The following is a 144,179-nucleotide window of genomic DNA, read 5'->3' as shown; positions in this document are numbered from 1 at the left end:
GTTGACGAGAGTGTTATGATCACCCTAAGCTTCAAGCCCAAATGAATCTCCTCCTCCTAAAAGACCCCTGTCCGTGGGACGGGAAAGAAAAGACTTGCTTACCTGTTAAGGTTTGCTGTTGCTCTAGCAGGGCCCTTGCTGGCAGAGCTCTGTGAATGCGTCTGGATTAGATTTGGCTCCCTATAGTTGAAGACGTGAATTAAACAATGTTATCTTTGGCCCGATGGACCAGGAGCACGACTGGGTGTCTTCGCCATACTCCTGGGTATGTTTCAAACTGGTAAATGAGAAGTAATGGTGAACACAGAGAGTAAAGGTGAAGGGGAAACGTCTCTCTATAAGCAGGAGCGGTCTTCCTCCCAGTCCCTCCCCAGAGGGTCACTTTAAGCCCATTTCTGCTCCAACAAATGGAGTGGAGGGCTTTTCAAACTTGTTAAAACAAAGGATTTTTATTTTTATTTATTTATTTATTTGTTTGCTTTCTTCTTTTCCTTTCTTATAGTTTTTGCTCAGCTTGGTATTATTACTTACTCGGTTTCCATAAATCGGAAGCATGCTTGCAGACTAATCTTTCTTAGTGCAATTTTTGCAGTGTAGAAAAACTCTCAGAATAGGAAAAATTTCTGTTGACGAAATTCTAAGTAGTGAACTAGGAACAACAGCCGGTACTTACATTGAATTTCTGGAAATGTGACCACATGCGGAAGTCAATTTAGAATCTATAGGGATACAGTCTTCAATTCTTTGACTTTAATGACCACGTTGTATTGCCCAAGGATCACATACCTTGTGGCAGAGACTTTTAGCTTCCAATATCCACTTTCCCCTTTGCCCTTAGTAATTTCACACTCTGATGTTCGCTAGTCTCCTGGCTCCCCATCACAAATACTACATTTCCCAGCACACGGTCACAAATAGATGTGGCCATGTGACTAAATTCTGGCCAATGGACTATTCAGAAGTTATGATGCATCTTCTGTTCGTGTCTTGAAGAAGAGCATGTCCTATTCCCCTCCTTCCCCTACTCTCCGTCCACTCTGCTCTTCCTACTGGATGCAAAGGGGATGTAATGGCTGGAATTCAGCAGCCATCTTGAACCCTGAGACGTGTTCATAATGAAGCCATGGAGGACTCAGCAGCCTTAAACTAATGACCTATAACATTCTCAAATACGAAGGAGAACACCCTACTTTCTTTTAGCTACTTTATGTTTTTTTCTTTTTTTTTTCTATTACTTACACTTAAGCTTATCCTAACATGTACAGTGACCAGAGACTAATAACATCATCACTTACCCATCAATCTATTCAGAAAACTTAATGAGAGAAAAAAAAAATGAAAATCTTTAGCAAAATGCCTGGCACAGACTAGGTTCTCCAGACATAGCAGTGAAATAGTTTATTGAAACTTCCAAAAACATGTTAATTCAGTAAAAACAGAATCAAAATCACTATTTAAATAAAAAGAGAATCAGCCTGAAAGACCTTGTCGGGCACAATCTAAATAAGTACCCATTAGTGTTAGTTTGGAATTCCAAAATATGCTGAGTTCATAGGGGTTAGGGTGATTTAGGAAAAGAGAAAAAAAAGAATCAACTGGTCTGTGTGATAGTCTTCCATAGTCACCTAACAGCTCCATTGGACTTTCTTGTCCCTGGCCAAGTTCATGTCTTCTTGGTGTTGTAGGTGCAGATCTTCCCCCCGGAGTAAGCATGGAAGGTTGCAACACTCTGGGGCCCAAGATTCTCAACAGCTCATCGTTGTTCCAGAGAAGTCCCTAATTCCAGGTGAGTCAAGGGGGGAAACAAACAAACAAACAAACAAACTTCTGGAAGCAGTCCAGGTATACTAAAAATATTTTAGGCCAAAGGAATATATCTGTAAGTGGAAGCAAACAAGCTCTGTCTTAATCACGGTTGTGACATAGGCATCTTTCGCTGATGACATAACAATTGGGGATATTCCGCTCAGCAAGGAAAAGCAGCCTGCCATGGGGGTTCATCATTCCTTTCACTCGGGAGGCATCAGTTGAGTAGGTACTGTGTGTCTGGACTGTGAGGTGGACTGACGTAGTCAGAAGGAAGCGAGACAGAGAATGCCGTTCCCCCTACGGAGTAAACATTCTATGGGGAGAAAGACAGTAAGAGCAAAACAAAACAAGAAAATACGCCCCAAACACCAATACCATTGTTGGGAAGGAATAGAGATATGTTTTGTGTATTGGCTATCGATAGTTCTAGTTGTCATTACTTTTTATGTATCTGGGAATTCGTTACCAGAAGTGGTGGAAGCCTGGCTGTGCTTCCTTTGTGGTCAGTATCTTGAATCCACGAAATTCAAAGCTCAGCTGTGGACCTATGTGTCCACGTCCCTGAATTCCGATGCACGAAGAGGCAGATGGCTTGTTGAAGTTACGGAAACAGGAAGGCATGGGTGCTCCTACCATATCATCCTCGATGCTTCCACACCATTCTCTTCTCTCCAGACACAACAAGCATGAAATGCTTTTGTTTTCCGAGAATTTGGTTTTCATAATGCTTGTGAGTTCTGGAGTCTGCTTCCCGCCATGCTGTTCTCATCACTGGGGAAGGAGCATTTTTACAACTTGGTCCCTGCTTGCGCCCAGTTAGGGCTTCCTAAGAACAATCATATTCTCAAATCTTAAGATTGCTGAAGGTTCTCCCAGGGCTACCCAAATGAAGAGTTTCCAGAGGTCTTTGTCTCTCCTATAGCAAGAGGACTAGAGCTGAGCAGAACACCAGTGAATTACCTAGAAACTGAGCTGCCATGGCTAGTGGGGTCCTGGTCTGTGGGGTAGATGGAATCACTTCAGGATCCCCAGTGTGTTCTGTGCCAGTTAGGTGTGTTTTTACCAAGGTCACACCTTCATGTGACTGGCGTGCAGCTGAAGATTCAGAAAGCCAAGTCTTCATCCCTACTCCCCCCGGCCCCGGTTCCATAGCACAGCCCCACCCTCGGCCGTGCTTCTGACTTCTGATCCCATGGATTAGTTGTCTGAGTCGGAATGAGTAGACGCCGTCCGTTTCCAAATGGCCGCCAATCACACCTCTGAAGGCAGTGTCTGAGGTTCCGGACACTCCCCGTGCTCACAGACCCGTGTGGATTTGTAGTCTGTGATAAACATGGTGCTGCTTAGGTAGTGCTATGTCCTTATAATTCTGATCTGTCCTTCCTCTATGACTAACCAGATTGGACCTTTTCCTATATTTCAGAGCCCTTCCATGATTATTTAAGCTCCTTATCCTTCTGGAGTGAGGGTCTCTGTCTTGGTCCTAGTGAAGTGAAGACGTTGTATGTGAGACCTCAACAAATATGTGTATCTCAGATGTGTTCTCCCGCTCGGTGGCTGCCTTCCCCTCCTCTTCACAACATCCTTTGAGGAACAGAAGTGTGTTTCATTTGCATCAGGGTTCCCAGCTGCAAAATGAAGAGATCAATATGTTCTTGTTTCGAATGCTCTAAATATGACAGCAGTTTATCTTAGAATCCTTATAACATACTTTGGGATATTTTTTAAGAAAAATCCACAAAATAAATGAAGATTTTTCTTAACCAGAATCACACATTTTTTAACTGGGTCCTGCTTTTTTGTTTGTTTGTTTGTTTTTTCTTTTTTTGCCATTGGGTCTCCAAGATCTCTCTCGTCATACCTCTCCTGACGCCTTACTCAGATGCCCTCTTTCTGTTGTTGGTGCTGAAGTAAGGAGGGTCATGTGGGCTGTTTTCTATCCTAAAATAATGCAGAACATGTCTAATGTGTGAAGTACAGCAAGGCTATTTTATGCGGTAAGTACAGGACTCAGAACTACCCCAGTCCTCCGTACGATACATCTCATTGTTGTTGTTTAAGTTATTTAGTTACCTACATAAATCATAGCATAGACATTATTTGTCTCGAGTAAGTTTTATCATAAACTCTTAAGAGCAGATGCATGGCAAAGGGCGATTTAACATTTGTTTTGACTCTTGCAGACTCTCAGCAGGTTCAAGAATCTGAAAATATTTTTTAGAACTTTTCTGAAGGTAAAAAAAGAAAGCAACTTTTATAGCTCTGCAAAACAGGATTCCTTGCCTACTAGGAAACCTTCTTAAAACCCTCCCGCAGTTTCCATAAAACACTTTATTTAGCTGCTCTTTGCATTTTCAATACAGTTGATCTTCAGGGACATAATTTATTTGCATAAAATACATTTTTCTCTTAAATTGTGTTTTATATATTGTGTTTTATACAATTTTACAAGATGTTCTTGTGTAGATCTTTAACTTCATATATTCTTGTACAAATTTATCATCGCTTTGAGTGTGAATAATTTCTAGTTTTTCCATGTCGAGAAAAATCTGGGGGGGGCGAACCAGGCACGGACGAACCATGTAAGAGATTTGTGTGTGATCCAGTGGGATATGGGCAACATACTTCTATTTCTTCCTAATCGCGGGTCTGAAAGATAGGTGCCTTGTGGTGGCGTTGTGTCCGGCGCTAGAGGAACACCATGCAAGGAAAGTGTCCTTCTGTTTTCCTTGAGGCTTTTTGCAGCTCAGAGAGAGAACCTTCCTCTGAGTGCCTGCATTGTTCCAAGCGGAGCTTCAGTGGGGCTTCGGGAATCTCTGCCAGCAGTTCCGACTCGGATCATAGAAACAAGACATTATTGTCGGTGTTCTCTGAGCAACACGATGGGAAGGTTCAAAGGACAAGGCTGATCTTTTGCTTCATAGACTTCTCTAGGTGTGCTTTCTCTGACAAGGCTGCACTATTTCCATTATTTTAAATGCTTTATTAAAGATCAGAGTAACTCCTTATAGTCATTATATAAGAACATTTGTTGCTCAGGGCCCTTAGAAGAACTGCAAGTATGTAACATTCCAGAGATGCAAGAGTTATGCTGGGGAGCTCTTTATTCGAATTGCATGCTTGAGATGCAGGCAGACGCAGCCATGATTGAAGCCACTCAGTGAAACTCCAGTAAATACTTCTTTCAACAGGTTGAAAGTTGCTAGAAGGAGACCTAAGGGTGTATTAGGGAGTTAGGGGGCTGTCCTCCAGCAGAGCGAGGTGACCGTGGGGCTCCAGGCCCATCCGGGTCCCTCCAGCTGGAATCCGAAGTCACGCTCTCCTTCTATATTTCCGCCATCCCTGGAAGGGGAGCCCCTAGCTATACACACACAAGCGTAAATACTATCCAAAGTGCAGGGGAGCCTGGCTGAGGGCCATGACCCTCTTGGAAAAGCATCTGGTAGGAAGACACAACGCCCCCTCCGTGGTCAAGGAAGACCCGCCCGGCAGTGTCGGGGTAACAGGCAGCAAATGTCCTGCCCGTGTGCTGTGATGGGAGCCTGTGCCTTCCCCGCGCCTGGCAGCCGGTCCCGGAGTAAGGACGGCCCCCCAGGCTAGTCCATTCTGAAGGGTCAGGGTGGAGAGGAGGTCAATGCATGTGGCAACTTTTTCCGTCGGAAGGAGACAGAACAAAAGTGTCTGCGACAAGTCAGAATTTTTTTCACATTTCCACAGGACATGCCTGTGTATCCCTGCGTTGTGCCTTGACTTGAAAAAGCTCTTCTCTGAAGGGAAGCCCACGAACACAAAAGGAGCCTCCTCGTGTTCCTGCACAGCCACCTACACTGCTCCGTACTGACACTTGGGCTCCTAGACACCAGCTTTGGACTGGGGCTCAGGGGCTGGGATGGAGAGAATGGACAGAGAGGCCGTTTTATTTATACATTTCATGTGACATATAAATATAAAATATCATGGAGATATATATATATATATATATATATATATATATTTATAACGTTGAGTGCAATAAGTCCATCAGAGAAAGAAAAATACTGTAGGATTTCACTCTTATGTGGAATTAAAAAAAAAATGAACAAAATAAAAAAGAGACAAACACAAACAAAACCAGACTCTTAAATACAGAGAAAAAACTGGTAGTTGCCAGGTTGGGGGCGGGGGGGACAGGGAAGGAGCGCACTTACCCTGATGCGCGCAGAGAAGCATGGAGGGGTCCAACCACCGCATTGTCCACCCGCAGCTAAGATCGTGCTCTATGTTAGTCACACCGGAATAAGCGCAGGTAGGCCTCAACTGCAGGCGGATTGATACGGAATACAGATCATGTTTCAGCATCCTTCCCCGGGCTGCCTCCCCTCCTCGTCCGCACCCGCAGGTTCTGAGCCGGCCAGCCACTCGGCAAAGGTCAGCTCTCGGCCGCAGCAGCGGGAAGCCCGGCTCTCCCGCCGAGGCCTCCTCCACTCGTGCCTCCCCTCTGCTGAGGGACCACCGCAGCCAGCGCCCACAGCAGGCCCTGTCCTGCAGGGTCACTGGGAGCTGGCGCCTCCTTGGTCCGCTCGGCTCACAGCCCCCCGCCAGCCCCCGGCGGGCCGGGTTCACCGCGCACAAGCACGGAGACCCAGCAGCGCTTCTGTGGGTATCCCCGGAGGAAGGCTCTGGAGAGCTGCGTCCTGGCTGGGGAGCGGCCGTGCCGCGGAGGCTGCGAGCCGGGAATGCGGGCGCCGGCCTGGAGGGGGCGCGCGCGCTCCACGGCCCCCGGCCCCGCTCCGGTCCCCGCTCCGGTCCCCGCTCCGGCCCCCCGCTCCGGTCCCGCTCCCGCCCCGCGCAGGGCTCCCGCTGCCAGGTGTCTGCAGCCCTGGAGAAGGAGCATCTCCGCGGTGCGCGCTGTGGCAGCGCGAGCCTAGGCCTTCGCGGGGAGAGAGCGCGTCCGGGAGGAGGGGGCGCGCCTCGGGCCGCGTCGGAGCATCCCCGCGGGGCAGAGGGTGAGGGGGTGTCCTCCCCCGGGACCCCCGTGCTGGCAGCAGATGCAGCCCGGACTCACCGCCTGGCCTCTTGCGCCACGGAGGAGGAGGGTGCCCGGTTCCTGGAATGCACTAGTGGTTGAACGGACAGACGGACAAGGGCCCGGCCTCCATGACGTCTGACGGCCAAGAGGGGGTTTGCTGGGCCCCCGTGCAAAACGGCGAAGCCGGGTTCCGGGGCAGGCGGCGGGTGCCACGGGACAGAGAGCACCGTGTGCCCAGGATGGGAGGTGGATGTAAGCGCTCACTAGGAGGCTGGAAGTCTACAGGCCCATAAATAATTCACCGTTGGAACCTGCATTCCGCACAGAGCCGCATGTGGTTCCAGGATCTGCCTCGCATCAGGCCCTGATGGCCCAGAGGGGTGCCGGGCTGACACGCAGGGCACTCCTTCCTTCTGGTGCTTCCAGACCAGCAGGGCATGTTTGCAAAGTCTTTGTTTAAGGGAACTATGGAAATGCACAATTGAATGTTTTGTCATGGGCGTGTAGAATTGAAACCTATTCGAAGACATGATTGAAATACAGGGCCCGGTCCCTTCCCCATGATGATTATAGGAAATATTTGTGACTGGGTCTGCGCCATCTCTTTGGTGAGCCTCACACACAGAAGCAAGTTTACCCATCCCTCAATGGGGCGGAAGACCCTTTTGGAATGATTTCTGAAGGTGGTTGTCAAAACATGTCTCCTTTTTCAGTTTTTAAACAAAGATGATCCTGGAGGCTGGGAGCAGGAGCAGGGAGTGTAGGGCAGGATGGAGACGTCAGGGACCTACGTTAAGTCCCTCAGAACCCAGGTGAGAAACCCAAACACTTCATGCCAGACTGCCACTCCGGAAGAGAGGATATCTGGCCAACTACTGATGGGAATAAAGCTATTGAACAAGTCCCCAAATCCTTTGCTGTGCCTACATGTGGGACCCGATGTCCCTGAGTTCTGTCTCAGCCTGGCTAATGCCATAACCCCCCTCTGCTCCGTGGAGACCTCAGGCTGTCTACAGTGAGACTCTTCCTGAAGGTCCGCACTCAGCCTTGATCCGTGCAGGCCAGCTGGGGGTCTGCAGCCATAAGGCCCGTTTCATTACGATTCTCGAACGGACTGTCCTGTTGAGAAAAAGAATGTTCACAAAGTGTCTCCCTATAGGGCGGGGATGAGAGGCTGCGCCCAAGGAAATGGGTGTGAATCGCTGTGGGCCGCATCCTGCGACGAGGGACGCGAGGCGAAGAACCGGGAACAGTTATTCTCACAGACTGTTTCCAGGTACTACTGATGACATTGATCCAGGATGAACCTTGAAACTCGGCTTATGAGGAAAGCAAACAGTAAGAACAGCTTTACCTGCTTCTTCCCATGAGCTCTCCGGGACGCCTCTGAGTGTGTGCGGAAAAGGAATGAAGGTGGAAACTATTGGGGAATCGCCTGTGTAGGTCACCGGGTTACACCCCGACTCTGCTTTACTACGGCAGGGTCAGAAACCCCTCAGGTGGACGACCCTGCCCAGTTGAGGGAGGCGTGACCACGGCCGAGCCCTGCGTGTATAAGGCTTCGTGACTGGATTCTGATGTCGCGGAGTTCGCAGCTGCAGGTTTCATTGGCCCTAATCAGCAGAAATAGGATTCTCTGCCCAGTGGCCGAGCTCCGTCAAAGAAAGTGACCCCTTTACTGTGTCTAATCGACAAATTGACACTTGAACGAAATGCCCGCGCCTGGAAAAGTTTCTTTATACTTTCCATAATCTACAGAATCATCGATTCTGAGGAGACTCTCTACATCATACTGACATTCTTTCCTCAACCTAATGGCTTGTTTGATTATCTTGGAGGTGTCTCGGTGGGACGCTGTGATGTTAACCCTCTGTGGTCACGGAGCCCATCGCTGAGTCAGGTGCCGGTCTATAAGGAGAACACTACTTACGTCAACGGAAAGTGGTTTTGGTAAAGTGTTACTAGAAATGTAATCTGATTTTTGATGGGAATTCACATAGTGCCAGATGCCAACCGTGACATGAGCAGTAAGATACAATCCGTTTGAGATATATCCCATCATTACATAATCCACGAAATTGTTTGTAAACTTTAGATTTCATGCAGAATCTTCAAATGCACATGTCCCTATGCTCCTTAAAAACTAGTTAGTACAAGTTAGCAAATATTTGCCACAACATGGCGAATACTTCACAATTTGCAAAAACAATTTGCAAGCAGTTCGAAATACAAAAGCCATGAAGGAAAGCCAGGGCTGAAGCAGAGGACAAAGGGGACCGCCACAGTCGACAGGGCTCAGCTTCAGGAACCGGTGGAGGCGAGGAAGCAGACACGCTCACGTGGTGAACGGTCTCCTTCGCACGGTTGTTAGCTGGCTGTGAACTCAAACATCGTAGGATAGCGACGAGGTTGTTATTGTATTTTTAATGAAGAAAGAGGTAGGCATTTCACCATTCGGAATGGAAACAAGCAAGCAGCAAAATCCAGAAGCTGTGGTGGGGGTATGTGCTTGATGGAAATGAACAGGAATGAGTCCACATGTCTCCGGGGACTGGTCCGGCTGCACAGTTGCCGTGGGCAATGCTTCGGCTTGTGCACGCATCTCAGCCTCTCCGGCCAAGGCTTGAAGGGAGGCCCCGCTCGAAGGCTGCCATGGCTGGGCAGAGGCAGGGTGGACCCACGCCGGCGTGCAGCAGCCACGTCAGGAACACTGAGCTGGGAGAACCCAGGTCTCAATCTAGGCAGTTTCAGGCTTCCTTTCTTTCGGGGTGGCTGGACCATTACTCTGTCCTCACTGAACAGTTGGCCTGGGCCCTGCATTAGCTTGAGGGCCGCCATATAAAGCACCCCAAAGGGGGTGACGTTAAACAGCGAGAACTTAATGTCTGACCATTTGGACTCCAGAAGTCCAACATCAAAGTGTTAGTAGAGCCATGCAACCTCTGAAGGTTCTGGGGAGAATCTGCACCATGCCCACCTTTCAGCTTCTCAGACCCACCGTCAATCCTTGGCATTCTTTGCTTCTGGATACATCACCCCATTCTCTGCTTCAGCTTCCGGTGGTTCGGTTCCCTCTGTCTGTGCCTCTCTTCTTACAAGGGCACTAGTCACAGGGGATTTGAGCCCATATGAATGTCTCCATCTTGATTACACTGAAAAGATCCCATTTCCAAAGAAAGGCACATTTCCAAGTACCAGTGGTTAGGAAAACAGCATATCTTTTAGGGGCACATGGATTCAACCCCACAAACACTTAGGAATTTGGAAATATCCAGCTGCTACATCAGGGTCCCATTGATCCTCTGCTTCAGGTACTGACCCCACAGCTAGGAGTGGTATGCAGAGAAGAAGGAAGAGCTGCATTTCTGAGAATATAGACTCGCATTGCAGGCTGGTCATGGAGGCAGGGGAGACCGTGTCGCCGTGCCACATCTGGACCCGAGGAACCCCATGTGAGATTTGCAGGCTTGGACTTGCTGTAAGTCTTCAAGGAGAAGTGTAGGTGATGTTCCTGCTGGAGACCTGAAAGGAAAACTTGGGCAGAAATAAATGTTCGAACCATAATATTGAATTACAGAGATGGCTAAAGCACAGAGAAAATCTTCAGTGCCATGACTATAATAAAAAAGAATAATTGACAATCAGAGAGGAAGTTTCTATCTTAGTCTCTGATGATGCAAAGAAGAAGTGAAAGTATTGCTTAACCAACTGTTAAATCAACCCAAATTGTTTTTAATTATGGACCTCATCTCACGGCAACTCCAACTTTTTATTTCCAGTGTACCATACGGAGGAGATGAAGATGCTTTCTTCCCATATGTTTTCATGCTATCAAACAACACACTTCTTGGAAATTACCTTAAAGACTCCAATTGAATATTCTTCTTTTTGAGTTGAGCTCTGAAACCATCCGTGAATTTCCAAGAGACTCTGAGTTACATTTGAATAGAAATAGAGCAGCCTTATGCTGGCAGTGGGGGAGGAAAGTGATATACAACATAGATGCGACAATAATCCTATTCGCGAGGCACTTTGGAATCTGCATCCTCAGACCGACAAACACATGCCACATTAACTTTTCAATGATGAGATAGTGCAGGAGCCTTAGGATTTCACGCAGTCATCGAGGACAGCTGCACTGAGTCTTGGCTTTGTGCCAGGCACTGCTCTGTCTGCTGGAGATCCATCGTGAACCAACAAAGATCGCTGTCCTAGGAAGAGAAAGCTCTGGTCTAGCCAAAGGAAATGATGTTAATATATTAATTCAACATTTTTGTTGTTGTTGTTGTTGTTGTTTTAAGATTATTTATTTATTTATTTGACACAGAGAGAGAGAGAGAGAGGGAACATAAGCAGGGGGAGTGGGAGAAGGAGATGCAGGCTTCCCACCGAGCAGGGAGCCCAATGTGGGGCCCAATCCCAGGACCCTGAGATCATGACCTGAGCTGAAGGCAGACGCTTAACGATGGAGCCACCCAGGCGTCCCAACGGGATATTTTCTGACTTGTCCTTGTCACATGTTCAAATACGCCCAGTCCATACTGAGCGCAGCCCCATGCGATGGAAACAGAAAGCAATGAGGAGCCCCGGGCGAAGGCATGCACTAAAACCGATCGGCTAAAAGAGGGATCTCGCCAGGGAGACTGGAATAATCCGACATGATGGACGAAGCAAAGTGCCAAAGCCACCAACACTGATGCTGGCTCCCAGGGACCCATGATCATGGAAGACAGTGGAAAGCAACAGGAAATAACATTCAAATACTTGTCAGATTTGCCTAGGGAAAGGAGATAGCTTGAGAGCGTACTAACTTATGTCTGTATATTTGCAAGACTCGGACTAGAGAGTACATGCTTCCTCACTATAAGTAGATTGCTCTGACAATATTTTTAACAATGTTTTTAATTAAAAGGCACTTGGAAAAGAAGGGAGGGAGGGAAAGAGAAAAAAATGGTGAGAGAGAAAAGGAGAAAGAGGAGAAGCCGGAGGGAGAGGAGGAGGAGGGAGGAAGAAGAAGAAGAAAGGGGAGGGGGAGGGAGGGGGAGGGGGAGGAGAGGGAAAAGAACAAAGGGAGGAGGAGAAGGAAGAAGAGGAAGAGGAAGGAAGAAAAGAAATTTAAGTTGAGATTTAGCAAAAGTGAGAAATAGTCCTAATCGTCCCTAAAAGCAGGTATAGGAAAGGTGAGAAATGGTTTAATTATGCAGAGAGACTCCCCATAAAGAGGGACCTAAAAGTTTGGAAATGTCCAGGACCATGGCTGAGAATGGACGATGCATCAACTGTGGCAAGAAAACCAAAAGCACCACAACCAGGAACCAGTTCATGCCAAGAGCTGGCTCCAGCGTGAACCTTTGGGATCTTGGAGGAGCATCATCCAAAGTTACCAACTCAAGAGCTGGTTCTGAATAAGGACAAAAGTAGCCCTTGCTCTTCCTGAATGGTCACAGCACATCTTGATGCACATGAGGAACATTAAAATATATGAAGATACAGAGAAAAAAAATCTTGCCAAAGGAGAGAATACCTCATGAGAAAGTAGAATAGACAAAATGGTCTGGAAGTAATGTCAACAAAATATGCTTGAATTATTCAGTAAATGAATAAATGAAAGGATATCTAACATCTATAAAAATAAATAGACAGATTAAAATGCACTTTTTAAAGATTTTATTTATTTATTTTAGAGAGAGGGAGCAGGGCAGAGCAGAGGGAGAGAGAGAGAGAGAGTGAGAATCTCAAGGAAACTCCCCACTGAGCATGGAGTCCGTCACCGGCCTCCATCTCGTGACCCTGAGATCATGACCTGAGCTGAAGTCAAGAGTCAGATGCCCTACTTACTGAGCCACCCAGGGGCCCCCTAAAGTATACTGATATGAGAGGGAACCAATAGCAAATCCTGGAAATAAAATATAAACCATTTATTTTAAAAAGACCCAATAGGGAAGATAAAATCTGGGCAACCTGCAGAGAAAATGATCACATGTGAAGACAGGGATGAAAACATCATACAGGCTAAAAAAGAGGGTCAGGGATTTTTACTAAAAGAAGAGATGATGGCATGACAAAGCGTAGCAGTCACACATTTTCCTGGGCTCTCAGAGAGTCAGCACACATTCCAGGCTGAGAAGAATAAACAGACTTAGTCTACAAGAGATCTATTTGAATTAAAATCACATAGGATAAAATAATAATAGAAAATGTACCAGGGACTTTATTAAAACCTCAAACTTACCAGTGTGATTATCCGTGCTGACATGAGGCATCTCCTATGCGACAACAAACTAGGAAATCATAAAATGATGCACCTGCAGAGAGCGGAGAGCAAGGAACGGCAGGCCTGGCCCTTCAGACCCAGTGAGTCCACTTCCAAGCGAGGAAGAAGAAGCTCCATTCACGCGGCCCCGCTGAGGAGCTGATGGAGTCACGCAACAACGCTGTTCCTGTCATTTGTGTCATTCATGAAGGGAAGCTCCGAAAGAACAAAGTGGGAAAAGCAGGACGAGATAAGCTGATCAATCGTATGAAGGATGCAATTAGCTATTGATTATATCATATTGTTTCCATCTCCTTAAAATGGAAGTGGAAGGCATGCCGTGGCAGCCTGCAGGACAGGACAGGACAGGGCTGTGGCGGGAGGCACTCCCACTGCACATTCTTGTTTCATTCTGGAGGAGGGCGGCACAATGAGTATTTTTAGATAAGTGACATAACACTATTTTGGTATTTAAAAAGATAAAATACATGGGTTATGAAAAGACAGATAGATCCATATGTGTGTTTGTTTGTGGAAAGGCTGACATTATGGATCTCAGAGAACACCCACGGCACTCCTGATTGAAAAGCAGGGAGATAACTGGGCTGCAAAGAGAGGCCAACAGTCAGATTGATGGCATCGTACCTAAGTTCAGCACTACCTTAAGCTTGAAGAAGAATCTGCAGAAAACAAGGTGAAATGCCATCTCTCAGTTATTCTGAGCATTTACCTGATGTAGACGTGCCGTGACTGTCCTCTGAGCTGTCACATCACAGGGGGACTTGCCCACACTTGTCCTTGTCCAGCCCTGTGCCGAGTAACTTGACATTCACTGATCCATTCTGCCTCACAGCTTTCCTCTGAGATATGTGGTAATGGTCCCATTCTCCAGATGTGGAAACTGAGTCAAAAAGAGGCCAAGTGATTCACCTGGGCCTACACAGTTATTAAGCAAAAGGGTCAGGATCTGACATCAGACTTCTGAGTACTTTTTCCCATTTCAAGGTTTCTAAACTCACCACTGAGGTTACCTTTGGTCAGATAATTCTGACCAAAATTATTGTATTGGGGCAGTTCTGTGCCTTAGAGAGCATTTAGCAGGACCCTGGACCCTACTCACCAGGTGCCGAGAAACACCCACTCCCTAGTCTTGATTGTCAACAATGTCCCCAGATGCTGGGTATATCCTCTGGGGGCAACATAAAAGTCACTCCTGGCTGGGGGGGACCTCTGCATTACACAACCATGCCCGGCACTTTCGAGGTTAAAGAATCTACAAGCATCGTAAGGAAAGTTGTACAATACAGAAGAAGAATGTGACATACTATCCTGACCCACACATAAGTGTTTTTTTTATAATTCGGCCGACGTTCTTCCCATCATTATTCTGTGCCTTCGCTGATATGCCGTGAAGACTTATTTTTCACTCTGTGTTACAAGACGGATAATTTCCAAAACAAAACATATTTTGCTAATATAATGTTTTTATGATGCCTTAACATTCCATTTTATGACTATTAATTTAATTAGAAATTCCATCATCTTTGAATTTACATTGTTTCTTAAGTTCATTACTCTACTATTATTGTCTTAACCCTATATTTGTTCATTTATACTTTGCATGCCTTTATTTCCTTAAGAAGAAAATCTTAGAAAAAATGATTCTGGGCTGAAAGGTATTCCCATTTTTAATTTCAATATACATTTGACAAATCACATTCCTGAAATTTTGTGCCTGATTAAAATCCGACCAGAAAGCATGACCAGGTGGATTAATTTTTGACCTGTATTTAAATTATCCAAAGTAGTAGATAGAAGGAAGCTTCTTTTAGGGCTGAGAAGTACATGTCTGTGATCATTTCTGACACCTCGGCCATTTACATGCCCCTGATCGGGAAGCTTGATGGGGCCATTTTCACCCACAGCCCTTCTTCCAGGAAGTGCTCATGAAGAGGACTAGGTCAGTGTTCAATAGAAAGGAGGACATAAATTTTCCAATGAGGAGAAGAAACTAGACACGGAGAAGCCACAGGGAAGTTAAACGGTGTTTATGAAATGTGGAGAATTAGAACAGGGGCCGTGGAGAACACCAGCACCATGGGCACAGTGAAGACCCATCCTACAGATGTGAGCATGTTGAGGGATATTCTCCTTATATTTGCATGATTTATTGAGTTGCTTAATTAAAGTATAGTATATGTGTGTACCCACGTGTGTGGGAGTGTGCAGATAAGTGTAGAAGTTTTGTACGGCTTGTTGAGTTGGGTTTTAATTAAAAGAAAAAAGGACCCACACAAAGTCACCTTAGAGGAGAGCAACCTCACCTCTGCCCGACATGTTTATGAAAATGCATTAGATGTAGCCACTCTCTGCCCTGGGTACCCACGTTCGCCTCTTCCTTGGGCCCTGGCATATGCGGTTGCCATGGGGTAGGCAGGTTGATAGTATATGATGATCCCAGTCTCATTAGGGAGGAGGGATGAAGATGTCCCTCAGTCTGCCCCAGGTGAGAATCTCGTGCGTGGGGTGCTCTGTGTGGATCAGGTTGATTCAGTCTCTTGCAGGGTGGAGCAGGGCTGGGCATGCGAGGTGAGCATCACAGGACGAGTGCACAGTGCCTTCATGAGAGGACCGTGTGCCTACAGGGCACATCTGGGTCCCGCACAGTATGTGATGAAGGCTGGAATATACCCCAACAGCACCTCCTTGACTTGGGAGTCATGTCTTGGGAAGCCTGGAGTACAGAGGTCTTCAGGGGTCAGTGTCAGTGACAGAGCATCGAATAAGTAAATGAGCCCCATGACGGACAAAGATCTGTCAGTGTCCCAGATGCAGAAACGGGTCCAAGCACAAGCCCTCTGCCTCCTTTCTCTGACTAGTCTTTGAAATCAGAGAAGTTCACTCTAACTCCAAGGTTCTGGGGAGAGCCGGGAGTGGGCAGGAGTCTCCAGAGGAGGTTCTGATTTCTTGATAATTTGCAGGAGGAATCTTAAATGTGATGGAAGAACCTACACCTATTATGAAGGTGCATGTTTTCATCATGGTGTGTGTGAACATGTGTGGGAGTGTGTGTCCCTGTGTGTATGCAGTTGATCAGATGGATAAACTATCGCCACATGGTTATGAAGCGTGGAGAGAAGAATGGGGTGATCCACTCAGGTCAATCCTGGCATGGTTTCATCGTGAGATGTGGACAGGGAGATCTGTGAGATGACTTATCAACCTGAGGCTGAGACAATATTGCAGCCCGTCTCTCCTGGTGCAGAAGGGAGAAAGTTATGGACCCATTAAACTGGTGAGCCTTTGCTTGATGAAGAGCCTGGCGCGGAGCTTATTTTCTGCTTCTCTGCATTCATAGTTCATCAACTGCAGTAGCCAAGCACTGGAACAGATTTTGTGGTTGGTTGGGCCATGGTGATCTATGGTGCTTGCGGCAGGGAGTCATTTCTGAGCTCACAGAAATACTGAGGTGGAGAAGGAAGCCCCTGGGACTGGACTGGACCCACGTGCACACCTTTACGATGCAGCGTGCAGAGTCCATCCATCAGTCTGGTTTTGCTCATCTGGAGAGCACAAGCAATCCCTCTCGGAGAGGCAACCCTTGAAACAGTAAAAGCAATGGCTGTGTTCCCCAAAGAAGAGATCCCCCTTACTGTGTCAAATAGACCCAGCTTTCTGCCGTATGTGTAAAATGCGTATAGATACATTTACGTGGGTACCGAGACTCCGCTCAGATGGATTTTAGGGCAGTGGGCATGGGAATTTACTGTGGGTTTGTGTTCTTCCTTGTCCCCTCTCCCAGAACTGCTTGGCAGGTGTTATTGTCCTACTGGACAAGTCCAAGCTCAGTAAGGTGGACTCCGCTCCTCGGGATGATCTGAGTGAGGTTCAGAAAGGCTGTCCGCCCAGGCGCTTGGACACAGCGGTCCAGGTTGTAATGTGCGTGTCTTCCTCTCACACATTCCAGAGACCTGCACCTTCCTTTCCGGGTCACGTTTTCCTTAAGGTTTTTCCTTTTTTTTTTTTGGATTCCCAAATGTCTTTCAATTTGACATTTCAAATCTACTTCGAATAAGTGTGAGAGGGTGTGTGAAAGAAAAGGGAGCCCTCATGAGACGTTTTCGCTGTAGCTTAAAGCCCCTGGCTGGCCCGCGGTGGCGTGGACCCTTCTCTGCGGATGCATTCCCCTGTGCCTATAGTGTGGCCTCGTGTTGTGCTGACCTCGTGGTGGTCCCTTGCACTGTCACCCTCGCTGCTCAGCTCTCCCTGCCTTTCTGACCTTGAATGCTGAAGGAGTGGTGTCTGTCTGCCCGGGCTGTAATGTTCAAGGGTGCTGTGGAGATCGTCATCTGCTCAGCTCCACTAGCATTGTGAGAGAACGCGCTGGGAGACATCGATGGACACGTCACGATGAACCGCTCGTGTGCCTGCTCTCCATTGAAAGGGGGAAAAGATCAATGACATGATTTTCTGTTGTTCATTTAAGCCCAGACAAAACGTTGTAGCCATACACCTCTGAAATTGGTACTGGAATTCTGTGTATATTTGAGGTGATTGGTTCTGTTATACAAGTCAGCAGTTCTCAGTTCAGGGGGCTTTACCTCCCTGGGGAACAGCCAGCAATGACTGGTGAGGGGATCTACCAGCACGAGACCAGAGACACTGCTAAAGTCCCTACCATACACAGGATAGAACTGGCCAAATAATTACCCAGCCCCAAATGCCAATAGTCCCAAGATTGAGATACCTGGGTATAGATAGAAAATTAAAAAGTCTATTTATATACTGATACATGCAGCCAGTTTGGTAGTTTTGGCAACCTCAGAAAAATATTAGATTAGATTTCATCTCACATATGACAAAACACTCAGACTGGCATAATTGGGAAGAACTGTTAACATCTGTGATGCATTAATTTCACATTTCTGTGAAGATTGCTTCACGTCCCTTAATAAACTTTCAAAACAACAACTTTACTTGCTTTCCACTATGGATGTGCAAATAGAATGCTCTGTGTCGTATATAAAATACTTGATATTTTGCTTTCCTGTTGATTTGATCTGGAGTGTTGGAGTCACAACGTGAAGGTCTGTGAGTCAGAAAGCAGCTGCACTGGAGCCACCAGCTGGGTGGACAGAAAGGATGCTCCCCTATGAAGAGCATGGCACAGAAGGCAGCAGCTTCCAGCTTCTCTTAGCAAGGTCTTCGCTGACCGTGATGGTGACATTATACATTATTGAACACCAGGCGGGACTTATTTCAGTCTTAGAGCACATACCCGAGTGATAGATGAAAAGCATTTAAGAATATTGAGTGATCGACTTAATGACTGACTCATCTGCCCTTCCTTCCTCCCATGATGCCTACTATGAAGTGTTTGTGCATGAGGATTTTTGCCCAAGAGTATTCCAATTCTCTGAATAAGAACAAACTGACCCAATGACACAATGAAAGAGTAACTTTCCTGACTGAAATCCAGACTATTTTTTTTTCTCTATTAAGTAACCAACAAACTCCAAAAGCAATTATGGAACGAGTAAACTTCAGAGAAATGCACATGTCCCAAAAAGCTTGAAAAATTATAAAATCAGCTGAGTTGTTTATGAACATCATGACCCAGAGTACAGAACATTCATTTTTGCAACCAAGAGAACACACGTGACAGAGGAGAGTCAAATGAGAAGTATTTAGGAAAATTGGTTTTCATGGCCAAAGTGAAATATTTGGGAAACCCAAAGCATTCTTCAGCCCGTCCAAGAAGACTCAACAAATTGATGTGACCAGATGAATCTGTTGGCTTTTTCTTCTTTGCCTCCACCTTCTTAGACTCAAACTGGGGCATGAACCAAAAAATATTCCACAGGCATACTGGTGAGGCTTTGCGCAGCTGGAAGCGCCTGGCGCAGAGTTTATTTTCTGCTTCTCTGCATTCGTAGTCCATCATCCATGGGAGAATGGAGAGGAGAAGAGGGGAAGATAGCATTACTAAGGCAGACTGGGAAATCCGACATGGGCTTTGTTGCATTAGTGCATGAGTTAGAATATGCTGTGCTTGGAGGGCTGTCAGCTAATGAAGCCAACAAGCAAAGGCTTCATGTTCAGTGTTGTGGCCAAGTGTTTGTCGAGCTTCTACTGTGTGCAGGCCCCCTGGTGGAAGCATCACAGGGCACAAAGATGCACTCAGACCCTGTCCCTCCTTCAGGTTATTTGGAAAGTGATGGAAGACCCATGATTTAATGTCTAATGTTTCCATCAAGGACATTAAGTTACCGATTGATTTCCCAGATTCAGGATCAGAAAGTGGTTTCATTATTTATTTCAAAATTTGAACCTCAAAACATGGATAATGCTATTTCCTAAGATGAAATGTCCTGGAATTCTAGCAATGGCTGGTCAACAGTTTAGAGAAGCTGCCTTTTGTCTCATTCTTCGAGAGGGTAGCCATCGGGCTTGTGGGTCGTTCATAATGCAGGGCTTTGAAGTGAAAAACAGAAATGAGGCTCTTAAGACTCCATCCACACGATCTTGGTGATTAAAAGTTTTTGATCTCTGTTCCACTGACATAGCTTGGTGTCAACAATTCAGGGACTCTGAGTCCATGCCCTTCGGGAAAGAGCCTGTTAAGATTCACCTGAAGATTTATTTGGGCCAGTTTGGCTGTAAATAAAGAGAAGTCTACGTCATGATTGTCAGATCCATGAGACAGCATCATATTTCACATCAGTTTCCCAAATGTTTACAAGAAATCATGTTAAAGTGTCCCCTGAGTTTCATATGATTTAGGTATTTCTCTGTTATATAATATCTACAAAAGAGATTTAGTACCATACCCTCAAGAAATACCTTGAGAGTTTTATCTTTTGGGGAATATTTAAACCTAGAACAAATGTAAGTGTTACTACAACAACGCAACATACAGTTCTAATTAAAATAGAGTCAGTGATTGGATCTGTGAAGCTAGACACTGACCAATGAGGCCACTGAATCTCGAGGTTTGGGGAGGTTAATATAACCAAGGTCAACATCTTAGCAAGGTTCTGAGTACACCTTTAGTAGGTTTTTTTTTTTTTTTTGTAATGTGTATTTCAAAATATTTTTAAGCTATGTAAAATAGCAAACACAAAAATTTTTAGAATGAAGATAAGAAAAGCAGACTCAGCCACGTGGATGGCTTCATCCACCAACAGGGAAATCTCAAGTAAGTAAATTCATCAGAATTCAGCATAAATCTTAGTAAAACAGAATGCAGCTAACATTTATATGTAAATATGTCATAAATTAAATACATTAATTGATATGTTTTGACGAATAACCAAATTTATGTAATTCTATCATCAGAACTAATCTATGTCCATATATTCCGGAGACCAAACACCAAATTTCAGTAAATATCTGAGGAATGCCTTTCGATGCCGCACATAAAGTAAGCAACGAGTAGGGCCCCGCAAGGAATTCCAGGGGCTCTAGTCACATCATAAACTGCTTCCAGGTGTCACAAATGTGTACTTGCACACAGCACACTTTTCTGCAAGGTGGGAAGAAAATTAAAGATGTCCTACTTTGCTGCTGAAAATAACAAGTCAAATAAGACACGTTTCCTGCTCTGTGAGGATGTATAGGGGCCTGGGGTCACTGTGTAATCCTCAAGTAATACAACAAGAATAATCTCTTTTCAATACCCAAGATAATTTTCCTCTTTAACCAACCAAAAGAAAACATTTGCTTTAGCTAACTGAAGTACAGAATTAGGGAGACAGTACTCTCTGGTGAGTCGAATTCTGATTTTTAACATTTAGAAAAATCACCTCTAGGGGCAAGAGCTTAGAGCCCAGGAAGAACATAGTAGATGGAGTTTGTGGGGCAGAGTGATGGAGGGGACAGCACTGTACAGAGAAAGGACTCCGGAGATGCACAGTCTTGGTCTAAGGAGAAAAACTGTAGTGTCTCAGACAGAGAGTACTCTGCGTGTAAATCATGACACAGTAGATATTGCAAAAAACAATGCTACTGAACTTGAAGAGACAGTGATAGATACAATTTGAAAGAAGACATACAGAGGGCAAAAAACCAAAAAGGTTAAAAAAGCATGGAGCACTGGGTGAGGTACAAAAACAATGAATACTGTTATGCTGAAAATAAATTTTAAAAAATTTAAAAAACAAACAAAAAAACAAACAAAACAAATCATGATTCAGCTGTGGGACAACTTCAGACTAACATGGGTATAATTGGAGTCTTCAAAGGAGGGAAAGGCAGGAAAAAATCTTTGAAGAATATTGGTTATACATTTTTTTCTTTTAAAAAATGATATTATGATTATTATTATTTTAATTTGAGAGAGAGAGAGGGAAAGAGCCTGAGTGGGAGAATAGACAGAGGAAGAGGGAGAAGCAGGCTTCCCACTGAGTAAGGGGCCCAACAGGGGGGCTGGATCCCAGGACCGCGAGATCATGACCTGAGCTGAAGGCAGAGTCTTAACCCACTGAGCCACCCAGATGCCCCTGGTCATACATTTTCAAAATTTGATAAAGCTGTAAGCCACAGAAGTATAACTTGATCAAAACTATGAACCCACAGAAGTTAAATGAGCCCCTCGAACAAGAAGCATGAATAACTGATATCAAGTCTCTTTCTAATCAAATTGCTCAAAACCTATATATACTAGTTGTTGGCTCCGTGTAACAAATTACCCCACAACATAGTAACTTGAAACATTTGTTACCATCTCAGGTTCCTCAGGGTCAGGATTCCAGGCAAGACTTAGCTGGCTTCCTCTGACTCAGTCTCCAGCAGAACTGTCCTTGTGGTGCTGCCCAGGACTGCAATAATCTCAACGAAGAACTGGGGGAGAATTGGTTCTCAAACTCATTCAGTCTGTGGCTACTCAGCAGTAATTGGCTGAAAACATCATTTACTTACTGCTTGGTCCTCTCCCTAGGGTAGCCCATAACGTATAGCTGAATAGAGTTTGGAAGTTTTTTCAAACTTTATGCAGATTTTAGTACCAGTTTGTCCTGCATCAAGGAAAGGAGATTCAAATTCTCTCTGTTCTGAGAATAAGATACTTTTTAATGGTCGAAGAGGGGAGAATAATAGAGCTCATTCCCTGTGAAGGGCTTTGAGAAGGTATTTTCACTATGAAGAGGGTGGGAAGAGGGACGATCAGAAGTCTGGGGTTGGGGGATGGGGGCCTTGGTGACTTGCTCTGGGTGGGTATAGGAGCTCATTTCCTATAGCTCAGGGTAGAATAACCCTTACACAGAAGTCCCAAGTGCTCTGTGGAGTGGGGACAACTAGAGAAACAGACAGGCGGGTGATTCAGGACAGAGAGGTGCAGGGCATAACACGCATCTCCTCTCCAGCAGCTCAGAGGAATATTGGGGCCACCTGAGCCTTCCCCATACCCTCCAGAGGGTAGGCACCCCCAAGAGGTTCAGCCTGGGGCTGGGTTCGGAAAGCACATGACTTCAGGGTTACCGGGCGGCTTCTGGAATCCACGGGCACAGTCTGAACCTCTACTCCACCCGCTCCTCCTTCTCTGTGACTTTAGGGAAGTCAGTTGGACTTGGCCCTCCAGCACAGAGAGGGTGGCGATGGAGCCTGTCTCGCAGGTTCGGGACATGGGCTCTGAGTTCTCCCTCACACCCCACCGTCAGGGTAGAGCAGACACATGGCACTCATTCAACACCAGGAAGTCCCTGAGCCTTGATGCCTGTGCTCCCGAGTGGACGGCCCACAGCGGGGACGGAGGCGGAGGAGGTAAAGGCCAGCAGGAAGACGGACAACGGCGGGCTGGCCTGTGCCCCCTCCTCACCTGGAGACACCCGTTAAGTCCAACACTTCTCTTTCCAAACTGATTGGTTTGAAAATGAATGGGCTAGATCAGTCGTAGTCAGAAAAGGCTTACAGCAGCCACTAGATTAGATTCTGTCTGAATTCTGGGGTTTGGTGTAGCAGTACGTTGGGTCTTTCATCTCACTGGTCAAATATACATGGTTTGCAAACACGTGCACAGGGAATCTGAAGGTGTGTTTCTGTCGGTTCTGCCATTAACCACCACCTCAAAGCCACACACCCAGCCGTCGTCACCTCAGCCTCTGATTTCGAAGCAGAAATGTGGATATTAGGTGAACGTCGTCTCTTAGTGCCCTACCTGCTCTCACACTCTGGATTTCTAGATGTGTCTGTTTGATTGAAACAGGAGCATATCGTTCAGATCGCGGCTCCCGGTGGCAGAGAAACCTTCCCCGCCTTTTCCTCTGTGGGACACTCACCAGCACAGAGTGAGGCCCTCCTGCGGTTCAGCACAAGCCTGTTGACGTGGGTCATTCTGATCCACTCGCTGAACACTCTGGTGGGGGGGCGTGGGCGTGCGGCTCTTCTGTCCTTCAGGGACGCGGGAGCGAGCAGGTGGAAGTCCCCGGGACTCAGGAGCGTCCCCACTGCCCTCCTCATGGTTTGGCCAACAGAAGTGCATTTTCCTCTCTGTGTCACACACACTGGGCCCCCCTGTGTTACTTCTCACAGATTAGTAAGGGTGGGCTGGTGAACTGCATTTGTCTTCCTCAAAAAAGACCACAAATGTCCAACACAATACTTGTTTTCCTAGTGAAGCCCTCGCAAACGATGTTAAATCCTGCTGTCGCGACTGCATCCTTGCTGGAGACAGAGTCACATTTGGCCATGGTGGCGCCCACTGCAGAGAACGCGCATGCCGCAGGGAGGAGCCAGTCCACCTTCCACGTCTAATGATGGACGTGTAAGCCTGAACCCAAACGAGGAGTGACTGGTTGTCTATTCTGGATTTTACCCAATTGCACCTAATAAGATTTTCCATGAAGATAAAGAAAAATTCATTTCTCACTGAGATCATGAACACACGCGGCGATCGCTGTATGGCTCGTGGGAAAGAGGACATCAGTGCAGAGACGTTTACATGCACATTTGCTGGGTGCCGCAAAGCAGTGTGAGGTGAACTGCTCATGGCAATCTTCAAGCCGGCCTTAATTAAAAACAAGACACTCATATTATCTTTCAGAAGCAAAGCTGCCTTCTGAATGTGATAAGTAGGGCCCATCAGCTGATGACTTGAGCTAAGAAGCTGGGGCTGGAGTGTCTTCCTAGAGAGGCAGACTAGAAACAGGACAAGCACAGAAGGGCCGCCCGCCCGGATCCCTGGGGCACTTACGGTCCCGCCTAAGCAGTGGTCCGCCAGGCAAGTAACCCTTAACCAAGTAGCCCTGAAACTCATTGTCTCCATCTGTAAAATGGGTCTAAGAATCGCCATCAGTAAAACGGCCCCATCCACAGGAGCGACTTGATGAACGTCTTCTTGTATATGAACCACTAATCTTAGGCACATTCAGGCGCTCCTCAGGATGTGTTTCTAAATCTTCTCGAAGATGCCCATTCCTCTTGACTCTGGCCAGGAAAAGGAAAGACGGGCGGGTTTCTCGCCTGCAGAAGGTCATTTGCATAATCAAGGTAAGAGCATCATGGGAAGGGGAAAGCACGACTCTTCCTTTTATTCTAATTCCTTTCAAACATCGAATAGCCCGATCTGATGAGGACGTAAATAACTTCAGGTGTAAGCCGATTCCGGGGGTTCTTGCTGGTGAAGGAAAACAGCGGGGACCGAGCGGTTCATCACATCACAGCCCTCGGGGGTGCAGGATTGCGTGGAAGGTGCTTCCGAGCCTGCCTGTGGCACCGTCTCCTGGGAGCGCCTGCCCATGGCGAGGCTGAGGGGCCCCTGTTTCGAGGAGCAGCCACTCCCGACCCATGAGGAGGCGTCCAGGTGTGGAGACCCAGTCGGGGCTGCATCCCTTACAAACCCCCAGGCCATACTGGGGAACTGGAGCCTTCCCTCAGGATTTCCAAGCAGGGGTCCCCATCTGTTATTTGTGGGAACATTCTATAATGTTTTAAATATTTCGATTTCTCCCACTATGAATGGAAAACATTTGCTTACAGTGTCCTTATGCTCAACAGTATTTTCAGTTACACATAAAGATGCTTGTGCAGTGGGCACCATAGAGCTCACTGGTAGAACGTGACTGCACTGACAGGCCCGTCACAGGGCTGTGGCACACACAGTCAGGTGCTGGTGGAGGCACACACTGTGAGCCGCGGCTCTGTCCCAGCTGCTAGAACTCTTTCCACATATACTTTGCATTGACCAGAAAAGAGGAAGTTTGCATCTGCATAACGTGAAAGCCAGTGATGACATCAGGCGAAACCTTGTATCGCTGAGTGTCCTGCCAGGGCTGTGCCTACCCTCCTAACCATTGTCAAAGTTAATCTAGGACTGGGAAAGCTGTGTGTAGTTCTGATCTTTTGGCTTATCCTACCCCTGCTAGATAAGTGTTAACCTGATCTAAAACGGAGAGAGAATAGCTTGCAGTGGGGTATGTGGCTGGAAATAACAAATACCTGATAGACACAGTCCGCAGGGGGATGTTTGCAAACAGGTGTTTTTTTTCGGGGACCAGCTGAGAGTTGGCTGGACCGGATTTGAGAAGAACCATGTCTCCCTGGTGGTTCTGCAGAGACAGAAGAAGCCAGGTGAGGAACGTTGTGAGAACAGGGGAGCCCAGGGCTGAGGTGCTCCCGACGGGGGAAGAGCATGGAATTGAGTTAGCGTCTTGGGGGATGTGAGAATGTTACGGGGGTGTACATCGTGGGCAGCTCAAAGTCGGGATGCAGGTATGTCTGCAGATCCCTCTGTGATGGGTGGCGGGTCCCACAGAAACTTTGAAATCATTATTTTCACAGGCCGTCCTCCGTCTCTCAAAGCCAATACTCTTAAGCATCGATCTAAGAGAGCTAATTTAGAATAGAGATGCCCAAGCCCTCTGCTTCAAAGATTCTGACTCAGTGGGACAGGTGGGGTGAGCCCTCCAAAGTCCGGGACACCAGCTGAGTAGGAATAGAAGTAAAACTCAGGGAATTGCTGGGACGGTGGTCGGACAGCTTCTGTAGGCCCGTGGGGCTCGGATAATATTTAAACATGATTTCAACAATTTGCCTATTTGGAGCCGTATTCAGATATCACGATTTTGCAGTAGTTATTGGTGTGTTTGCTTTTTATGGAAACACAATTACTTCAGAAATGTTTATTGCAATAATAAAAGGCGCTGGTCCGTTTAAGCAGTACCGTATATCAATATTTACGTCTCAGATGAGTCCCCAAACTCCTTGAGGGTCTGTGAATATGTCTCCCCCGAGTCTGTCGGATGGTGTGTGCATTTGCTCAAATGCTCAGAGCTCTGTTGAATGGGACGGATTCCAAGGACTTTGGACGTGGGAGCAATCCCTCGTCCGTCTGCCCAGAGGTCACGGCAGAGGAGTAGTGAAGAGCGCCGACAGGACGGGGTTATTCTGCGCTTGGAGGACGGCGGCCACGCTTGCTGCTGGAGTTTGTGGGACTAGGAGGTCACGGACGCGGTGCCAGTGGGAAACTTTCGAAGGAGGAGGTTACGGACACGCTCGAGCCCCGGCTTCGGGTGCTGTCCCTCCTTCCCTGGCTCTCTGTTCAGTCCCCGCCAGCTTGTCTCTCTGCCTGCGGCCCGCTTCCCGGGGGGCCTGTACAGAGCCCCTCGACCACTGGGTGCGGCCCAGGTCGGTCTGTCGTGTGTGCTGGCAACTCCAGATTCCATGTCCCCTTGGCCTGGGGACCAGCAGACGTGGGCCCTCCCAGACCCTCCACCACCCATCACGCTCTTTCCCGCAGCCGCTGCCCCAGGGACCTGCCAGGACCCTTGCCCGCCACCTGGCATCTCCCGCTGCCCTTCCTCTCCCTGCCCTGGCACCTGTGTGTCCTTCCCAGGGCCTGGGCTCTGCACTGTGACCTTGGAGGTGCGTGATCCTCAAGCCAGCGCTGTGTTGCTGCGGGAGAGGTGATCTGGGGTGTAAATGTGAGCCTTTCTGCTCCCGCTCAATACCTTTCCATGACCCCTGAACAGGGACAGGGTGGTGACGTCCTGCGGGCTACACTGAGAAGCACAGTTCTCTCTTGTTTCTGGCCATGACCTTCACTCTCCCCTCACAGCGAGCAACCCCCAACCAGCCTGAATGTGCTGGGGCTGCTGGGACCGAAAACCACAGCCTGGGCAGCCCACACAGCCCAGGGGGGCTTTCCGACAGCTACGGACATTACAGGTCTGAGCTGCAGCTGTGGGCAGGGCTGGCTCATTCTGCGTGAAGCCCAGACCTGTCCCCTGGGCTTGTCAGCAGCCCTGGTGTCCTTCTGTCTCCAGGTGAGCTTGGGCCTGCGTGTGAGCCTTTGGCCGCCTTTCCACTTCTTAGAAGGACCCTAGTCCTACTGGAAGAGGAACCCCCCACCCCCGCCGATGACCACGTTTTAACTTAGGCATCTCTGTAAAGACCCCGTTTCCAAAGTCCGGGCATCTGAGGTACTGGCACCAAGGATTCAACATAGGAATCTGGGGGGCACGATTTAGCCCAGACCCCTGCTGGCCCACCGCTCCTGGCAGAAATCACACGATCTCTCACACGCCAGAGAACCCTGCCTCTCACACTGCTGTACTGTTCTAGCAGGGGTTCTAGCCCCTCCTGGGCCCACCTCTGCCCTTCCTCAGACCTGGGTGACGGATCTGGTGGGGATCCATGGATTCTCCAGCACTCACTGGGTTTCAGGATCACAGAAGTCAGCCTCCTTCCCCCTGAAAGACCGATTCTGTGGCCTCGTGTACCAATCACCCCCGTGGGCGCAAGGGGGGTGTTGACGTGATCTGGAAGGAAGAAATGAGAGATTCAACTATAGGAACCAATTTCTAGGAAATCTAGGATTTCGATTTTGCTAATAAAAATGGAATATTGGAAAATATGAGTGGAAGAGATTCTTTGTCAATTGTATAGCCATGAAAACTTTCTACACAATACCATTTTTCTCTCTTGCTCTGACAACTTTAGCTCAGTTGAATTTCTAACAGTAGATCAAGGCCACGTGTTGGCTTTAAAAATCATTTGTAGACATAGAGCAATTAAAGAAAATGATGTCTAATTTATCTGGTCTCAATAATATGGATTTCTTAATGGGCAGGCATGCCGGCCTTCGGTCGGTGAGGACGCTGTCAGAGCGAGCTTCCCGTGGGCCCTGCTGTAGAAATCACAGCAAATCCAGTTCCTGGCATCGCTCAGCGCTTCGCCGGTAATGATTGAAAACAAGGATGATACGATAATTATTAAGCGGGCTGATTTCAGAATACTATTGAGTCCATGAATCACTTCCAGTTTAATGAGCAGGAACAATGATGTACCTCTGAGAGTGACCACGTTTACTGTCAATTTGTGACAACAAATCAGCCGTCACAGAAAGCAAAGTGAAGCACACCACCACTCAGGTGTTCTGCGCCTTTGGGGTTGATGGGCTTTGGGGCAGTCACAGGTGAGGTGTTGGCGCAAGCGGTGAGCCCAGATCCTGGGGTGAGGGGCCTCTGCCCACTGCCTCCTGCCTTGCCCAGCCTGTGGCCCCGAAGCTGCTCTAAGAGGAGCCGACAGAAGAGCCCTGTTATTTTGGGGTAAGAAGGTTCTTTTCTCAGGCCAAACTCCATTTTCAAATAACAGCCGCCTAATAACAACTCAGCGAAGGCAGAGGGCATAAAGAATAATAACATGAAATAAAGCATGGGATGCTCTGTGGCCGACCTACAGCTTCTCTGCTAATGATAAGATGAAACGCAGCACGCGTGCCCTCATTTAAACCGTCGCTCCCGGGAAACACCTGGTTTGCACCTACATTAGAGCTGGTCTTCGTAGGTGACTGAGTTCAAGTGAAATCAGAAACTTCACCGGGGAAAGCCCTCCCTGCTGCATTCCAACATCACAGCCAGATTCCCAGCTCTCTTTTCTGGAAAGCCGTTGCTCTATGTACGGAACTCTTTCTGCTTTAGGCTTTCATTGATTCTCTTCAAAATGTAAGTGAATGGGACCAGGTTTGCAGAGCCGAGCTCCTTTAAAAAACATCAAAAAGGTGGCCACTTCCCGAGACGGATGCTCAGTTTGATTCTGTAAAGGGGTTAATTGAGCAGGAAGACTTTGTCAGAGGCCTGGGGTCAGGAGCTGTGTGTGCAGCCCCGTGACTTACCCTTGAAAAAACCCAGAGGGGGGCAGGAAGAAGAGCTTTGCCTTAAACTGCCTATGTCCATGCAGGGCTGCCGCTGAGCAGACTCCGAAACCCCTTTCTTCTTTCTTATTCTATTTCTTTTATCTCCTTAGAAAGTCCTCCTGTGACTGAGCTAAATTTAGCCCTTGGAAGAGTCTGCTGATAATGAGTAGCACATACATTTTTTGAACAAGATTCCCGTATTCTTTTTTCTTTCAATCTCCCTCATTATGAACCAAGTAAACAGTCAGGATGGAATTAGACCAAATCTTCCTTGTGAGGCATTGTCCCAGTGTACTAGAATTTCTTAGCCACCTGCTGGTTTAATGCTATTTGGGCAGGTTAAAGATTTGAATTTGAATAGAATCAACCCGAAAGTTCTATCGTTCTCTTCTGTATAATGTGCTCAAAATCACCGACATCCAAGTAAGGATTGTGCATGCCTTGTCATGCTGGTTCTCTTAAACTGGTAAGTGGAACAATTCTGACCTCATCCGGAATGGGAGACTCTGAGTCCAAATGCCCTCTGCTTGTCCCTCACTGGGTCACTCAGTGTCCTCCTTGGTAACATGGGGAGGAAACGTCTGTGACTCGGAGCTGCAGTGATGATCAAGCCAGCCAAGGCTTACAGCGCTCTGGGCAGTGACACGCATGCTGCGCTCTCCTGTGATGACCACGGCCATTGTAGTACCGTTATGGGCTCCTGACACATCTTCTTCAGTCAGTTCTCCACCTGGCCACAAGGCACAGACTTTGCTGTGTTCCTGCCCTCAGCAAACGTTCTGCGAGCGTTGGCGGTCTTCCAGGAATGAAGGGATGAGTGAGAGGGGTTCCTGCCCTGAGTGAGCTCAGGACCACGAGGGCACTCAGGAGGTGTGGGCCTTCGGACCCCTAGGTCGGGACAGCCGGGGTCTGAGAGCATGTGGGAGGCTCCCCAGCAAAGGCCAGTTTGGGAAGGGTGAAGGCTGTCGAAGCCACGGACTCAGCTGTATGACCTTCCTCCTATGCCACACTTGTGGCCAGTGACCAAGGGAAGAGACTGTTCCCCTGAGGGCTTCTAGGCAAGCACGGGTCAGCATGGCTGTGAGTTCAGTGGAGCACAGATGAGTCCACACACTGAGTGTCTCCAGCTCCGTAGCAGTTTAGACCAGAAACAGCTCAACGGACATGTATTGACATGAGGGACATGAGGGTGGGTGTCTGCAGAGGGCTGTGAGGGCCAGGGGAGCAATAGCCCAAGAACGCTGCGGTCATGAAGGTGACAAACCCTGTGAGGACAGCAGGGTGTCCCAGGGAAGGACCTGACAGGAGAGGAGAGCACTGTGGGGAGGGATGGACCTCAGAGCCCTGAGAACAAGAGCCCGTGCACCCTCTAGGTGACTCGCTAATGTGACCATTGCAAAGTGTTAATTGTGAGGCATAGGGCAGGGGGATGAGCAGATGGCAGGGGTCAGTGTGGGCTCTCAGAGACTTACTGGGACTTCATTTTTAGGCAGTGGGTGTGTGTCGGGGCTCCCTGGCTGCATCTGGGCTGAATGCACATGGACTCTCTCGCTATGAGGATGCTTCTTATGTGCATCCAGACTGGGCTGAGTTGCTCTCCTCATGGTTCTCTTCTTCCATCTGGAGTGTCTTCACTACCCATTTCTGGTTGGCTGAACTCCAGTCCTCCTTCAAGGTGCGTCCCAGAATGTGTTATCCCTGTAAAATATTCCCACCTATTCTACCACACAATGGAGCAATGACCAACCGAAACCAATTTGTTCTGCTAACTCTTCATTTCTCATTGGTATTTCTCATTTGAATACTTTCCAAAATGCTTGATATTGGTAATCCCATACAACCTCATTTATAGGGTAAGGGAGAACACAATGTCCACAGGATTCGCACAACACGCACTATGGTCTCATGATGGAGTATCAGCCAGCTCTTTACTTTCTGAAGTTCTCTGATGACAATTTGCACAAAATGTTTGCTCCTGTTAAAGCTCATGGTTGATGTAACTACATTCTGGAAACAATTTTCTATTATCTATAGGGTTGGCACAAAGCCATACAAAATTATTTGGTCCAATAGCGGGGCATAAATCTCTTTAGGGATTAAACTTCAGGCACCATTCCTGAGGGTATAAGTTATAGAATTCTCACTCCCTGTTCATGCAAGAGTGGAGCGTGTTGCCAAAATCTTTTCAATACGCATGCCTTCAATAACATTGATTTTGTTAATGGATGCTTGACAGATACATTCTTCTTGGAGCTGTGCAGTTCCGTGACAGCATTTGTGCAAAGTAGTTCAGTGAAATATTTCAGAGTATTGAGCGGACTACATTGCACTGGGTAGGTGGAGAGAGGAGTTGGAATATGAGCAGGAGGAGGGGGTACATGTTGTGGAAAAAAGGGAATGAGTGAGTGGGATTGCAGAAGGTCTGTTGAGGTGGCCACCCAAGGAAGAACTAAAACACGAATATCACTTCGGAATGGGAAACCATGGGACACGGCTAGGGGTGGGTTTTCAACATAGGTGATACCGGTGAGGGCTCATCAGCAGGACTGACCACGATGATCACCAGGACTCTCTCTTCATCAGTGCACAAGCCATCTCTGACATTGAGTACTGAAAGTGTCAGAGTATCTGGTGTCAAAGAGTGAAATACACCCATCTTCCCTCACAGTGGTCACCTGCGGAGTGTGGTCTTCTGGTCCGAATGCGCTGTGGGCCAACAGCCCCTCAAATGGAGGTACCATGAGTCATTTCCCTTGCCGGCCTCACAGAGCACATTACTGAGCTACCAGGGAGCTCCTCCTTGGTCGTGAGCATGGATGAGGCATTCATTAAAACTCTGGATGGAGCTGCTGAGTGCACATTTTAAGAGTGGCATTGAGTTATTTGGTACCTTTCTCTGTGAACAGTTTTTATAAGGAAGTTGAGACTCACCAGCAGTGCTGGCACGTTGCCCAGTTCCAGGTCTTAACTGTTTTGCTCAGAACCTTGAACTGGATGGGAGGCAAATTGTATTCCTTTATGTGAGTCCCTCCTGACCTCCGAAGAAATGTCATCGCAAAGATGATGGCGACAGATTACTACTTACTGTGCATTTTGAAATCTCTGGTTAAAATCTGTCTACGTTGTGTTTATTTTCATTTTTCTCTGCCTTTGTTTTCTAAACTGAAGCCTGTTCATGTTAGGGCATATGAATCATTCCAGTCTTGAAAGTATATTTATTTACCAGGGGCTCCAATCAAATCAACAAATATTTATAGGGCACCCAGCAGGCACAGCACAGCCCGCTCCATGTGGTTGGGAGGCAAGGGTTGTCCTAGCATTCGTTCCTACAGGTAAGCAAAGAAATGTGGCTTGGATGATATTCCCATCAACTGACCAGGCTAAAACAAAAATATTTTCCTTAATTGGAAAGTGGAATTAACTGCCTTGAATATCAATATATTTTGGGAAAAAAACAAGGATATCTTTTGAATTAATACAGATAAAATGTTTTACTAAACATGCAAGACTTGAAGACTATTGACCAGGCACCCTCCAGAGGTGTGGAACAGTGACGTCTCACTGCCCCTAGAGAACCCAGAACCCCATTGGCAGGTATGTCCAGAAGAAAATACAAACACAAAACTGGTCAGAAAACTAAGGTCAGAGATAAAATAATAAAAATCCCACTCTGTCTACATCACTGATGCAGCAGACATAGGTGCACAGCATCGATTCTCCAGGGCTGGGAAGGGGCCTTTTTCCTCTTTGGGGATGGGTATGATATGGTGGATGCACACTAGAAAACACAGGAGGGTTTGAGGCATCTTGTTCACTCCTTTTGAAGGAACTTTGTAATTCCTTCCTTGGGTGGTTGTTGTAGAGTCTTTTCCTTGTGGCTTTACTGTGATGCCCTCCCAGTGGATGAAATACTATTAGCCCAGAGCATCCTAATGGGATATCCCAGACCAAGGCTATAATGAACAGAGGGTCTCCTAGTTAACAGTGGCCTGCTGCTTCAGTGAATGGGAAGCACATCAAAATATCTGTGGATGTTTAAAGGAAGGAAGGAAGGAAAGAAAGGAGTCTGAAATATCTGTGAATGTTTTAACATATATTCTACTGCATATTTAAACATTTAAATTCATGTCTCAAAGTATAGAAAACATGAGTTTCCAAAGTAAAAGAAAGTAGGGATTTACAAACAAATGAAAACATATATGAGAACTATATTAAGTTCCCATTGAATATATTTTCCGCTCTGAGACTTTAGTCATTACACAATTAAGATAAATTTTATGACTTGTTGGTTGAAAGATAGAAAAGGTCCCTTCCTAGCGTTGTCACACCTTTCCTAACCACAAGACGCTGGTGTCCAGTTTGCCATCAGAAAGTCGTATCGATCATGAGGAACATCTCATTCCCTATGTCTTTGTTCCCGCTCTTCCCACCCTAATTCTGGGGCAGCGTGAGTGTGTGTCAGTGCCTGGTGCCGCGGCTTCGCTCATCTCGCAGCACCACGCCTTCATGTCCCCTGGCCACGTGGCCTTTTCAGCAGGCCCTCAGGTCTGCCTTCCTTCCTCTTGACCTTCGTAGGTCCTTGAGGTTCTTTCCTGGAGTCTACCATTCACACAGCTCTGCTTGGTCAGGTCTCCCTGTCCCTTGATGTGTGGAGGGATTCCTCGTCAAGACCGGTCTTCCGGAGAGCACCTGGGGTGAGGACCTAGGACTGTTATCACCTCTGCTTGTTAGCACAGTGGAAGTTTGCTGCACTCCCATAGAGCATTACATTTCTTAAAGACTTCATGAGTTCATTCAACATAGTTTTCACAACATCACAACAGGAATTGAAAAAAAAAAAAAATAGCATATCTAGCCCTGTACTAACTATCTATGCGCTCAGGTATGACACCTAACTTCAGAGCTCAAGAACCATGGAGAAGGGTGTGGTAGGTGCTCATGGAAGCCTGCACACCTTGCCTCTGGTAGGTTGAGACATATCCCATTTACTTCATGTTAATCCTTCTGGTGATCCGGGGACGCCGGAATTTATCTGAAGGCACATACTGGGATACAGCGAATACTCAATATTGTATGAGTAAATGCAGTGTATCTGATTCTCTGTGTTATAAATCACTATTCTAGCTTGTTTATATTTTGCTGTAGGAAAGAAACAAACATTTATTTGAGCACCAGCTGTATGCATGTTTCTATACTAGATGCTTTCCTCAAGTTGTTGACTCATAGGCAAAGGCAATTAGCAGGGTGTTCTCCATATTACAAAGAAATCCAAGCTCAAAGCAGTTTCTGTCCCTGGCTCCAGGCCACGTAGCTGGAATCTAGAAAGTCTGACTCTTGAGCCCAAACCTAGTTCCGAAACTATAGTTCTTTCAACTGAAACCCATAGTTTCCTGGTACTACTGTCATGTCATCAACATGACAGTTCTCTCCCAACTGATGTGAAAACTACATTATGTTGTGGTCTGGGATCTTCGACAGTCTTCATTTACCCCGAAATCCGAATTCTTATATTTTTGCACCAAAATTCCGACTGTTCCTGCCCATCATGTTAATCCTAAACACTTAAAAGAAATAAGTCTTTTATAGTCCTGCCAATCTTTTTCTCTTAAAAATATATCATTTTCTAATCCTCAGAATATGTAGAAAGAAATTATTTAAAAAAACAAAGCTTAAAGAGTTGAAATAACTCTTTTCCTGCTTATTTCCATGGAAGAGAACCATAACCCCCTTTAATTATTGGCCTTCTTGTGAAGTAATTGGATTCATAAAAACTATGACAGCTTTGGGAACAAGTGAAACATTTGTATCCCATGTTCTTTACTCCATACATGCTTCTCCTTCTGACTTGAAGAGAACTGGGTGCAACCACCTTGATTCTAAAGTTGCTTATTCTACCAAGAGCAAGTATTTCCTAAATGGGTTCTATTTTTAATAAAGCAAATATTCAGAATCATATTCTCATGCAAAGTCCAGTCTGAGAGACACAGGGGGCCACCAGTAGTGACTACTGCCAGACAGAGGGATATTAAAGTATCTTCTTGAATATAGATAAACAAATGAGGCAAGAAAATGGCTTCATTATGTTTATTAGTAATTATTTTGTAATGAGTTAAATTGTATAAAAGCAGAAACACATCCGTATTTATTGATTGGAATTGTTGTTTTATATTTATTGTAATATTTTGTAGAAATGATTCACTCTGTGATCAAATATCAGTACCATGGACACTTTCTGTCATGTAAATCTTTGTAGGGGGTTCCATCCTGTGTGTTGTAGAAAGTTTAGCCTTGTCCCTGTCCTCTGTTCACGAGGTGCCAATAGCACCTCCAATCCAATAGTGACAACTGAAACTGTCTTCAGATGATGCCAAGTGTCTGCTCAAGGACGAAATTGCCCCTCATCCAAGGCCAGTTGAGAACCACTGTGTTAGGGTAATACTGGCTTCTAATATTGAGTAATCACTGTATCCAGAGACTATTCTAAATCCTCTAAAAACTATCTCACTTAATAATCAAAACAACCCAGGGGGGTAAATCTCATCATTCCCAGTTGGCAGAGAAGGAGCTGAGGCTCTCGGGGAGTTTGGGAATCCCAGCTGGTAAATGGTAAATCAGGACTCAAGCCGAAGTTGTCTGATTCTGACGTCTTATGTCTTGACTGCAAACTTTTCCACTCCAGTATCTATGAAATGAAAAATCTGAATCCAAGAACAGAATAATCTGGAGATTGCTAATATCTGCCGAAGATAGGGAGAGATGTTGAGATGATCAACCAGGAGCTAGGGGATTTGGTTGGAGAGGACTGTTTTCTATGAGGTGTCTGAGCACCCCTATTTAGACAACTTTATTACTTAAGCCATGCAAATATATGGTAGTCCACAAATTAAAACAAAAAGAGGGAAAAATAATCCCCAAATTAAAACAAACATATATATAAACCCAACAACATGTTGGATTGACGGTATGACCACTCAGAGAAGAGAAGAGATCCACATGCCATCTGAACATCGTGCGACCAGCTTCGTCTTCTGTGGAACTGAATTTAAGGACAAAAAAGGGATAAAAAATGTTTTAAATCTTACTCACTGGCTTTAATGAACATAATAACAATGGTATATGATTTTTCCAACTATTCACATATTTTGGATAAAGCAGACAAAAAATATACTAGTATTAGAAACCATGACTTTTAGCTTAAAGGAAAAAAAGTTATCAATATAAAATCCAAGGCATTTATAGAAGTGTTGTCACCTTAATTATGGTTGAAAATATTAATATATACTCATAATTTTACTTTCGTTTTACTACTTTCTGTACAGCGAGAGGTCTAGAAATAGTGGTACCCAGATGACACAGCCATACCTTGCACCTACCCCTTGGTTTCTGAACACCCGTCTCCCACACCCCTCGCCGTCATAAATGGAACCGGGGCTCCTTGAAGAAGTGGATGGTCCCATGTCTGAGGCAAGCAATTTACAAAACAAGGTTGGATATCTTATGCCGAAAGACTAATGCCAGCCTACCTTCCACTGAAGCAAGATTGAGGGGATGACAAGTGCCCACATGAAAATGACTTTGGCCCCAAGATATACAATAAATGCAAATGATATTTTTAAAAAATCATTTGAAGCATTATATACGAGGGAAGAGAAAGAGAGGGAGGAGGGGAACCCATTTGTCCATTCTGGCTTTTACTATTGCAAAACCCCGCCGTGAAAATTGGTAATCAAAGGTGAAGCTCTAACCGTAGATCTTGACGCACTTGTCTTCCTGCTCCCGCCAGTGAAGGAAGATTCTTCATACAAGAATGCTCTCTAAGCAATAAAAAATAATGGAAGTATTTAAAAATCCCTATGCTGTAAACCTCTCAAAAAACAACCTGATGCAGACAAAGCTGGCCAATGAATACAAAACCATTACTGAGGAGCAGCTAATGGAAAAAAAAAATGCACTTGCAACGGAGAGGTCAGGCTCTTACACCTTCCAAGGTTGGCATCACCAGCGATGAGCTGCCCTCAGCATTATGGGCCCAGTGTTGTGCAACATGGAGGGCAAAGCTGGCAGAGGGCTTCCAGCTTCTAGTGGAGAATGCAGGGGATAGAGTCACAGGTTAAGTGGCATCTTGTGGAAACACACAAGATGGGACACCGGTGTCCCACAGCTGGATTGTACCATTGGAAAAGCAGGGTGAGGGGGAGGAAATAGGGAACATTTCTAGACCAAGTGAGATCACGGACATAAGGAGGCATGGTGTGATGATTGCATTATTGTTGGAAAAACGTATTGTCTAAAAACTGAGTGATCGTTAGAGGAATCTGATCTTTGCCCAAAAGTAAATAATCAGTTCTTGTTAACTCACTCAAGGGTAATAATCGAACCAGGTGTAACAAATGCAATAGTAATTTAAAAAATGGAGTCATTGTGACGGGCTATATTTTGCTCAGGCACGTTTCTATACTCAGACATAGCAATCATGTTGCCCTGTTTGCTTTAATAATTAAATACAGAGTGTGTTGCAGGTGTCAGAGGTATTGTAGTATTCCTTTAATTTTCAGTATATTCAACTAGTTAAATATTAAAATATTTCAGACCACTTAGCCTGTTCATGATGGGGGGGGGGGGTAGTAAAGAATCTGAAACCCAACTCCAAGAAACTAACGAGAAAAAGAAGATTCCCCTCATTCCTCAGCCAGCTGACTGACCAGGCGTGTCCTCCTCACAGCCTCCTGGCAGAGCCACACCTTCAGCATTTCTAAGCTACTTGCCGCTCTTGATTTCCCTGCTCATCGTCTTGGCTCCAGGTTCAAGTAAGAAAGTGCTGTACACAATCCCACTGGCACGTTAGCTCAGCTGAGAAGTAAGACAAATCCATGAAGGGCTGTTGTGCCGTGGCTCATCGTGGGCTAGGATGGGGAAGGTAGCAGAACACTGACGTGGTGGTGGTTGGGCAGGAGACTCCTTGTGAAGGCTCACAGGCATATAGGTCCTGGGGAGCAGCACCAAGGAAGCCTCATTCTCTTGGGGTGTGCCCAAGCAGGCCTTACAAGGGCACGCTTAGAGACAGTGTTGTGTACGTTTGGTGGGATGGCTTAAGACACGAATCCGGGCTTCAGACTGAACGTGCAAGCCCGACTGCTCGCAGAACTTGGGTTTCAGGGTAAAGGACGGAAGTTAGCGAGTGCGGGTGCTGTGGCGGTGGTGTGGGGGTGCTGTGGCGGTGGTGTGGGGGTGCTGTGGCGGTGGTGTAAGGGTAAAGAATTATGGAAGGAGGATTGAGACGAGTCTGCTTGAGTCCCACGTGGAGAGAAATCAAACGTAATGGTCCTCACCCAAGCCTCAGAATGACTGGTGCACTCACAAGGGTCAGATCTAACTGAGCCTCTCCACCACGGCTCCGGGCATGGAAGTGGACCCTTCCCTCTCTCAAACCTCATAAAGTCACCAATAAATTCCTAATTGCTCTCCCTGCTTTTTTAATGTGGGGACTCTTGGGGGAAACCCGTGGATGAAAGCATGAGCTCAGAGGACAGACAGACACCACGGCATCCTGTACCCTGACTTCCCTGTGGCCGCGGTGAGGGAAAGGGCCAGGCCATGGTTGGGGTTGAGCTCCAGGGGCCAGCAGCAAGCCTGGAAAGCAGGGGGCTCTGAGAGAAGGCTTGTTGAACACGCAAAAAAGTCTCCTTCATTAGATGAAAGGTCATGAGGCACCTTATGCAGGCGGGTGGGGTGGGAGTTAAGAAGTAGGAAGCAGGTGTGAACCTTGAGGTATTTACCTGTCCTGAAGGTCGCATGGAGACATGCCCAGACAGCCAGGCACACTCAGCTGTACTTCTCATAGTTTGGGAGGTTGGGGAGAAGAAAAAGGGGAAAAGTTAAGGAAAAAAGGAAAAAAAAAGAGAGAAGAAAAGGAAACCTTGTGTTTTCAATGATCCCAATTCTCCCACACCTTATCTTAAGTTTAAAGTTAACAGTGAGGAAAAGAGAAATGTGCGTATAAAACAGAGGTCAAATTCTAACAAATCACTTTCATGGTTAATGATTAGATTTTCTTTTAGGTAACAAAGATGGGAGGCAGGAAAAATCACAGTCAAAACCTAAATTACTCTTAGAAACACCCTTCAGAAAACAAACACTGTCTGTTTGTTTTTTTTCTTTCTTTCTTTTCAGCGTAATAGTATTCATTGCTTTTGCACCACACCCAGTGCTACATGCAGTACGTGCCCTCCATAATACCCACCACCTTGTTCCCCCAAACTCCCACCCCCCACCACTTCAAACCCCTCAGATTGTTTTTCAGAGTCCATAGTCTCTCATGGTTCATCTCCCCTTCCAATTTCCCTCAACTCCTTTCTCCTCTCTGTCTCCACGTGTCCTCCATCTTATTTGTTATGCTCCATAAATAAGTGAAACCATATGATAATTGACTCTCTCTGCTTCACTTATTTCACTCAGCATCATCTCCTCCAGTCCCGTCCATGTTGCTACAAAAGTTGGGGATTCATCCTTTCTGATGGAGGCATCATACTCCATAGTGTATATGGACCACATCTTCCTTATCCATTCGTCCATTGAAGGGCATCTTGGTTCTTTCTACAGTTTGGCGACCGTGGCCATTGCTGCTATAAACATTGGGGTACAGATGGCCCTTCTTTTCACTACATCAGTATCTTTGGGGTAAATACCCAGGAGTGCAATGGCAGGGTCATAGGGAAGCTCTATTTTTAATTTCTTGAAGAATCTCCACACTGTTCTCCAAAGTGGCTGCACCAACTTGCATTCCCACCAACAGTGTAAGAGAGTCCCCCTTTCTCCACATCCTCTCTAACACATGTTGTTTCCTGTCTTGCTAATTTTGGCCATTCTAACTGGTGTAAGGTGGTATCTCAATGTGGTTTTAATTTGAATCTCCCTGATGGCTAGTGATGATGAACATTTTTTCATGTGTCTGATAGCCATTTGTATGTCTTCATTAGAGAAGTGTCTGTTCATATATTCTGCCCATTTTTTGATATGATTATCTGTTTTGTGTGTGTTGAGTTTGAGGAGTTCTTTATAGATCCTGCATATCAACCTTTTTGTCTGTACTGTCATTTGCAAATATCTTCTCCCATTCCATGGGTTGCCTCTTTGTTTTGCTGTTTCCTTTGCTGAGCAGAAGCTTTTGATCTTGATGAAGTCCCAGAAGTTCATTTTCACTTTTGTTTCATTTGCCTGTGGAGACATATCTTTAAAGAAGTTGCTGTGGCTGTTATTGAAGAGGTTACTGCCTATGTTCTCCTCTAGGATTCTGATGGATTCCTGTCTCACATTGAGGTCTTTTATCCATTTTGAGTTATCTTTGTGTACAGTGTAAGAGTATGGTCGAGTTTCTTTCTTCTACATATAGCTGTCCAGTTTTCCCAGCACAATTTATTGAAGAGACTGTCTTTTTTCCACTGTATATTTTTTCCCTGTTTTGTCGAAGATTATTTGACCATAGTGTTGATGGTCCATATCTGGGCTCTCTACTCTGTTCCACTGATCTATGTGTCTGTTTTTATTCCTGAACTTCATAAAATCTATCTATGAAATACCCACAGCAAATATCATCCTCAATGGGAAAAAGCTTGCAACCTTCCCGTTGAGATCAGGAACACAACAAGGATGCCCACTCTCACCAGTCTTGTTCAACATAGTATTAGAAGTCCTAGCAACAGCAATCAGACTACAAAGAAAAATAAAAGGTATCCAAATTGTCAATGAAGAAGTCAAACTCTCTCTCTTCGCTGATGACATGATTCTTTGTATGGAAAACCCAAAAGACTCCACCCCCAAACTACTAGAACTCATACAGCAATTCAGTAACATGGCAGGATACAAAGTCAATGTACAGAAATCAGTGGCTTTCTTATACACTAACAATGAAAACACAGAAAGGAAATTAGAGAATTGATTCCATTTACTATAGCACCAATAACCATAAGATACCTGGGAATAAACCTAACCAAAGAAGTAAAGGATCTGTACTCGAGGAACTACAGAACACTCATGAAAGAAATTGAAGAAGACACAAAAGATGGAAGACCATTCCATGCTCTTGGATCAGAAGCATAAACATTGTTAAAATGTCTATACTGCCTAGAGCAATCTATACTTTTAATGCCATTCAGATCAAAATTCCACCGGTATTTTTCAAAGAGCTGGAGCAAATGTTCCTAAAATTTGTATGGAATTAGAAGAGACCCCGAATCACTAAGGAAATATTGAAAAACAAAAATAAAACTGGGGGCATCACGTTACCTGATTCCAAGCTTTACTACAAAGCTGTGATCACCAAGACAGCATGGTACTGGCATCAAAACAAACACTGTCTTCACTAATATCTCGAATCTGTTCTTTCCGGTTGAAAACACAGACATAATTTTTCCATCTGTTCAAAATTTTACATATCACAAGATAAAGATTTCAAACACTTTTTGTGTCATCTGTATGAAAAAGAACTAATTAATGACCTATAAATCAATCATTAAAAAAATGTACTCACCCGAAACTTTCCCTGGAATGAAGTTGCAGTGAAATAATTTATTATCCTACATAAAGAACAAGGCCCAGGTCCACATCGGACAGTTTCTGGCTTGCTCATCTGTTGGAATTCTGCCAACCACCATCCTCGTGCCCTCATCACCTTGGTGGCTAAGTATGGGGTGGATGGCATTAACACATGTGCCTGCAGACGCCTCTTTCCCCAGCTGCATAGTGTTGTCTGTAGGAAAAGTCTTTGGATCGATTTCCAAAACCTGCTTTGACTCTTTAGGATGGGGTTGTAAACATCTGGTTTTGACAAATGGTCTCTGAATGGAGGAAGAACTGCCAAACCCCACCAGCGGAGCGCACCTCACCCACAGAGACTGCACCATGCCCCCCAGGATGGAGCCCTCTCATCCCGCACACCTGCGCCAGGAAGTCATGGAGGGGATGATGTGGGCGTGCTTCTCCTCACACGCGTGTGGAGCTACGGCTGAGCGTCCATGCGTGTACTCGCATGTTTTGCTGGAAACCCGACGGGCTCTCAGCAAGGGAACAGGGAGCCAATGTGAAGAACCATTTCGTACTTAAGTTTCTCTTTTTGATATGGCCTTGGTTCTATTTCTGCATATTGACTCGGCCTTTGTAAACATGATAGAGCACCAATTGTGCTCTATCCAATTAGGCCAACCTTTCCTTGGTCATAAAACTTTATGCAAACCACTGCTCTCAGGCTTTGCAGTCCAGGGAAACAATGATAGGCTTATGACTCCTAAGGATTTTTTTTTGGCAAATTGCTAATAAGGACGCTCTCTCTCTCTCTCTTTTTCCTGCAAGACCTTCAGCTGATGGAAAAGTAAAAGAAAAAAAAAAAAACAAGGACTGTAGTCTCATATAGGCAGTGATGATGACAGCCCCATTAATAACACGGATCATTAAAATTTATAAAAAGCTATTCTTAATATAGGATATAAATACATTTCTTGGGCAGAGCTATGAAATTTATAACCTTTTTATTGTCACCAGAGGACCTTCCTACGGCTCTCCCCCCGCGCTGTCTGCCCTCTATCATAAATCACCGTGTGGTTAATAACCTCGATTACAACCACCGGTTGCATTTACAGAATTAAATATTGACTATGTGAAAATGTTATTACATTTTTACTGATCGGAAGACCACGGAACAGCCCTGCAGGACATGTAGCTAGACAGAAATATCTGTGTAATTTTTGTTGGAAATAGAGTTACAGGGCACTCAGTAACAACTGGTACAGTTTGGGGCACTGACGGAAGAAGGGAGAAAGTGCTAGGTTCTTAATTTTACAGCAAGCCAAACATATCAGAAGGAGGCCATTCCACCGAAGCATTGCACCTTATTTTTAATTTAGGAAACTCTAGGCCAAATGCATGATACAACTGCCAAGCCCCAAATGTGAGGCCAATACGCTGAGAACCGCAGTAATCCCACAGACTAAGGCTTATTGAACATATTGGTGGAATTCAAACAAGAATTAGTGTGTGTTACCAAAGTGGACAGACAGAGCCCGATGTCTTGTTATTCAAAGAGAACGGTTGATTTTGAAATCTCTAAATATTGGAGAGATATTTTACATTCATTGAAGAATCAAAACAAAACCTTTCATCCCTAAGGCAGGAGTTCCTAGAATCACCTGTGAGAGCACTTCACACATTCAGACTTTTCTGGAGATGGTTTGATCTCTCAGGACCGGCAGATGGCCCCAGACTGGGCAGGCGAGTCCGATGACATGCTTGGTTAGAAGACCAATCACAGTTTGGTCAGGCAAATTGCAAAAGTTCAGAACTCCCACTCACACACACACAGCACTGGAAAATGATGAATGGGCATTTGGACATACTTAAGGCCAAGATTGGAAATCATACTGAGTCATCCAAAAATCCCAGCTTTCCACTGGTCTCTTTCCTTCAATCTAAGGAGAATAATCCACTTATCCAAAGTATAATGGCAAGGATTAATCACGGTGTCTTGGGACTGTCCATTTCATGTAATGTTATTTTTTATATTCTTTCTCATAATTGTCATTTTATTTCACTGAAAATAGTAAGGTCAAGTACTTAGTCTGGAAAGACCCTTTCAATAGTCATCGCTGTGGACCACATGCTTTAATAAATACACAAATCTGGACAGTTTAATGAAATTAATTTATGAAGTTTCAAATTTACAACCCTGAAAGGAGGCATTAACATGTATTATCAAATTAAAGGGAATCAAAAGCAACCTACCAAGAATCTGACAATGTCCACCTCATAAAATGTAATATTCCAAGTATTTCATAATGAGATGCAAAGAAAATTAATGACCCTCACTGCCTGAGTGGTTGGTTCCATAACCATACGGTTGTTGTGTGTGTGTTTTGTGTGCTGTAGAATAAAACGATTGTGTAATAAGATTAGTGCTACAGAAATTACATCTGTAGTAAAGAGGAAATGAATGGAAGTATGAGATCCAACATCCAGTCCTGTAATACAACGTTTGGACTGGAGATATTCTTAGGAATGAGTTTTTCTCTTACTTCAAGAAACGTCAGTCTCTGGCTGAACGGAAAGTGCTGGCGTGACACCAGCTGGACGGCCACGAGCGGACCTAGCCCCCAACGGTGACCTGGCAATCCTGCCCCCGGACCCGCAGCAAGGATCCTTTCTGACACTGCTGATTCCAGGTGTGGGAAAGGTAATTCACAACACGAGGTTGGGACATCTTTCGTACAGGAAAACAAGGAAACTCTTAAAGACGGGCTGAGCTGGATCAGAACCAGATGGGACTGACAACAGGGCCTTCTTTTGTCCAAAGGTGGGTGATGCAGCACCACAGGAGCTGGTGAGCCCATCCTCACCAGAAGATTTAGGCCTCTGCTCCTCTCTAAGGGGGGAAATGGACCAAAAACCTAAATCCAACTTCATGCTTCTGATTCTGCTTCTGGGGCATTTTCTTCGTGTGCTGGCTGGACACAGGTGACCCCTCTCCTGTTCCAGGGACACAGAGGCCCAAGGCAATGGAAGGGAGGAGAACCTGTGGAGCTCTGTGTGCTCTCGCAGAGTTGCCATGAGAAACTCCAGCTCATTCCGGATGGAGACGGAAAAGGGTGGGAGCTCGTGTAGCCCTGGTTCCTTACAGGCCAGGGTCACCGAGGCCTTCATTTCCAGCTTCCGATGGTGGTCCCACTGCAGTCCCCAGGGGCCTCCAGGAGGCCTGTTGGCCACATTGGCTCTCTGAATCCCAGCACGGGCTGGTGGGGTCTCCTGGGGGAAGGAAGCCCAGAGACCAAGTTGGGCCCCCCACCTGGTGTCCCTCCTATGGTCCCACAGTGCTCACAGCTGGGAGGGGTGGTTCCCAGTGGCACAGGGTGGGGCCATGGGCAGGGGGGATGGGCTGTGCATAGCAGACCAAACTCCACTAGGGGAGCACTGACCACAAGGGGCCCATGGAAATGTCAGAACCCACAATATACACTATTTTAAAACCAAATTGAGATGTTTTGAAATTGTATCTGTATTTAGTAGGAAAATTCAAAAGTCCTAAAAACAACCACCATCACCAACACTACCAAATTCAGGGTCTTTTGAAAAACCTGGATTGACAGGAACTCAAAAGTGCCACAGGGCCACAAGAGCGGGAAGGGGGAGCCCAGGGAGCAGCATCACCCCACCAGTTAGATTGTCTTCTAACAGTTACAGCTCCTCGATTAGTGGTTTTGATGAACATTGGGTTACTGCCTTTTTCTAAAATAAGTCGAAGTTACATTTAAGTGAAAGGCAAACGAAAGAAATCTTGAAAAGAGTGAAAATGGGAAAACCAGTTTCTACAACAGGATCTTTCTCTTTCTCTTCTTCTCTCTCTCTATCATATCTATGTGTGTGTGTATGTGTGTGTGTGTGTGTGTGTGTATGCATTTCTATCACTTTAAAGCTAATGAAGAGGGTTGATCCAGGCCTTGGTCTGGCAAGCTCTATCAAATTCTAGTCTTTCTGCTGAGGAACTGTGTGGATATGGGCACACCACCCTTGAATTTGGGGGCTCAGTATACTTCTCTGGAAGAGCCAGAAACCGGTATGTGGACAAGGGGTGCATGCTCTCTCACTGTTGTTCAGACTGTCTGAAAACAAAATTCTGGGGGAACCTACCTGACAGTGGTGCGTGGGGAAGGTAGAATATGTTGAAGGATTTACACAGCTGGGTTGTGGTGGTTGAACTGAACCTCCCTGAGGAATTATCAGAGCTGACTTCGGGCAGCTAGTAGGCATCATTGCTCTGGACTGGTTCTCGTTGACTCTGGACGCAACAAGGAAATGGAAGAGTATTCTGAAGGGGGGAGAAGTGTATGACACATGCAGGTCTTTGTGCAGGTACAGCATGTTCACATCTGGAAAATTTCTCTCAAAACAGATTTTTAAATAAGTCTCATTTTTTTTCTCCTTTGTGACCCTGGAACCATCCGCCTCCTTGCTCCCATCTAGAGTGTTTGCTCTCCTGACCCATTCTAGACACCACCCTGGGACTTCCCGTGTGATCTCTGCTTCCTTCCCACATTGCGTCGGACCCCATTTTCTGAAGTTTGGTCTTCCACTTCCTTAATCCGTGTCTTGTTCCTGTGGAGCAAGTACTCCACAGACTTTGCGCAAGAGTGCCTCTCAATAAATGGGTTGAGACTGCAAATACCTGAAAGTGTCTTTACTTCCCTTTCACACTTGATGACTTCTGCTGCTGGAATTCTAGATAAGTACGGATTTCCACTCAACCCTTGCTCATACTCATTCTTCGTCCAAGAATGAGGATCTTTTCTTAATCATCACTTCCACACCTGGAATGTTCTAGACTTTTTTCTTTGTTCTTTCTGAAATCTCCTAACAGTGTGTGTGTCTGAGGTTTTCTTATTTTTATTTTTAATTTATCTTTCAGTCTTTCTTTATCTTGAGTGGTCAATGGCATCCTCATGTGGAATCTGAAAGAATGGTGTAATTTCTTTAATGTTCTTATATCCTACCCTCCATTTCTTGGTTTTATCTTTGATTAGTTGGGTAGTGAAACTCACGGACTGATCCTCCGGCTTTCCTATCCTTTCTTCTCTCATGTTCCATCTCTTTGTCTTTTGTTCTAATGAATGAAAGAGTTTGTCCATTTTGTTTTCCCATCCTTTCAAAAAAAATGTCCACATACATATGTATAATTCAGATATTATAGATAAACATACACATATTTGTAGATTATATATAATTCACATATACACACATTTATAGCTTACATATATTAATTTCCTGGAATATTTTCTTGTTTCTTAAGTGTTTATTTTCCCAGCATCTGGTTCTTGGTCTAGAGATGAGAACCCCCCGGAGCTCACTTCTCTCCCCTGCCCTGGTAACACTCACCCTTCCTCCCTGTCTGTTCTGGCCTCTGGCTTCCTCTGAATGTCTGGTGCTTCCTGGTCCCCATTCATATTTAAAAGCAAGATTGAAAAAGTCTCTCTGGGCTCTGGATGGAGGGAGCCTGTTGCCTGGTGGTTCTGTTTGGAGGTGATGGAGGGTAGATGGATCTGCTTCACCAGGAATATCCAGATATGCACGTCGGTGTGTGGATATCCCAACTGATTTCTCCTATTTGCAAATTTGCAAATTTCTCCTGTCCCAACTGATTTCCTCATTTAGAGATCATCAGTGTCTTCTGGGGGAGGGAAGCTGACACTGGAGAGCCCATGCAGAGGAGTCCACGGATCCCCGTGGTTTAAGATGCCAACTGCGTTTTGATCAACCACGGAGTGTAGTTCTGATCTCCTATTGCTGACAGATCCATGACCAGTGCCATCCCGGCCAAGGATGCCAGGGATCTCCATCCTCTGTGCTGCTTGGGTGGAGAAAGGTGGTCCCTGACTCTATATGCTTCGGCGGGAGTCTTGGGATACAGATGCTTCTTACAAAGTTGGGTCCACTTTTCAAGACCCTTTACACTCTGCATTTAGCAGGGTCTGGTGCCTCCACAGCCTGTGCCCAGCAGACTCTGAAGCAAGAAAATATGAACTTCATAACAGCTTACCCTTCCCACTCTAAGTCCCTGGCTTCCAACACTCTGCTGAAGTCCATCCTTCAGCATGTGTAACAGGTGACTGTGACCTGTGATCTCTCATTCCACATGCTCTTTCAGAACTTGGCCACCCCCAGTATTACGCAGGGTCTAATTCTGCACCCTTGAATCCAAACCCATGCGTTATGGTTTTGGATTCATGATGGATTTGGATTCATGATGCTGCATGATCTTTAAGCCTCGGTCAAAAAAGAGGATGCAGGGGTGCCTGGGTGGCTCAGTGGGTTAAAGCCTCTGCCTTCGGCTCAGGTCATGATCTCAGGATCCTGGGATCGAGCCCCGCATGGGTCTCTTTGCTCAGCAGGGAGCCTGCTTTCTCCCTCTCTCTCTGCCTCCCTCTCTGCCTACTTGTGAACTCTGTCTGTCAAATAAATAAATCTTAAAAAAAAAAAAAAAAGGATGCAAATTTAGCCTTGTTAGGACAAGGACTCAACGGTGGAGTGCTGGTGCTGATGAGAAGTCTGATTGCCCTGAGGCTGCCATGTTGGGAAGAAACCCCGACAACAGGGAGAGGTCGCATAGAGTCAAGCTCAGGTCCCCAGCCCTCATGTCACCCTGAGTCCCTGGGGCATCATGGAGCAGAGGCAAGCCTTCCCGGTCTAGTGTCCTTCCCCAGTATGGAGTGGCGAGGCTATAGCAACAGGGCCTGGGACACCATTCATCTATCCCTTCTCACTTCCAGTAATGTTTCCACGTCGTCTCCATCTTCTGGAATGTATCTTTACAAAATATATATGTTAGTCTGTTAATTTTCTTCTGTGTTCTTCTATTAATTTTGTACTAATTCATGTTAGTATGCCTTTGATGGATTTGGGATTATTTGTTGAAAGAAGCAAGAAGAGGCATGTCTGCCATGGTCATTAAATTAAAATCCTCAATCCATGTCTCACCCTATATGAAACAATAGAGACCACATTTATGATTTTTATATCCATGGGTAGTTTACTGAGGTTAAGTCCTGCTCACTCGCCCTAGCAAATCCTGCGGGGAACTGCAAATGTATCCATGCCTCTGGACTTTGTTATCTGACTCAGGACGAGCAAATCCCAGGAGAACTCCCCCCTCCATTCTTGCCCCAGGCCCTCCTCCACCCCTGGGAGCACAGTCCGCCCAGCGCAGGGCCTGCGCCGACGCCTGGATGGGCTCCCTCTGCCACCTGATTGATGAGGCCGCAGGCTGACGGACGTGGATGAACCATCTGTATTCATTGCCAAGACTGACAGCAGGGAACAGTATGGGCTCTGTTTGCTGTTCGCTGGTCTGCTTTACAGAGTGTGTGCAGACATGACCTTACGCCCAGGTATTAACTTACACGCTGGTAAAATGTGGCCCGGGTTAAATTATGTCGAGCGTTTGATTCAAGTAATACATTATAAGGGATTTACGCCCTCTCCGAAAACGCATGCCAAAGGAGCATCTTTCTTTAGGTCCTGAAGCTTCTCCAGTGCTACATTTAACGAGAGGCTGAGAAAGGAACTCGGGATCTCATGCACACCACGTGCACATAGGATAACACTAAATAGAGATGAATCAATATGGGGTTGGGCCAGAGTGGACACATTTGAGAATGGGATTCCATATGCATAGCACTTTAGTGAAGGGTAGCTTGATCTACACGCAAACACCGTATATGTAACCAGGGCTCTCTGGGCGGGCGTTCCATATGTTACGTGTGCAGGTGGAATGCAGAAGGCTAGCTCCGTGTATATTTCCCCCGATCGCCCGGACTCGAAGTCTAAAGGTTGTACTGTAAGGTTGCTCTCACACTTCTTACTTACAAAATACATTTGAACCCGTTAGGGAAGAATGATGTGTTTGCAAGTATAAAAATAATGGCATCACCTGTGTAATTATCAAGCGGGTTATGAGTCCTTTAATTGTTTTATTTCCTTGGATTTTCCATTCTTTCTTGATGAGGACAGTTCTGAGGATGTGACTGAATGATCAATGAGTTTTCTAAAATGAACCCCTCCTTCTTATCCAAACCCCAAAAGTAAAATCTTTAAAAATCGGAGATCAGAAAAATCCCTTCTCTATGTTAAAAGGAATGTAAATGAGGCTCTAAGAACTCGCCAGGAAAGTTTTTTGCATGTACCTTCATTCCACAATGTTTCACTTAATACTTTTGCTTCCCAGAAGACCTTTTATGAACTTGCTTGAGTACACCCCAAAACATAGAATATTGGGCGATTCATGGAGTTTCTGTCTTTCAGGCTTTACAGGTGCATGTCGGTCAGAGAGGCACGTGGGCAGCGGTGGGAGGAAGAACAGAGACCCTGGCCACAGACTGCCACCAGTGCGGATGCTTGGCTTCCTGTAAGTTAAGGATTCTACCGCTGTTCAGAGGCATGGCCTCTCTCTCTCTCCTTTCTGTCCGAATCAAGGGAGCTGAAATCAAACTTAAAATCTCTTGCAGGCTCAAGGGTAAAGATCCACATCTTTCTGCCATCAGGAAGACACAAGTGTGCTAACCTCAAAGAGAGAGCATAATAAGACTTGAAATAAGGCTTTCAAGTCGGACAAGTTATGGGCAGTCCTGAATCTCCCTGACCACTTGTTCAGCCCACGCTGTGTTGCTGGTGACTTGTCGCAGCTGGAGACACTGTGGGGACGTGGCCCGCACCCTAGCCACGCCGCCCCGTGCTTCCTGGCCACTGCCTGGGCGTCTGTGAAAGTGTGCATCCCTGCTGGTCCTCCGCAAGGACCCTGGAGCGAGGGTGGGCCGCGGGCCGCGTCTGAAGATGGAGTATCTGGACGTTTTCTCCCACGCAGCAGCGTGTTGGAGAGACACAAATAGCCCGCCTCTCCCCTGGGCTGCATTTGTGTGCCGTGGGGCACTTTGGGAGCCCAAGAAATGTTTTAGGGCCATGAAAGCCCCAAGTGAATAAAGCGCTCTATCTGTCTCTCTTTCTGCTGGGCTGGAGCTCGGGGCCATCTGCCCTCCCCGGGGACAGCATGCTGCGTATTCAAATGAGGCCCCTGAGCACAAAGGTGGCCTCAGTGGCTGCTGCAGCCTGTTTCCCCAGCAGGAGCCCCCACTTTGTTTAAGCTTTTAAACTCTCTGTCCCTGGCAGGAGAGAGCTGATGTGTAGAGCACAAAAAGGACACAGTGTCGCCTAATGTATGCGCCTGTCCTGTGGAATCCTAATGGTACCATACCGAGGAGAATTTACACAAACCTTATAGGAATGAAAAAGGGACATTGATTTCATTCAGAGAACGCAGTGACTCCCACTTCTCCTGCGTCTCTGAGCCCTGGGCTCTGAAAGGGCCTTTCACGGCGCAGGAAGAAAGCGCTGGTGCAGCCGGGGGACATTTCCAAGGCCAGCGCGTGTGCCTAGCAACTGGGCCACGCGGTTCCCAGTGCCCTCGGCGTGGCCCTCCCGTCCCTGCTCCCTGCCCCGCCACACGAGAGCCCGCTGCCTGGGTGGGTGCCATCCCCATAGGGAGGCCCCTGAGGGCTTCCCTCTGCTCCCGGGTCCTCCCTGACCGGTGTGTGGTCCGCACGGCTCTAAGTGTGAGCCCTGAAAGAGCCGCAGTCCCTTCATCAGGAGTCCCCAGAGCCACCACCTGCGTGAGCTCCCGGTGGGCCGCGGCCCCGCTGATGCCCAGAGACCACCCGTACCCCACGGTCACCTTCCTGTGCCATCCCCATTCTGTCGGGTCCAGGAAGTAGTGGCTTTTTACTGTCAAGAGGACATTGAAAAAGACACGCGACCTCGGAGTCCTTATCTTCTTACGCTGGATTGTTGTTTATTTGTTTAAAGATTTACTTACTTTAGAGGTGGGAGCGGAGTGGAGAGAGAGAGAGAGAGAATTCCAAGTAGACTCGCCAGGACGTGGTCCCAGGACCCTGAGATCGAGACCTGAGCAGAAAACGAGAGTTAGAGGCTTAACCAACAGCAACTCTCAGGTGCCCCAAGATCAGAGTATTTAAAATGCAAATAAAATTCACCCTGATGATCACTGCAGCCAGCGGAAGGTCAGAATTTCAAAGGCAAAGGGCAGTGTGCAGATAAAGGAGCGCGGAGGGCAGGGCGGGTGTCCTCTGGGTGTCCACGGCCCAGGAGAGCGCAGGGCTGGGCGCGCGGCTGGGACACGGGCCACAACCAGCCCCGCGTCTCCACCTCCACGGCTCACTCCCGCCAGCTCCTGGCCACCTCGGCAGCCAGCTGATCAGGCCTGCCTGGACCCCTGGCTCGTCCCTGTGTGAAGACAGGGCTTGCCCTGGTTTGGGGAGGGATCTAGGAAACGCAAACCGTGGGCAGCCATTGTTTTGACTATGTCACTATTTTTTTTTTTTTTAATTTGTATTATTTATTGACAGAGAGATAGAGAGATCACAAGTAGGCAGAGCGGCAGGCAGAGGGAGAGGGAGAAGCAGGCTCTCCACTGAGCAGGGAGCCCAACACGGGGCTTGATCCCAGGAAGGCAGGCGCTTCCCTGACTGAACCCCCCAGGCGCCCTCTTTTTTTTGTTTTCGTGATGTTTTCCAGATGTCTCCAGATGCTGCTGCTGTGACCATAGGTACTGCCAATGGCCTGTCCAAAACAGGTTGACTTTTTCCTTTACATTCCTTGGGGGCACAGAGATCCAATGAATTCATTGTTTCTGGGATGTAACTGCATAAAGAGAAGTGGCCTCTCGGTGCTTCCCGGCAGCCTGAGTGTCTAGCAGGTTCTTGCCAAGAGGAGACTGTGTGCGCCCCCGTCCTGCACCACCGGCTTTGGAGGGACAAGGAGACTGGGCAGATGGAGTTGGGGGGGCGGGGAGAACGTTGGGACGGAGGACGGCGTGGGGGGCGGGGGGCAGGGCGGGGGTGTGGGGGGTGCAGGAGAGGCTGACCTTAAGGAGGACAGTGCAATTCCAAGAGTGTGGAAGTCCTTGTCCCAAGGACGCCCCCCTCCCTGCACAGGGGGGTCACCGTACCGCCCCAGGGACAGGCCAAAGGAAGGCGTGAGCCAGACCTGTCTGCCTCCCGGCACGCCCCACCCGTGCAGCTGGACTGCCAGCCATGGTGCGCCGCCGCTTCCTTCCGTTCTTCCGTGGGCCTGCGTGTGCTCCCGGCCTCGGCTGCTCCTCCCAGGTTCTCGATCCCACGTGCAGCACCCAGGTAAGCTGCCCCAACAGTACCTAGACAGAAGGCACAGCCTCTTGGCTTCCTTTCGTGGCTCACTGTCGACTCTGGCAGGAGGCACGTCCAGGAGCAGGGTTTCTGGCTCTGCGGGGCTGTCCGCTCTCGGAGCAACCACCCCAGCACCGAGCCGATCCCTCACCGGCGGCTGTCCCAGGACTAAGCTCCCGGGCGTCGTGATGACAGAGTAATAGCCCATCTCTCTGACGACGCACTCGGTGCCACTCACTTGCTCTGTGCTCGACACAGTGTGTTCCGCCGAGAGTCTCCCAAGATGTGTGCAGTCGGTCATGGTTCATCCATCGACTGGTGTGTGCGCGTGTATGTGTCTGTGTGTGTCTCTACTGGTGTGTGCGTGCGCGCGCGTGTGTGTCTGTGTGCACGTAGGGGCAGGGGTTGCTTCAACTTCTAAACATGTTGGTGATACACTTAAAGCCGTTTGTTTGCAAGTTACACAGATTTACACTCTGCATACTGGCGGTTTCAGTTTAACACACGCATCATCTCAGTAAGTTAGGTATTTAAAACACACTCCGCATGGGGGTTCTCTGCACGGACTTTCTTCAGTGCCGCGGCGGAGACAGGGCGGTCGGCAGGCACCCGTAACTGGGATCTGACTTACGGTGGGAAACACCACCTGATACTTAGTAGTCTCCTGCCCTGTGACAGACACCATTAAGTGCCTTCTCTCATGAGCTCACCTTTCCCAAATCCCCAAGGGCGGCGTCCCATTTGCTGCTTGGAAGGGAACTGCTTGAAGGCTGCCATTCTGGAGTGCGGCTGACCCAGCCGTGATGGCCCCCCTATTCCCAGCACCAAGAAAGAGCAGAGCAGACCCAGAGCAGGTCCAAAAACGATGATCTTTATAACTTGGGACCCGCTCTTGATCCCGACTCCACAGGAGGACACGACGGGGACGCTCCTTCGCTCTGTCCTGCTCTCCCATGGGAACACGCCCCCCTCCGCCTCCCGGCCCCCCTCCTCCACCCTCAGCGCCCCGTGCACGGCCGCGCTCAGCCGTCCAGAGACCACACGCCCCGCACCACCGCGGCCCAGGCCGGGCGTGCTCTGAGCCACAGGGGGTGTTCTTATAAGCTTTTTAAGAACTTCAGTGTGTTTGAAAATTTCTAGAAGCAGAACATGATTCTGTAGGCTTTAAAGTGTGGAGTATCTCTTGGGAAGGCTTATTGGCCTTGGTCTCTGTGGTGGCTTCAGAGGAGAAAGCTGGGCGGACGCTGCCATCCACGGCTCCTTGGGATGCTCGAGCCTTATAAACTCTTCAGAACTGAGCGTGAGACAGAGGGAGGAACTGGATGCCGGGGTAGCTCATTGTTTCCTGAGGTGCTTGCTTTTCTCCAGGCTTCCACCTTTAGACCAGCAGACTAGGACAGAGGAGAGAGAAGAACAACGCGAAAGACAGACACGGGTGTCGCAGACACAGTATATTCGTAAACTCTCCCATGTGTTCCATTAGGTCCTGACCTAACCTCGGAGACCCCACCCACACGTACAAATCTGTAGAGCCTGGGCCCAGTGCTGGCTGTTCTCGCGCCAGGAAAAACGATGAAATGCATTTTCTGCTCAAATTTTATAAGCGTCTGGTTCTTAAACCCTATAATTGGGGGGAGGGGGTGGAGTCCAGTTGCCACATTTTCTACCTCTGCCTCGGGTAAGAGATGGCCTTGTGGAAAGGAAGGATCCAGACTCAGAGGTTCCTGGAAGCAGGGCAGACGCGGGCAGGGCGAGGCTGAACGCGAGGCTGGCCTCTGGCGCCCACACGATCACGCCTTGTTTCCTCCAGAAGCGACGTTTCGTAGATGACGGCGTAGAGCGCGAGGACGTCTAACCGCAGGGGCATGTTTGTGATCGCAAGCTCGGTTTTGCTCTCGGGTTCCAAGTCGTGTTGCTCCTCTCCGCAGAGTCTGACCTCGGCCTGCCTGGGACTCGCATCTCTGGAAGGCGAGATGCCCTGTGAAAAGGGCAATCGGTTCCAACAGGGAAGTTGGCATCTCGACCAGCCTTGCCCACCGAAGTGCCACGGGCAGTGGACACCAGATACTTGGTTTACTTCACACGCCTTTTTTGGGGACTCTGCCCTCTCCCTCCTGTGGTGAAGTGAGTCTGTCGGCCGTCTGCCAGTCCTGATGCTCTGTCCCCTTGCCTCTTGTGGACGAAGGGCAAATTCACCCAACCTTGGACGTAGCCATCCCCATCGGTCTGGCACTGACGCACGGGGACCCGACACGTCCATCTGCAGCCATCACGGCGAGGTAGAGGGAACGCTCAAACAAGGAGCTGCCCTTTCCACGGGGCGCTGAGCAGGGTGCGTGTTCGTTCCTGGCTACACGGAACAAGGCGACGAGGGGTGGAACATAATGAGAACATTGTGCCTGGTAGGACCTGGTGGTAAATGGAACCAGGGAGAAGAGGAGTTCTGACAGGTGCCTGTGAGCCTCGGGCCGGTCCTGAGTCAGCTTCCATGCCCCCCCCCCCCGACAGGTGCCCATGAGTCTCGGGCCGGTCCTGAGTCAGCTTCCATGCCCCCCGACAGGTGCCTGTGAGCCTCGGGCCAGTCCTGAGTCAGCTTCCATCCCTGGGGGAGGACCAGCCTGTGGGCATGTGCATCCACACGTGCATGCATGTCTGCGTCTGTGCACATGTGTGTATGTATGCGTGTGCGTGTGTCTGTGTGTACAAGGCTAGCGGGCCCTGTACCGCTCGCTCTCTCTGCTTCTCAAACCAAAAGACTCGCGTACCTCAAGATTCGCCTTCCAAGTCTACAATTTTATAAAATAAACATTGAGAGGGGGAAATGGTAGAAGAGAAAATGAGATTTAAAAGACCAATGCTTCTAATCACCTATCTGAGTACAATAATGGACTAAGAAAGCTTGGAATCAAAGCATCATGTACACTTATAAGTACACCATTGGTGTTTGCATTTATTAAATGCCTCCCCCTAAGTAGGGAATTCACATCCACAGTGCTTTACTCACGTATTCCTTTTGTCAAGGACCACAGTCTCTCTCGTGTTACAGCAGTTTGTGCGCAAAATCTAATTTTCCTTCCTGGTAATTTCTTGGAGAACGGGAGGAACCATGGCATCCTCTGGCAGTTGGCCTCAAGCCCTCGCAGTTCAACAGAGGCGGCTCCGTGCAGTCCCGCTAGCTCACGGGAGGGACCCAGGCTCCAACCGGCCCCTGAGCCCTTTATCAATTCCATTTTCAGAATTGATCCGTCTGCAAACTACTGGTTGAGATGGAACCACTCACTCAGGGCTCCCAGCGTACCCACGGTTGGGCGTGGTCCCCGAGCTGTAGTCTTCCTCTCAAGGCAGCTCATGAATCGTTTTAACGGAGTGTGCCCTTTCCTTCAGGCTCCTCCGTTCACCACCTTGGACACGACAGGTTTCTATGAAATGGCTCGGCAGTACTGAAGGTCCTGGCCAATGCACAAAGCGTTTTTAAGCTCGCCTCCAACACAAGCCCTGGAATTTCAGGGTCCCTCTCGCCATGTCAGCACGGGAATTATCTTCCAAGTTAGTCTTTGAACGATTTACAAATGGAAGTGGTGCCCTTAATTGTAATTCATGTTTTAAGTCAGACCTTATGTTACACTCAATTATATCTTAAGGACTTATTTGCCAAAAGTATTTAGAGCCCAAGGGCTTACTCTTCTTGCATATAAAGGATTTGATGTCTATAGCCCTTAATAAAGTGGGCAGCAATTATTAATATAGTAATATTTTATTAGTTTAACTGAAACCAGAGCTAGAAATGTTTCAAGACTGAGACTTAGAACATTAAAGCCAAATTAAAATAAGTCCAAGAAAAAGTCTGTGAACTTAATTTAGCTGAATTCTACATTTTTAAAGGAGAACTAGTGATTATTGTTACCCCTGGTGGTTAAAAAAGAACAGAACAGTGCTGAAATTTGAATTTCTGGACTTATTACTCTTTCATTAAATTAAAATGCCGAAGCCAGCAAAACTTGTTCTGAGTAGAAAAAGGAGCATTGTGCCAGCACTCTGTGCCTCCCAGAGGCCGGCCCCGCGCCCAGAGCTCACCAGGGCCCTTGGATCCCAGGCGGATGGTAGATGTTGGGGGTGGGGGCAGCCGCGCGACTTCCCCATGCAGCCCGCCCTTCCTGACATGCAGGCAATTAGCAAACCATATAAATTTTAGTGGGAAGTGAAGGGCTCAGAGTCTTTGAAAAACAAAACAGTCCTTGGCCACGGAGTCACTAAGCATGGGGAAAAGTGTGACTGTGAACTGAGTCGGCCTGCTCTGGTGACCATGGTTACGGGAAGGAATCCCCTTCTCAACCCACACTGGTTCTAGACCGAACCGTCTTAGAAGAGAATGGACTAGAATTGCCCCCACTTGAAGAAAGATGCAAACATGCCCAGGACCGAATGTCTCAGTGTTTAAACGTTCTCCCAAGACGTGCCTTCAAATTCTTGGTGGAGGGATTATTACTTCATAACTTATTCAAGGTGAATGGAAAATTACAGATTTTTCCATCTGAAATGGGCATGGAAGGATTGTTTTGCTGATTTAGCAAAATCTCCACCAGGTTCTGTGCCCAGTCAGCACCTCCTTTCCAGGCTTCTGAAGTCACAGACACGGTGGGGGCCAGACCTGGCCCGGTGAAGGGGCGCACTTTTCCTCCAGTACTTCCTCAGCCCCCGGGGGGTGGGGTGCAGGGCTGAGCCCATGGCATCTACCGCAACATGTGGTGCTCTGAACTTTGTCATCTGCCCCAGCCATCTCTTCTGTGCTAATGACTTCTGTGCCCCACTCCCCGTGGTCTAGCATCTAACTCTTCTAAACTGGGCATCACGATGAATTAGACATTAGAAAGCAAGAGAGTCTTGGGTGACCAAAGCAAGATTTTAATATGTAAATGCATGTTCACTTTAAAAAATATCTACAAATATTTTTTGATTCATCACAGCAGCTGTAACAAACATGACTTGCTTCTTGCATTTAGGATGAGTGCATCGTGCGGGCGTGTGTGTCTGCAGAAATCCGTGCTTTGCATTCACAGGCTGAGCGGGAGTCCGAGAGCAGGAGGTGGCCCAACTCTGTCTCCCTCTTCCGGTTTGCATAACCGCAAGACGGTGTCCCTGGCAGCGTGAGGCCCAGGAGCCCCATACGCACGTTGGAAGGGGAGACACCTGGCCAAGCAGGTGGTCTGAGCCACAAGCCGCATCCCTGAGAGGAGTGTGTGCGGCCCTGGAGACTGAGTCCAGTAGTGCGGGGGCTCATCTCAAAGGCAATCACACCAGAGACCGGGACATGGTGTACTTTAGGGAAACCAATGGGACCCCCAGAAATGCATGTCCAGGGGTGATGAATGGCAGCTGTTCTCCTACACGAGCAGTTCCTGGCCCCTGACCCCAAGATCAGCCCAGGGGCCTGGTGCTCCTCTCTGACATAGGCCTGGAAGAGGATGTGGGGGCTAGCAGGACCGAACCGTGGGTGGTGAGAAGTTCTGATTTCTCTCCCCAGGCTGAGACTTGGGCTCTGCAGAAACACCTGCTACCAGCCATCCCGCAGAGCGGGGACAGTCATTCTCACGCCAAGCAATGTCTTCTGTCCACCAGCTGGCCAGGGAGGTAAGGGTGGTGGTCTTTTATATATGGTAGGCTGGAGCCAGGGGGAGCCCTGGCCAGGCTGCACGCTGGCCTCACCTCTGCCTCCAGCTGGCCTCGTGCCTCCCACAAGCCTCACTCACCGCGGATTCGCCATGTCTTCTCCTGAAAGGCGTCCAGAGCGCTGATGCTACTGTCCGGCCATTCCCGCGGAGCAGATCCCTCAAGCCCTGCCTGGGGTGCTGTGTGGAGGGACCCTGTGAGCAGCTGTCTGGTCTCAGGGGGGCACTAAAATTGTCCCAGAGTGTCTGCAGGATCTGAGGGACAGACAGCGAGAGCGGGCCCTTAGACGCGCCTCGTCATGGGGTTGTGCGGGAGCGCACCTCACCTCACAGCCCTCTCCCCGGGGGGCTGCCGTGGTCACACCGCCCTCTCCCCCCAGGACTGCTGTGTTCATGGGCTTTGGCCCAGACCGAATCCCCTCGCAGACGTTGGCTCATCGTGGGCTGTATCTGGGTGTCTGATGTCCTCTCAGGCAATGATACTGGTGGAAAGGTCACCGAGAAGCAGTTTCTTCCAAAATAAAACCAAATAGAGGACGCCAAGAAAGCGTGACTTCTGGAGGCCCAGGAGGGACCTCCCTTCAGCTACAGGAGAACCGTGGAAATGGGGCTCCCGGCGAACTTCACACAGAGTACTTCTGTTCGCAACCCCAAGTCTTCTCTCATGAAAATTTATGGTAAATTTTCCAGCAGTGTAAAGGAGCACCCTTAAAAAGCCTGCCAGACAGACTCATAAAACGGAAGCTCATTCAAAAAACCTCTCTGCTTTCATGAAAAATGATCCACCATTAAAACTGCTGGGATTCTCTGGAAAAGAGAAAGAGGCCAATAAATTCTGTGGGAAGACTTGGGTGTCGGAGACGTCGGGGCTGAGCGGCGTGGACAGCTGGACACGTGTGAAGAGGGACAGCCCGCGGAAGGAGAGAGGGCGTGAGCCTGGGGCCGGTCCTGGCCAGCCCACGGCTAGGCACTGAGTACGCAGGGAAAAGACAAATTCTGCTTCATAGTTATGAACGGGCTTACTGAGGACTGCCAGACTTGTTTCAAGCTGAACAAAAACCAACCTCGTTACTCCTACCTTAACTGTTTACTCAAGAGTATATCCTGTCCTCTGACCAGTAAAACAAGCATGAGACCGTACAGTGCTGTTAAAGATCTCTGTGCAAAAGAAATGTCAAACACTCATCTTAGGGGCAGATTAGCTACACATATGAAGTGTGTTTTTAAATATCCATCACACGTGTAGACATATGAAATCTTACGCCCATATAGTAGCTGGGCGCCGTATCGTGTTTTGTCGCAGCTCAAATGTGTCCATCTAACGTTGCAACCCAACCCATAAGACTGCAAGAAATATTGCAAAACAGAACCCAATAGTAGGTTTCAGAATCTGAGAACAGAAGAAATAGCTACGATACTGTCCAGATTATTGTGCCAGATTTTCTAACCGGATCATTTGTCTACATTTAACTTCAGGAAAGGAATGTCCCTTGAGGCCTTGCATGGTCTTGAAGAAGAAATCACTTTCAGATAAGGAGTGGCGAGACCAGGGTAACCATGTTGCTAGTTAAGCCGAGCGTCTGGGCACGAAGGTGTCGCGCCGGGTACGTTCCGTGGGGACGAGCCCACGGCGGGCGCGAGCACCGTGACTGGGTGACCATGGGGTCGTCACTGACAACGGGAGTACAGACCTGCTGGCGCCGTGTTCGTGCCGGGTGTCAAGTCCGCGCTGGTGTTCCTGACGTGCGCTGGCGTCCACTCGCGGCCTCGCTTTCTCGGGGCCACAGAATCCTCCTCCTCAGAGCACCCCCTTATGTGAACGACCATGAGGCAAATACTGGAGCTCAGGAACGCTCTGTGCAGCCAGGCGGACGTGGGGTACCAGTACGCAATGCCCAGAACCGTCATTCATTTCTTTTATAGTTGTGCCCAGCTTAACTGCTGGGACTGCAGGAGTGTCACCCGAAGTCCCCGTCCTCAGCCCATCGCTGCTGATCTCCGCAGCCCCTTCGGTCCCCAGAATGACTCCTTCCCGGTGCGCAAGCCCAGTTCGGCTCAGGACCCTCAAACCTTCTCTCCCTGCAGCTGCCATTACCCTTGCCTGTGCCCAGCTGCCTGGACGTCCCGGAGGGGGAAGGCTCACCCACCCCCGGGCGTGGAAGTGGGTAGGGCAAGCCTCTCCTCCTGCCAGCCCACCATGCTGGCACAGGTCAGGCGTTTCCCCGACTGCATAAGGCACAGCCCACACCCAGCGACATCTAAGTCATTTCCACCCCAAAATGGAACTGGTGAAGGAGCAGGAGCCAGGCCTGGTGAAAGGTGTGGCTGTGGGGGAGGGGCTGCCCCAGAAGAACTATGGCCTGAGACGGAGCCGCACACCAGCCCCAGTCTCCTGGAGCCACGACCAACAAGCTGCTTCCACCGGCTCGACACAGGTTTTAAAGAGTCTGCAGGGTAGTGTAAGGTAAGGGTCTGAGCGTGACCATTGGAAGGATCTGTCCTAGCGGAAGCGTCTGCTGCTGGTGACGAGGCCCCGGCCGGGAACTCACCTGTGACTAAGGAAATGGCACCTTCTGGAGTAACTGTGTATGTGGCTCACCCGGCAGCTGGCTTGGGATCTACGCAAAGTGCAACACACACACGTTGCCTTTCCTTTCCCATTGTCATTTTCGAAAAAATCCATTGGTTTGAGGACGGTTGTCATCAGCAAATGCGGATGGTGTACAGCTACCTGGAGGCCGGGGAGCCAGGGAAGGCAGGGGACCGGCAGCCACCCGGAGAGCTCACGGGGCACCTGCAGCATGGAAAGGAGCCCACGGAGAAGCGTGGGCCAGTGTCCTGACTCCAAGTGTGTGGTCTTAGAACATGTCCAGAGGTTCCCTGACACCCCTTTCCAGGGAGGGGGTGGGGGGCGATTTCTACCCTCGTAAGTGTGGACTGGACTCACGGACTCACTTCTAATGAAGGGGACGCACCAGAAGGAACGGGCTGCCCCTTCCAAGACCAAGATCAGAAAGACCATGGATCCTATCTTCACTGTCTGTCTCTCTCCACCCTCCCTCTGTGTGTCTCTCTGTCTTTCTCTGTCTCCCTCTCTCTTCCTTTCTGTCTCTTCTTGTCTTCATCTCTGTCTCTGTCTCTCTCCTTGTTACTGCCCCCCCCCCCATCACCTGCTTGAGAGGAAGTCAGCTACTGTGTCACCGGGATCCTCAGCAGCCTCGAGAAGCCCGAGTGGTCAGAGCTGAAGCCTCTGACCAGGAGTCAGAGAGGACCCGAGCTGCCTCAAACACACACACACTCACACACACAAATGAATAAATAAATAAATAGAAATATCCAGGCTATTTATTCAAAGAAAATCAGGACACCAAGGCAAAAGCATAGACACACGTCTATGTTTCTTGCAGCCTTGTTTACAATAGCCAAGTTACAGACAAGCCAAGGGTCCACCGTAGATGAACAGGTAAAGAAGATGCGCTGTTCATGCTCACGGTCATACGTTACTCAGCTGCGGAAACAAAGCTGGGATCTGCCATGTAGGACCGCAGCTTGCGTCCGGAGAGGGGAGTGAGTGCCACGGGGAGTAAGTCAGACCAAGAAAGACAAATACCGTCCAATCTCACTTACCTGTGGAATTAAAAACAAACAAACAAATACAAAACAGACAAATAAACAAAAAGCAGAAGCTGATCATCAGACAATGGACTGATGTCTGCCAGAGAGAGGGGACGGCAGGACCGGTAAACGCGGAGGCGAGTGGGCTTCCCCTTCCAGCGCGAGCAGTCACAGGGATAGCAGGCACAGCACAGGGAACAGAGTCCGTGGGCCCGTCCCCGGGTCGCATGGTGACGGCGAGCAGTCGCTTGCTGTGACACAGCCTGGACTCACGAGGCTGTACACCTCACGGAACGCTGCATGCCAACCATACTTCAACTAAAAAGTCACGAACTCACATTCAAAAATTATGTTAAATGTGTTACATGAATCCTATATTAATGACAATATGTGTAATTACATTACATATTATATTAAATTGTACTTATAGAGCTTATATTATTATATATTAATTATATTCAATTTAAAAAATACGAGATGCTATCGTCACGGGACAGTCCTGAGCACGGACACCATGTCCGCATGGGAGATAGATGCTCTTATTCCTGGGGCTGCAGCGTGAGCGTCCGCGGGCCGAGGGGACCCACGCCCAGCAGACTGGCTCATCCACCCCACCGTTTGCTCCTCTCCAGGACTGCGAGTCGCCTTGGAACCTCGTCCACCAGCAATCGCAAAGATACTGCACAAAGCAGGTCCAGGGAGCAGCAGGTCAGTGTGAAACCAGGTGGGGCTTTGGAGAAGCCCCAACGCTCTTTCGTCTTGGCTGTTGCTTATGGAGCAACTGTTTGCCTGCATGTGTGCCGCTGGAGGAGGGGTGCGGGAGGGCTGGGGCACAGGGTCCAAGCCCTAAAGGCCACCGTCTGAGCCGACTTGACAGTCACCTCACTGTCAAGGGTCTTAGCGCATCTGTAAAAGCTGAAACTGGTCACTGTGAGCGTATGCGGACCGATGAACTTCAAGTTCAGTGGGACTTACTTACATGTTTATGAACATTACGTGTTCAATGTTTGCATACCCATAGCATAACTTACTTCTTAAAAAAAAAAAAAAAAAATCACCAGTTCCTCCTCCTGCTCCGCTCTCCCCCCTCCTCCTCTGACAGAGTTTCCTTGGAAGGATGAAGAGTCAGAAGATCGGATTTGCTGCGTCAGGGAGAGAAAGCCCAGAAGTCTCTGGTTTTTTGCAAGGGCTTTGCTGCCCCAGTGGAACCCCACCGCTGTCACCTGGAAAGCACAGAACACAGAATGTGGTCTCTTCATTTAGCCAAGACAAAAGGTGTGCTAAAAAGGTCCACATCAAAGGGCATCAGATTACTAATCAGGCTAATGACCTGATAGGCAAATCCGCTAAATCCGGAGGTCCTCATTGTGTTCCCACCCCCCGACCACTTACTGAAGTCCTTTTGGCCTTTGGCTATTGAAATCCTGCTCCTCACAAGGTGCCTCCAAGAAAGAGGCATTTGTTATTCTACCTGGTTCAAAGACTATCCCTGAATAGCTTCCAGGCTTTATTTCTCTTTTTCTTTAGGAAAAAAAGGGGGAGGCGTGGGGGGGAAGAAGAAAGAAGAGAAGAAAAGCAGCAGAAGTAGCAGAAGAAGGAAAAAAAAAAAAAAAAAGCCTTGGGGAGTTAAATGGATTAACCACCTTTTCCTGGGTGGGGGGAAGTGGGAGTTGAGTTGGGTCTTTATCCCCCTTGGAGGGTCTGCCCTGTCGCTTTTCAGATGCGCACATCCCTTTAATGACTTAATCACCTCATTAGCTGCCTTGCAGAGAGCACGGCCTCTCCTTCCACTGTCCCCCGTGATTCAGGGAGGTTTCCAGGGAGAAGAGAAGCCCTTGGACTTTAAGATCCCGGAGATAAAGCGCTGGGATAGAAAAACCAAAATAAACCCATTCAGCAGGAAATGTGGAGTGACTTCCTGTAAATCCTCCCTTTGAAACCGTAGGCTGAGAGGGCTTTGGCCTCCACAAACCACCTGCCTGCCTGCCTCGGGCTTCTCAAGTGTGTCTTCTGCTGCATTCTGTTCCATTTCTTTGGTTTATTTTAAAAGATTTTATAATTGCTCCCCTTGTCACCTCTGTAAACCTCTCTCCACATGTGTTAGAAAAAGCCAGATTGTGAAGGGTAAGGCCTGAGAAGTAACAAATGAATCATTTCTTTGGTGAGTAATTTAAGATTCTAAATATGAGAAGTGTCCTGGACTAACCCCAGGACCCCATCTCTCCCGACTGGGCGTCTGCGCCGGGGGAAAGGCACGTGGGAGTGGGGTGGAGGGGCTCCCCCATGCGAGGCCGTCCTGGAGTTCACAATCCTTGTGAGCACCTGGGAGGTCTTGGTGGGTGTGGTGGGGAAGTCGCAAGTGGAGCTTTTCTTTTTTTAAAAAAGATTTTATTTATCATTTGACAGAGATCACAAGTAGGCAGAGAGGCAGGCAGAGAGAGAGGAGAAAGCAGGCTCTCAGCTGAGCAGAGAGCCTGATGTGGGGCTTGATCCCAGGACCCTGAGATCATGACCTGAGCCGAAGGCAGAGGCTTAACCCGTTGAGCCACCCAGGTGTCCCACAAGTGGAGCTTTGAAAGGAGGCATAACCCCCAGAACGGCTAGGGGACAAGAGCACTCAACTTGCATTCTCTCCTGCACAGACCTGCACTCAAAAGGTATCTCTAAACAAGGTACTGTGTAGTTCCTGACTTTGTCCTTCTGACCACCTTGGAGAAGTAGGGCTTCTTGACAGAAGAAGCTTCTTGTCCTAGGCCATGAAATAGAGGAAGGGAGCACCACGTGCACCTAATTTCCTTCGGTTATCCCAGTGAGTGCTGACGGGTGTTTGCTCTCCCGGAGAGTCAAGGCATTCTTCACTCACCTGAGACAGTGTCCCAAGCTTCTCACATTATATGCGAATTGCTGTATGGTCAGCTTCTACACCACTGTTCGCTAGACTTGCATTTCAGATCATTCTTGAAGAGGAACATTTGTTGGTTCCAAGTCACAGAGTTGTCCCAAGAGTCCCAGTATGGAGTGGAGGGATCCCCCAGGGCCATATTGTCCCCACCCATTTCCTCTCCAACTGTGATGAGAAACAGGTCCTTGGGATCCCAGGAAGACACTCCATCCTGGAAAGGCGGGAAGTTGTCTAGAAATGCTAAGAGCAATATTGAAGGCAACAGTCATTCACAATAGAGAATCACATCTACACCTAAGAAGGAGACCTAGCTCTCTATCTGCATCCCAAAGCCAGCTGGGCAGACTCTTCCGTGACTCAAGGAACAACACCTTGTCTCCTCTTATTGATCAAGAGAGCCATTCCGTGCCGAACCCAGCCATTCCTCATGGGATCCCACAGGGAAGAGTAGACGGAGAATATTCATGTGTCTTTAAAAACTTCACTAATTCCTGCACGCAGGGGAGCATGGAAAAGAAAGACAAAATCATCAAGTCCCAAGCACAAAAAATCAATACAGCAGGCAGGTGCCTCCGCACAGACCTGGCCGAGGCCGCGTTGCCAGGGTTCACGGGGATGAGCCCTGCCTCGTCCGACACGCCCTCTCCTGACCCCTCGACGCTCCCGCCGTCCCTCTCCTCGGGCAGCACGAGTCTCCTCTGACTTCTCGGAGGCCAGGCTCTTGGGTTTCCTCTGCCCTCTGTCTGCTCTTCCCCATTTCTCGGCTGGTTCTTTCTCTTCTCTGACATCCAGTCACCACCGCAGGCGTGTTATTACCACACAGAGTTGCTGTACACTCCGGAGCTGCCACGACCCCTCACCCCAGTCTGACGGGCCCCCCCGGCTCCCACACGGGTGCCTTTCCCCCACACCAGGAGGCCGAGACTTCCCTCCACAGCTGACAGACTTTACACATGATGTTACACACCTTTCCCTCCTAACACAGTCTAGGCCTTCCTGCGGCCCTTAGACTCGAAACCCCAGTCCTCGTCAAGCCTGGCCCCTACTGACTCGCCTTTGTCATTCTGGCTCTTAGTATCTTTGTACCTTCTATGCCTTAACAGACGCACACAGAACGCCTTTCTATCCTTCACCCTCAACTCGCCGTCTGCAGACCCAGTCCTGGCAGAGACCCTCCCTCGCCACTAGGGGGGTCTCTGGACACCTTTCCCAGGCAGCCTCTGGGCTTGCGGTCAGGGCACCTCAGGTCTCCAGGCTAGCGTGAGCCTTCGGCCCTGGGACCCCCACCGTACACTGTGTGACCTTCTCACGGTCATTACATCACTTTCTGTAGACCATTTGCTTCTTCATATCTGATTTTCTCTCCAGTGCGATCATCCTGAAATCCAGGGCATCCCTCCCTATCTTCACGGCCCCATGAGGGTCTTCGGGGAGGAGTTCAACTCACATGATAAATGGATCAGATCGACCCCAAGCAACTACTCCTTCTGGATACCCAATATCTGAAGGGAGAATGGACTTATAAATCCTGATTGTTGTTGTTGTTGTTGTTGTTTGTTTGGGGTTTTTTGGCATCTTTTGTGGTGTGTGCTGTTGGTCTCACTCCATGGTGCCATAATTTTCTGCCTCTTTTAAACCTCATTTCAGCAGACAAATACGTGATGAAGGGTTTATTATTTTCTTTCAAATTGTGAATATTTAGGAATTGAAGATGGTCTGCATCTGTGAAGCAAGAGGGCTTTTTTTTTTTTTTTAAGATTTTATTTATTTATTTGACAGAGATCACAAGTAGGCAGAGAGACGGCAGAGAGAGAGGAGGAAGGGTCCCTGCTGAGCAGAGAGCCTGACTCAGGGCTTGATCCCAGGACCCTGAGATCATGACCTGAGCCGAAGGCAGAGGCCCCAACCCACTGAGCCACCCAGGTGCCCCCTGAGGGCTTTTGAAAGAGTCATAATAAGTGATGATATTTGCTGTTGAAATCATCTTAACACCAGGCAAGGGCTGAAATGAGTGCCGGGAAAACAGCCGTGAATTCAACCGGGGAGCGCTGTCACCGCCAGCCGACCCCGCCGAGTCCTGGGGCACCAGATGGAATCATCTGGTGATGCGGCCACAGCGTCATCGCTTCTGTCTGAATGTGCGGGAACCACTGCATCCTTCCGGGCCTCCGTTAGCGTTCGGGAGGACATTTTCATCCTTGACTTCCATAAGAGACCATGAATTGGCTTAAAAGCAAGAGTGTCGCCAAGGAAGCTTTAAGATGAAAATGTATCTAGAGGGATTAAGGTGACCTATGGCGGGGAGGGGTCCCTGATTCAAAGGGAATCTGTATTTCTAGCTGAAAGGCAATGCGTCTCCAAGATCGCCCTATCCCTGGAGACCAGGAGGAGGCTCGGCTGGACCAGGGGAGCTAAATGAAGTTTTTCTTTCTGTGAGGTGCTCCGAGTGACACGGAGAAACCTGCTCCCCTTTGTTTTCTACTGAAGCCCCTCGGAGAGGAATGCCCACACTTGTTTGGAGGCTAATATCGGATGTGGAGCAAGGCACGCCTCTTGGGCCAGTCAACAGTGGGTGTATCAGACACAGTCAATGCCTTTCCCGAGCTACATGGTGCGTGATGTAATTCCATTTTCCCCATGACCGCAGGAAAGGGACATCAAGTAATTAAATGTGAGAAGTCAGGGGCCGGGTTCGGGAGCCTTTTCTGCTCAGTTAGCTTTCCCAGTGCAGCTGTCCAGCCGTGGCCGCCCGGCAGGCCTGGGACATGGCGGGCGGCACAAAGGCTCCAGGCTGCCGGGCGCACCGCGGAGCGGACACCGTCGTCAGGATCCAGCAAGCCAGCCATGTCCTGCTCAAGTGTCACTATTTCCCGTCAACTTGAAAAGCTCCGGCGGGTGGGGCCCTGTCACAAGACACGCTTTATGCTCCGGGGCTCCATTGTCTGGGGGCAGATGCAGTAGCCTTGGGGGTGTGGCTGGAGCCCAAAATGGACAGGAAAGGGGGCAGGGCGAGGGAGGGAGACTCAGCGGGGCAGAGAGGTGCCGGGTGGACGGGTCAGGCATTCCCACCAGGAGCCGACTTCCTCTGCTTTAGATGTGCTATTTTCAGGGATTTTTGGAGGACCCTGTGGTCCTGGGTATCAGGTGCACACCTTGAAGATGAAGTGAGTCAGATACTCTACTCAGGGTGTTAAAAACCCAGGCCAGGGGATTTAGACCTCTGAGAGTACCCTATGAAAACACGGCACCAGTGAGAATTCGGAGCAGCTGGGGGGCTGCAGCCATGTGGGGGGAGCACACAGGCCGTGGATGGGGCTGCCCAGGGGGTGGCAGAGCCTCCCGTGGTCACGGATGGCTCCAGAAGGGCCCACCACCTGTTTGCTTGGGCTTTGTTGGGTTCTCATATAAATAACGCTGTTTGACATTTCAATTTAGTTCTTACAGCTTTTAATACATTTTTATACTGTATTCTTCTACAGATAATTTACTTCTCAAGCTTTGGTGATAATAAGAACCATGATGGGAAAAAACGTTCTCATTTATGTGTAAATTTTGTTAACAGTGTAATCTACATAATTTTTTGATTCCAGTGTTGTTGTTTTTGAGTTGGCATTTTTACATTTTAGAAATGATCGACTATATTTCTTTCTTTTTTTTTTTTTTTAAGCCATTAAATCGTGGAGTGATGTGACTTAATGATTTTCATTTTGAAATCAAATGCCTTCTGAGATGGTTCAAAATGATGAGGAGCCGATTCGGCCCTGGAGTAACACACTGGTCAGGTTCGATCATATTTGCATCTGAAACACTACAGGGCAGTTTTCCATAGGTTTAGTCTTACCAAGATGGAAGCACGCTCCACCCCACTGTCCTTACTGAACAAGAGGCCACGGAAGGCCCAGAGTGCTGCTGTGGCACCGCAGGCCCATTCCCAAGCCACAGCAGCCTTGAACAATGACACTGATGAGCAGCTTGAAAGAGACCTGTCTCCCGCTCTGCTGGGCTTCAGATAGACTCTCCGACCTCTGCTTCCGGGCTCACTCATGCCCGGCCTCAACAGCACAGTCCAAGAGAGGGTCCCCACCTGTCACCTCTCTGCCACCTGTCACCTCCCCTGTGCTGGCCCTGGCAGGGGAATCTCTGGGTCCCTGGGTCACGCACAGCTGGGCCACTTTATCCCATAGCTTGTTTCCACACCTGCGTCCCCTTCCCTCCTGGCCCTCGGAGACCTAGAGACCAAATCTCTGGATCTAGGCCCCAGCTCACCAAAGCCTCCAAAATGTTTGTGGACAAGCTTAGCTGCTGCCTCCCCACTGCTCTCGCAACAGTGAGGGCATATCCTCCCTCCAAACCTGAACACAGACACGGGCGGGAAAATAAGGGGTATTCCTTCGGGGCCGTCCGATTCCGAGATGACATTTTGAGCCCAGCCTCTATAACCCTTCTTGATGATCGGGCCCGGATTAATTGTGAATCTTTTACAATAGAGAAATCAAAGATAAAGCCTATTGCTTTCTTCTGCTGCACCCTGTTTCAGAGGTGGAAGGTTAGAGGTTGTGTCTCCCCCTTCGCAAGGGTCCATGGGGTGTTGGAGTCCGATGGGCCTCCTTGGCCATACTTGGGCACACGCACGTGCCTGTGAGCAGAAGGCCTTTGTGCACGGCTGGAACTGAAAGCCAGTAAGGAGTGACTATTTTTAAAAGACAAACAGACCTGCTTTCTGATACTGTTAATACAAAATGTCAGCTGGGAGCTTGATTTTAGGGTTGAATACAATTACTTGTTCCTGTTTGACTTGACACATCACAGCTGGGAGCCAAATTTGGTGGAGAAAACCAAATTTCGTGTCGTCCTGCCTGACATGAAGTCAGAACAGTTTGTTTATGAAATCTGTTTGAAATGTGCAGTTCTTGTTTTCAGTTGTTGTACATCGGAAGCTGAGGTTCACACGGCGTCTCTCAGAAAACCGAGTCACAGAAAGCACAGCGGAAAGCAGAAAGTGCGAATTCTCTGAAGGAATTCTGAATATTTATAATCTCCCCAATTCTTTTGCAAAACTGCCAGGAAATCATGTGATTTCACGCTCGCCCGTGAAAACGCAGAGCAGGACCAGCAGCAAACACGCAGGTTTCTATTTAGAGCAGCCGCCCCGCAATGACGCGTCTGCGGCTCTTTTCCCTGCTGATCCCAGAATTCCATGTTTGCTCACGTAGGAACCTTGTGGATAACCGGCCGGATGAAGACTTGCGAGGGAGGAAGCCTCCACATGCTGTTTAGGAAGCCGCCGCTTTTTTTAAATTTTTTTTTAAGGTGGGAGTGAATTTAGTTCCCAATATAAAGAAATAAAATCACAACTGTGCCTCGGGTGGTAACGCATAGACAGGACTTTCATTCTACAGCGTTAGCCGTGGAATCGGTTTTTAAACAGGTTTCCTATCCACCCACCTGTCTGAAAGGAGACTGAAGGAAAAACCTTATGAACCCCACTGCTGTCCAAGAGCAGTGGACCCAGCTCTGGTCAAACATTAGCCTGGAGGAGACAGATGGACCCGGTACGCCTAGGAGGCCCCTCCTGAGGACGCCGTGGGCTCTCGCACATCTCGGAAAGCCGAGCGGGGCTGCAGGTACCGGCAGCAAGCGCAGGGCCAGCTGACTCCGAGTGGGGACCTGAGGTCCAGAGTAGGAAACACAACCCGAGAGGGGCGGGGCATTCAGTGAGCTCCAGCTTTGGTGTCTACACCAATACGCTTGTGCTGTCTCCTTGCAACGCTGCAAAACCAACGCACGAAAGGAGAGGTTAAATCTCCGTCTGTGCTAAAAGACGTCCTGAGAAACCTGGGAATCTTCACGCCGCGGTCTGGTGTGCGGATGAAGAACACACGAGAACTGGTTCAGTGTCTCGTGCACTCTGAGTGCCCTCAGGTGCCCCAGCTCTGCGCGTGTGCATTTCCAGCACCCTGATCGGGGCTGGGGTGGGGTGGGTGAAGAGCCCGCGCCCAGGAGGGCACTTGGAGGCTCAGTGGCCGCCGGTAGGCAGCAAAAGGCTTGGATTTGTGACGTCCCAGGCAGCCACGCGTGGTTTTACGGACCCGTTAAAGAAGCACGAGAACAAGAAGCTTCAATGTTGACTCAACCTATCCATGTTATTAAAAGCAGGTGCAGAATAGAAATGGGGTGCTTTAAAACTAGGAATAATTTATGGTTGAAAACCCAAAATCAAATACTCCTTTGTTACTGATCTGCATACTAATAGGTATCTTAGTAGTTAATTATGATTTAGACATCCGATATATTCACATTTTAATTCAATAACTTTATTGCTTTAAATGAAGTTAGTTATGCCAAGATAAAGCGACGCTATTTGCAAGGGTAAGTAAACAAGTGTGGTCTAGCAGTGAGTTTTTATGTATTTACGTATTTATTTATTTAAAGTCTTTGAATGCCAATCTCCATCAATTGCAAGGCAAAATTCAGTCTTGAAATGCATTTTGGTTTTTTCCCCAAGATCCAACTTGATGAGCTATTTCGGAGAAATTCATGGAACATGCTCATTCTAGAACAAGAAATAAAAGACTGTCCTGACGCAGGTAGCAAGAGAAAGGTGCTTGTTCACCCTCGTCCCGGCATCTTCCCCAAACTTGTCAAATCCAACCTAATCTTTGTTACTGGGTTGCTAATGATCTTAAAAAAAAAAAAAAAAAAAAAGAAAGAAATTGAACGTTATTTTAAAACAAGGTAATCCTCAGTGTCCAAGTGTTTGCCACAGCAGGAGGGCATATACAACGTAAACAAAGCCACCACTGAAAACCTGCTCTCCTGGAAGTCATGGCCATGGGCGAGGAGTGGGGCCCAGCCTCCCACTGCTGCTCCTGCTGCATCCGCCATCAGGCAGGCCTGTGCCCTGGGATGCATTGATTCAAGGCCTCTCTGTGTCCTGCTGCTAGGTCCCCCACCTCTCTCTCAGTGTGACCACTTCTCTGGTGTGCTCAGGCCCAACGGTTTACCGTCCATGCAAGACTCTGGGTCGGTGGAGTGGGAGAGCCCCAGGCCTCCTGGGAAGGCCAGAGACTTGAGATTGTCTCGGTTGGTGCTCTTCATTCTGGCCATTGCATAAATCGATGTGAGCCCCAGCTGCTGGAGGCTGGAGGTCGACATTGGCATAGGATCAGGTAGGTGTTGGGATGTGGGTGGGTTGAGAGTTGGCTGCCTGGGAGGTGGAACAATTCTAGAACTTTCTGAGCCCCAGAACTCTGTCCTGTGCAAACCTGTTTCTGAGTCTTGTCCATCCCAAAGAGCACAGGGGCTTCCCCGACCCTTTCCCTGACAGACTGTGAACTCCTTCAGGGGGTGGTGTAAGCTTTTTAGCTGGAAACTTCGCCTCGTTTCTTTTCTGCAAGGAGAAGTAGCTCAGCACAGCTCCTTCTCACCTCCTGTAGAGTCCCTGGCATCCCCAGGAATAGGGGATTTTCAGAGGGACAGGGGTTGGCAGCAGATGGAGCCAGCTGATAGCCTCCAAGGCCCCTGGACCCTGGACCTATGAAATTTGGGGGTATCTACCAAGGGAGACCCCACAGGATGCTTCACTTTCTGGACTCTTTCCTTGTACAACCCCTTTCCGGCTCTGGGGAGGCATCACAGAAAAGGCCATATGCTTTCACTAATTTAGAAAATGCAGTTACCTGTCTGCCTGAGTAGACCTCTGTCCTGTGCTGTATAATCTCCAGGCCTCGCCTAGCCTGGGCTCCTCATGACCTGGGGTTTTCTTCACAGGAAACACAGGAACCAAACTCGGATGATTTTTTGAAGGGCCTGTATCACTCAGGCATCTGATATTATTATTTTACCCCTCACTGCTTGGAGAACACGTGGTGGTGAGCTTCTACATGACTTCACTCTTGTACCCATGGATGTCTCTTCCTGGTGTAAATGCTTCCTTCCTGGGAGATTTCGAGATCCCGATGCAATGGTTTAACAATGGGCTTGCGGATTCCTGATGTGAGTGACTGGCTCTCATGAGCCTATCCAGGCTGGGCCAGCAGGCTCCTGGAGCTGTCACTCAGCTATGGATTTGGGAACAGCTACTCTGCTTGCCTCTTTCCATGGGTTCTCATACAAGTATATAGGATTTCCCGCAGTCTTTCTGCTCCACAGCTGGGGGTGGCTGTCGGTTTACTGCGTGTCTCACTACTGCCCCTCCCCCAGCCACAAGCAACCACCCAGACCACTCAGGAAGGGGACAGGGGACACCTAAGTTAAGCGACTGGCATGTTGTGCTTACACGGTGGAGGGAGCTGTACTCTCTTCTTGCCACAGGCTCATTAGCAGGAAGGTGAGGATGCTGGAGGGTGCTCAGATGAAAGTCATGCCCCCCACCCCATGGCAAGGGCCAGGTGGGCAGGGCTGTGCCCTTAGGGGAATCCCAGGTTCTGGACACAGACCTAGTTACTCTTCTTCCTCAAGTAGCTATGCAATCAGTGCAGAGGAAGCAAGCCCGAGCAGCCAAGCTCAGGTCTGCCTTTCTTGTAGGAATATTTAATTGTGGAATCAGTGAAAGCTGAGAGGAACTCCCAAATCCGCGCCTGGCTGAGCTGGTATTTACATATCCTTTGGTTTATTTACATAATTGCTTGTATCCATTCTAATCGGGCTCTTCCTCCAAATGGGTCACTCAACGGATGATCTGGCATCCCTCTTTCCAAAGATACTATTTTCCTTTTAGAATAAGTACTTGAACCTTTTTCAGACTTATTGCTCATGCAATTTGAAGTGATTTTTGGAGTGATTTTGAGTGGAGAGTGGTTTTAAAATAAGGTTCAGAAAATATCGATAAGCTGTAGTTTTTTTTTTTTAATTCTATATTAGCATTGAAATAAATGTAATTTAAAATTATGCAAGACTGGCATTAGGATTCAGAAACAGTGTGTGTCTGTGTGGCCAGAATATTTCGGATGCTTCAGCTGATAACCTGCAGTGTATTTACTTTCATTAGATTCTCTGATGTGCATTTAATTAAAAGGAGAGATGAGACGTGATCTCTGGCTTGTTTGTGCGTTTGTTTGTTTTTATAAGTGGATCATAACAGGATGTCTAGAAATACTAATTCAAGCCAAGCTGCTTTACTTTGGAACCAGCATACATTTGATGTCTAATATAGGAAACTGAAATTAATGGTGATTTTAAATTATCCTTATGAATCTATACATGTGTCTATAGAAAACAAAATCCTTTCTTATCCTGTGGTTTTCATTATTATGATTCCCTTTTCTCTTCTGCTTTCTGAACTCATCATGAGAATCACCCAAAAGGAGCATCATAAAATATTCATTAGAGAGAATTTTCTCTGACCCAGACATATTTGGAAGGGGATAAAATGCAGAGTGAGGAATTCTCATCTGTGTGGTTGAACTGCTGCTTTCTGGAAGAAAAGTCCTTCTTCCAAACTGGACCTGATGACCCCAGGACCATCGTCCACGGGGGGACAGCTGCCCTTGGCCGGGGGCAGGAATGGGGAGCACATGAACAAGATGGCGTGCGTCTAACCCGTCATTTCGCTCAGCTTCCCAAGTCATTATCAGCAGTTGTCAGGCTACTTTGGAACCACAGTTCCTGTGTTTGGAATCGCCAGCAAGGGCTCTAATGGACATTCATCAAAGCGATTGCCGTGCCGTATTGTTGTCAGCAGCAGAGCTGTCTGGTTGGCAGCCAAAGGCACCTCGAGGCCAGTGTCTAGGCTCCAGCGCGCACTGTTCCGTTTCTCTGCACGCTGCGTGTGTGGGAACGGCCTCTGCCCACGCGGTTCTCAAAAGAAGTGCAATGATCTTTTTATTTCACTTTTCAAATTTGAAATGTGTTCTAGGACTGTAAGTTTGTCCGAAAGCTCAGACTACGCTCACCTTGATTCTGGCCCTCCCATTCCTCCTGCCTGTGGGAGGTTGGCAGGTGCTCATTTTCCTTATGTCCTGACTCAAATACCAGCCTGTCAGTGCGGGACCCATGGGCACAGAGCTCAGAGCCAGGAGAAGCACGGGGAGTTCATTTGGGTCTCTGATCACTAGGGAGGCAGGACTGCTGGCCGTGCGGGCTCAGAGGACCTGTCCTCGGAAGGATTTCTGCGCACAGAATGGCAAAGCAATCTGAGCCAAGTATTCCATTTTACCCAAAACACATACTGACAGGTAAACTCATTTTCTGTTGGTGGAAAACTTCTCTTTGTAGGGTAGAAGAGTAAGAAAGACCATGTGTGTTCAGAGTGCGCAGTGCCGTTATAATGTAAGTTGTTTCAGGAGGTGCCGATACCCAGCACACGCACATTGCTGCACCGACGGTGTTATGGCTCGAGTCTGACCCGCTCACGATGTCACTGAGCTCTGGGCATCAAGGGCTGCCTTCCTTGTCCTGCCGCAGACAATGCTGTCAATCAGCCGCCCGCTGCTGCGTCCCCCTGGCTTTGTCCTCGGGTCCCCACTGTGTCCAGGCAAACATCTGAGCTTTCTGAGGGAGGGAGTTTGCACAGGGTTTTCTGGGGAAGAGAGCCCACTTAATTGTTAACTCATTGTCTACACGTAGCATCTGTTGACATTAGTAATGTAATTGCAGTGATAATAAGCTCATTGACTTAGTGTGTAGGGAATAATCAGTCAGGACATCACATTCGTCTTGCTTTACTTGACGGCCCCGTCTTCCACACTGAATAGACAATGTGGGCGCGGCCATTGTTTCAAGGAAATGAAGCGGCACGAAGCTCCTGCCCTTGCCTCCCTCCCCGCCGGTCGCCCCTCTCCCCTGCCAGGAGTGGGGGGCGTGCCTGCCACCCCTGTTTCTGGACGATGCTTTTCAGAAGGAGCCTGGACACAGCGTCTCCAGGCCCCCCTGGTTCTGGACTCAGAGCATCCCTGGCGCCAGTGACAGGTGCCTCCGACTCTGATCACAGGAAGACCCGGGTCTGGAGGTAAATTTCAGCTTTCCGAAGCACAGGACTGACAGGAGAGGCAGGGAGCTGCCCCGGGTCAGCGGCCAGAAGCCTGCATTTTCCCTCCAGAACTCCGTGTGCAAAGCATAATGCAAACTCCATGATGGGGGGCCGGCTTACAGAGGCAGAAGGTACACACGAGCTGGGGGAGAAAAGTTCAAACAAAAACAGTAGAAAATACGATTCACCGTTCCTCGCTCTTCCCTCTCCAGCTTCATCGGGACCACTTGCTCTTTCCCAGGAGCGGACCCTCAGCCTCCCACTGGTCAGTGCCTGCGGCCCCACGGGGTGGCCTGCCGGCAGGGAGAGGGACCCAGGGCTCAGCCTATGTCACCTGCCTACTGGCTGCTGGCTCTGGGGCTCTGCCCTGAGTTTTCTCCAGGTGACTGCAAGAGACAGGAAGCTCAGTCTACTGTCCTGAACACTGATCCGCTCAGACAGCAAACTGAATGCATCAAAGTCCGACCCTCAGCCACAGTTCATCCCTGCACTTTCCATTCCCTCCTGTGCCCTCTCGGGAACACACACGCACGCACATGCGCACACACACACACAACAGTGAGGATGTGAAGTAAGACCCTTATCGTTAGGATTCGTCGTCCAAGCTGTCCCTGTCCTTGTGACAGAAGAGAGACTTGCTCTCCCTCTCTGCGTTTGTCCCCCGAAGTCTGCATCCCTCCGGCTCCCCGCTGGCCCTTTCTGCCAACTCAGAAACGGGAAACTTTGTTATTAGTTTGATTTTCTACTTGTTCCTGTGAACAAATGGACATTTTGGCAGCAATAATAAGCCTGAAACCATATAATAGCTTTGCATAGACCTGCAGATGGAGCTTCGTGACGCTGTGTGTGTGTGTGTGTGTGTGTGTGTGTGTGTGTGAAAGATATGAATTATATGTAGGTGCACATTGGGAGGAAGATATTGTTTAAAATGTCAGTACTGTAGGCTTAAATTCCATATCACTACTGCATTACAAACAGTGTCAGAAATATTAATACAGCTGAAATTCTACCATAAGTTCCTTACAGTAAGACCCTGCGAGACCGCTTCACTTTAAGTGTTGTTGGACATTTAAACAAGGGCACGTGAAACCCATTGCCTCTCCTACTCCCTCTCCCAAGGAGAGGGATTCTGTCCCTCCAAGGAAGAAGTGAACACCAACAGAAGAATACTATGTTCACAACATGCCCCACGCTCTGTATTGTTACTACTATTTAAAAAAAAAAAAAAGCCCTAACGAAAGCCTAAATAATTTCTTGAAAATTTGGAGAGTGACCAGTGAACTTGGAGACTGACTTGGAAGGGGGGATTTGGAATGTATAACGGCTAATTTAAATTCTTGCAGTATGTGTCAGCTCCTGGGAGATTAAGTGCATGGTGCCCGATTCAGATCCGTTTCCACTCTGATGGGGAGGAAAGCCTAAATATGGTATTTAGTAGTTCAAGGCAGGATAGTGACCAGATGCATGTCATGGACTCTTCAGTCATTCTTTAAGCAGAGGGTAATCAGGATCAGACAGTGATTTGTCTTTCCAAGTTCAACACACATTGACTTAAAAACAGACAAAAGACTGGGCATACACTTCTCATCTGCTGCTCAAAAATGTACACGGTGCTCAGAGCAGGGCCCTGTAATGGTCTATTATATCAGACAGATCATCACACAGCGGTGGATGTCGCTGCTGAGTCTTTGGAGGGCCACAGAAGGAGCTCGTCTTAAGACCTTGAACAAATCAAAAGTTCCCTAAAATTAAAGACTATATTCTAAGCTTAGTGAATCCAAACCCAAGTTAATATTAAAACAAATAGGGGTAACAAAGAAGTTTATCCTTCCCTACTTGATCGCTGGCCTTTATGGAACTCATCCTTCAACAGTGTCGGATGTGGGGGGCCGTCTGGATGGCTCAGTCAGTTGTGCATGATTTCTGCTCAGGTCTTGACCTCGGGGTCTTGGGTTGGAGCCCCGAGTCGGGCTCCATGCTCCGTGGGGAGTCCGCTAGAGATTCTCTCCCTCTGCTCTTCCCGCCCTTCCCTCCTCTGCGCGCATTCTCTCTCTCTCAAATACATTAAATCTAAAACAAACAAAAAAAGTGTCAGATGCATGTGAAGTTATTTTTAAACCAGTCTGTGCCTTTAGGGTGTTGGCAACAAGTGTTTATTATGGAAGTTCCTTTTAAGGAGTCTTTAGACAAACACGAACAGGTTAAAATTGATAAAGTAACAAGTATTTTAACTAAAAAAAAAAAAAAATAGTGCATATTAAGAAAATGCAAAAGCAGTTACAATTTAATTAGAACTGTTAGCAGTGCTATGTCACTACCGCTGTTATAATGAAATATTTTTTCTAAAATCCTTAGGTTTCTAAACAAATGCATGCCTGTAATGTGGCGCTGAATCCGCAAACCTGTTCTGGGGTGCGTTTTGCCTTGTTTTGTGTGTTTTGTTTGGTAGTTGAGAGGCTGCTGAGTTTGGAAGAGGGGCAGGAGAGCGCGCCTTCCTTGTTACGTTGCGTCCTGAGAGGGTGCTTGTTTGAAGGATCAAGACCAGTGCAGGCCACAAAGAAGGTGCCTTTTCTGAATTTCAGGACCGGAGAGAAGGCTCTTGAAGTGGGACTGAAGCCCGAACCTCCAGGGGCCTCTTGAGAGGGAAGGAAGAGGCCAGGGGGGGCGGGGGGGCGGGGGGGGGCGCTAAACGGGCAGGGCTGCAGGGCCCGGCTCTGCCCCATCCACCCCTGGGCCAGGCAAAAGGACGTTCGGTTCCTCTTCCTCCGCCCCTGTCCCTCCATCTACCCTGCCCCTCCCCCGTCGCCCGCCTTCTCCTGCTCCTCTTTCCCCCTTTCTCTCACTGCCCCTCCCCTCCCCTCCCCTGCCCTGCCTCTCCTTCCTCCTCCTCCGCCTCCTCTGCCCGCTCCGCCCCCCACTTCCCCTCCCTTCTTCTGACCTTCTTCCTCCTCTTTCTGTATTCATCTATGTTGCTCTTTTCTGTGCTGTAATATCTCAACAAGTTTTCAACATACAAACAAATAAATAAATACCTTTAAAACCATTGTCCTAGAGCAACTTTAGGAAAACTAGGACCATTGCAAACCTAGAGAGTAATTTGATTCTCTTTGAATATTGGGGACCGGATACAACAGCGAACGTGAGCTTCTGAGCCCCAGGAGAACCTCAAGGTCACCATCTGCATTGCTGACTTCCTCCAGGGAGTAAGAGATGGCCGAAAGCAATAGTTTGGGGTGTGAAAAGGCTCCCGTGTTCTTCACTGCTTTTAGAAACTCAAGCTTTGAGGAAGAGGACCTTGAAATAGAGGGAAATGTAGCTGGGACCCCAGCTTCATCTAGAACCTTCCTTAACCACGAGACTGTGGAACCCAGAACTTCTCAGGTGCGATCTCGCCCAGGGTTATATTTTTTTGAACAAATTATGCATCAGAGACAGCTAGAATCCCGAGGAAATTACAACATATTTAGTACCTCAGGAGGAATAAAAGAGAAAGGAATTCTTCTAGTCACCTTGGATTGGAGTAGATGCCTTAGTCCTACTTAGATCAGGAAAGACTTGCTTCAGCAGTGAGGACAATTAGAGACGTGTTGCTAACTGAGATTTTATTTCAACAGCTTTTGAACACACAGTTCCATGAATTTGAAACCCAATATGACTATGATTTAATAAAACAATGAATAAAATTATTATTAAAATTGCTAATATCAACAAAGACATATATGTTTTCTATATGAATTGAAGTAGGTAAAAGGTTAAAATTAAAGATGGCGATCTGGCCTCAAATCTCTGACTAGTTTGCTCACTTCCTGGGTCTCTCTTTCCTCTCTAAAATGGGGAGGAAGGAGGAATAACACCGCTTTCAAGGTGTCCTATCCATGCATGTCTTCATTTATTTAATAGCATTTATTACTTGCTTCTGCTTGCTATGCTTACTCCATTCTAAGCACTTTGCTTGGATTCTATTATTTAATAAAATACATAAAAGTATCTTTTACAGAGGCAGGGTAGGTGCAAGAAAGCAATGGCTTGTTAATATTACTTTTTTTTTAAAGATTTTATTTATTTATTTGATAGAGAGAGATCACAAGTAGGCAGAGAGGCAGGCAGAGAGAGAGGAGGAAGCAGGCTCCCTGCTGAGCAGAGAGCCCGATGCGGGACTCGATCCCAGGACCCTGAGATCATGACCTGAGCCGAAGGCAGCGGCTTAACCCACTGAGCCACCCAGGTGCCCTTAATATTACTTTTTTAAAATATTTATTTCTTGTCTATCTTCATTTATACTTGATGTATTAAGAAACAAAACTTTGATGAAACAGGGAAGTGACATAACCTTCTTTTAAGTAGAATTACACCTTAAAAGTCCCAAATAAATGGCTTTCCATCTTAGTTTTCACTCTCTTTTGACCATCTTGGGAAAGTCACGTATGTGGGATATCAGCCTTTGTTGTAAAGAAGCTCAAACTGATGTCTAACCTAGATCCAAACTTTTCCAACAAAAGTCAAATCATCTGTTAGATTTTGATGGAATTGGTGAACATCTGGTCAAACACAAGCATGGAGATTAAAGTCCTATGGGGAAGATGAGAGAGAATTCTTTGATTCATGTGCAAGGACTTTCTCAGCACTATCACACGTACTCATTTTGGCTATTTAATCAAGGTTTTATAAGTCCAAATTTAAAAAGTTATAACTGCACACTTTGGCACTAAATCTGAAACTCCTTTTCAGTGGAACTATGGTCTCAGACTCTGACCAGTTAGAAGAAAGAGCAGCAAGAGGAACAAGTCAGACTCCAGAAGGAGAACGCCATGTGTTTACTACCTTCACCAATAATACTCAAATCCAAAAAGATTGCCTTAAGTTCTTTCCTTCGAATCCATAGTGTATTACTGTAGAGGCAACCTTGCTTTCAGGGTCTCCAATTCCCCAAGGGAAGAAAGTCTTTGGTAAAGGGGCGGTCAGAGTTGCCACGCCCAGGGCGTTTGCGGTGGCAGCTCTTGGAACCGTGAGCGTGCTGGTGTCCAGTGCCTGCGACTCCGATGTATCACTGGAACCCGCATCCTTGTAAGCAATGCCCTATGGCTTTGTACCATTCAGTCAACTTTCCTGAATCTCGGGCCTTCACACGTGACATGGGTAGAGGTCACTGCCTTTCGGGATGTGCTGAGCGTGAAATCAAACAGTGTAGAATCGCACATCAGTGTCCGGCTGGCCCTGCGCTGCCCATCCTTTCCTGGCCTTCTTCATGCTTGGCCAGGCTGCTTTCCCATCACTTTGCCTTGGATATTCTCCTCAAGCAACTTAATGTTATTTTCTATCATTCAATGCCTGGGATTTTATTCAAAAGGAACCTTGAGGATTATTTTGGGTGCTTAGAGAGACTAATAAAATGCTTGGCAGGTGGTTGAGTGTGGTGGTGAGCTAATGTCTCGAAAGTCTTTCAAGGGGGTAGAAATGATTCTGGAGAATGTGCATAGTGTTTAAAATAGGCATCAGCAGTAACTGCGTGTGCAGGAATCTTATCTGATTATACAATGTGATTACAAATTCTGACATCACAATTATAAAGAGAACCTGTTATTATTTAAAAAAAAAAAAAGTTGTTTTTTTCCCCCCTTACATATCTACAATTTCCTTCTTTTAAATTTCTTGACAATAAAATTCAGGTAATGAGAATGTTCTTGTAAAAAAGGGACTGTTGGGACTATGGGGTAGTAAAACTTTATTCAAACTCGTTACAAAGCTCTAAGTACAAGGCATTCTACTTGAACATTTATTGAGTAGACTTTTTTGGGGTGTGTGTGTGGGGAGTGTGGGGCTCTCCTTAGACAGAGAAAACAAACAGAACACAGCTTCCCCTGCCTAAGGCCTGTCTCCAATAGCCACATGAAAGGATGCGGGGATCGCCACACGCTCGGGGCTCCTGAACGGCGGGTGACGCTGGCAGGGGTCTGAAGGAAGCTTGCGGATGACCCGGTGCGGCCGCTGGCTTTCCCCACAAAGACCAAGGCGGAGGAGCGCAGGGAGGGCCGCTGACAGTGCCTCCGCCGGGGAGGGGCAAGGAGAGAGGATCGCGCAGCGGCGACGCGTCGGGTCCAGCGGAGCGCCCGGCGTGTGCACAGCCACCCGAGTCCCCGGCTGTGGACCGCAGAGAGCAGAGCTGGCTCCGTGGCCCACGGGAGTCTGTGCACCTGGCTGTGCCGTGCATCCTAGAAATGAAAGGAGCAGCTTTCTGCCTCTGGCACATCGCTCTGTTCTGAAACCGGCTTCTCTTGGGCCTTGTTGCCTGGTCATGTCCATAAAGTCAATTCCTCCAAGGCAGCTTCTCACCACCAAGTCTGCTTGCCACCCTGCGCGTGTCTGAGCCCACCTGGCCTGCTGTCCCCACTTCCTGGTCATTCATCGGTCTCCCCACTGGGCTCCGCCGGGGCCCCCAGCAGAGGTGAGCCCTGCTCGCCTTCCCCCTGCTCTCCCAGCAGCCGGGGGGCTTCTCGACAAGCCGCCGCGGCCTCTGTCACGTCTTTACCCAGGAAGGTTGGTTTCCAGATGATGCCACGGTACAAGGCCGACGATGACTGCACCGTAAAGTGTAATCGGTTTTAGAGTTTCAAATAACATGGCTATCAGCACGTCGCAGCGCATTTGGAACCAGCCAGAATCAGAGAATGGGGCTGCCAACAGAGCGCTGCCTCCTGCCAGCCCCACAGCTGGGCTGCCGCCTGTTCCGAGGTCACGGCCCGTGGCAGCAGGACTTCCCCCCGCTGGGAATGGGGTGAGCTCAGAGCCTCTGTCTCCAGCAGTGTTTCTTCTATCTCCTCAGATGCCCCTAAGGTCTACCTCTGTCCATATTCTCCGACCCAATTGCTTTTTCTCACCGTTGTAATCGTAGTCAGTGTCTCTTTACAACGAATCCCCCTAAACCCTGTGTAGTCTTCCAGGGCAAGACGTACGCTCCCAGCACGTGCTGGCCATTGTGCCCTGTGGGGTCAGTCAAAGCCCAGCTGAATTCATAACCCACCCTCTCTGCTGTCTTTCCTTTCTGGTTTCCTGGTTCCCACTTTATGCGTACACAAGCGCTTAAAGCTTTGAGGCCATCGTGACTCCCTTTCATCCTTTCCCCCAAAGCCCTGCGTGCTGAGCCCCTCCGCTTCTGCCCTATCTCAGTAAAGCCCTCGGGCCACGGGGACTGTTTCCTGCACAGGTCCAGGCCATGATGTTTTGCAAGTTTCAAGGTCCAGGTCAGAGGAAACACAGCTGGCTCAAGGTCACAGGCAGAGAAGTGGTCCCAGGGGTCCCAGGGAAATTCGGGCAGCTTAAGTTCAGTGGCCAGAGAGCAGTCTTGGCCAACATCCATGACCTTGGGAAGACAGATTTCATCCTTGAAACTCAGTTTTCAGATCTGCAAAATGGGGAAAGCGTCTCACTGTGGCAAGTGGGAATCCTATCGGACACAGACGTGACGACCCCAGCTCAGCACATGCAGTCTGGACTCGGGACACTCGGTTTCCCGCCACTTCCCACAGTCCTGAACAGATCCTAGAGTGTGATGACGTCAAACAAATCATGAAGCTCCAGCAGAATGTATGTGCAGTCGACAGCCTAAAAATATTCAGCATCCTAATCATACAGGGGAACAAAAGAGACAGGGATCATTTTCATTTAACTTATTCGCACTTATTTTTATAATTTCCACCTCCACATTATGAGGTAGATATTATCGTCTCAGCGGGAAAAAATGAGTTTGAGAGATTACACGATGAGAGTCAGTTCCCAGTCACTTAACGTGTGACAGGAGTGTCTAGATCCTCAGATGTACGCAACGCCTCAGCAGCTAGCTCCATTGCACACAGCTCTGTATTTGAATACACTTTCCTTTATAGCAAATCATAAAAGAACCCCTTACCCACAGGTACTTAGAAAAGCACAGACATGCAAACGCATGGCTGGATGCTCTGGGACAAAGACAGTATGGGAAGGCAGTGCCTCTGGGCCAGCAGAGACGAACCCCTGTGCCTGCCCCTTGCATCTGTCTCCTACTTATTTATCCACACCCTGGGATTACTTCGTTGGGGTCTTCTGTTGGGGAATCCACATACAAAAGGTAGATTTTACTATGGAAATGATGTAGGGCACTCTGGTTTACATATACCCCAATATCCAAGGTCCACCTTTCCATCTTTGAAATGCACATGATTGGGAAAATGAGAGAAGTCATGGGACCGACCGCATCCCCCCGGGCAGGCGAATGGTTGATCGTTCTGAAAATGAAAATGCGCCACAGAGGGCACAGCAGCGATTTAAGTCAAAGGTAGGAAAGCTCCCTTTTCTGAGTCACATCTCTATCGCATAAATATGGTCAGGGGTGCTTTATGCTGCGCTCCTGTGAGCCCCAGGATGAAGAACACACATGCTGGGACCACCGTGTTCCACGGCTCCTGCGCTCCATTACCCCGCTGGCACCCCACAGTATTCCTGTGAAAAAGAACATTCCCCAGTGATGGAGTGTTTCGTCGCTGTGCCTTCCAGTGCAGAAGCCCATAGCCACATGAACTCTTTTTTTTTTTTTTTTTAATTGAGGAAACACACACATAACCCTTTATGTAACACTACAATCATTCTCAAGTGCACTGAGTGCGCATGTCATTGTGTTGTCACCGCCAGGACAGGCCATGACCACACGTGTATTCGTCTTGTAAAACTGAGAGCCTGAACCCATTATCCCACGACTCCAGCACCTCCCGGAAGCGGACTTGTATGACTTTGTCCTCTTGTGCAGGCTTATCCCACTCAGCGCGCCGTCCTCAAGCTACATCCGCGTCGTGCAGCTCAGAGCCCCTTCCCTTTTGAATGCTCAGTGATATTCCGCGGCATGGACAGACTCTGTCACCTTGTCCTTCCATCAGCGGCTGGAAACACTGGTTGATTCCACCTTTCGGTGACAACGAGTAATGCTTCTGTGCACACAAGAGCACAGACCTCTTCTTGAGACCTAAGGAACGCAATTTTCAATTTCATTTGATTTCCACGAATTTAAATGTAAGTAGCCACAGGCGGCTTGTGGCTACCCTATTGTGTCACAGAGCTCTGAGTTACTAGTCTCGCCACTCTCATGTCCCCCTTACAGGGAGAAACAGGAAGATGAGATAGTTCAGAATCTTTATTCCAGGTCTGGTCTCCTGCTCCTCATGCTGAGGGCACCTTCAGTTGTACAGAGATGCTGAGAAATGAGGAATGCTGGGACCATCATGGACACACCATCGAGTGCACGGTATTGCTCTTGGTGTGGTGAAACACTTCTGCTTCTAACTGATTTCCTACCTGAACAATCAAAAACCTCAGTGCTCGGGCCTGTCCTCTGTCTAGTGAATGGGATGCCAGCCTCTGCTCCACCATTAGGATCAATATCTCAGCCATTACTCTGGCAAAAGAGGCAGCAAATCACATTTGCGTGGATTGTCAGCCTCATTATTATAAGCAGATGGCGGCTTGTGCACGACAATGCAGGCCCGAAAAGACTGACATTATTTCAAATTAAAATCTATAATGCTAATACACATCTCCAAGTCTTTGTGAGGCTTGAGTGCATTAATCTTCCGAATGATTTGCTGATGTGCTTGCTGCTCTGGCTGTTTTCACATGAGTGGAGCTAAAAGGAGGGCTTTTAACTGAGAATGGTTAACATTTTATTCATACAGATTGATAAAAGCCAACATGCAATTTTCTTTACTAGTAGCTCCCTAATAGGAATTAATGGAGATCTTAAAGAGAAATTCCAAGTTCAGGGAACCCAGAAAGAAATACTCCAGCTCGGGAGAGGCAATGTCACACCCCCGTGCCGACCACAACTTCATCAGATTTTATATTCATTTAACACGCCGCCGCGAGTCTTCTTGGAGCTGAAGGTAGAACCGAAAATGCTGCAAAGCACAGCTGTAAGAGGAGCCTTGGTTTGAACCAGGTGTTTTGCAAGCGAGTCTGGAATCTGTGCTTTTCAACGGAAACACAAGATGAAAAAGAGTTTTCATAGAGAGGTTGGGTGCTGTCTATAAGTCCTCTATGAAAGGCAGCACTTCATGCTTTCAAAGCCATTGTTTTCTGAAACCCTAACCTCATACAAGTTACCCTTTCTCTTACAAAGTGATACATGGGCTCTATTCACAAAGCATTTGAACAAATGAAAGTTTAACAATTGATGGTTTGTATGTTCCCGTTGTTTTCCCAATGTGTTCTAAAATTTAAAATCGTTAAAATATGTGTAGAATCATCATAGTGTGAAGAATGTTCAGCTACAAAAACTGTATTTTTTTCTTTTTTAATATTTAAGGTGACTTAGTTGACATAGAGCACAACCACTTGAAAACATTTATAACCAAAAATGGGAATATTTTCCTAATAGACTAAAATCTGTACTTTCAACAAGAACTTTTAAAAAAATTATATATATAATTTATATAATATATATATAATTATATATAATATATATTTATATATAATATATATAATTTTTATATATAATTATATATATAATTATATATAAAATAAAAAATTATATATATAATTTATATAATATATATAATTATATATAATATATATTTATATATAATATATAATTTTTATATATAATTATATATATAATTATATATATTATATATATTTATATATAATATATATAATTTTTTAAAAGTTATATATAATTTTTTAAAAAGTTCTTGTTTAAAATACGCACACACACACACACACACATATATATACTTTAGTATAGAAGAGAGTCTTTAAAAACAGGAAAGTGTGTAAGGCATTGCTTATTGGCTAGGATAATAAGGAGGTGGTAGAATTATGAGCTTGAAATGACATTTGCACTGAAAAGATTCCAATTAATTAAAACAAAATATCTACCAAGTCAGGTCAGAACCAAAGAGATGCAATCCACTAGAAGAGTTTGTTCAAAGATGCTCATAAGATAAGCTTGCTTGTCCATATTCCTATTAAAAATGTTAATTATACACCCCATCCAATAAAACCAAATGAGGTAATGTCTTGTTTATCCAATAACTCAAATGTTGGCAAGCCAGTGACCCAGAGCTTAGCCACAAAACCTCATAGAGGCAACCCGGGCCACTGCAGCATTAACTGAGTCCTTGCACATAACTCTGCCATGAGAATCAATCATGGAGTTTCAGAAAATAAAGAATTTTAGGGATCATTTACTTTAACCCTCTCATATTCAAGCAAGAAGCCTGGGTCTTGGCACATCACGTGTGTTATTGGACAGCACAGATGATGGTTTGGGTCACACAGAGCAGCTCCAGGCAGCATCTTGGGGCTTCAAGAACATCTTGGCATGTCCTGTCTTCATGTTATGTTGAGGGAATGGCCATGGGTTAGGGAGAATGTGCTGGGCAGAATTTCCAGGTGGCCACAGTTCCTTCCCCATGTGTCTTATGAAACTCCTCTCTTTGTGGGTGGGCAGCACTGAACAGGACAGCATGTCACTCCCATTGAGTTCTTTTTCCGGCACTTCCACAACAAAGCACCTCACTCAGGAGGCTGGAACAAAGACAATCGTCTCATGGTTCTAGAGGCTGGAAGTCTAAGGTTGAGGTGAAGCAGTTGGTTTCTTCTGCGGGTATAATCTGTTCCAGCCCACTCTCCTGGTTTCTGCTGATTTGTTATAATCTCCGGTGTTCTGTGGCTGCTAGAACCAACCCCCTCATCTGTGTCTTCAGGTTCATGTGGCTTTCTCCCTGAGCATGTGTGCAGGAGCTCCAATCCCCCACCTTGAGAAGGATACCAGTCATACTGGTTTAGGGTCTTCCTTAATGACCTCACCCTGACCACACCTACAAAAAATCCTATTTCCAAATAAGATTATATTCACAGATTCTGGGGGTTAGGACTTGAACATATACATATATTATTTTGAAACCAATTCAACCTATAAAACTCACGATTATTGGCAAATGTAAAGGGATTCTGCAATTTGAATTTTCAATATTCAAAAGGCAGATTATCTTGGTGCAATTATCTTCTTTGGGTAAGTCCTTTAAAGCAAGTCCTGTGGGTGAGAGGCTCCACGGAGCAGGTGTCTCCTTTCCCCTTAAAGAAGAGGAGGGAGGGCGCCTGGGTGGCTCAGTGGGTTAAGCCGCTGCCTTCGGCTCAGGTCATGATCTCAGGGTCCTGGGATCAAGTCCCGCATCGGGCTCTCTGCTCAGCAGGAAGCCTGCTTCCTTCTCTCTCTGCCTGCCTCTCAGTGTACTTGTAATTTCTCTCTGTCAAATAAATAAATAAAATCTTAAAAAAAAAAAAAAAAAAGAAGAGGAGGGAGGTAAGCCACAGAGAACTGTAGGCAGCCTCCGGGCTTGGAGGCTCTATCCTACAGAACAGGAAAACAGATTTTGCCCTTTCCCACCAGCATCTTGACTGCAGCCCAGGCAACCATGAACAAAGGGCCCCAGTTCCTGACCTCCTGACATTGAGATAATAAATACGTATGATTTTAAGCCGGTTTGTGATAGTTTGTTACGTATCAGTAGTTAACTAATACACTAAATTAACCTAAGTTCTATTCCAATCTACCATCCCCAATTTTCTCTATTTTGTAAAGCACAAAACCCGGAGTTGTCCAAAAGAAGGCAAATTTTGTGATGTTAGAACTTGAAGATATGTGAGATATACTTAGGGCAGAGTAATGCCATCATGGCCAAACTGAAGAAACATTTCCGTTTACTGAAAAATGCAATTATATGGAAGACCTCCATTTTAACAAATCCGAGAGCCAAGTCAGTTATTTCAGTACTAAATTTTAGCTACAGGAGTGATACTGTATCTCACAGATCAACTTTTAAGAGGATTTTGTTTCAAAAGCCAAATTCAATCTTTCTTTTTTTTTTTTTTTAATTTATTTTCGGCGTAACAGTGTTCATTGTTTGTGCACCACAGCCAGTGCTCCGTGCAGTCCATGTCCTCCTTAATACCCAGCACCTGGTACCCCGACCTCCCACCCCCCACCCCTTCAAGACCCTCAGGTTGTATTTTAGAGTCCATAGTCTCTCATGGTTCAATCTTTAAACTGCTGCTGTTATTTTAGACACCTTCCTTCTGTTTTTGAACGTTTGGAGGGAACACCTCACTCAGCCATGGCCCTCACTCTGCCCGACAGGTGGCTCAGAGTTTGAGGACAGTATCTGGTGTTCAGAGAGAGCCCTGTGTCTTGAGTAAGGCAGCCCAGGAGCCAGCGCTGGCCAGGGCACTCGTCGGGTATGTCATCTGGGCCGAGTTTCAGCTTCCTCATTGTAAGTGATAGGATGATAACACCCTCTTCCCAAGGCTGTTGGGACAATAAGTAACGTGATGCATATGAAAGAGTCTGTGTTCTGAGGCACTGAGACTGTAGACCTGGCCTTCAGCTCCTGCTTGACTATAAACGCCTTTTGTGCGTGATGTGTGTTAATGAACATCTTGAAAATAAAATCCTTTGTACTAAAGGACAGAGAAACAAGCTCTAATAACACTGATACACTGAGACCGTAGAAGACATGGCGCAGGTGTCAGAATGGAAGGCGCGGGCGTTGGTCCACCAGAAGAGTCCGTGCAGCCCTTTCTGGCTCGCCTTTCTGCCCGGCAAGGCCACATCTCCCTGTTCTCTCTAAAAACGCTCCCTCTTCCTGTTCCACTAGATCATTTCTGACCCTACAAGATCTGTAGTTCACCCTCAAGCCTTCGTGCTCTGCTTTTTGCTTCCATTATGTGTGTGTTGCTAGAAACATGCTGGTCCATGTTTCGGGAGTAGATGCTCTGGGGAATCTGCAGAGCAGTCCCCAGTGGGCTTGAGGTCCAGAACGGGATTCCCAGACTCAGACACAGAGGGCCCCATGTGACTCTGTGCTGAGGACCAGGGCCTGGCAGGGCCTCGAGGGCGTCATATTATGCTGCAAGGTCTCTCCTGGAGATCCACTTCTCACCTGCCCCATCGCCCTCTTTCCCACTGGCACAGCACAGCAATCCAGACCAAACCACTCTTCCTGTCCCTGGATTCTGTCCTCCAAACCTGTCTTGAACCCTCCTCTGTAAGGCTTTGGTCTCTACCTTACCCCCAGAAGTGCTGTCCTGAGAGTCAGCAGGCACCTTCACGGTGTGCGGTCCAGTGATTACTTTGCAGTCTCGTGTTCTCTGACCCTCGAGTAGCATGTGCTCTGGTCCATCAACCATTTCTCTGTAGAAGCCTCTAATTCAGGCGGTCTCACAACACTACTGTCTCCCTGTTACTTTGATATCACTGACTACTCATGCTCAGAGGGAGAAGTAACTTCTTTGATACTCTCTGTGAATTTTCCCAACCTCCTGAAGTGGCTGTTTCTGTGGACTCAGTCATCGAATCCCTTCTCTGTTGGATTCTTTCCTGGGACACTGTCCAGCCTTGTGCTTTTCAACACCGTGCAGAGCACCAATAACCCCAAATTCCTATTTCTTGCTCTGGTTTTCCTCAGAGACTTTTCACTTTATGGAGCATGTTATATGGACAAAGCCCTTCGATCCCGATGGCCACTCGCGAGGCAGGAAATGCTCTCACCACCTTATTTTGCAGACAAGGAAACTGAGGCACAGGCAAGGAGGGAGGTGAGCTTGGAATCAAATCCAGTTTCCAGGGTTGGTATTCTTAACTGCTCTTGTAGTCACTCTCAATGGCCAGTAAATCTCTTAGAAGGGAGAAAGGTCCACATTTTCCAATGTTTAGTTAGTAATTTTTCCATTTCCTACCCTACCATGCGTTCAGTTGATTCATTCAAGAAATAACTATGAACTCCTTCAGACTAGGCCTTTCATTTGTACCACAATTTGTGTGATCTACAGAATGAGTTCAATATGCTTTCTTAGGTGATTTTCCCAAGAAGGCCAAATAAGATACCGGGACAAGGGTTTTCGTTAATTGCGTCCACTTCCTACACTGAATATTTGAGTGACTTTTTTTCCCCTTCAACTCAAAGTGTCCAAGGAGTCCTCTCTGGGTCACCCTCTGGTCTCCTAATGATGCCTTAGCTTAGACCACCCTCGATTTCGTTCACGTCCTGTTTCACACAGGTCAGCCAGACCCACGAGCAGCGAGCTCTTCGGATAGTCACATTCAAGGTCCTGAGCACATCCTCATCTGGGTCACTGTCTTTGCTAACTGCTCACACAGCTGGGCGTCCACTTTGTCCTGAGGACACAAAGATACAAAGCAGGAAGTCAGGGTGAGTATCCAGGGCCTCTGAATCCAGGTGGGGAGCTTTCCAGGTTCTCCACACTGCGGGCCCGAGCCCCGCTGATGTCAGATGCTGCTTTCCTAGGCAAGTTGCAGTGCTAAGCCTTTTAGCCTGGGTAGCTGAATTGTTATCTCATTTTTATTTTTAGAGCCAGAGCAGACACAATCAATTTAATTCCAGCGCTCTGATCATAAACCTCCATGTTAATATTGCCCCTTTAAATCAAGTGTTTATGGGTCCTATAAGAACCACCTGGAAATTTTACCTTAAGGTACTAAAGTCATTTGGCTACAAATTACTTCATATTTTCTTGCACCTATTTCTGTGGTCTGGATTTGATTATTTCTAATTATCATAAATGCCCCTCTGCATTCCAGACGGGTTCTGTTACAGGCACTCCAGCGGCCGGATATTTCCCGTTCATGTTCAGAATCAGGGAGGGCAGAGTTCTAAGTCACGCACGTTTCCCAGCCCAGGGGTGAGACTCCGAACCGCCCTCCCACACTTCCCTGTGCGGAGGGAGCGGTCATGCACACTTAGTACCAGAGAGTCGCGTTCCTCGTGGATCGTTTGCCTCCAATTTAGTGCCAGCTTCACACATTCCTGGCATGATTATCACGTGAGGGGCTGCTTTGCAGTTCGCTTAGGTTGGAGCCCCTCATGTCTATTTGATCACCATGCGAGTCCCGGGCCTCGAGGAGAGGCCTTGGAGACACTCCTGCCGGAGCAGTGGACTCCAAGCGCCCAGGGACACCTGTCCAGCTCCAGGCAGCGCCTCTTTGGGGGAAGCTCTCGGAGTTGATGCTTCAATCCCCAACCTGAGCCTTGACACTTCCCCGAACCCCCGGCCTGTCCTTCACCCCTGCTCATTCCGCAAGGCTGGGCAGCGGGGCTCTTGCTTCTCAGGGCTGTCAGAGGTGTGGGACTGGGAAGCCGAGTTATGGCAGGAGGCAGGATGTGGGTGACTCTTCTGCCTGACCTTTCCCGCTCAAAAGGCTGAGGAGGGCCTGACAGAGGCAAGGCCCAGACCGCAGCTCCCACACATCCTTTCCACTCTGCGTTTTCTAAAACTAGAGACACTTTCCCTCTGCTTCTAATTCCCTTCAAACATACTGACTTGTTTCCCACTTTAATCTGACAAACATTTCGGCCCGGGACCGCCTGCTTTAGGGTCGGGGATGTGAGGCCAGGAGGCACGGCTGCCCTTGCTGACGTTTCTCCTTCTAGGCCCCTGCAGACCCGCCGCGCAGTTCATCCAAAGCCCTGTGGACTCCGGTGACTTGTGACATAGGACTCTTTTTTCCTTTATCCTAAAAATCCAAATAAGTCGTTATCTGATTATGACTAAATGGAAGCTGACTATAAGTAGAAACCAGAGGGGAATGAAGCGAAGTCTTTCAAAAATCCTGAGCTTCTAGAAAAGAAGGTGGGGTCGGATGGTTTGACCTTCGATGTTTCACTCTTCAGTTTCCTTAAAGAAAAGCAGTGATAAACTACAAAATCAAAACAATGGAAAAAAAAAAAAACAGAAAACAAAAACAACACTCATAGTATAGACATAATTGGGACCAGGCTTTTAATAAGTAAGTCCTGAATTAATGAAATGAAGACATTTTATTTGCTCTTTCATCATTAATAGGATCATCATTAATGATTAGAACTATTAACATTAATCTCACCACTAATTACAACCTTTAAATGTCTTGCTGTGGTCACACAAACCTAGAAAAACCAATACTACTTACTAATGAATTTAGCCATAAATAGAACAGATCACCTACTTAAAAAAAAGAAAAAAACAATGATGGGGAAGGTTTTTGCATACTACACTAACAATTTGTGTTCTTGAAGGCAGAGAGGTGTCCTGACCAGCCCCAGTGGGAACTGGGAGTGGTTGGCAGGTCCGAGTCCTGCCAACGAAGACACTGTCCACGGGGTGGACAGCACAGGAAGCACCAGAAACAGAGAACTCAGAGAGTAAGAAGTTCTAGAATAGAGCATAAAAAACTTTCAGAAAAGATGAACATCAGTATCGCTCTTCCCCGGCTCCTCTCCCCGAAATCAAGCCTCCAGCCTCCCAGTGAAACAATCATCTTTCCCTGCAGCCAACATGGTTTGTCTAAAAATAATTCTCAGGCTCTCCAAAGGCAACATGTCGAAAATCCAAGGATTCTTCTTGCTTGACCTATGCCCTAGTGGATCACAACCCGCGTCATCACAAGTCACACGTCAGAATCCTGGGTCCCCCAGACGCCAGGGAAGCCCAGGGCTCCCTCTCCCTGCCTCTCTGCTTTCCCTCTATCCAGCAGCCTGACTTCTCTCTGGCCCTTCTCGGATAGATTGCCTGTTCTCTACTCCACAGAGAAGGCCACCTCCAAACTACTCCTTGACCTCCAGCCTCTACCCTAAACCACGTATCGCGGACTTAGCTCCTGGAGCATTCTTCCCACAGAGCAAATCTGTCCAACTTCCTCAGTTGCTTAAAACTAAGCAGTTAGCCAGGCATCATGCAAATGACATACAGCTCATACAGCTTCTTTCCTAGAGAGTCTCAAACCTCAGCTGCTCCCTAAAATCACACGCAAGTTCTTAAAATACATTGATGCTTACGCTGCACCCAAAACCAATGAACATCGAATATGTGGGGAGCAGGCACCGGGATTGTCTGCGTCTCAGGAGACTCCGGCGTGTAGCCAAGGTTTGGAAAGTTCATCCCACTGTGGTGTACCTGACAGACAAGGTTGAGAAATGAGCTTCGTGGTTGAAAAGTGCATCTTTCTTACCATGAGTCCCTCTCAAGTTTCCTCTCCTGGCATCCATCCTCAGGTGCCAGAAATCCCCCGATGTTGCTCCATATGCTTCTGTACGTACTTTGTTCTATTGGAATGGATGTCAGATGCAGAGGATGGGGTCAGGCACACTCTCAGCCATGACCATTTGCTTTTACTGAGGTCTTTAGTCCATTATTTGTAATAATATAACTGGTCCTCATGGAGCCATACTCAAAAACCCAGTGCGACTTCGGCAGTACGTTTCATGGACCAGCAGTCTCTGTCCATCCTTACCCTCCACGTTCCCATGCCCCTGACAACAACCATCTCTTACCTCATATCATCCTTGTCTTCCATCCTGTCTTGATGTTTGATTGCAGTCTGATGTGTTCCAATAGTTACAAATATATTTAGGGTTTTCAACTCATAAAAACTATTTTGCTGGGGTTCCTGGATGGTTCAGTGGGTTAAAGCCTCTGCCTTTGGCTCAGGTCATGATCCCAGGTCCTGGGATTGAACCCCGCATCGGGCTCTCTGCTCAGCAGGGAGCCTGCTTCCTCCTCTCTCTCTGCTTGCCTCTCTGCCTACTTGTGATCTCTGTCTGTCAAATGAATAAATAAAATCTTTAAAAAAAAACTATTTTGCTAAACGCATCTTTATTATTGTATTAGGCACCCAGAGACACCAAAAAAGAGAGAGAGAGAGAGATAGAGACACAGAGAGGAGACAGGGAGAGGCTCGTTTTTTGTGAATTCCCATGAGATTATGGGGGCTGGCTGGTCTGAAATCTGCATGGCAGGCGGCAGACTGGTAACTGAAGTGAGAGCTGATGATTCAGTTATGGCTGTAACTTCACAGGCCAGCAGGCTGGAACCTCAGCCCGGGTTTCTGAGTTAGTCTTGAAAAGAAACTTGTTTTTGTTCTTCAGGACTGCGACTGATTGGATGAGGCCCACCCCCGTTATGGAGGCTACTGTTCTTTACTCAGAGTGTACTGGTTTTAATGTTTATCGAGCTAAAATACCTTCACAGTAAGACCAAACAGATGGGCACCACAGTTTAGAATGCTGACACATAATGTTAACTGCCCAAGACTGTGTTGGGTTTTAAATTCACTCACTGTGTTGTGGGCCATTGTATTAATTGGTTTTGACTGGTATCAAATATCTCGTGATGGGAAGACATCACAGTGAATTTACTGATTCTATGGCTTATGGGTACTTGGGTCATCCCCAAGGCACAACTCTGAGGGCTGCATAACTCTCTAGTGGAAGAGCTTCTCATGGACGTGTCTCTGACAGCAGGACTGTTGGCCATGAAATACGTGGATGGTCAACCAGAGGAAATTTTGCCAAGTGCTTCTGCCAAGGAGTGGCACTGATTGCAATGATTCTTGGTCACATAGTACGAGAAGTTGTCTTGATCTACGTCTTCTTGGAGACTTCCTAATTTTCAGCAATAAAACTGGATTAGATGTTATTTCATTTAAGTCTTGGTTTATCTTTTACCACTAATAATGTTAAGCTACTTTTTATGTGTTTATTGGCCATTTTCTTTCTTTTTCTGTGAAATGTTTATTTATATATTTTGTCCACTTTCTTATACATCTGTAGGCCTTCATTATAGATTCTTTATTCCAAAGTCTTATTTGTTGTATGTATGTGTTGCAAAAATCTTTTTAAAACCTGTAACTTATTTTCACTTTGTTTAAGATATGTCGTACTATATAGAAGTTTTTACTTTATAGTCAAATTGGCTGATCTTTTCTTTTATAGTTAATACTTTTTGCATACTAATAAAGATTTTCCAACATCAAGGTCTAAAAGATACTGACCTATATTTTACCAAGATTTTTAAAATTTCCTTTTAGCTAGGTTCTTATTCTATCTGGAGTTATTTTTTTTATATATCATATGATGTAGGAATCTCAATATGCTTGTAGGAATCCCAATTTCTCTTTATGGCAAATCGATTTTTAAGTTCCACTTATTAAATAATAGTCTTTTTTCACACTCATCTGTCAGAGCCTCCATTATATACCAAGTTTTCATACCTGTGAAGTTCTGTTTCTGGTCTCCCTTATTCTATTTTATTCTCTATTAATCTATTTTATTTATTTTATTTTATTTTTGGAGAATGTCCAATTCTGCTATAGTGACAAAATAAACAAATAAATATAACAATAAGAAAAACTCATATGATGAATTAGGTTTAGATGATGTTAATAGTCTGTGTGATAAGTTTTCCTTAACTAGAGTATATATGTATTGAATGTAGATGTTTTTAAAAAGATGGGGATGGTGAGTGTTGCTCACAGAAGGACAGGGATAGATGAAGTGAGTCAACACTCAGTAACCACAGGGCCTGGTCTGCCGTCCCCACACTGACAGCCATATTGCATCTCTATCAGAGGCACCTCTTGTAACACACTGCCCCACCTCCCCCAGAGGAAACTACTGCTTCTCAACAGCAATAAGTGACTTGTACATCCATAAGCAATAAAAAGAGAGAGAGGGAAGGAAAGAAAGAGAGAGAGAGAGAGAGGATTCTAGGTACAGACTTTACACCCTTGAAAAAGACTAACTCAAATTGGATCACAGACCTAACTGTAAAATGCAAAACTAATACAACTGGAAAATAAAGTAAGAGATAATGTAGATGACCCATGAGACATTGTAGCTAAAACTCTATAGGAACATCCATAGAAGACATACTTGCTAACCCAGACTTCCTTAATATTTACAGATTCTTTCTGCAAAAGTCAATGTTGGCAGAATGAGAAGACAAGCAGCCATAGACTTGGGTGAAATATTTGCCAAATACGTATCTGATAAAGAAGTATTCTTCAAAATATACAAAGAACTCTTAAAACTCAACAAGAAGAAAGCAAACACTGCAATTAAAAAACAAATGTGTCAAAGACTTTAACAAGCATCTCACCCAAGAAGACATACAGAAGTCCAACAAGCCTGTGGAAAGATGCTCCACACCTGTGTCATCTGACAAATGGAAATTAAAACATCAACAAGATACCACTGCACACCTAGTAAGATGGCCCAAGTCTGGACCACTGACATTCACATGCTGGCGAGGTGCGGAGCTGCAGGAATGCTGACTCATTGCTGGCGGGAAGACAGCACGGCGAAGCTGCTTCAGCAGACGCTCCGGCTACTTCTTCCAACACTAAACATACTCTCACCATACGATCCGGCAGTCACACTGCCTGTTATTTACTCAGAGTAGCTGGAAATTCATGTCCACACCCAAACCTGCACATTGTTGTTTATAGAAGCTGTATTCATAACTGCTAAAACTTGGGAGCAACCAAGATGTGGTTTAGTAGGTGAATGGGAAAATAAACTGTGGTCCATCCAGACAATGGGGTATTATTCAGTGCTAAAAAGAAAGGCACTGTCAAGTCGTGAAAAGACATGGAAGAACCTTAAATACATACTACTAAAGAAATGAAGCCAGTGTAAAAAGAAACAAGAAGGAAAAAGGCTGCGTGTTGTATGATTCCAAGTATACAACCTTCTGGAGAAGACAGAAGTACAGAGACCGTGCACCATACATACTCACGTTCCTCGCCATTAATTACACTGTTAGATATAAGTTGTTTTGTTTTGTTTTGTTTTGTTTGTAGATATTCTATATTGGTTTGAGAAAATTACCTCTGACCTTAGTTTACTGAGCATTTTTATTATAAGTGAGTTTTGGATTATGTCAAAATTTCTCTTCATCTATTAATATGATCATATTGTTTTTCTTCTTTGGTCTGTTGATGTAGTGGATTACAGAAATTGGTTTTCTAATGCTGAACCAGTCCTGCATACTGGAGGTAAATCCCACTTGCTCATGTGCATAATTCTTTTTATACATTGTTAATTCAATTTTCTAATATTTCATTGAGAATTTTTACAAGCATATATGTGAAGGATAATACGTATTTTTCTTGTACTGTGTTTATCTGGTTTTCTTGTTAGGGTTTTGTTGTTGTTTTGTGGTTAGGTTGTCTCTTTCTTGTGTAAGTTTTGGCAAATTCTATTTTTCTGGTAATTGGTCCATTTCATCTAAGGTATTGAATTTGTGGGCACAGAGCTGTTCTTAGTATTCCTCTGTTATCATTGTAATTTCCATAGTATCTGTACTGATGTCCCTTCTTTCATTTATATTTTTTTAATTTAATTTAATTGTTAATTGTTCCAAGATTCATTATTAATGCCCAGTGCCGCATGCAATGCGTGTCCTCCTGAATACCCACCACGAGGCTCCCCCAACCTCCCACCCCCGTCGCCTCCAGTCTCAGAGTCTACAGTCTTTCTTGGTTTGTCTCTCCCTCTGATTTCCCCCCAATTCTTACATTAATAATATTAATAATTTGTGTCCTTCACTTCTTCCTCTCTCTCGTTTTATCTTAGGTTGATTAGAAGATTATTAATTTTACTGTTCTTATTTTTAAAAATTAAAGTAATTTATTTATTTTCAGAAAAACAGTATTCATTATTTTTGCACCACACCCAGTGCTCCATGCAATCCGTGCCTTCTATGATACCCACCACCTGGTACCCCGACCTCCCACCCCCCCGCCACTTCAAACCCCTCAGACTGTTAAATTAAGTTTTTGGTTTAGTCGACTATCTCAATTGATTTCCCATTTTTAATTTAATTGATTAATGTTCTAATTCTTATTATCACTTTGGATTTAATTTCCTCTTCTTTTCCTAGTTTTCTAAGATCAAAACATAGATTATTGATTTTAGATCTTTCTTATTTTCTAGTATGTGCATTCCATGTTATAAAATTCTCTATAGTCACTGCTTTCATTGCATTCCAGAGATGTTGCTGAGTTGTATTAACGTTTACATTTAGATCAAATTGTTTCCAAATTTCTTTTGTTATTTCTTCTCTGACCCATGCGTTATTTAGAGGTGTATTGTTTAATCTCCATGTATCTTGGGATTTTCCAGTTATCATTCTGTTACTGATTTCTAGTTTAATTCAATTATGGTCTGAAAGAAGACACTGTATAACTTTCATTCTTTTAAGTTTAAGCCGTCTCTTATGACCCCAAATGTGGTCTATCTTAAGGAATCATCCACATCAGCTTGAGAATATGTATTCTGCTGTTGGATAAAGTAGTCTATAGATGTCAGTTGTGTCCAGTTAATTAATGGTGTTGCTAAGCTCCCCTCTGTCTATACTAACTTTCTGCCTATTAGAGAAGAATTTTAGCCTTCATTTCAATTTATTGAATAGTTATATTGCCTTTTAAGAAAGTTTATTTTTCTTGAGTCAGTTTACAACTTTTAGAAGTTCAAATTGTTAATGTAATTAATATATTTTGGAAGTTTATAAATTTCTTAGCTATTTATCTATTAACCAAAATCTTCACAGTTGTGACCTTGCAACTGATCTCTCCCCCAAAATAAGTTTTTTGTCTTGTCTCTCACTTTACTTAAGTCACTGACTGTTTACTGTTACTGGTAAATTCTTAGTTTTATTTACAGTCTCATATTTAACACATTTCCATATTCCAATGCCAACATATGTGTGTGTACACACATGCACACGCACACACACACACATACATATATATGTTATATCACAACATTCTTCAATGCAAGAAGACCTGTCTGTATGAGTTTATAAATTTGAACACCAATATTATATTTTCTTCCTGTAATATCTGCAAATTGAAATCTAAGGGAAATTTTGATTAAAACATTGAATTTGAACTAAATCAAATATTCTACAAGCAAATAGTCCAGTTGGTGTTTATACTGTAACATTGCCTATTTATTTATTTATTTATTTATTCAGATAAGGAAAGAAAACTTTGTCAATCACATTATTAATTAATTTTAGTCTCTACCAGCATAAACTGGATTTTTTATCTGACTTAAACTGACTTTACAAAGAGTTCACTGTCATTTTGCTCATTTTATAATGGAACCCTCAAGAGATAGATTCTACACCAAATTATGTTGTCTGGTGCCCTTAGTAAATTTAAAGCCTGTTGAACTCAGTTTTAACTGCCAAGCTATGATCAGTTATCACTGGGATTTTGTAAAGTTTGTGAGATAATGTAGACTGGCAAATTTAATATCCATTACATGCATTATTATTACAACATAGAAAAATTACCTGTTTCTTTTATGGCAGAAGTCATTTTAGGCATTTATATTTCATACATTGGTGAATCTGGAAACTCTAGGTGTTGGTGTTTGCTTTCAATAATTTAACTCTTACTTTCTTAAAATTTACTTTAAGTAATATGTGAACAACTTAATTCAATAATGTTGTCAAATATTTTTATATCTTAAGAACCTCGTCAAAAGCAGTTGCCTCTTTATAAATTCTACTTAGAATATTAGCCGTATGTTTACAGCTGAGAAACTATACATTAAAATAAATGTTTGCTATGTCTGAAACTGTCCTTTAAAAATTGTTCTTTGGGAATATTATTGTGATATTATCTCTTTTAATTGAACTAATTTCAGAGTTCTCCAGTATCTCTGGATGTTCTCTCTGTCCACTTACAGTTACACTACAGGATCTTCTACCACGTTGCATAAAAACTTTCAAGCTGTTACAGTGCTCCATCTGACTAAGAGACTTCCTCTTAAACCTCTGCTCTTACTCCTTCCAGAACACCCATTTGCCCAGCTGGTAGAGCTCTAAGCCATTTTTCTGTGTAGGGAACAACCAACTGGGGCACGTTTCATGACCTGCTCACTGGAAAGAGAAAAACAAATGCTGGTTCTTAGTATTTGCTGACTTCTCTGCTGTCCATACACCTTCACAGTCAGGTTCAAGGGACCAACGGGTCGGCATGGAGCAAAAAGACGGGAAGGCGGGAAGGCGGGAAGGCGGTGCGCAGTGAGATCTCTAGAGCTCGTTGGTGCCAGATTCTTTTTTTCTTTTATTCCCAAAAAAAGACTAAGAAACTATAATTATTTGCTTGTCCCTGTACTTTGTTCACGCTCTTGAGTAAGAAGGATATCTGTAAGACTTTTCTTTCCATCTTGTAGATGTTTCATTGCACAAAAGCTTGCAACTAGTCATTTCTACCCAATACTTAAAATACCTATAGTTTTGCAAGCACATTGAGCTGTCTATATTAAATCCACACAGACCTACCTCCCACCATGCTTTTAGGATGTATGTACATTTTTCTGTCTTGAGTATGACACTGTGAATTCTTCTTGACCTCATTGATTTCAGTAGAGAGAGTCACATGGGAAACATGTTCAGGAGGCCATGTCACCTGCACTGTGTCTGTTTCCTTCAGGAGGACAGCTCAGGGTCCAGTGGAATCTCCCAGGACAACTTCCCATTCGAACACGGGCAGTAGTTCATTGTCCAGGAAAAGAAGGCATAAACACACGTTTTGTGTTTTCACGGTTTAAAAACTAGATGGGTTAGAGAACTCCAGGGTGAGGATCTCCATGATGGGAAATGAAATAATAGCCTAAGATCCAAGAGAGAATAATATCTAAATTGTACCTCTATTTGGAGGGTCTTGAGCTGATTATGAGCTGGAAATGAGTCACTAAGAAATGGAGCCACTGGGACCAAAGCATGGGTCAATTGTGTTTTCACCCAGTTTAACCAGGCTGGAGAAGGATGGATCTTCTTCCACTAATAATCCTGAGAATGCACGTGGGCCCACACACTAGGGTCTCGAGGTAGCTGTGCATAACGTTGCTCAGAGTCTGCCTCTTAGACAGATACCAGAGGCATAAAGGGCCAAACTCAGAAATGACTTAATGGTATCTCAATGCTCTCTCTTTGGGTATAACAGTTGACTCTCATAGGCTTTGCATCAACCCTCAGAGCTCTTAGAAATTCAAGGAAGCTAGGCGACCAGAGAGGAGACACTGGACTCCTGTTTAGAATAGAAAAGGCTACAGTGATTAGTTACAAACGATGCAACAGTTAACGTATTTTATAAAGTAGTTCATGAGGATCACATTATGTACTATTTGGTATTATTTTGTACTATTTTTGTACATTCATTTCTTATAATATTGGGTACTATTAAGTGGGAAGATACTATTAAGTGCTTCTTAGTCAACAACTTGCTGAATGGATTGTGACTTTTTTCGGGAAAGATATATGCCTCATTATGCATTTTTTTTTCATTTTCATTGCATTAATGCCACAAAAGCAATGGCACCTCAGATATCCTTGGAGGATATCTTGTTAGCCTGCGGGTGAGGGCCCCAAAAGGATTTGAAAATATGACTGTGCTCCTCATGAACAGTGTTCTTCTCTACCTTTGGGTTTAGTCAGATGTGCAGTTGGAAGGTCTTCTTTATACGGGGATCACTAACAACAAAATATTTGCACAATCCCGTAAGAAGAGACACAAAACGTGATAAGAAATATGGATATAGCTTTGATTAACAAATTGATTAAAGAATGTTCAGAAAGTGCACAGAAACGAACTAAGTATGGATGAGCTAGAACAAATGTGGACATTACCTCAGAGAACGGGATTTTAAAACAGACTTTGTTTAGACTGGAGTTCTCTTTGGCAGAATGCTGGTTTTTCATTTAATTCATTGTCTCCTACACTCACCTCCTTTTTAAAACAAGATTAAAAGTCACTGTTTTTTCAATAAAAATGATCTTCCCCATTTTCTCGTCCATGTTGTCATGGATCTCTGCTGCTCACAGACTCAATTTTGGGTTAGACGTCATGGCCCCATGGGGGCCATTTAATGCCCCGTGGGGTGGGTTCCCTTTGTCATCCTGAAGGAAGTCAGATGCAGCCAGAGTCAAAAGGAAGAAAAACAGAGAAACAGGTCTTTCAAATACACAGTAATGGGACCATTGTGTCAATTGTGGCAACGGCCAACATCACTGCGGCTTGCTGTCCCTGCATCCTTCCTGACACGCCTCTTGCCTCTTCAGTGGCTTTTACCAACAGCTCCTCCACCCTGAATGAATCCCGCGGACGGCGTCTCCTTCTCCTCCTTTGTCTTTTCATATATCCTATTCTTGGGGGGAGTGCAATATAAACTCAACACACAACGAAATCCGATCAGATGAAAATTATCACGGAAATAGATTGTAGCCTCTCTGCTCCGTTGTCTTTTTCTCACACAGCATGGACTAGAAGATCCTTGTTGCTATCTGTGTCAAGGACAGCCCTCACTTTTAAACTGATGTAACTTCCCCTCCTCATCCATAATGAGGTGCTGGACATCCCTTTTCTTAGAGAGTTAAAGTTTTGTGTGTTTCTAACATAAGTTCTAAGTACCTCTTGTGATGGATGAGATTTTTAAAACAACATTGTATGTTCAAGTTGGTCCTTAGTTTGAATTTCCTGTGTTGCTTTGCCACAGGCAGGAAGCTTTGCAGGAATGGAAGCTCCATCTGGAGCTGATTTGAGCTCACAACCCTTCCCCTAGCACGGAAGACTAAAAGATCTGGAATGCTGAGGACTGCGCAGGGAAGGCTCCCTTTGCCCTCTGTGGGTGCTCGAAACTTCATGATTCTTCCTGCCGCTTCATGTGATGGCGATGGCAGCCAAGTGGCAAACCTTCCAAATCCTTTACAGAGGCTACATAACTTGTACCACGACCTCACGCACATTTTTAGAAAACATGTTTTCACTCCAACAGTGACAGCCATGGCAGAAATGTGTTCAACACTAGCCCCAGATCCTGAAGAAGCAGACATTTGCCTTGATATTTCCTGCCCAAACAGTTCATTTTCCACAATGCTCTTGACTGGTATCTGCTTTCCACAGCCAACCAGACTGAAGAGCACCTGCAGATGTCCTGCTCTAGAAAATGCGCAATGCGTGCTGCACGCCCTGGTCTCCTCACCTGTGGGAGTGCTGGACTGGGACGGGCTTTGTTCCTTTGTCCAAGGACAGACAGAGTCTGAAGCCACTTGGACAGGGCTACCGTCCCTCCTGGGTCACGCAAGTAGCCAGCACCACATTGCCAGTGCAGAAAGGGACCAAACGCTTCTCACCATGATCACATCACGATCAGTATTTGTGCCAACGTCTCAAGGACAACAGGGAAGTTCCCTCTGTGGAGACAGGTCAGTTGTCCATGGAACTGAATGGGAGGTACACTTGCCTTTTGGAGAATTAGTGAAGCTGTGCCTTGTGCCCCATGAGTCAGGGAGGCTGGCTTGGGCACAGGACAGACAACACCTCCACTCCCCACCCTGATCAACGCCTCAGGACAAAGCATTTTTTCTTTCATGCTGCAAGAGCCAGGCAAGGAAAGACACTGGTTCATGTGTGATTTTTCCCCATGAGAGTCGAGGAACTAATAAAGGTGACATACGTGAGAATAAGCAACAGCCATTTATTCCTGCAGCAGGCGAGTCGGGCAGCGTGACGTGCACTCGGCAGAGGCTCAGAGGCAGGCAGAGGACTGGGAAGGCTTTAGAAGTTTAACAAACACTGGAGCTGCCGGTGTGATTTCACTGGAGGCTGACGGAGAGGGCAAGTGCACGTGGTGAGCCACAAGCCAGGTGCCCTGGGATCGCTTGGGATGCATCTTTTGCTTCCTCCAGTTGGCGCTGCATTGGAAGCAGAGGCAAATCATGGAGAATCTTACAGTCATTGACAGACGCCTGACTTTTCTGGTCCAGTGGCTGCGGTGGCTGTGGTAGGCCTTCCAGGACGGTAGCTGCAGAAGATGCGTGTCAGGGTGCTACTGTCGTAGATGGGCAGACCACTGTCCATGTGTACTTTCTGTTTGCAGACGACGTCTTTCAATGTATGTGATTTTCTTCTTAGTTTAAACAAGTTCTGTTATTTGAAATGAAAACAACGTTTTATTGGCCTGTGTAAGTTGAGGTGGATTAACATTCAGTAAACTCTCAATATGCAATATTGCTATCAGGAGGAAAGATCCTGAGATCTTGTGGGCTAGGCAACATCTCATGAAGATAGTACCAGGGCCAGGTGTGTTCTTGTGGGGTTGGTGTGAATTAAAAGCAAGAACTTTGGGATCTACGATGAGGAGACATAGTGATCTATGGCTTTCCAGAATGTCTGTAAGGATGTGCAAGATGACAAGAGAGAGAGGAAAGATGTCATGTGAACGAATACTAAGAATTTAAAGTGGAAAAATTGCCTTTGAGTTAGTGGACATGTTTTTCTGAACTGTGGAAGCAGTGAACTTCTTAGCACAAATCAACAAACAAGGTTAGAAAGAGCTAGAAACCTGTTTTAGGGATGCCTGGGTGGCTCAGCTGGTTAAGCGGCTGCCTTCGGCTCAGGTCCTGATCCCAGTGTCCTGTGATTGAGTCCCGCATCGGGCTCCTTGCTCAGCCGGGAGCCTGCTTCTCCCTCTGCCACTGCCTGCCACTCTGTCTGCTTGTGCTCACTCTCAGTCCTCTCTCAATCTGACAAATAAATAAATAAATGTCCATTCTCTGACATTCACCATATTTATTTTTCCTTTTTGAAGAAGTTTTCATTTAAATTCCGGTTAGTTCACATACAATGTAATGTTAGCTCCAGGTGTACAATATAGTGACTGAGCACTTCCGTACGACCCCCCGTGCTCATCCTTCGTCCCCGTCACCTGTTCCCCCTCCCCTCACCCCCCCCCATGACCATCAGTGTGTTCTCTGTAGTTAAGAGTCTGTTTTTTGGTCTCCCTCACTCTCTTTTTTTTCCTTTGATCGCTGTTCTTTCTTAAATTCCACATCTGGATGAAATCATTTGGCGTTTGCCTTTCTCTGAGGAACTCATTTTGGTTCATATAAAACCTTCCAGCTTCATCCATGTTGTTGCAAATGACGAGATTTCATTCTTTTTTACGACTGAGTAATAGTCCATTGTCTGTTTGAATGACACTTGTTCCAGATCACAGAGCAGCCCATATATTGTGCTCACACATGTCCTAGCTCACAGAGGGAATGGCTGGGGCAAATGTGAGGTGCCCTGTGGCCTGCAGGCGGCTCCGTCTGGCTGACCAGGGATGGGGCGCTTCTGAGGCCCATGCCCTGACTGAAACCTACATTCTCCCCTCCTCCAAGATTTTTAGGACCTCCAAGCAAGAAAAAAAATGCAGGCTTTAGAGAAATGCAACTGATTTCTGTGCATTGATTTTATATCCTGACACTTTACTGAATTCCTGTATAAGTTCTAGCAGTTTTGGAGTGGAGTCTTTTGGGTTTTCCACATATAGTATCATATCATCTGCGAAGAGTGATAGTTTGACTTCCTCTTTGCCAATTTGGATGCCTTTAATTTCCTTTATGGAAAAATGTTCCATGCTCCTGGATTGGAAGAATAAATATTGTGAAAATGTCTATGCTACCTAAAGCAATCTACACATTTAATGCAATACCTATCAAAGTGACATCCATCTTTTTCAAAGAAATGTAACAAATAATCCTAAAATTTATATGGAACCAGAAAAGACCTCAAATAGCCAAAGGAATATTGAAAAAGAAAGCCAAAGTTGGTGGCATCACAATTCTGGACTTCAAGATCTATTACAAAGATGTCATCATCAAGACAGCATGGTACTGGCACAAAAACAGACACATAGATCAATGGAACAGAATAGAGAGCCCAGAAACAGACCCTCAACTCTATGGTCACTAATCTTCGACAAAGCAGGAAAGAATGTCCAATGGAAAAAAGACAGCCTCCTTAATAAATGGCGTTGGGAAAATTGGACAGCCACATGCAGAAAAATGAAATTGGACCATTTCCTTATACCACACATGAAAATAGACACAAAACAGATGAAGGACCTCAATGTGAGAAAGGAGTCCATCAAAATCCTTGAGGAGAACACAGGCAGCAATCTCTTCTACCTTAGCCTCAGCAACGTCTTCCTAGGAACATCGCCAAAGGCAAGGGAAGCAAGGGCAAAAATGAACTATTGGGATTTCATCAAGATCAAAAGCATTTTCACAGCAAAGGAAACAGTTAACAAAACCAAAAGACAACTGACAGAATGGGAGAAGATATTTGCAAATGACATATCAGATAAAAGGCTAGTGTCCAAAATGTATAAAGAACTTAGCAAACTCAACACCCAAAGAACAAATAATCTAATCAAGAAATGGGCAGAAAACATGAACAGACATTTCTGCAAAGAAGACATCCAGATGGCCAACAGACACATGAAAAAGTGCTCCACATCACTCGGCATCAGGGAAATACAAATCAAAACCACAATGAGATATCACCTCACACCAGTCAGAATGGCTAAAATCAACAAGTCAGGAAATGACAGATGCTGGCGAGGATGCAGAGAAAGGGGAACCCTCCTACACTGTTGGTGGGAATGCAAGCTGTTGCAACCACTCTGGAAAACAGCATGGACGTTCCTCAAAAAGTTGAAAATAGAACTACCCTATGACCCAGCAATTGCACTACTGGGTATTTACCCTAAAGATACAAACGTAGTGATCCGAAGGGGCACGTGCACCCGAATGTTTATAGCAGCAATGTCCACAATAGCCAAACTATGGAAAGAACCTAGATGTCCATCAACAGATGAATGGATAAAGAAGAGGTGGTATAGATACACAATGGAATACTATGCAGCCATCAAAAGAAATGAAATCTTGCCATTTGCGACAACATGGATGGAACTAGAGCGTATCATGCTTAGTGAAATAAGTCAAGCGGAGAAAGACAACTATCATATGATCTCCCTGATATGAGGAAGTGTGATGCAACATGGGGGCTTAAGTGGGTAGGAGAAGAATAAATGAAACAAGATGGGATTGGGAGGGAGACAAACCATAAGTGACTCTTAATCTCACAAAACAAACTGAGGGTTGCTGGGGGTAGGGGGGTTGGGAGAAGGGGGGTGGGGTTATGGACATTGGGGAGGGGATGTGCTATGGTGAGTGCTGTGAAGTGTGTAAACCTGGTGGTTCACAGACCTGTACCCTTGGAGAAAAAAATATATTATATGTTTATAAAAAATAAAAATTTTTTTTAAAAATTCAGGCTTTATATTTTATGTCAAATCTATACATTTAGCCTTGATGCACTGCATTTCTGATATAGATATAGGTTATGAATACTACAAGTGATAAAGGAGATAGCTAAGATCTGAAGGTTCTTTAGTTGAGCCTCTGGGAAGACAATAGGTCAATGACTTTTTTGTATAATCCATTGTAATGGATTATGGGTAATAAATATTCTTGTATTCTTATCTCTTAAAAACAAAAGTATTTTGTATACCCATTAATATAAACATTGAATATACGTCCATTAACACGAATGTGTGTTAAGGATTATCAGCAACTGAAATATTTTGAAGCTCTCTTTTTCAATTGCATACATTTTCCCTGCATGTTGGTGAGAGCATAGTTAAGACTGAATCACAGAACAAATTTCACGGAGAAGATCGTTATCCGTGACCTCTACCTCAACACCAAGTGACTCCCATTTTGATTCATGTTGTTGCGTTCCATACAAAACAAATGAATAAGGGCAGGGATGTCATTTTAAAGTGTGAACAGAACAACGAATTTCAGTGAATGCCAGCTTTACAGTATTGATGGTAATTGTGCATGTCCTCATCTGCTTATATGACAGGAGATAATGTCATTTGCTTGCTAGTAACTTTCCTCCCTCTACCACGCAACTGGGGTGTCCCTGCATGGTTGTTCTCACGGCGTGCTCTGTGGGAACCATCATGTGGAATGTCTAGACTTCATTAAACCGCCTACAGCTTCCTGGCTGGGGACAGCCCGCAGTCCTCACGGACAGCTCCTCCAGGGGTAACAAGGTCCTCTCCTGGGCTTCCCTCGGCAAAGCTCCCCACTCAACCAGCGGTGACTTTGTAGTTCCGTATCTTTTGTACAGAGCTAAGGATGAGAATGGATTCCTTTGCTCAATATAAGATAAAAGGCCCATGCGTATATCATACTGGCACATACTCTTACAAGTATCTAAGTATGCTTTATAATAAATTTCTACGTAAAAAAGCTTTGAAGTCATCCAATAGGATAGCTAAGTGGTGATTTGCTGACACTATTTCATTTTCTGTATCATCATTTTTGTGTTGTTTATTTTATTGTTTTCTGTATCATTACACAATGATCTGTGGAGTCCTTGCTACGTGCTAGACACTGTTGTAAGTGCTAGGAATTTAGCAGGCACTGAAAATCCCAGTGCTGGACTCTGGCAGAGAGTCCTGGCACAGAAACGAGTAGAGGTTTGCTTCCACCCTCATCAGCAAAGAAAGCCAAGTAACCTACAAAGTCAGGGATCTTATGGAGGTCATAAGGGAGCTGATATGACAAACCAACCAAGGAACCTAAATCTCAAAGAGAAACAGATGCCTCAGAGGAGACCCAACACAGGGGACCCCTGCTGCCCTTTGGTAGAGCATGGGAGAAGCAGGTGGTTTCTAACCCCTGCTGGTTATCCTGTTAGTTCAGAGTGGCTGGGAGTCCCCCGAAATGGTGTTTGAGCTCAACTGGAAGCATTTCTCCATAGGCCTTTGTCATGGGCTCAGAAGAGAGACGGAGGACACAGCAGGATTGCTGACGGAGTGGCAGAGACACTCAGCGGTCACTGAAAGTCCCTGGGGGACAGGCATGAAGCCTGGCTCTAGGGACGAAGCCGCTGAAAGCCACATTTCTGAAAAGTTTCTCAGTGCCTTTGTGGGTGGCCATGAGGTGAGAAGAACCATGACTATAGTAGCCAATATGGAGTCCAGGCAGACAGACATCCACGCATCTCACTGAATCACATCCTTCGCCTGAAGCTGTCTAGGGTCCCAGAGGTCTGCCAGGGCCACAACCTGGTCTTTTTACATCTACACTCAAGCAAGAGCTGTGCTCACTCTGACTTCCAGCCGCCACTTTTGCATCACGTGAGCAGACTGCATCATGAGCAAGGCTTAGATGTGTGTCCCAGTGGCACGGAGGTCCCCTCCTCAGTGATGTCCTGCTGCCCCAGTGCCACTCCAGCCATCCAGGTACCCCGAGGGGGTGACCCTTTCATCAGTCCTCAGCAGGGGCTGTGTGCTCACCTCCCCTGCTTGCTGGGGTAGGGTCTCTGCCCGGGGTCATGAGACTGAGTCACGCGCTGCTCCCACAGCTGCATCTTCTCACTCAGAATCTGCTCATCTTTCTTCTCCCTGGCAGGGATGCCTTGGGAAGCCTTTCTTTCAAAGTCTGAAAACCTTCAAATTCTGATGATATCCTCCTCCTCAAATCATCGGACCCTGCTAACCACATGCAGTGACTTTGGGGACCCTCACCTTTCTTGAGAGCGCCACCACCATCATCAACCCAAACGATGGGAAAGTCCTCAGATAATTTCAGGGGGTCCACGCCTACCCCTCTGAAATGACCAAAGTCAAAGATGGGATGGAGATTTTCTGGCATCTGTCACCAGGGAAGGGACATAATAAACATCTAACCAGAAGAGGTCATTCCAAGCCGTTGGATTCCCACTCACTGAAGAAAACAGGGCATTAAAAGTAGAGCGCTAGGGTTGATAAGACCACCCTGCTCTTAAAGGTCAAAGGCGCTCCATGTTTTGGTATTTCCTTTTGCTGCAATGTCAGCTAATAATCATGACTTACAAATGCATCACGTATGCAATATGACACTTACTAAAAGAAAAACCTCACACCACAGAAAAACCTTCGCTGAAAATGACCATTGTATTTGCTTCCAAGTTTCTGGGTTAGCAGTTTGGGGTGCAATTTGCTGGAGAGTCTGTCTACTGGGGTCACCTGGGGTCACACATCTAGTGGCTCGCCTGACACCAGATGCTTCTTGATGGCCTCACTCACCTGTTGGGTGTCGGTGCGAGCTGTTGATGGGACACGTGTGTCTGGAAGAACATCCTGCACGATCTTTCCTGGGGAAAGAGCCAGATGCTTTGACAACTCTGTCTCCGGGCATCCAGCATCGAGGGAACACCAAAGGCCCCAAGCCGGACGTCGGGACTAGGTCCAAGGCTCCAGGCGACAGAGTCTGATTCTTTATGGGAGGAGCTGAAATATGGGTGATTCTGAGGTTCCAACCCTCAAGGGCTGTGAAACAAAGTTTGACAATAAGCACGTAAAGTTGGGATTCCAACCGAAAGGTGTGGTGGAAGTTCTGCCATTTCAGCGGTTGCCGTAACCCATGAGGTCATTTCAAACGCAGCGGATTGTTTTAAATCAAATGTTGATCTCTTCAAATATGTAACATAACATCTCAATGAATAAAAGATTATAGTCCTTATGCCACAAAGGGACCTATCGCTGTTTTCTAGCTGGTTATGCTTTTATTTTTATATTGCCCATCTGGCAAGTGTCTGTCTGGGTGCTTTAGAAGCCAGAACAAAGCCAAATTTAAATTGACAGAAGCCCGGAATCTTAGAACCAGGCATCCCTTTCCAGCAAGAGGGGGGCAGGGCAGCGTAGCTTTTATACTGTGGATTTTAAGCTTTCATGCCATCCAGAAGTTCATTAATTGTGTGACCTTAAAATCGCTGAATGACCTTCACTGGGTCCTCGTTGAAATGGGCACAGTGGTGTCCGTGTGCCTGACTGTTGAGAGGTGCTAAGTGTGAACTATGGGGGATTCCTGGGGGGTCGCTCGGGCATCAGAAGAGTTCAGCAAGACCCCACTACAGGCTGCTGGGCCCAGACAAACCTTCCAGGGGCTTGAGATCACAACAGAGCCTCCAAGCCCCTCATGATTCTCCTGGGTTTTGCTTTAATCTCAGGAGCTCACCTGGCCCTGGGCAAGGAGTTTAAAGAAGCCGGAGGGCAGCTGAGTCAGGACAACACCGTTCCCCGTGTCCCCATGGTGGCGGGGGGATGGCGACTCGGGGGGGCAGGGGCCACAGGCCGCAGGAAGCCCCCAGTGAGCACTGGTGGGCAGGCGTGGCCCAGGGGTGAGCGCGCTGCTGGCCGGGCTCCCCTCACGGGCACTGCCCCCCAGTCCTGAGTGAGGAAAGGCCCCATGATGCCTTTTACACGGTTTTCCACCTGAATTAAAGTGTAAAACTCACAAAACACTTTTCCACAATGGACTTGTAAGGTAAAAATTTTAATTATGCCTTAAAAAGCCAAAAACTCCACTTCTGTGTTTCCTTTATATTCTATTTACTATATTTTTGTTTATTTGTCTCCTGTTACTGCCGAGAGTAATCAACAGCAGAAAACGGGGAGCTGGGGCCTTCGAGCCTGTCTCTCTCCTTCTGGCGTACTTTGAGGGAAGGAAGTCATCCCCCTCCCCCTCGCGGTGTTACTGGACTCAGTGACTCTCCACGCCGCGTGTGTGTCAGGGCGGCTGTTGTGGCCTCTGAAGGGAAGGCCACCGTCCAATGCCCAGCATCTCACACCAACACAGACGAAGACAAGAAATGTTTTGTTTCGTTTTCCCTTGAGATGAGGTTGCGGTTGAACTCTCTTAGAGACGCTCAAATATGCCATCCGGCAGCGTGAGCAGCGGTCATCACGCGTCCGTGATGTCCCCAGACTTAGCACTCGATGAGTGCGTACCTTTGGATAATGAGAGGAGATTATCTTGCAGATCCTGCTCTGAAATTGCCTGTTTTCCCCCCAGAGAACTAGCGAGGTCGATGACGTGAGCTCCCTGTTTAATGAGGTGAGGAAAGAGGCCGTTACTGGTTTTCCCATAATGAAGCCCAAACACTCACGTGAAATGTGTGTGAAGGCACCAAACATCGGGAGAGGGTCTGCTTCTCTGACGTGACAATGACCAAGGACCCTCTCTCCCCTCACCCCTACCGCGGTGAGTGCAAACACCCTGCCCTCTGACCTTCCGCGCTGTTGCTGGAAGGGGCCTGTCCCCTGCGTGCGCGTCTCCGATGACCTCACTCTAGAGGCACCCAGCTCGGTTTCTGCGCACGAGGTGAGGATGCACCCCTCTTCCAGAAGCTAGCCTCATACACAGGACCCAGAATTTGCGGCTGAAGGACTCAGATCTACTTCTCACCCCTGTATGGGATTCCTTTCTGGGCCCATCCCGGGTAGATCTTGCAAACTGTGTGTGTCCCACTTGGCAGGCCTGGGTGGGACAGAGGCCAGAGCGTGGGCACGGGGTCCTCCCCAGGCCTGTTGTCACCGTAGCGGGAGTGCTGTTAGCCAGACCACAGGAGGCCCCAGCCAACCCCCTGCCCGGTCTGAGTCTGCATTGACCCCAGCCGTGCTGGTCCTTGGGTCTGGAAAGACTGAATGATGCAACACAGACTTTCAATTAACCCGGTGGCTGCATTTATTGACGGTTAATGTGTATCTGGTGGTGGGCAGGCCTTCACACGGGGGCTTCCCCCAGGCCCTGCAAACGGAAGCTTGGCAGAATGTTGGCTGACCCTGTTCCCTGCCTCCAAACCGCAAGGCCTGTGGGTCCCGTACCCCACAAAGACACCACAAACCCACTCTCTGCCGCATCCCCCGGTCACCACTTCTCGTCTGGAAAGCCCGCCCAATGCTCTCGGCTTCTCCTCTTGTCCACAGCAAGAGTCTGAGCACAGCGTCTCCAATGCTTGAGTACCTCACTGGGATTGTATCACTTTTAACAGTTAAAAACTATGTATACAATAATTTTGGATCTAAAGTAAAGCGGCCAAGATAGTAGTTCCGTACTCCTGCCCCCTAGACCCCACCGCGAATCCCTCTCAGTAGTGTGATGTGTTTCTCCTGACTGTAAGGCAACACTGACACCTTGTCGTCAGATAAGCACTTTCCTCGGACTTCCTCGGTTTTTACTTAATGCCATTGTTCTGTCTCAGGATCCAGGACATAGAGACAACCTGTCTCCTCGGGCTGCTCTCAACTGTGATGGTTTCTCCCACTTTTAATGGTTTTGGTGACCATGGAGGTCTGGAGGAGAGAGTCTGGAGGGGTTTTGTAGAACGTCTCTCTGTTGGGATCGGTCTGCCGTTTCTCTCCCGATGAGGCTGGGGTTATGGGCTCTTCACCACGGAGGCGAAGTGCGTTTCTCATCACCTCACATCCGGAGGCTGCGCTGTCAGCGGGACTGTTGGTGTCGCTGGGATGGCCTGGCTGAGCTCCTGTCAGGTTTCTGTGAAGTGGGACTTTCTCTCCCGTTCCCTAACATGCTCTTTGGAAATGAGTTACGAAGGACAACCCACACTCACGGAGTGGGGACTTGTGCTGTACCTCCTGAGAGCAGAGGATCTGTTCAAATTATTGGGATTCGCCCATGAGACTGCTCGGCTCTTCTCCTTTCCATGTCTTGTTAGGGTGCAGTAAGAGCTCCTCTTGTCGGAGATGAAGCCCCTGCTCACCTGGCTCTGCTCACCTCCCGGAGCTCATCTCCTTGCACTCTACCTGCCCTCACCGCTGCTCTGGGCGACACGGGCATCGATGCCACTTCTCACAGAGCCGGCCGCATCTCAGGACTCCAGCCCAGCTGTGCCGTCTGCGGATGCCCGGTGGTCACTCTTCAAACCCAGGCCCGGTGAGGTCAGCACTCAACGTTCTCTAGCGTATCACAGTCTTGATCTTACAGATTTAATAAAAGGGAGATAGGACACACTCCTGATCCTATATTCATAATTAGAGTGTGACGTGATATATTCTCTCTATGTAAAATGCTAAAGCAACCACTTGCTTGAAATTCAGAGAAGATACTTCTCTCAGGAGAACCTTCTCAAGTGCATTTTACTCCATTGTTTTTCTTGGGGGCTGTCATTTCCATTATTTCTAGATCTTGTGTAAATATATTTTTGCTGTTTCTTTTTTAATGCACGAAACTGAGATAGTCGTGAGTCAACTGGAAAGCAGCCGTCCAAAGGCATTTCGTTCCCTCACATGATACAACACTTTGGGGAAGTAGCTAATCCCTCAGGAACAGACACTAAACACCGGTCAGTTCACGATGTAATCTAAGTATTGTATCAACCGTAGCTGCAATTTGTATCTATTACACACGATTTCATCTACATATAGAAGCATTGAACAAAAAATCAGAAATTGCTCATCTTTTGCGGCCGGTGATAACCATTTTCAACGAGATCCTATATGTCTTTCTGGGTGTTTTCTTTGCTCATTTTTTGCACATAGTTGAAAAATAAGAAACACTGTCCAGACCAGTTTTGTTCTACTTATAAAGTGTAAGAGACAAGATGGGATTATTCACCAAGAGCCACTTTCCTTTCAGGAAACATCCCCAATGCCAAGCTTTGGGTTGAATATTTGGATAAAAAGTCTTCCCAGTCAAACTTCCAGAAACCTGCATTTCCAAATCAGTAACTACATTATTATTATTATTATTATTATTATTATCCAAGGATATTGAGTGACTAGAAAATCCATTATAGTCAGGCATTTGTTGAAGATTTTTGTTTGTTTAGTTGTCTATAACTTAGTGCTTCTAATTTCTGTTCTTAGAAGGCAGGATGAAGCTGTGAGAGTCTACTCAGAGGCAAACGCCTTGAGGATCACCTCCTCTGTCTGTAGACTTGGGCGAGCTGATGCAGTGTTTACAAATCATCCTTTATAATGTACCGAATACCATTTCTGGGTTAAGTTTCTTTCTGCTCTCCTGATGTGGACAGATCTATATGATGTTAAGGACATTTCTTAGGTTCTCTTAGGACCTAGTTTAACAAATATAGTACCCATGTCTATTATAAATATGGTAAATAGAGATCATTTGACGGGCCCAATACAATGGTGGAAAATGATAGATACGTTTTCTGGATGACCGTCTGCACCTGATTTGGGAAGAGCCCTGCACCCCGGCGTCCCATGAGCTACAGGGATATAGTGCTCGAGGCTCCCTCGTGAGTCGTAAACAGGGCTGCGGACAAAGATTTTCTTGCAAAAATGAAATGAGCATGGAACCAAGTGAAAAGTTCAAAGCATGATGGATGAGCCGTCCCCACTGAAGGTCACACTGTCACCGGCAAACCTAGAAGGACCACGGAGAATCAGCCACGTGAAATGTATTAGCTGCAGTGGTGACAAATACCAACACTTTCTCTCTGGGCCTGTTGGCAAGCTGCGGTAGAGGCGGGACGGGCCTCACGAGTCCAGATGACATTGAATCCTTGTCACTGTCCCCTCAGCTGGGGATGGCGACAATGGCCACTTGCCAGGAGTGATGGGAGCTTTCGGTGGGAAGGTCCCCACCGTGCGCTCTTGTCACACGGGTTGTTGGTGTGGAAGTCGTCAGTTCTCCAAGGAAACTGAAATCAGGAAATAGAGTCGGGCCTCGAGCTGACCCAGCTGACAATGGGAACAGCGAAGAGAGAGAAGTCTGGTCAACAGGTCACGCAGGAGCAGCAGTGGAGTGGTCTGGGACCGACCCAGTCCCATGATTTCTCCTGGTTCGTCGCACTGATCACACTGTTGCGATTTTATCTGTGGACAATTCACAGGAGGGAACCTTGTAAGGCAGGTTTTCGTGTCTATTTTAGGTTGGTTTTAACCATCAGGGTTAATTGTTTTACTTAGCGCCGTCCCTGTCGCGTAGCTGCTGAGACCACGGGTGCCCACTGGTTCCCAGGGTGCTGGACGCGCAAAACAAGAAGCCAGCGGAGCCCGGGCGGGGGCGGAGCCCGGGGGCCCCGAGTGGCGCGTTTCCTACTGTACCTGCCCGGGCGTGGGAATCCCACATGTGCACGTCCAACTGAAATGTGCAGAAGAAGGGTAAAACGCCCTGACCTGTCCAGCCTCCACTTGTTGCTCCGGTCATTACCCTGTTCACTGCCGGGACAACAGACAGGTCGGGAGCGGCTTGGGCTCCTCAGATCTGCGGGTCGACATTCACGATGACAAGCGTCCTCAGTCCCTGTGAGCTCACGGAGTCCACAAGGCGTTGTGGGTACAACGGAATTTCAGCTTTTCAAATTCTCATCACAGACGGGGAGACTGTTTCAGGCGGTCCGAACGCAAGCTGGTTAAAGGATGAGAGCCGTATTTATAGGGGACTCCCTTCGGTTAGCATAATCCTGTAGAGAACTCCGCCGAAGTTCCTGAACATAGTGGGGAAGAGACCTGACTCGTGTTTACTAATATCTATGGATTTTAGTCCGTCATACATTCAGATTACAAGGAATCATGATTTGTGTTATTCTGTATACAGCATCACTTCCTGAAGTATTTTGACGATAGGAAATGAGAAGAATTTGCATATATTAGATGTATCATCAACTGAACTCATAACCCACACACAGCCTGAATGAAATCCAGGATCCATCTTAAAAGGTGGATGAAAGTAGGAATCAAGATGACAAAGGAGAAGAAAGACCCAGTCTCTGGCCGGCTGGGGAAGAGCGACTGCATGACCCGTGGCCAGAAACACCCGCCCTCAGGGACGGTGGCCGGGGCTGGCAGGGGTGGCGGGATCCCTGCCCCAACAGTGGAGGTGTGTACGCCTGCGGTACCCTGTGACCTCTCCATCTCTGTCCTCCCTACACGACGGCTGCAGAGTCGAAATGGGCATCCACCGATCTCAGCGCTGCTCTCTTCTGCAGCCTGAAATGAGCTCCGACGAGGGAGGGGCGCGGTGAGCCGCGAGGAGTCGCGCGGGCCCAAGCAAGCAGAGGGAAAGCGCGCAGTGTGTGCGCCTGGGGCATATGGTCACAACGTGGGGACTGGGGTGGCCAAGGGAAGAAAGGATGAAAGACTGAGAGCGATTTCACATACCAAGAGAAATCCTCTTGGCTCAGAGTAATGCACCTTCCGTGTCTTTCAAAAATGTTCTCAACAGATGGGCTGCGGGCCTCCCTCCCCACAGAAAGTTCAAAACAGTAGGGCCGATTTCAATCACCCACTTGGGTTGTAAGGAAATGGAGAAAAACGTCGGTCCCCGCGTTTTCGGGGATTAGATCAACGACAAAAGTCTGCGATCAGCCGAGAGCAAAAGTCAGCAAACGGCCGGCAGGCGGGAGCGAGGCCCCCGGAGCCGGCGCGAGCCTCGTCCGCCCTTGTGCTCTCCTCCCAGCAGAGCCCCGCGGAGCCGCCTGAGGCCGGCTCCCCCCAGGCACTGGTCCTGCCCTTGCTGTTTCACTCAGTGGATGTGCGGACGCAGGGGGACGTGGGGAACGGGTGTGTGCAGGTGGGTCCTAGTGAGGGGACGCGAGGGCACTGTGCCCGCCATGGAGAGCTGAGGTGGGGGGTCCCGGCTTTCTTCCCCTTGTGGGGACCCGCATGGCCTCCACTCTGGGGCCAAGCCCGAGACAAGGCCTTGGGGCGGCGAGCAGTGCACCGTGCAGAGCCCACGTCACAGCTCTCCTCTGCGGGCGGTTCCCTGCCCCGATGACCTCCCACGTTCGTGGAAGCAAGTGCGCTCACTGTCTTCCAGACTGTCGGGCACAATGCCCACGGGGCGATGGACTGTCCTTTCCCAGAAGCTGGTCCAGCGGCATCCCAGAAACCCACGCCCACCTGGCCTCTCAGGCAAATTCCTCGGTGAGAGCGCCTTCAAGGGAAGTCTCGCTGGGAAGACTAAGGATAAGGCAAGGGGAAAAAAAAAAAAAAAAAAAAAAAAAAAATTGAGTTCAGTGTTTTGGGGCAGTCCACGCCTAATCACTCAACTTTGGGATCTCCATAGACCATGGAGCCTCCTGGGATGGGGTAGAAACCCCCATGATACCCCAGGGACTCTCAGTGGCCTGGGCTGCCCATTGCCTGGCTTAAGAAGGAAACCCAGAGGGGAATGCCCAGATCCCGAGGATGCTTGCTGTGGCTCAGCAGGCCGGTGGGTTTCCTTTGCTCCGTTAGGCCCTGCCCTCCCTCACGGTGAACACTGGGGACCTCCTGCTTGCTGGTGTCCGTCTTTAATGCATTTTCTTTTCTTTTTTTTTTTGAAGACATAGAAAAACATTTGATGCAGAGCTATTGATTCCAAGTGGTGAAAACATGGCTTTTTTTTTTTTTTTTAATTTCTTATTATTCTTTGGATTTTCTTCTGTGCTCTAAGAATATTCTTTGCATAAAAAGGAGAGTAAAGGAATGCACACAAAAGTAGTTCAAAACCTAAACGGAGTTTACAGAGGGAGGACCATTCAGCATAAGAAGAGGCTTAAAAGGAGCATTTTGTCCAATTCCAAGTCTGTTAAAGGATCTAAGGAAAAATCTTTCAAATCCACCACTTGCAATGAAAGAGGTCCTCTCGGTGGTCTCAGATCCAAAATTAGCAAGTATGTATCTCTAGGTCAAGAGGCTTGGCCCAAGGGGAAACATAGTTACATGGAAGATATATATTGTGATTTTATGCAATTTGGACCCAATTAAGGATTTCTAAATCCTCACATCACACACACACATGCACACACAAATACTATAAATTATGCGACCAGAAGACTTAGCTGAGAAATATAGAGAAGGCTGGCAAATGTTGTAAACAGTGCTGACTTTAGAAAAATGTTGACATTAGCTAAACTTTTCCAATTCGGCAGTATTCATGTCATGACTCAAATTTGAGTATTTTGTATTGTGGAAAGCTTTGGATATCCCGGACAGCTTCCTAGACAGGGTAATAAAAGACACATCTCAAGTCAGATGAAAGTTGCTCCCTGACCCTGTGATCCAGAGCCACCTGTCCCCTGTCCAAGTGAGACGCAGCCTCACACCTCGGGCATGGGCGCTGGCTGGCTTTTTCCATGCAACCCTTTTAGTTGTGATCTCGATTCATGATTTCTGGGGAACTTTCCCCGATAGTGTGCAAAAGCCTCTAGCATGGACCGAAAGGTCCAAGATCTTCCAGGCTCTATCATGAAAGGAGGCACAGAATTGCCCGTATTGGTAAGAAGGCTCACTATGGGCTTCGTTGGTCTGGAACACGCTTGCTCCCGCCATCTCCTCAAACTGTCTTCTTAAACATATTAGTAAGCGATTAGCTCAATGACCCCTCCCTCCTGGAACACGATGTGCCCCCCAGTTCAAGAAAGAAGTTCCCTCATTTCTTCTCTGGGTGCTGCCTGGTCGCAGTCCCCCATCTTCAGTGTCTGTGGCCAGCCACCTGATCCTCACCGTTGCGCTGACGCGGAGCACAGTAACAGGATGGGTGGCGCAGGAAGGACGCACTCATCTGCTTCGAACTCCCTTCCAAATCGTCCAGGAGGAACCTGCTGTGCAAACCTCGGCTACTTCCTTGCTGTGTGTCCCTGAACAGGGCACTGACCCTCTCTGTCCTCAGTCTTCTGCTGGGGAGTGGGTGTCAGTGATGGCCCCTGCCTCACAGGAGGGTGACATGTGTCCAGTGTAAGAGTGAACGTCAGTCACTCGGCACCGTCATCGTCGGCACAGAGCAAACCTTCAGCCAACGTGGCTGACGTCTGCTGGTGATTGTGACAACTGTGAGGCAAATTTGCTTCGCAAACAGTACATAAAAGATGCCTTTAGCAGCTACAGAAGAAGAAAAGAAGGAAGAGGAGGAGGGGGAGGAGGGAGATGCTGAAGGCAGCCGCGACTTTGGAAACCCGTTTAGGCGATCAAATAAAAATGAGTGTTTGCGTCCAGCGCGGCCAGGCCTTGGGTTGCGGACACAGAGCCGGGATCTCCTGCAGGAACGCGCGGGGCAGTGGGCCGGGAGTCTGACCGTGAGCGCCAGACCTGCCCCGAGTGCTCGGACCGCTCTTGGCCGGTGACTTGAATAACCCACAATACATTCGCAGTAACTGTGTGAGGCGACTTCCTAATCTTCAACACCCAAAAGAGACAAACAACAGCTTGGTAGGTTCAAATGCCCTAAGTTTGAACTGCTTTGGTGCCCAGTAAAAGCAGCCAAGGGACACTGGGACACTGTTGGCAAGCTGATCACGCGTCTGGAAAGCTGTTTTGTTTTTCATTTTTTGTTTCTTGTTTGTATCCAAAAACGTTGAGAAGACATAGGTGAGCAACACACTTGGGGATGAGTCATTTCTAGAAAGAAAATGGTATGTGATTTTTCAGAAATAACGTATGAATATATTGTGATCATTAGGCATCTGCTTAGTTTGGTGGGATGAGCACATTAATAGCCCCCAATCCTATAAATATATTTTAGGAACCCCGTGAAGCCATATAGCCAAAGGGGCCCGTCTGGCAGCCGCTCAGGAAGCCGGCACACGCAGTTGCCCTGCAGAGGACAGAGTGTCATGGTCAAGAGATACAAGGGCCCTTGCCACGAGCGTAGAAATTTTCTTTTGCTCAGGGTGATCAGGAAAGAACTCCCAAAGAACACTGATCCTCAAGCAGACAGCAAACCCCTGGATAGAAAGGGGGGTAACGCCCTGCCATTTCCCTGCTTCTCTTTACCCCAGAAATTGAATAAAAAAAAAATTGAGATCTTGATTTACGGTATCAAAGTTGTTGGAGTTAGAGGAGGAATCTGCAGTACAAACAGGAACAAAAGATTCTCGAGGTGGGAATTCTAAGATGTACCAGGTCGGGGCAGCTCTGGGGACTGTGTGGGAGTTGAGACCTCAGTGTGGACAGGAGCGCACAGCCGGGCCTCCGGGGAGGCTGAGCTGAGCCTCGCCATCACCCCCTCAACTGGCAGAAGGAGTGAAATTATGAGGCTCATGGTGTATCGGCTTCATTGTGGCTGAGTTTACTCATTTGGGTAGGAAAAGCGTCCTTGTCTGGCAAAAATACTTCTGAAGAGTGCTTTCTTTGAGCTGATTAAGAACATGTGAAGCTGAGACAACATCTATCGCGTGAAACCTGGTGGGTCGGGAAGGCTGTGCCCTACAACGCACGCAAAGATGCAGGAGCTGAACGATGCTCCTTCCCCGATGCCTGCAGACCCCGGCGCCCGACAAGGGAACCACGGCCCAGGGCTCCGGACACGGGCGTTAGCATGCACTGTCCGAAGAGAGGACATGGAGCGCCTCCCACTAAGTAACTGCATTAAAAGGTAATCTCCAGGGGTTTTTGTGTTCGTTTTTTCTTTTTTCAGCTCAATAACAATACCCGCCATGAAACTGCAATCCCTTTCAGAGGGCTGGAAGGTAATGAAAAGCTCGACCTCAGCCCATCTCTGCAGAAAGAGGTCGCGGAGGGACTGGGCCTCTCCAGACTCCGCTCTGCCAGGCCTGCCCTCGGAGGGTAACCTCTGGTCCTCCTTCCTGCTGCCAGGACTTGGCAAGTGGCTGAGTGCTGCGACATTAGGAGAAGGGCACCGCTTGTACACAGACTTCTGGCATTTGTCATAATTGGAGGCCAGAGAGGTCATACGTTTTATGGTTGCATTGGGAGCTGGCTGGCACATGGTCTCTGCGCCATGCTCAGAATCACAGCTGGCTCGGTGGCCATGTCACAGCCCTTCTCGCCCGGCCACCGCGCTCCCCAGTCTGGACTCCTCATCGAGCTGGGGCCCGTCTCTGGTAAGGACAAGCCCGTCCAGATCCTGCATCATTTAGAGGATCCAGCCAGGCCGGCGGGCCTTGAAGGATCACAGGACAGCGATTCCCTGTTGAGAAAACCCTTTGTCCCCGGAGGGGCAGGAAAAGTAAGTGCACAGACCAAAGCTGTCTCAGGACACACCACTTTATTTTTCTCTTTCTGCAGGGGAAGTGTGTTATTTAATGAAAAGGTAACTTCTTCTCAAGTGTCTTGAAATCTTCAGGATTTAAAAAAAAAAAAAAAATTGGTTGTAGTACAACCTAAGATTCTTTGTTTTCACATGAGCAAGAACCAGATCCAGAGACAAAAAGCAAAAGCAAAACCAGTTTCCAGTATTGCTCTCATCTGGGATACACTCACGGCTTTGGAGGGAAACCATGAACACAGAGTGAGCGAGGAGAATCATGGCCCAGCACACGGACACAAACAGTCGCACACAGACTAGATGGTTTTTGAGAGGTGGAGGTACTGTGCAATGCGTGCATAACATTTGAACGGAAAAGAACAGATTCCTCATAGTCCACTGGGCAGTGCTAGCCGCCCCCTTTTTCATACATTTGCAATACTACTCTTGAAAAGCTTCCGTGTCCCATAACTTCCTAAATACGTTATTGTGGGACTTCTACGCTCACTGCCGTCCTGTTCTAAGTCTTCCTCCTGCTCACCGAGGGGACCCTCAGGGGTCTCACAGGAAGCCCTGGCTGGCGGGCTGCTGCACTCAGACGTGCAGTTGCCCAGACCCCAGGGCAAGGCCAGGACAGGGCAAGTCCAGAGGACGCTGGCGGGACACCAACCACGTTGGCAGCCACCGTGTCCATGTTACCTCTGCATTTCTGAGGCATCCGACCCCATACATGGACCCCAACACCACCCTTCTCCCACAGAAGCTAACTTGAAGTTGTATTTCTGCAGTTTGTAACCCAAAGTCCAGAGGCTTGAGAACACAGAATGTTGGGTTACCGAAGCAGTCTGAAAGCTGCTGGCTGAAAGAGCAGAAGGGGCTGGCCTGCCAGGACCTTCACGCACAGAAATCTGGAGGAAGAGAATGACGAGGGACTGGAAGTGCTGGCCCGCACAACCCACTCTCTTGTCCTGGGAAACAAAGCCTCTGGGGTCATTCTTGATTCTGTTGAGATATGGATGTCCACGATGAGATCACTGATGACCTAAGAGGGTCCTCTCCTTCTTTGTGCCCAGGAGATGATGAGGAAGACCAGGGAGGTCCTGGAGGAGGCGATGGGGAGCGGGGAGGGGGGCGTAGAGGGAGAAGATGGGGGACGAGGGGGCAAGGGTAGGAAGGGGTGGGGGGGGGAGAAAGAAGCAGGAGGGAGGGGGAAGGGGAGAGGGAGGGGCCAGAAAGGAGCAGGGATGTGTTTTAAGGCACAGAGACGACTTGCTTCCAGAGCCTTCCCAGACGTGTGTTCTGTTAAAGGGAGAGCATCATCATGTCTCTTCACCCACAACTGCCAGTCGCCTTTCTTGAAGCAAAGCAGCAGAAACTGGCCCCGGATCACTCCGGTGGGACATTTATTGGTGTGCACCGGGGGTTTCGAGAGGCAGGAGTGAGTGGGGGGTGAGGACAGGCAGGGCACCCCTGGGCGCAGAGAGGCAGGAATCTCACACCCGAGCAGGTGGGGTCCCCTGTTGCTTCCCCAACACATAACCTCTACCCCTTTTGTGTGCACCTGCCTCCGGGAACCGTGTCAGTCACAGGACACCAGACCTGGTCACATGTTCCTGGAAGAAGAAAGGGGAAGGAGAGCCACACGCTGTCCCCACGCCAGGGAGAGAGGCGAGCCCGCCGTTATTAAGGCGCTTACACGGATCAGCATTGCGGGGGAGGGGGTGCGATTTCTACCAAGGACCGGGGACCCCTGGGAACAGGTGCATGGGAAAAAATATCAACCAAGGGGTTGTCACAATTTACACCGGCAAACTGTAGGTGCACGGGGACTTGTAAGGTCCCTGATAGTTTATATGCACGTATATGTATACACTCATATGTTAGCAGCTACTTAATGACATTGAATTATGTAAAATGATGTCTTATGTGTGGTTCGTTTGACGTTGTGAACGCCTGGTCATTTCTTTGAGCTTAGCAGTGACGCGGATTTGCCGTCTACTATCTATTTTCATTTGATGTGGATCGTTTGCCTTCTTTAATATTAACACAAAAAACAGCATTGCGTCCTGTGTTCTGAGGGCTAAGATGCTCTAGACGCTCGGTTTCCTTCCCCGTCCACATACAGCGTACGGTCGATCAATCTTATCCGCACCTGCTCTAAGCCGGCGGAAATGACTTTATCAGATATTTTTGCCTCCGAGGAAGAAAAGCAATGGAGGTAGGACAGGTGGTAGACAAAAGCCATACGTCTGAGAAATCGGGAAGTGAGCTGAGCTAACACGCGTCGGTAAAAAGGGAGGAACACGCAAGTGCACGTGGCTCTATGTGTGTAGGTGGGAAGGGGCACACACATCAGACAGCTGGGCCATGTCCTTTTTTATTTTAGTTTTAATTTTTTTAATTATTTTTGATGTTTGTTTGTTTGTTTGTTTTGCCACTTACTATAACATAGCAGAAGCCCCTCACTAAAATTTGTTTGGGTTCTCAGTTTCTTAAAAAAAAAAAAAAAAAAAAACACTTAAAGGTTTTTTTTTTCCTAATTCAGAAAAATCTGCTCGAATATGGACAAATATTTACCTTCTCCATGGCAAGGAGAGTAACTCTGCTGTAACCCTGAGAGGGTTTTGTGGTTTGTTGGTTTGTTTGGGTATTTTTGTTTTTCTGAGGCTCTTTACCTCGGGGCTGGGCACAGGGTTAGAATCTCTCTGTGTCTATTCCAGTCCCGTTTTCACTCTAAGGAGTCATCGTGACAAAGTAAAATGAGACAAAAAACACAAACACAAAAATAAACAAACCAACAAACACAGTGCCTCTTCCTCGGAATCAGGCTCTGGACCCTTCGATGCATTTCAGACTGCGTGGTCCTGGTATCCGTACCTCTGTTGAGCCGCCAAGCCGACACCGTGGGGGAGTTATGAGAGTTATCGTTCGGCTCCAGAAGGAAACACCCCAACTGCTGTAGTTACATCAGTCGGATTCTCTTATTTTTCCCCCATCGGCTTTCTTCCTCCGTCCGGTTTCCTTATGAGTACACGCAGAGTCTGACCAAATTCTGGAACATCCTGAAGACAGTGGCTGAGGGGCTGCCTCCCTGACTCTGTTTCTATCAGGAAGTTGTAGGAAATTAACTGCGGCATGGGTCTGTGAGAGATCCTGGGACCGAGGCCGACAGGCAAGATGAAAATCTCAGTCAACAATCAGTGTTTATTCAGTTCAGTTAAATATTTGCCATGTGACTGCCCAGCTCCAGGCACAGCATATATGCCGGAAACAGCAAAATCAATCAGGTGCCTGCCCCACCTGGAGGAATTACCAAAGGAGACACACACGCACACACACACACACACACACACACACACACACACCCCTGGCTCCGTAGGTTTGTGTATGCTGAGGCATGCGCTGTTGGCCTGGGGAGCAGGCAGGAGGCTGCCCAGCCCCTCTGGGCATTCGGGGAGGGCTCCCCGGGGGTCGGGGCTGCAGTGGGCACAGGTGGTGGCCTGCCCAGCTCCAGGGACGACTTCCGCAGCTCTGGGCAACTCATCTTCTAGGCCCTGTGTGCTGTTCTGCCAATGAATGGCACCTGCCAACTTCTGCAGAAGGGTCCCAGACCCTGGAGTAGCCCTGCCCACCCCCCGAACAGAAGAGATCATCCTCTGGGAACCTCCAGGCCCAGGGCACCCCTCCACCTGTGGGCTGTACGCGGCCGCTGTGAGAACCAAGCCCTGGCCCCCAGCGCCGTTCCTGCTGAGAGCCCGGGAAGCCCCTCTCAGTACAGCCCGGCTGGCTTCTTCCCTCCCCGCCCTGCTGGCCCTGTCCCCTCTCCGACCCTCCTTAAGAACGCCTCCTGGGGTGGTGGCTGGCTCTTCGGGGGTGGACCAGGATCAAGGCCAGCTGAGAGAGAGGAGTGAGGACAGGGGACAGATTGTTAGATCCATCCATTCGGGGCGTCGCCGTGGAACCGGGAGCCCGACGGGGGCTCGCAGGCCGCCACGGCAGCGTACCAGGGACTGCGGGTTTAAAGGAAGACATTCACGCTCTCGCGGCGCTGGAGGCCGGAGGTCCCGGACGAAGCTGTGGGCAGGACGGGCTTCTCCTGGGGCCGCTCCACTGGGCCTGGGGAAGGGTCTTCTCCCTGTGTCCTCGTGTGGGCGCCCCTGGGTGCCTGTCTGTGCCCCCATTTCTTCTTACCAAGGACACAGTCCCTACTGGATTAGGGCCAACCCCAGTGACGTTTTACCTTGATCATTCATTAAAGATTCTGTCTCCAAACCCAGTCCCACTCTGAGGGGCTGAGGATTAGACCTTCGACGCATGAACTGGGGAGACAAAATTACCAACTTACTCTAAGGTGTTATTGGGCTCATGGGGGGTCACTTACTGTTTCCCTTCATTCTCTTTCACAGCCCCCAGAAGGGAGGCGATCGCTCTATTGAAGTTTTGGGGGTTTCAGGGGGATCTGTGCTGGCTGTCCCCATGGGGACCTCCAGGTGGACATACAGGACATGCGGGACTGCGTGGGGCTGCTCAGATTTCTGTCCCTGCAGCCCCTGCCCACCTCCCAGACACACCCGACCCGCACGTGCCTCACATGCTCACAGGAGTGGAGCCCCAGAACGTTCCCTCCTGCGCGTGATGAGAACGTTCCCTCCCGCGCGTGATGAGAACGCGCCTTCATGCCCTCCTCCCCTTCACACCGCCCCACTGCCCCCAGATCCCCCTCTTCTCTCAGGATATGGCTCAGAATTCAGGCTTTTTAGGGATTTTTCTTGTCTTCCTCTCTCTGTTCTCCCCGATCAGGATACTGACAACTGCCCTCAGTTTTCATGGTCAGAGCCCCGTCCCCCGCCCTTCTCCCCGAAATCCTACAAATATTCTATTAGTATTCTCAGTAGAGCACGTGACCGGCAGGTGACAGGCCTGGATTTGGGGTCACGCTCCTACGGCACCCAGCTGGGCCTCCCCAGGGCTGTGTCTGCCCCACTTTCCCTCAGTGTGTCGATGGCGGGGACGTGCCCCCTGGGGGAGCAGGATCGGGGTGGGCCGCAGCCCCAGATCTGGTCCACACTCGGTGCTTGATAAGCGTCTGTTGAATCGTTAATTCACCCTGCCTCTGGGGCACATCCGCCCAGTGGTATGAATTCCACTTTATACTTATCTCAGCGTAGCAGAAAAGACAAACCTCTCATGTACTTTCTTGAAAAGAAAGCCCCAACTGCAGTGGGAAGCCCATGTCCCAAATGTTCCTTTCAGAAAAGGGACTGCTTTGCGTCAATATATCCCCCCGGGCTATTTATATGCATCTGCTGAGAAGAACAGAGCTAACAACGGGGGGGGGGGGGGGGGGGGGCGGCTCAGGAAGAGTCGCTGACCTCTGACATCGCATGACCCTCTAGGAAATGATTTCTCTCTCCTCTGAACCAATAAGACACATACTCAAGGCTCATGGGAAGCAGGACACGGAAGAAAGGAGTTAGGACAGTGGCCTCGAGCTGCCCAGCACCAAAGGCTGCCTGGTCCCTGTTCCTGGTGTCCCCCAGGAGGCCTGTGTCCTGTGATCCACGGGTCAGGGACTGCTGAATCCATGCCCACTACCACCCATGGCGCCGTGGATGTTCCTCTTCACCCTCCGCTGCCCCCTTGCTGTGCCAGTGTGTGCAGATGTGAAACGACAGTCATCCCTCCCCATAAATTAAGTGCATTCTCGTGTCCTGTGCCCTGTTGACTAGGGGGAGGGCTCTTACCAAGATTTATTGACTTGGAGGAGTCACATTTTCTTGGGCACAGCAGAGCCTAAACATTAGTATCTAGACTAAACATTTTTGGTCTTGAAAGCTTTTCTTTCTTTTAAATTGGCTTTCATGCCAAAGCTCTTCTTTTCTCATTAGAACACAAGTTTCCTCTCCTGTGGGGGAGGGCCGTGCCGTACAAAATGGCTCATGATTCTCCCGCAATGTTGTCGGATAATCACACTAGCCATTTTTGACAGGGTTGCTTTTCTAAATCCAACCCAGTCCTTCCTTAAAAATACCGTTAATCTTGTAACTTTTAGCAGACTATAGACTACGGTATTGCAAACAATTTTATCATCCAATAGACTTTTTCACTCACGAAATCATTGTCACAGTAGGTATATCTTTTTGCATCTCAAGGAAGTAGGTTGTATATAGAAATATGAAATACAGAAAGGATTTCTTAAGTTACCTGGTTTGTTTATCCTGTGTCCACATTCTAGGAGGATCGCTCAGAGATCAGAGACTTCGGGGTTCCGCTCCCCATTGTTCAACCAATGACATCGCATACGTAGTATTTTATATATCCTAAATGTCGTTACGAGATGTTTATGTGTAGATAGCCTTCCTGCAGCCGGCATGTCTGTGACCTTGAGCTAGTGCCTGACATTGCAAGCCTGTGGCTGCCGCGGTGAGCGGCGGACCCAGACCCAGGCTACCGGCTCCTGTCTGGAGGCTCCCCTGTCCCTGTCACAGAGAGAGCTGAGGTCCTAGTAAACCAACTGTCCACAGGGACCTGGTTTGCAGCTCAGAACCTCCAGCTTCAGTAACTGGATGTTTGGGCATGTCGCCTGTGTGGAAGGGTTTGCATATTGAATAAAATCAACAGTGGAAAATCAAGCCCCCCTACAAAGGTATAGGGACAAATATAGTCAGACGCTCTATTTACCAAATTCATAGATGTTTGTACTATGGCCAACAAATAAATAAATAAAGGGGAAAAAGACCTCCTCGAGATAACCTCAGGGGGTCTCTGTTGCAGTTCCTCACGGGGACAGAGAAGCCACGGCCAGGCCCCCGCTCACCATTTACTGACCCTGTCGTCTGGGGCGCTCCCGGGCCTCAGGCCCCTGGGAGGGCTGCAGAGAATTCAACGAGACGCTCTTTCTCACGCGGCCTCCCCCTTGCTCTCGTGTCGCAGGCAGCGGCGTCGCCACCCTCCGTCCAGCTCGTGCGCGTGCTCCGTGCACGTGGCCCGCGTGCATTCCCACACGTGCCACTGGGGTTTAAAGAGCAACCCGTGGGGATGTCCGGGAGCACTTCCTGTGCCCGCGGTACCTGGCGCGTCCAGCCTTTGTGTCCTGGTCGGCTGCACACGTCTGGATGGTTCTGAGTGTGGGCTGTGCTCAGCAGGACATGTGTGTGATGCGGGAGTGACTTTTATTCACCCCAAGATACGGGGATGCGGCTAACAGAATGAGGACATGATGGTTCAGAGTCAAGTGAAGTGGGAATGGTACTAATCGTGACTTAGTGCTTTATTAATAACGCATCTTGAATTTTGTAGACATTTTCTTTTCTGAAAGGCTAGATCGACCCTGGCCCTGACCTTTTAACGTCTTTGTCCCTGTTAACTGGAAGGCGCATTTCCGATGTCTCTGTATTGCCAACTGATTTCCTATGTGTCTCTGTAACAAAGTTACTTACTGTATTTATTAGCATATGATGCTATGATATAGAATAGTCTCTGGGCTTCTTCCTAAAATCCTTATTAGACTAAATCCCTTCCAGTGTTATCATTCAGGCCTCAATTCTACGTAAGATTCTTGTAACTAAGTCAGTGCATTGTGCTAAGTCCCAGGTCTATGCAATGCTCCATTAGATGCCCAGGGACACATGGAATCATTTTATTTTATTTTATTTTTACATGGAATCATTTTAGTGGTGGGTTTATGAAGACTAGACTTCAACCGAGAAGATATTTTCTCAAAATACACAAAACAACTTCAACCTCAAAAAAATCGTGTGTGTGTGTGTGTGTGTGTGTGTGTGTACTGAAATGTAGAAAAATATCTGGTGTCTTGCAAGTATTAAATTTCGATAATGATACCTCCCTTTTACAAAACAAACTTCATCACATGTATGAAATGATACAAACTGTCAACAATTGTTTGAATTTCCAGGGATGCCTGGGTGGCTCGTTTGGTCAAGCTCTTGATCTCACCTCAGGTCTTGATCTCAGGATCTTGAGTTCAAGTCCTGTGTTGGTCTTCATGTTGGGTGTGTAACATAATTAAAAAATAATAATAATTTCCATGAAAAGGAATACCTTCTTAAAAGAGAAAGTGTTGGGGGCGCCTGGGTGACTCAGGGGTTAAAGCCTCTGCTTTCGGGTCAGATTATGATCCCAGAGTCCTGGGATCGAGCCCCACATCAGGTTCTCTGCTCAGCAGGGAGCCTGCTTCCTCCTCTCTCTCTGCCTGTCTCACTGCCTGCTTGTGATCTGAGTCTGTCAAATAAATAAAATAAAAAGAGAGAGAGAGAGAGAAATTGTTGATCTCAGAAAAGAGTCTGCAGGTCTTAAAATGTTAGTGCACGAGCTGGAGAGAGCTATAAGTTTTATTATTAGCCATTGCCAGAATTCTTCATTCAAAATCAACTAAATTATGGTCACAAATGTAGATGGTAAGTTCCCACTTTAAATCAGCAAATAATCGGGCATCTGGGTGGCTCAGTGGGTTAAAGCCTCTGCCTTCAGCTCAGGTCATGGTCCCAGGGTCCTGGGATCCGGGCCCACATCGGGCTCTCTGCTCAGCGGGGAGCCTGCTTCCTTCTCTCTCTCTCTCTGCCTGCCTCTCTGCCTGCTTGTGATCTCTCTCTCTGTCAAATAAATAAATAAAATCTTTAAAAAAATCAGCAAATAATCAAAAAATTAGGATGCTATTAATTGAGATTTCAAGTGAAAGTTATATTAATTCTGGATTCATGGATCACTGCTGATTGTTGTATTTATGTATTTTTAATTGTTGGTGTATCTAGAAATTATGGTGAAAACAAGAGAAGCTTAAGAAATGCTCAGGTTTTGAAAGGCTCTTTTGGGGAAGACAGCATGTAAAATAGATGCGTGTGGTCACCTATGCAATGAGATGATGTGCAGGAATTCAGAGAAGACTGGCTCCCCTACACGGGATCACTTAGAAAATTGTGCGAGCATGTCATCAGGTTGACGCAAGTTTGTGAAGACCAGGAAGTAGGAGGAAAACATGTACAACTGAAATCTTAAATGACTGGAGAAAGATGCCTTTTTTTTTTAAATTGATTTATTTATTTTCAGAAAAACAGTATTCATTATTTTTTCACCACACCCAGTGCTCCATGCAATTCGTGCCCTCTCTAATACCCACCACCTGGTTTCTTCCCTGAAAGCTGTGGTGAAAAGAACACTGGACTCATGTCCAGTCTTTCTTGGCTTAAGACTTGGTTCTACCCTTGACCAGTGGTGGGTCCTTGGGCAAGTCACTCCATTTCCCTAGACATCAAGTTCCTCACCTATAAGCCCAGGGCGCTGGTATCCATGAGCTCTCCCAGATCTTAAATTTGATGTTTCTGAGGAGTCTTTTAAAGTGAAGATCTCAACTGCAGGGGAGCAAGTAACCAGCTTGGGCATCCCCAGGTTCATTCCCATAAGGGACCAGACATGTGCCCGCAGGAGATAGGGAGCTGAATGGAGTCTCACACAGAGACCAGAGACAACAAAGAGGGTCAAGGTGCACAAGAAGGACAGGCTCCATCACTGTCCTCTGTCATTCCTGATAAAGCATAAAGTCTGTCTCTCACCCCAACCAAGATTATTTGTTCGTCATTCTCCTGGTAGCTGGTCCCAGAGACCCTAGAGTGTTCCATCACAGATTCTCACCCCTGATTTGAGACCCATGAAAGCATTTCCTAAAATACTGTAAATGCCAGCTAGACTGATGTGTTATTTCTTCTAGTGAGACATCTTTTAAATATGAGGAAAATACATTTTTTAAATTTATAAGTTAGGGTCTTCAGGATATTTGTGTCCGTGTGTGTGTATGCTTATGCACACGTGTGGACACGCATGTGTATTTTGTGGGCCCGTGTACAGAAATACACATACACATCATTTATCTCTGCAACTTAACAAACGAACGGGTGCTGCTATTTAAAAGGGTCTGCTTTCCCATTTTGCCGAAAGGTGACATGAATAATGGAGCTAGTTGTGGAAAATACACACGAATGAAAATAATCACAATACAAACAAACAGAAAATGCACAGAACGTAAGAAAACAAAGGTTTCCATCAAAACCCCAGAGTAGAAAGGAATTCTTTGAGATGTTCCAAAAGGAAGACCAGTCAGAGGACAGCAAATAAAGAGCTGGGGTCCCCAGCCATGGTCAAACATGGGAAAACACATGTGCACAGCTGTCCATGTGCAAAAGCATCCCATGTGTTCCAGATCCAAACGCATCCCACAAACTGCAACTCTACTGCGTTTGCCTCGTTAAAGTGACAAAGTTGTTTTAGTCACAAAATGATGAGCTTACAGAACTCATCATGTAAACCGAGTTTACAAAATGTCTTTGTCTACTACAAAGACAAAGAAAGGGGAAATTTTCACTAAGTCTGTGAAAGCACTTTGTGAAGAGAAAGACACCGTGAGCTGGAAGGGGAGATGAGAAGATGGCGGACGGCGGAGAGCCCGCCTTCTTCCCGCCTTCACGACCCTCCCTCCCGACCAGGGAAGACAGTCCACAAATACCTGAGCCTCTGTCTGCAGCCGCCTGCCCCTCCTCCGGAAACCAGGTCCCTCTCCTTCCCTCTCACCGGGTTCCTCATCCCTGGCCTCTTCACATTTTGGGTCAGAACAGTCTTGGTTGTGGCTCATCGCCCCGTGTCTGGCAGCATCCCAGGATTCTACACACCAGGTGCCAAGAGAACCTCTCTTCTACCCCAGGAGTGACATCCAAATGTGTCTGGACATTCCCAAATGTCCCCTGATACCAGAGTAGGGAGGAGTCACCCTCCTGAGAAGCACTTTCTTAGTCTTCTCTGGCCAGGGACAGGAGTATCCGCTCAGGGTCCCCTGCCTCCTTCTGTTGACCAGGAGCATGCTTGACGTAAAATGGTGGGGTGAGACGTCACGAGGCCCCACTTTTAAGTATGGAGCAAGTCTGCTAACTGGATGTTATGATGACCCTATTTAATGAAACAATAATTCAAAAAGTTTTATTATTTGGGTGAAAGTTTTTCACTTAAGTAGACATGGTCACAAATAAATCAAGCCCTTCAGTGGCACGAAATCATGGGATATGACTCATTTGTTGAGTTAATAACTTATACAATATTTCTGTCCTGTAGAGAACAAATATATACATTATTTTTAAGGAAGATATGACACAATGCCCACATAGTTAAAAAAAAAATAAAGTATATAGAATAAACAGTGTTTTTCTCAACAGAGCCAATCCACTGGAGTCATTTTCAAAATGTCTGTTACCAAGTTAGCAGCATCTTCATTGTTTTATTTGCAAGGTATTCTGGAACGCCTCCAGGTGCTCCCTCTGCTTCCTGAGTGGCCCAGCCTGGGGGAGGACTGGCAGGAGGCCTCCCTGGCCCAGTGTCGGGGGCGGGGCGCAGATGCACCTGCAGTCTGGGCTGTCCCCACCGGCTGGCGGCACCTGCTCCCGCCCCCGACAGCGAACTTCCCTTTGCCTTTCGAACAAACTCACATCCACAGCATTAACAGTAAGGACCTAGTATGTGTGTGCCGAGAAATGTGCCTCTCTAAGCATTTGCTTACATCATCCCTTGATTTCTATGGCAAGTACAGGGTTTGGCGTTGTCTCTGGGGGCATTTAAAAGCAAAACAAAACAAAACAAAACAAAAAACAGGTGAAAAAGAATTAGAAGCTACCCGAATTAAAGTCCAGGACACCTGGTGACAGATGTCTCCTTCCGTCACTGGGTATCACGTCTTCCTTCCCAGGTGCTGACTGATGGGGATGACACGACTTTATTAAAAAGTATTTTTTTAAATTTTTCTAACCAAGGTAGTTATTCCTACTTTCAATGTTCTAATAAAAGTGAGCTTTATGGAAAAGCTATAGAAATTTTCAAAATTAAATATTAAAAATGGTAATGACCTGCAGATCTACTGAACTTTATGTTTTGAATATTTTTTCACATTTACTAACTCCCAAGAGAGGGGCCCTTGGATGGTGTTGGGACAGTCATATGCAGAAATACAATGACACTTGGTTTGGGTCTTGGACTCCACGTGGCCAAAACCCAACTTGTCCACTGCTGTTTCCATGTCTCAGGATCATGTCAGTCAAGCCAGATTGTACGTGAAGTCTCACTGTGATGTCGCTGAGATGCGGTGCCCCCTTCGCACCTGCTCAGGGTCTGGGCACATCCGTTCAGGGCCCAGAAACGCTTCCTACCTAGGGACACGTAACTGTCTCTCCTCTCCCTGTTGACTACAGACACATTGCACAGTGGAACCGTACTTCTGGAAGCCATTAGATCTGCTGGTCCTCCTCTTGGGTTTTTTTGCGAACCCCATGGCGGTATAGCTGCTTCCCTTGGGATCTGCTTCTTGCTCTTGAGCCAACAGCCAGCCCCTGCTGCTCAACATTAATTCTGGAATGGCAGTTGCCTTTGATTCTCTTTCTACTTCCTGGGAAATAAAATTGTCAGCAGAGCAAGCTTGAAACTTATCAGATACAGGATTTTAGCGGAACGAGATTTGCAGCAGATGCCTCCAGACTGGAACGGCCCATCAGAGCCGCGCTCTCTCACGCACAATGTCATTCTTGTGATCTGTGCCACAAATGTGTGCGGCCCACTTCCGTTTTGCAAGTGTGTCTGTTACATTCCTAACCACAATGTGTTCTACTCTCTCTCCTTTTATCTTTAGTCAAGTTCTCTAGACTGGGGTTCCACCACAGGCTTCAGAGCATTTTAATGCAATCATACACATTTTTTTTAAACATATAGAGGTCATTCTGTCCTATTTCTAGGAGATCTAGGAGTTCCGCGTGGTTCTGTGACGGGACCACAGGTGCTGGGCCTCGACGCAATCGGCTCCTACTTGGGCCTAGCCTCTTCCTCACTTGTCCTGAGGAGGCTGTGATGTTGCCACTCATTCCGAAAATGCACGTTTGCCTCTTAGGTGGAGATTCCCGTATATGTCATATAGTTCAATGATTCACCTCTGTTGTTTTAACTTCCAAAAATCACATTCCTAGGTGCTTCTGCCTGGACTTGAGGACACCTGGGCCGAGCTGCCCGCGGGTCTGGCTCGGTCAGCATGCGCCTGTCATCACCTACCCTCCTTCTTCTCTGTGTCTGAGCCTGAGGATTCCCATTTCTGATTCCTAGGGTAGTGACCCGGGCATAACCATGCGCTGTGGAGTCCAGGACAGGAGAAACAGGAGAAACAAAGTCCACATTTGAAAGACACTGCATAAATACGTGCATAAATTAGCCTTTACCTGCAAAATTATATCAGAAACTGGAAGAAATAATATACGTGAGTGATACGGTAACGCACGGGCGTATAAACATGCAGGCACATGTGTGTGCACTTGTAGTGACACTGATGTCAGTGAAGACGTCTGTTCTTTATAATACCTGTTGCAGATCAGGCGTCCAGGACAGTTTCTCTGGGTGGTTCTCTTTTCTCTGCCATGACTGGAGGTGGACAGTGGCTCTACCGCATGTCTCAGGGACTGTACCAACACTTGTCCTCGGTGTTGCCAAGCTATGCTGAACCACACTGCAGACGGGCGTGAAAGGAGGCGTCGGCCACACTGAACCTGCCTTTCTTTACAATCTCCTGTTTTACTCATTGTGGGAACTTCGCAATAATTTTGGTTTTTTAAAAAATTGTTATTAATGTATTTACTTTAATTACTAAATCCCATCACACGCTTTAAATGCGGAGCTCCTGTGCCTCTTCTTAGCCTCACCCCTGTAAATATCCTGCACGTGTTTAATGTTGATATAATCGATAATAAACCAGAAAACGGAGTGACATATTTCCCTCTTTGTCTCTTTTAAGTCCTGACAGACAATCACAGACCACAGCCCTTCCAGGGTTTCTAAACTGTAGTGTCTTTCTGATTCACGTGTAATGTTGCTTATGAGCGGCTAAGACTGAAAATTCATGATCCTGTGGACAAAACAAAGTCCCAGAAAAACTTCAGGGATAATTGGTGGAAGTCGGAGGCATATACTAATGCAGAGAACATGTGATTTCCAGGAACTGGGGACCGGGCCCCCTTGGTCACGGTGGGGACAAGCCTCAGCACTCCCCCGGGAATAAGGACCACATCTTCCCTGGCCGCCCCATCATTGATCACGCCAGGGACAACAGGCTGCATCTCACTTTATCGGGAGAAGACCATCATCCATTATTTCCTGGTGACACACACCTTACCGAGGGGTTTTCTACATGAAAACATTTTAATGTTGTCACTTTGGGAGAATATTTTGTCTTCGAAGAAGAAAAGGTCAAGCCTCAAAAGTTTTAGATAGATTTGATAGAAATCAATGGAGTGAAGGGCACATTTTCTACAAAATATTCTTGAATGTTTTATTTATTGGACGTTCCGCTGTACAAATTAGACGCACGAGATCTAACGGGACAGAATCCGGGTCATGATTTTTATACATCACTGCACCTCCCCTCCAAAAAAATAATTCAAAATTGTCTTAAAGTCTTAACACAAATGTGTATTTAGACTAAGTAAGTAAAATGTTACTTTGATTAATTTACTACAATTGGAGCAAAATTTCTGGCTCTAAATCTTCCGTTTGTGACATTTCACTCGTGCTGGTTGTGAACTAAACCAAACATATTTCGGAAGGCGTGGGTTTTCTAAAGCCACTGAACAGAGCAATGACTCAAATTAAAGTTAAATTAAAGTTAATTAAAGTTAAATTAATTAAAGTTCTTATGTTCCCTTTCTTTACACAGCACAGAGATTAAAGACACAATTCCCTACCTTTCTTTATATGGTACAGGGGTTGCAGACGTTATGTCCTAATTTTTCATTCCTGCAGGATTGTGAGGCCAATACAGATTCCTTCATCCCAGCTTTAGGTGCAGAGGTGGAAGCTGGCTCCTGGAGGGAGAAGGTGCACGGCCACACACACCTCCCCTTCTGGGGGTAGACGTTTGCACACCCATTTCTCCTCTCCCATATAGTCCTGTCTTTGCTGCTCACCATGCAGGATGGCTTTGAGTCTCTCAGCTCCTGGCACTTCTGTTAATCAGCTGGACGGTGCCATCTCCCTAGGAATCCGTGAGGGTCCCTTGAGCCAATGTTGGTAAACTGTTACTGCATGGAATCCCCCCTCCCAGTAGTTAGATATGAGGGGGTGCTAGAGCCCATCACACAATTCCTGATAACTACTAGTCACAGAGGTTCAAATTACTAAAACAGAAATAGTTCAAAAGGCCATATTGCCAAGTCAGCAGAACTGATGTCTTCCAGTCACCAAAATACTCGACGGATTTTACTCGGCCATGGCTCTACCCCTGATGTTTCTGGCCACAACCCACGTGCGCACCGTCCACCCTTTTTTCCCAGTGTGCTTCGTCTCTGGGAATTTGTAACAAAGATGACTGTAAATGCGCGCTAGTGGAACACAGTGTTACAGTCTGTACACTTGACCATAATTCCAATCCCGCATTACACACATTTTATTGCTTGTCGCTGATGAAAGAAGGCTCTTCCTAGAAAAAGTGCAGGTGATGTAATAACATCACAGAAAGAAACCATTCCTTGCGAAGGTGCAATTTTAGCAAATATTTTACAGAGAAGGTGTTCTTTGAGAAAGGAACTTAAGATTTGGAGCTGATGTGGAAAACACAGAGTCCTCTCTCATCGGGATGAATGTCCCAGAGAGCCAAGGGCCAGCACGCCAGCAGAACTCCTGGAGGAATCAGCAGCTTCACTGAACGATGTCCTTCACCGCTCCCAGCTGGGGTCGGTTATGGGTAAAAGGACCGGCCCAGCTCAGAATTGCATTCTCCTGCTGGTAGAGTTGAAGGTGTCTGAGAGAGACACGCTGCCAATCAGGGACAGACTGGTGTCCACTCACTTGTGCCAAGCTTCGTGACAGGAGTTGAGGCAGAGAACATGTCTTGTCCACACAGGGATGTGGATGGAGAACACCCTCCACAGCCCAACGGAAGGAGAAGAAAGGCGAGCCTGTGTCTCTAGCTTTGTCAAAACCAAACAGAGAAAGAAGAAACCCATGTTACTTGAGAGCATGGAAGGAAGTGTAAACGTTACAGAGCGGAACCAAATGGTAGCAGCGGCTCAGCCAACAGGGAAAGGGCGCTAACTCTGAAACCCACCGAGTCCTATGTGGGGTCTTTTGAACGTCGCCGTGTTTTACATCTGCGCTGCTTATGGTAAAAATTCTATGGTGACTCCTGAGGGAGGACCCAGCCTGGTGTAAGGCACCTGAGATCCTCTGTAAGTGCCCTTTCTTTGGAAGGAACCTACGGGAACGAAGTGTGCCCCGTCGTCTGCACTGGAGTCCGAAGCCTTGGCAAGCAGCACCGCTCCCCGCCGGGGCCCGCTGGAAGGTTCCACAGAGAAGATGCGTCCATGAGGAGGTTTAAATAAAACATGGAGCTGGGTCTCAAAGGCGTTCTAGGAGAGGGTTCATGATTAATGTGAGGCACAAGGTTCCCCAAACCGAATTTCACACATAATCGTGGGGTTCATCACCGCTGATCGTTCCCATTACAAAACACGAAGAGCAATGCCCCAGCGACCGAGAGACAGAAACGGTTAACGGGCTTAACGGAAACTCTTGGAACAGGGTTACAGGAGGCGGGGTGACACTATGTCTGTTCTTGTTCCGGAAGGTTTTTACACACGCTGATCTCTAAGAGTTTTATAGTCACAGGGAACATGTCAGGAAGACATCTTCACAGTTGCTACAGGGCAGGGTCCTCAGACAGACGGGCGTCTTGTGTTGTGTTGCCGTCTTGCTTGTCCGGGCAACAACGTGCACTTCCTACCGCCTAAGACCAGGGCACGCGCAGCAGGCGCCGGGTGGAGAGCAGGTCAGCCATGCAAGACAGCCTATTGAAATCACATTGTTTGCATCCAACTTGGGTTTTTATTTATTTTTATTACTTTTATTTTTTAAAACCTGAATAAAATTTCCTTCTCTTTTTTCATTTTTAAATGTCTTGAACTTTTCCTGTTACATAATGAGTACACAACCCCAAACCTCTCTTCCCCAACCCATCCTACGTTGTTTGTGGTTCATTTTGTATAACATTCCGGCGTCACGGAACTGATACATTCTTGAGTCATCTGAAAATAGGAATTTGAAATATTTAAATTTTCTTGACACCTGCCATTCTAATTGATTTCGTTTTTAAAGACGCATTAGTGCTTTAGACGCCTGCCCTCCCCAGCCCGCACATCTCTTGCCCCAGAGGTCCCATAGAGGTCAACTGGGGTGAAAATGGATTCTAACTTACTTAATTTCCTTTATTGATCAGCAGTTAGGATCTTTTCTTCTCCTCTTTCTTGGCTAGTGTGAGTGGTGTAAGCGGCGGCCCTCCTTACTGTGACATCTTTGTGCACACGTCACGAGGCCCATATGGACAGCGGGCGAGACAGACAATAGATTCCGGGGCAGGGGGGGCTCTGAGCCAAAGGGTGAATTCATGGTATGCGGTGGTGGTTCCGGCCAAGGTCGATCCCGACATGGTCTCCCAGCTTCTCAGCTGCGCAGACACACGGGTTCTGCCTTCCCACTGGCTCGTCCCCCAAGGGCACAGTGCTGACTCCAGCTTTGCTCAGCATGAAGGGACCTCTGTGTCTGGGCTACTTTCGTCTGTATGTTTTGGGTCATTCGTGAGACTCTACATCTTTTTGAATAATTATTACCAAGCTATACTTTTTTTTTCCCCCCTGTACTTGGACTCTTGTGTTTAGGAATGGTTTTTCTGTTTTCACCATTTTCTTGTTGATCTTTCTGTCCTGTTGCTTGGCGTCTTGGGCGCTCCAGAGGTTAGTGCTTCCCCTGAGGCTGTGCTGGCCTCCTGGTGGACTGGCATTCACTTCAGGGCTGTGATGGGGCTGACCCTGGAGTAGTTGGGAAACAGCTTTGCATATACACATCTGCACTTCTACAGGGCCCACAGCAAACCAACGACCCCAGGAGATGGGATGGCCAGAACCCGTGGGACCTACTCTTCCTAACCATTTCCCCCACCTCAGGTGCAGGACCCCGAATTTCTGCTCTGAGTCAACATCCTAGGGCCGGGGAAACCTCAGGAGACCTAAGCACTATGGCCAACTCTAAAAAAAAAAAGACAAATTAGCATTTAGAAATTACTCACTTTTATTATTTTTTCCACACATTAGGGAATTTCAAAGTGAATTTTGAGGGTAAAATATTCGGTCCGTGCCCTAAAATCATGCAAGCCCGGTAGAAGACATTCTTGACCTGAGAAGAGGTCTGGTTGCATGAAACGTTCTCCAGGCTCAACCAGTTCAACCAGGCTAAGCACGTTAGACTGAGAGGATCACCAGGAAAAACCTGATTTGCATTCTTGGCTTCCATGGGACACACGGCCTGACACTGTTTATTTGTGTTATGGACACCCAGGCTCGATCACTACAGTGGGTGACATATCTGAGCCCACGAGGCTCATTCAGCATCTGCTGCATGGAGGTGACAGCATGCTGGTGGCAAAGATGAATGGCTTGTCTTTGAAGGCTTCGTAACATACGGAGCAATCATTCCAATGCGCCCGCCGCTGTAGAGTGTAAGGGGTGGGGAAGTGCACTATCTGCCTTCTCTCCCTTGGGCTAACTTTGCTCCAGAAAAAAAGTATCAGAATAAAATATAGCATCAGGATTTTAGGAAAGTGAAACCCAGGTATTATTTGAGCATTCTGAATTGATTTTAGACGTTTGGGTGTATTCGTTCAACTTGCGGGCAAAGCCACAGTGCTGGTAACCAATGGAAAACCCGAAGTCTCCACACAGTCTATGCTCTCCAGGGCTCAAAGCGTGCTCTGGGGCCTCTGAGCAGGGAAGCCTCAGGTGCGTTCTGTGGAGAGTTCCTTCTGTAGGTCTACACTGGGCACATCTATCTAGGGAGACGACCTGCCCTAGCCACATGTGCTCAGTTAAAATCACATCATTCCAACCACCTTCAGGTCTCCGCTTGAAACCACGTGTGCAGCCTATCCTGCTTCTCCCCCGGTGAGCGAGGTGTGTGTGAAGGTGTGCAGGAGTGAGTGTGGGTGTGAGCGTCTGTGTGTCGGAGCGTGTCAGCAGGCCAGCATGCGTGTGCACGTGTGAGGAATGCATGCACAGAACCCGTGCCTGTGCCACACTGTGCCTGCATGCTACGCAGGCAGGTGACTCATCTCCAGAAGGTGGAGACCACGACTCTCCCGCTCTTGTGGCCCAGGTCTGCGGCCGACGAACTCGTGAAGATGCTCTAGGATTAGACTCACCGCTGGAAGCGGTTTGAGAGGCACTGTCATCTCCTTTCAGCAACAGTTAAGCTGCTGTACTAATCGGTACACATGATCTAGATCTTTGCTAAAATACCCTCTATTTTCAAATTTAAACTCGGGTATTAGCAATGCAAAAGGCTGGGCAGAATTAAAGACGTGGATAATAGGGAGTGTTGAGTCCCCAAGAAGCTGGGCTGCACACATGTTGACAAGGCTGTTGAGCATCTCTGTGAAGGTCGGCGGTGGCCTGGCAGGGGGAGCCCGACCCAGGGAGCGGACTCCACAGGGGGGCGAGGGCCACCCGGGACTCCTCTCTGTGCCACACGCAGAACTGAATTACCACGAGTTTCCAGACTGGGGGACAGAACCCTAATTCAGAGCATATTTCACTTCAAGGAACCTGGGCATAGCTTAGGCCAGAACCCGTGTATCAGTAATAAAGGGTCCCTCCAATGAATATAAATGGCCAGAACATTCCTCATTGTGTGGTTAATCTAATTTGCATGAACAAAGCGAAACCATTCAAAATGTGTCTTCAAAGTGGTCGGTGTGGTTTGAGAAGACGGCCACCGCTCATCCGTCATCGGCCGCTCTCCATCACGCCCTCTGTCCTCACCTCCCGGGCCTCCGCTGGAGTCGGGCCCCTCCCCTGGCCTCAGTCTCCAGGAGAGAGCAACCCCCAGGCCTCTAAAACTGTGGCCTCTGCACGGTCCACAGCTCTGCGGCCGCGGCCCCCGAGCCCCCAGCGGTGGCCCCCGCCTCGGCGCAGCCTGTTCCTTTTCTCCTCTCAGCCGCAGGGATGTGGGCACCGTCTGCCGACCTCAGCCGATGCCCCCGACTGCAGATGCCCTGACTGACCCAGGTCAGGTCAGCGCTGATCTCTGAGCTCAGCGTGGGCACAAACATACCACGCAGGGGTGCCGGGGGCCCGGGGCCCACTGACAACCTCCCTCTCTTACGGCAGAAGCTTCATGGCCCCACTTGGAGCCCCAAGAGGAGCTGGCTCATGGGCCAGGCCTCGGGGCAGAGACAGTGGGGACCATATGCCACAGTTGGTGGCTTCCAGTCCCGATTCTCCAGTGAGAGGCCTGTTTACTTCTACACAGCGAGGGGAGGCCAGCGGGAGGCCTGGATGCCGGGGTCGGGTCGAGCGGAGCAGAGCAGGAACCACACGTGCTCTAGGCCTCATCCAAGTGCAGGGACACTGTTCCTCAATTACTCAAGGGCCAAGGTGATGAAATCCAATTTAATAGGATCAAACTGGTCCTTGAAGTGCTCTGGAATAGCTACCTTTAGATTTATCAAGATTAAACAATTCTGTCAAAAAACAGAAAATAAGAATTTTGGCCACTTTGTCTGACTCAGGAACCCAATCAAGAAGCAGACTTCTAAAGGCGGTTTTCCTGCTAAAAATAGCGTCCATTGCTTTCGAGCAGAGCTGTGTACCAGTACATTCCTGCAAATGTGAGCCACGTGTGTCATTTTAATTTTTCTCGTAGACCCATAAAAATATAAAAATAAATGGGTAATGTGAAGTTTAATAATGTATTCATGTAACTTTGTAAAGCTAATATATCATCATTTCCACATGCAGTTGATACGGAACCTAGTCAATGGGTTATCGTACATACTTTGCCCACTACATGCGGTTGATACGGAACCTAGTCAATGGGTTATCGTACATACTTTGCCCACTATATCCTTGAAATCCTTTATGCCTCTCTCATGCTACACGTACAGGGCACCTCACGTGGACCGGCCCCATGTCCAGGGCTCAAGAGCCTTGTGCAGCCAAGAGCTGTTGTGTTGGACAGCGTGACTGTCGGGGGTCAGAACACTTCTGTGCAACCCGGAGTGGGAGGAGTTTAGGCTTCACTGGCCACCTGGCTTCTGCCATGCTCTGGCGCCGTGGCTGCAGAGAGAATAGCCCGTCCCCCGACACGGACGTCACGGAAGGGCCACCGTCGCGCTCCCCTCGGGTTCATTTATGACACAGTCATCGGCAGGACTTGGATGGCAGGGAGTCGATGGCCAAGCCCCGCGCCGGCGAAGACAGCCCAGGATTCGATCCTTGACCGAGATCAACCAGTGAACAGGATAAAAACTCGTTTTGTCTACATATCCCCCCCACCCCGTCTGGAATAGTAGTGCTACGTGCTGAACTGCGCTCCCCGCAGTGCACCGGTGTGTGAAGGTGGGGCCTTCGCGAGGTGATTAGGGTTAAATGAGGGCGAGAGCCTGGGGCCCGCAGTGGAACTGATGCCCTTAGAAATAGAGACAGCGGAGCACTGTGGTCCCCCCGGGCAGGCACAGCAAGAAGGCATCATCTGCCTTTGGGAAAAGCCCTCACCAGATCCCAGGCCTGGAGGACTCCGTTGAT

This window comes from Mustela lutreola, chromosome 5, assembly GCF_030435805.1.
Source record: "Mustela lutreola isolate mMusLut2 chromosome 5, mMusLut2.pri, whole genome shotgun sequence".
NCBI classification, from domain to species: Eukaryota; Metazoa; Chordata; class Mammalia; order Carnivora; family Mustelidae; genus Mustela; species Mustela lutreola.
Note: the sequence above shows the minus strand (reverse complement) of the source record.